At 41.6% G+C, this 123,714-nt stretch overlaps 7 protein-coding genes, 2 long non-coding RNA genes and 1 pseudogene across 21 annotated transcripts in view; 7 read left to right on the forward strand and 3 right to left on the reverse strand.

Annotated features, from left to right (window-relative positions):
- Positions 1-1,429, forward strand: part of LOC123999794 (3 beta-hydroxysteroid dehydrogenase type 7-like) — an 11,187-nt gene extending 9,758 nt beyond the window's left edge. The window contains exon 6 of the mRNA XM_046305816.1: positions 1-1,429. This exon is cut by the window's left edge and continues 1,433 nt beyond it. The gene's annotated coding sequence lies outside the window, so the exon portion shown is untranslated.
- A 12,986-nt stretch (positions 1,430-14,415) lies between these two features.
- LOC123999173 lies at positions 14,416-29,860 on the forward strand (annotated as a pseudogene).
- Positions 29,861-30,939: 1,079 nt separating this feature from the next.
- LOC123999174 (myosin regulatory light chain 2, skeletal muscle-like) lies at positions 30,940-35,217 on the reverse strand. Its single transcript, XM_046304667.1, has 7 exons — positions 35,062-35,217; positions 34,258-34,356; positions 32,158-32,233; positions 31,859-31,963; positions 31,561-31,639; positions 31,387-31,435; positions 30,940-31,290 (listed from the first exon to the last, which is right to left on the reverse strand). Exons 1-7 carry the CDS (start codon positions 35,062-35,064, stop codon positions 31,189-31,191), a joined length of 513 nt encoding a protein of 170 aa, XP_046160623.1. The 5' UTR covers positions 35,065-35,217; the 3' UTR covers positions 30,940-31,188.
- Positions 35,218-42,301: 7,084 nt separating this feature from the next.
- Positions 42,302-46,992, reverse strand: LOC123999979 (sesquipedalian-1-like). Of its 3 annotated transcripts, none has more exons than XM_046306039.1 (4): positions 46,741-46,992; positions 45,941-46,049; positions 45,247-45,553; positions 42,302-45,138 (listed from the first exon to the last, which is right to left on the reverse strand). In XM_046306039.1, the coding sequence occupies exons 2-4, from the start codon at positions 46,019-46,021 to the stop codon at positions 44,699-44,701; spliced, it is 828 nt and encodes a 275-aa protein (XP_046161995.1). In that variant the 5' UTR covers positions 46,022-46,049; positions 46,741-46,992; the 3' UTR covers positions 42,302-44,698. The 3 variants fall into 3 exon arrangements, with proteins under 3 accessions (XP_046161995.1, XP_046161997.1, XP_046161994.1); XM_046306041.1 differs by lacking the exon at positions 46,741-46,992 and adding an exon at positions 46,305-46,729 and having other exon boundaries at positions 42,302-45,012; XM_046306038.1 differs by lacking the exon at positions 46,741-46,992 and adding an exon at positions 46,305-46,721.
- Positions 46,993-47,280: 288 nt separating this feature from the next.
- Positions 47,281-50,204, forward strand: LOC123999932 (CD2 antigen cytoplasmic tail-binding protein 2-like). Of its 2 annotated transcripts, none has more exons than XM_046305973.1 (7): positions 47,281-47,363; positions 47,863-47,938; positions 48,127-48,253; positions 48,593-48,750; positions 48,836-49,412; positions 49,532-49,617; positions 49,867-50,204. In XM_046305973.1, exons 2-7 carry the CDS (start codon positions 47,864-47,866, stop codon positions 49,975-49,977), a joined length of 1,134 nt encoding a protein of 377 aa, XP_046161929.1. In that variant the 5' UTR covers positions 47,281-47,363; position 47,863; the 3' UTR covers positions 49,978-50,204. The 2 variants fall into 2 exon arrangements, with proteins under 2 accessions (XP_046161929.1, XP_046161928.1); XM_046305972.1 differs by having other exon boundaries at positions 47,303-47,628.
- Positions 50,205-50,616: 412 nt separating this feature from the next.
- LOC123999489 lies at positions 50,617-61,531 on the forward strand. Of its 2 annotated transcripts, XM_046305343.1 has the most exons (10): positions 50,617-50,746; positions 51,426-51,595; positions 51,742-51,877; positions 51,974-52,045; positions 53,930-53,973; positions 55,868-59,215; positions 59,306-59,453; positions 59,598-59,710; positions 59,834-59,902; positions 60,029-61,531. In XM_046305343.1, exons 2-10 carry the CDS (start codon positions 51,498-51,500, stop codon positions 60,351-60,353), a joined length of 4,353 nt encoding a protein of 1,450 aa, XP_046161299.1. In that variant the 5' UTR covers positions 50,617-50,746; positions 51,426-51,497; the 3' UTR covers positions 60,354-61,531. The 2 variants fall into 2 exon arrangements, with proteins under 2 accessions (XP_046161299.1, XP_046161301.1); XM_046305345.1 differs by lacking the exon at positions 51,426-51,595 and having other exon boundaries at positions 50,654-50,746.
- Positions 61,532-61,636: 105 nt separating this feature from the next.
- LOC123999490 lies at positions 61,637-64,843 on the reverse strand. The gene is made up of 3 exons (XR_006832463.1): positions 64,510-64,843; positions 62,964-63,199; positions 61,637-62,786 (listed from the first exon to the last, which is right to left on the reverse strand). It is a non-coding gene; the product is annotated as an uncharacterized LOC123999490 (long non-coding RNA).
- A 2,471-nt stretch (positions 64,844-67,314) lies between these two features.
- LOC124000328 lies at positions 67,315-82,900 on the forward strand. 8 transcript variants are annotated; one of them, XR_006832573.1, is made up of 6 exons: positions 67,315-67,554; positions 67,641-67,805; positions 72,894-72,926; positions 73,016-73,119; positions 73,360-74,110; positions 82,660-82,866. It is a non-coding gene; the product is annotated as an uncharacterized LOC124000328 (long non-coding RNA). The 8 variants fall into 8 exon arrangements; XR_006832574.1 differs by lacking the exon at positions 72,894-72,926 and having other exon boundaries at positions 73,360-73,928; positions 74,045-74,110; XR_006832569.1 differs by lacking the exon at positions 72,894-72,926 and having other exon boundaries at positions 67,316-67,554; positions 82,660-82,725; positions 82,842-82,900.
- A 29,643-nt stretch (positions 82,901-112,543) lies between these two features.
- Positions 112,544-118,167, forward strand: LOC123999119. The gene is made up of 12 exons (XM_046304544.1): positions 112,544-112,731; positions 113,119-113,320; positions 113,456-113,488; positions 113,696-113,814; positions 113,943-114,051; positions 114,171-114,209; positions 114,300-114,353; positions 114,525-114,758; positions 115,830-115,936; positions 116,018-116,183; positions 116,284-116,362; positions 116,887-118,167. The coding sequence occupies exons 1-12, from the start codon at positions 112,664-112,666 to the stop codon at positions 117,423-117,425; spliced, it is 1,749 nt and encodes a 582-aa protein (XP_046160500.1). The 5' UTR covers positions 112,544-112,663; the 3' UTR covers positions 117,426-118,167.
- Positions 118,168-119,260: 1,093 nt separating this feature from the next.
- On the forward strand, positions 119,261-123,034 carry LOC123999122 (elongin-B). 2 transcript variants are annotated; one of them, XM_046304547.1, is made up of 4 exons: positions 119,261-119,473; positions 121,072-121,186; positions 121,476-121,584; positions 121,833-123,034. In XM_046304547.1, exons 1-4 carry the CDS (start codon positions 119,406-119,408, stop codon positions 121,943-121,945), a joined length of 405 nt encoding a protein of 134 aa, XP_046160503.1. In that variant the 5' UTR covers positions 119,261-119,405; the 3' UTR covers positions 121,946-123,034. The 2 variants fall into 2 exon arrangements, with proteins under 2 accessions (XP_046160503.1, XP_046160504.1); XM_046304548.1 differs by having other exon boundaries at positions 119,318-119,473; positions 121,052-121,186.
- Positions 123,035-123,714: the final 680 nt, after the last annotated feature.

The raw sequence follows: 123,714 nt of genomic DNA on the forward strand, positions 1-123,714 counted from the left end.
AATTTAGGCTTCTTCCAGACACAAGACCTTGTTTGAATGTTTCAAGTTATCTCAAAGGGTGTGTACTGTTTTAGCACAGTGTAAGTAGAAATGCTTCCCATGCCGGAACAAACACAAGAGACGCCCACATCAAAGAGTTCCTCCGAGACCCAAAACTTGTTTAGTTTAATTTCCTAATGAGGAGAATTGAAATCAGGAAGTTCAGCCCCCTTTAAGAAAACAATAGACATACTTGGATCATAGAATTGGTTGAATGGTATCAGACACATGTTTTCCATGTGTTTGATGCCATTCCAGTACTCCATTATTATGAGCCATCCTCCCCTCAACAGCCCCCTGTGACTTGGAAAGTATACTCTTTCTGTATTGAATATTGTATTGAATATGTATTTGTTTAATTCCAAATACAACTGTTTTAATTAATTCAAAGTTGATTTGTTTTTTATAAGGTAAACATGATACTATCAAAGACACAACACGTGATTTTTCCTGAAAACGGCCTAGGTCCACTATGGTGACCTCGGAAACTGCAAAAGAAACTAAATGGAGAAACGTATGCAATATATGTTAACAACACATTCATTACATGTCCTTTACATAGTCCCAGTCGGTATTAGATAGAACGTTGCGCCCCTGCCTGCCTGTGGGGAAAACAACTTGTGGTTACCTTTTTCAAAAGTAATTTTATTGTCTGCTTGTTTTTAGTCAATTACAAAACTACATTTAAGAAAAGTATGTCTAAAGATTACTTTTCAGCATTGCCTGTGATGGGGGTCACCTTGGTCGTGATGGGGGTCACCTTGGTCGTGACGGGGGTCACCTTGGTCGTGACGGGGGCTACACCAAATGATTGATGTATTATAATAATTGATTATGCTTATGATGTATTAATAGAAGGGGGAGGGCTATAAGACACTCCCCCACTACATGTATAGGATCCTGGACCACAGATTAGTAATATATATATGCATTATAAGGTTTAGTTCTTTTCTAGTCTCTGCCTCTTATAAGAAACGGTCTGAGAGATGTGTGAGTTAGTCAAAACGGTAAATACAGGGTGTCTGAGAAAGCGCCTCAAGGCTAAAAGTGATACATAGACATAGACCCCTGCAGGGGAGTAAATAGATAAGAGAGAAGTCAGACATACCACTGTAAGCCACACGTGAATGGAACTGCTGAGCCCTTAGAAAAGACTGGACTATTGTTTTCTCCTGCAAGTTTGTATAACTGTATATGCATGGGCTTGGTCTCATGAGTGGAAGGTGTTGATGTAGGCAGTTACACCACTAGGGGTTGACTGCAAGTATATTAAAGCCACTTTGACCTTTTTAACTTTGCAGAACTTACTCTGAAACATACGTGCTGTGTTTCCGTTGTCAACTTCTGTCTGCAATTGCATTAATAAAGGTTTGATTGATTTACTTACCAATAAGCCAATGATTGACAAGGAACAAGGAACCTACCCCGACATCTACTACTTAGGAATACATAATATTGTAGGGATTCCCTCATGCCCCTTTTCATGACGGTGCTAGCAGCCACTTGAGTGAGACCAACAGCACAAACTAACGGAATATACAGCGACAAGTAAGGGGAGTTAAAGACTATACGATACTGAACAACAATATAAACAAAATGTGCAAAAATGTTGGCCGGGGCTGGGGTGGCCATGAGGAAAGCATGGCCAGCCGTAGAGAAATGCTTATTGAATTTTTCGATTATCATGGATTTATCGGTGGTGACCGTGTTACCTAGCCTCAGAGCAGTGGGCGGCTGAGAGGAGGTGCTCTTGTTCTCCATGGACTTTAGTGTCCCAAAACTTTTTGGAGTTAGAGCTACAGGATGCAAATTTCTATTTGAATAAGCTAGCCTTTGCTTTCCTGACTGACTGTGTGTATTGGTTCCTGACTTCCCTGAACAGTTGCATATCACAGGGACTATTCGATGCTATTGCAGTCCGCCACAGGATGTTTTTGTGCTGTTATCTTTCTTTGCTGCAGATGACCATATAACTGGACAGTACTCTAAGTGTGATAGGACCAGGGATTGAATCACCTGATTCAGTGTGCCTGATGTTACATACTCTGTACATTTTCTTGTAACAGCAATTCCCTTACCCATCTTCCAACATGACGCCTAGTAGTTTTGTTTTTTCACTTGCTCTACATACATTCTATTCATCGACAAATTAAATTGGGGGTCATCAGCAAGCATATATATTGAACCAAATACAATACATTTAGTTTTAGAAACATTCAACGCCAATTTGTTCATATCAACCCTTTCAGACAGTCGGTAGTTCACTGCTCAGGACATGTTAGTTCATTACTTTCGGATGCTGTGCTATACATTGTAGAGTCATCAGCAGACATGACCACTCTTGCTTTGTTCATTACTGAAGGTAAATCATTAGTAAAGATAGAGTAGAGAAGTGGGCTTAGGCAACTTCCTTGAGGAACACCACAGTGTATATCTTTACTGTTTGAAAAGCTACCATTAATTTAAGAACAATTTTTTTCCTTCTGGATAGATAGCTTTCCATCCAGGATAGAACTGCAGACTTTACCCTGTGTTGTCTTAAGGGTCAAAAATGACCCGCCACTATGTTTAACAGTGGAGAAAACCCCCTAAATTATATTTTTTCAACTTTAAATTTGATGACTTCTCCTAGAGTAATCCCAACATTAGAAAAAGTAAAACATCTCCTTTGTTCATATTTCCATGAAAGCTTTACACCACCAGGGTACAAAGATTGTCTAAGGGTAATTTTTGACCCAGCAGTTATAAAATAATTTACACACCACAAAAACCAAAGACACACATACACACAATGAGAAATGGAGATGATGTGTGATCGTCACGAGTTCGACCGAGGGTGTTTCCCCTTCCCGGGCGGGTGGAGCTCAGCGGTCGTCGTCACCGGCCTATTAGCTGCCACTGATTGTTTTTCCTCCCCCTCCTTGTATGTTTAGTGGTAGCACCTGTTTATGTTAATTAGTGTGTCTTTATTAGTCAGCCGGCCCGCCTGGTTGTTGTGCGGGATTATTTCTTTGTAACCTTCGGCTCTGTTGTAAAGGTACGTGTTAGTGCCTGGTCGTGTGTTTTTTTTTTTGCATTGTATTTTTTGATTCCCTGTGTTTTGGGAACGTAACTTTTGTGAGCACCCTGTGGTGCGTTGGTGCTATTAAAAGACGCACAGCATTGAACTCTGTCTCCTGCATTTGACTTCACACCCACGACACCCGGAGCATTACAGTGATGCAGATTGAACTCAGACAAAATGTTTATTTTTATATCTGTAATGTAAGTGATTTTCACTGTTCATTTTATTATTGTTTTTCTGTAATATCATTGATTTATGTGACTGTCTTCTTTGACACTAATACTCATTTCTGATAGTGATCTCTTTTGTCAAAAGTTTGCTGTCCTTTCCGGCAGTATATGCCCAGCAAGCCAGCAAAGTATGCATCAAGATATGGGTGGCCTGTGATGCACAATCCAGCTACGCATGGAAGATGCAAGTCTACACAGGGAAGCCGACCAGTGGAGGCCCGGAGAAGAACCAGGGGATGCGGGTTGTGTTTGATGTGACAGATGGACTGAGGGGGCACAATGTCACGTGTGACAATTTCTTCACCTCTTATGAACTCAGCCAGCAGCTCCTGAAGAGGAAGATCACCATGGTTGGCACAGTTACAAAGAACATTCCTGAGCTCCCCCTGCACTCCTCACAACAAGGGGTAGAGAGGCCTTCTCATCAAAGTTTGCCTTCACCCCCACCACCACTCTAGTTTCTTACCTCCCAAAGAGGAACAAGAATGTGGTCCTCCTGAGCACAGTGGTTAAAACAGCTGAGATCAGTGATCGGGAGGACAGGAATTTACAGCTGCAGGAGGATTACTGCCCACTGGCCCCTAGTCATCTTCCATAACATCATTGATGTGTCCTCATACAATGACTTCGTGATATGGAACAAGATCAACCCTGCCTGTATGCCTGATAAACAGAACAAGAGAAGGGTGTTCCTGGAGCAGCTGGGAAAGGCACTTGTAACCCCACACAACCCCGCGCAGCAGCCTCTGCTGTATGTTTACACCTATGCAGTACCTTTAGCAATAATAATAAACCTCTACTTTAGTAAAGAAAACAATTATGACAGGTGTGTTGTAATAAAACTGGTGTCCACTGATTAAATGAAGTGTTTCTGTATTGTGAAGAGGGAAAACCCAGATTTTCAAAAAGTTTGTAATGAATGACAGGTTGTTTCTTCATGCAAATAGATTTGGGGTTTAAAATTCAATTGTGCTGCTTTATCATTTTTTACCCTTAGAACAAAAAAGAGTATACAGAATGTTAAGACCATAACATTTGAGTTGAACAAGTAACAGTTTAGCAACACTGCAATCTAGCAACATTGCACCACCTAACTTCCTGTCATCCATACTCTTTAACCAATCATCCGTCATTTGTGATATCGCTGTACTCGTGGAATGCCCTTCTTCGTATGCATGCTGGAAACCCATTATCAGATCATTACATGATGAATAATGCTGGATTTGTACAGATACAATTATTTCCAATAATTTACTTAACACAGGCAGAAAGCTTATAGGATGACTATTAGGACCAGTGAATGCAGATTTTTTTTATCCTTAGGTAGTGGAATGACCTTTGACTCTTTCCAGACTCCTGGGCACACCCCAGAGATTGGGGTAGATATTTGGTTAGTTGTAACTAAGTAATTTGGTGTCAAGATTATCTGTACCAGGTGACTTGTCATCCGAAAAAGACAACAACATCCTTTCTACCAATTCCCTTTTTACTTGATGAAATTCAAACATGCATTGCCTCTCCTTCATGATACAATCTTTTATAAGGGTATATGACAGAGCCATCAGTTGGAATCATAGCATTCCTCAACTTGTCTACTTTGCCTGTAAAATATTCATTTGTTTGTGATGTCATGTGTTTTTGTAATAAAAATACCCTCTGATTCAACAAAAGAGGGGGGGACATGTTCAAATTCCTACCCATAATAGTGTTCAACATTCTCCACAGTTTTTTCCCATCACCCTTTACTTCATCAATGTTGTGCTGATAGAATCCCTCGTTCTTTCCTTTGTTTAGCTTGGTGTTACGGATACAGTTATCCTGTGTGTGTGTGTATCCTGTGTGTGTGTTTCTTTTCTCTCCTTCTCCCCTCACAGGTGAAAACCATCACTCCCCAATCAGTCAACAATCAATCATCAATCAGAAGACACACCTCCTACTTCCTATCCTATCACAGTTCCTTCCCCATGGTTTAAAAACCCCATCATTTGTTTGTTCTAGAGCTCAAATCTCTAGCTCAATCTCTCTGTAAATGCCATGTCTGTAGGTCTCTGTGTTTCACTCTCGCTTTGTATCTTAACCTCTCTTTTGTTTAAGCACCTCATAGCACTTTGTCATCACCTGTGAGTATTGTTTTTGGTTATGGTGTTTGTTTGTTGCTGGTGGGAAAAGGGGGAAACCAAGACAAGTCGCCCATGGGCGTACACTACCCGTAGGTGAACTTTGTTAAATACACTAGTTAGAACTGGGCGGACCACCCACTGTATTTTTGGTTAGTTAGTTAGCTGTTGTTAAAGTAGGCTAGTCTAGCTTAGGGGTGTGTTATTGTATATTTATTGTTTCTTTCCTTGGGTCCAGCTCAGCCCCTTTTCCTGCTCCCCCTATTACCGTGTGTTTATAAATAAACCTAGAGTTTGACGGTAGATTTCTGTTGTCGTGGTTATTTCGTGCACACTTTTACTTTGTCACAATAATAATTTGCATGAGTTATGTTACGGGTCTCATTACCATCCCCCCTAGACTGTCGGGCCAAAAGGGATTCGTAACACTTGGTCACAATTTATCTGCTACTTCTTTGGCATCAAAACGTTGAATCATAAACTTTCTCAGCTCATCATCAATCCATGTGGCACCGTTTGACCTCACAGAGCATTTTCTTAAAGGGGCATGCTTATCAGCTATACTCATAAATAATTTCTTAAATTTAGTGACATTTCAGGATCATCCTTACTACACACTTCTAAACATTGCACATTCTTAATCTCATCCACGATTGAGTCCTGACTGAACCAATGTAAGACCTTTGGTAGATTACCTTCGGGCCAGCCTTTGGTATTTTAGTTTTCCTAGTGAGCGAGTCCTGATTGAACCCTCTGTAGGACCTTTGGTAGATTACCTTCGGGCCAGCCTTGGTATTTTAGTTTTCCTAGTGAGTGCAACCAAGTTATAAACACTGCAACCTCGTGCCACTGATACAGCTTTAGAACAATGTTCAGCCATGTTAGTAAAAATGTGATCGACACAAGTTGATGATACCGGAACGTTCTGGTTGGTAATGTCGTAATTTGGGTCAGGTTTTGAGCAAGGATCGCGGGACATATATCAGTGGTTCCAGGGTTAATGATAACTGTGTCCCAGGATCCAGATATGAATAGGAAAACTATTGTAAACTTTTACCATAGTAGTTGGTTGTTAAAGTAAAACAAACCAAGTCTAGTCTTGTACTGCGTGTGTTGATGGTAAGAAAAAAGAGAGCGATAGATGATGCTGTTTAATCAGCTTCTTGATATGCCACACCTGTCAGGTGGATGGATTATCTTGGCAAATGAGAAATGCTCATTAACAGATATGTAAACAAATTTGTTCACAAAATGTGATAGAAATAAGATTTTTGTGCATATGGAACATTTCTGGGATATTTTATTTCAGCTTATGAAACATGGGATGAGCACTTTACATGCTGCATTTATATTTTCTGTTCAGTGTAAAGACGTTAAATGTTGTCTTACCTGTGATTAAATGATTTCCCCCAACAGCTACATGAAGCCTACTTGGACACTAGGTCCCCACATGTCCCACTCTCCCACGCCCAATAGCTTGAAGCCATAGTACAGGACTCATCTAGCATTGTGAACTGTAGGTGAGAATATTTGACCTGGTTACATGTACATTGAACAACACAGCAGCTTTTCTGGATTTGTAAAATTATTTCTCGACAACGAAGTTGCTTTTTTTACAATGTGGGTCAATTGGAAGGAATGTTGGTTGGCGTGGTAAAGGGGAATTCCTTATTATTATGTGAATACCGGCTGGGACTATTCTCTCCAGTGCTGTAAAGTACTTAAGTAAAAATACTTTCAAGTACTTAAGTAGTTTTTTGGGGTATCTGTACTTGACTTTACTATTTATATTTTTGACCACTTTTACTTTTAGTTCACTACATTCCTAAAGACAATTATATACTTTTTACTCCATACATTTTCCCTGCTACCCAAAAGTACTCATTACATGATGAATGCTTAGCAGGATAGGAAAATGGTCCAACTGACGCACTTATCAAGACACATTGTCATCATCCCTACTGCCTCTGATCTGTCAGACTCACTAAATACAAATGCATCGTTTGTAAATGATGTTGGAGTGTATCCCTGGCTATTAGTACATTTTAAAAACAAGAAAATGGTGCCATCTGCTTTGCTTAATATAAGGAATTTGAAAGGATTTATACTTTTACCTTTAATAGTTGAGTATATTTTAGGGATTACATTTACTTTTGATACTTAGGTATATTTAGAACCAAATACATTTAGACTTTTATTCAGGTTGTATTTTACTGGGTGACTCACTTTCACTTGAGTAACTTTCTATTAAGATATCTATACTTTTACTCAAGTATGACAGTTGGGTACTTCTTCCTCATTATGTCAATGGTGTGTCCTAGTTACAAGCCAGAGTGAGTCATTGTAGAGGGAAAAAAGTTACCATGGAGATTATACAGATGTTGGTTTGTAATGCAGGGCTATGAGACCATGTTGTTATTATGGAAACATTTTGTCAGACTCCAGAATCAAAGTAAATACTTTATAATTTGCAAATAAATTCATTAAAAATCCTACAATGTGATTTTCTGGATTTTTTTCTCTCATTTTGTCTGTCATAGTTGAAGTGCACCTATGATGAAAATTACAGGCCTTTCTAATCTTTTAAGTGGGAGAACTTGCACAATTGGTGGCTGGCTAAATACTTTTTTGCCCCACTGTATTTAGTATTCAGATGTTATTGCAGGTGTAGCGAAATGCTTGTGTTCCTAGCTCCAACAGTGAAAGATTGTGTATGTGTGCCATTCAGAGGATGAACAGGCAAGACAAAATATTTAACTGCCTTCTTTGAACGGGGTATGGTAGTAGGTGCCTGTCGCACCGGTTTGAGTGTGTCAAGAACTGCAACGCTGCTGGGTTTTTCACTATCAGCAGTTTCCTGTGTGTATCAAGAATGGTCCACCACCCAAAGGACATCCAGCCTACTTGATATCCTGTGGCGTGTTTTCGACACCTTGTAGTCCATGCCCCAAAGAATTGAGACTGTTCTGATGGCAGAAGAGGGTGCAACTCAATATTAGGAAGGTGTTCCTAATGTTTTGTACACTCAGTGTATGTGTTAAACACTTTACATGTCAATGATTTAATTGAGAGAGTCAGTGAGAGAGAGAGAGAGGGGAGTTCCCTTGTAAACAGTCAGGGATTCCATCCTACTCTACGACATGTCTGGAAGTCCCCCGTTGGATCGGTTTCTCCATAGCAATCTTCTAAATATTTACACATGCAGTAAGAGCAGTGCTGGAACTGGATCCATGAGGTTGGATCCATGACCATTTTATTTTGGCAAAGCCTAGCTGGATCCATAACAATTGAGTAAGGCTTTATGACTTCCAAACCCTACCAAATATACAGTATTTGTACATGGTACCACTGTGAATATCAAATACATATATTATTACTGACTACAATGTATTTGTAGAATGATGTATCACAATAGATATTTAATTGATAATGTACATTATTTTAATACTTATGATTGGAATGTAGAAAAGGTATTTCTGTAAGTCTGTCTGTCTGTCTCTCTGTCTGTCAATTGTGTCAACCCACAGTTTCCGGGGGTTGACCAAACTGGCACACCGGGCATGTGCCCGGGGCCCCGACCTCGAGGTGTAAACCCTGGATTGATGATGCTAAGTATTGGCCATTGAAAGACTTTGACGCCACCGGTTGGCCATATTGGCACTCCCCAGTAGGAGCAGTTCTCCAAAGGAATGAATTAATTTGTACAGCATTTACATTCATTGTTTCAAGGACAAAATTACACGTATTTAGTTTTTGTTGTTGTAATGGAGACAGTAACATTAGAAATCTCAAAAAATGCAACTTCAAGGAAAATGTTTTTATATATACACTACATTATCAAAAGTATGCTTGTTGAACATCTCATTCTAAAATCATGGGCATTAAAATGGAGTTGGTCCCCACATGGCTGTTATAACAGCCTCCACTCTTCTTGGAAAAGCTTTCCACTAGATGTTGGAACATTGCTACGGGTACTTGCTTCCATTCAGCCACAAGAGCATTAGCAAGGTCGGGCACCGATGTTTGGTGATTAGGCCTGGCTCAAAATCGGCGTTGCAATTCAGCCCAAAGATGTTCAATGGGGTTGAGGTCAGGGCTCTGTGCAGGCCAGTCAAGTTCTTCCACACCAATCTCAACAAACCATTTCTGTGTGCCACAAAGTTGGAAGCTCAAAATCATCTAGAATGTCAGTGTATGCTGTAGCGTTAAGATTTCACTTCACTGGAATTTAGGGGCGTAGCCGAACTATGAAAAACAGCTGCAGACCATTATTCCTCCTGCACCAAACTTTACAGTTGGCACTATGCATTCAGGCAGGTAGCGTTCTCCTGGTATTCGCCAAACCCAGATTCGTCTGTCGGACTGACAGATGGTCAAGCGTGATTCATCGCTCCAGAGAACGCGTTTCCACTACACCACTTCAGACAACGCTTGGCATAACGTATGGTAATCTTAGGCTTGTGTGCGGCTGTTCGGCCATGGAAACCCATTTCATGAACTCTCAACAAACAGTTCTTGCGCTGATGTTGCTTCCAGAGGCCATTTGGAACTCGGTAGTGAGTGTTGCATTCGAGGACAGAAGTTTTTACGTGCTACATGCTTCAGCACTCGGCAGTCCCCTTCTGTTGGCTTGAGTGGCCTATCACTTTGCAGCTGAACTGTTGTTGCTCCTAGACGTTTCCACTTCACAATAACAGCAGTTACAGTTGACCGGGGCAGCTGGATCAGGGCAGAAATGTGACGAACTGACTTGTTGGAAAGGTGCCTATGACGTTGCCACGTTGAAAGTTACTGAGCTCTTCAGCACGGTCCATTCTACTGCCACTGTTTGTCTATGGAGATTGCATGGCTGTGTGCTCAATTGTATACACCTGTCAGTAACATGTGTGGCTGAAAAATCTGAATCAACTAATTTGAAGAGGTGTCCACTTACTGTTGGCAAGGTAGTGTATATTTTTTAGCTCACATAGTATCATTTAGAAGTATGGAATAGGGTGTCTGTAATAAAAGAAATGTGGCAAACACTCATGTAAATATTTTTTACAAAGGTGAGGGAGTGCCAAGATGGAGGCAAGGTGGCTTCAACACAGCGCTCACTATAACTCATCTAGTGTATATATAAATCATTGTGTACAACAGCTGATGAAGCTAACAGTGGAAAACTGTGAAAAAATGTGTTCAGTGTTATTTCCTGATACTTTCTGGTTGAAAATACAATCTACATAGGACCTAATCAGCAGGTAAGCATGGGTGGGAGTTTCAGCTTGCCTGGTGATATCACCAGGTGGTAAATTGGTTAATAGATATGGAGCAATTTCACTGCCAACAGAAACTGTATTTTAATTCCATAATTTTGAACTTATATTACGATATTACATTTTAATGTTATCTTATGATTTGTAATGCACAAATGTAATCATAGAATTCATAATATGAACTGAATTTAATGAATATTGCATTCCATTTTAAAATTCAATTTCAATTGAATTGAATATTCAAATTCAATATTTAGCTAGCTTTCAGTTTTCCCATATATTTGGGGTCCCAAATGCATTAGTCTGGCCCTGCTCAGTTTGTTTTAGATTTTGTTAAAGGCCCAATGCAGTCGTTTTTATATCAATATCAAATCATTTCTGGGTAATGATTAAGTACCTTACTGTAATATATTCCCATAAAATTGCTTTTTAGCAAAAAACTATTTCTCAAGCAATAATTTAAAATACACTACACAAGCTCTTCCCTGGAAACTGCCTAGGTCCAGGAACACATAGTGACTATGGTGACCTCGGAAATGGCAAGAGAAACAAAATGTAACAATACAGAGGCGGATGCAAGATGCAAGCAACGATGGTTTAATAAATATAATTTACAGCAGCAACAGGACAGACTGTACTCAGACGGAATCCGACCTAGGGACTAGGGCGCATCTTCCGGTGATAGCGTGCTGAGAAATCCAGGGGAGTGTGTCCGGATGGGAAGGAAGGAGCACAGCAGATCATCCACACAAGGGCGGCGAGAGATGAGCACTGACACACGACACAACCTCAGGGAAGTAACAACGATCTGACAACAAGAAACACTGGTTACAGAACATATTAAGGGAAGATAAGTGGTTCCAGCTGGCGCAGACAATCAGGCCGAGATTGGGAACCACACCCACACAAACACGGGAGAGAGAGAGAGAGAGAGAGAGAGAAAGAGAGAGGCAGTGGATTCATGAACCGTGACACAAAATGGAGGAACACATGGAACACAAGGTTTAAAACATTAATTACACATTCTTTACGTTCTCTCTAACCTCATTATGTCAATGGTGTGTCCTAGTTACAAACCAGAGTGAGTCATTGTAGAGAAAAAATGTCAAGTTACCATAGAGATTACACAGATGTTGTTTTGTAATGCAGAACTATGCAACCATGTTGCTATAATGGAAACATTTGGTCAGACTCCAGAATCAAAGTAAATACTTCCAGCTCTAGTGGTGGAACCGAACACTGTGAGGGTTGCGAGCCAGAGGGACGTTAGAGCAAACGATGTGTTATGTCACAACAGCGGTGCAGCCTCTTTTTTTTATACAATTTCAGTCGTGCAGAGAGAGAATGCTCTAAACCACATAAGCTTGAAAGGGAAGAATGAGGGGAAGACTTAAGAAAGAAGGAGAGGCTACCCAGTAACCAGGGAGTTCCCTTGTAAACAGTCAGGGATTCCATCCTAATCTATGACATGTCTTGGTGTCCCCTGTTGGATTGGTTTCTCCATAGCAATCTTCTAAATATTTACACATGCAAATACTATGGCCTACTTATTGCCTTACCTCCTCATGTCATTTGCACACACTGTATATAGACTTTTTTTCTATTGTGTTATTGACTGTACGCTTGTTTATTCCATGTGTAACTCTGTGTTGTTGTTTGTGTCACACTGCTTTGCTTTATCTTGGCCAGGTTGCAGTTGTAAATGAGAATTTGTTCTCAACTGGTCTACCTGGATAAATAAAGGTGAACAAATAAAATAAATAAATAAGACCTGTGCTAGTTGAGCTTTACTCAGAGTTGTAAGTGGCTGGGTTGGATCAATGACAATAACAATTGAGTAACGCTTATGACTTCCAAACACTACAAAGTACACAATAGAATGACAGGAACATCAAACGCATGGAAACCACGTGTTTAACTTCGTTCCATTAATTTCATTTCAGCTATTATTACGAGCCTGTCCTCCTATAACTCTTCCCACCAGCCTCCTCTGTTGTGCATGGTACTACATTTACATTTACATTTAAGTCATTTAGCAGACGCTCTTATCCAGAGCGACTTACAAATTGGTGCATTCACCTTATGACATCCAGTGGAACAGTCACTACTGTGGATGTCAAATGTACAGAGCATCTGGAAAGTATTCAGATCCCTTCCCTTTTTCCACATTTTGTTACGTTACAGCCTTATTCTAAAATTGATTATCTACTTTTCCCCCCTCAATCTACACACAATACCCCATAATGACAAAGCAAAATCAGATTTTTTGAATATTGTGAACATTTATTAAAAATAAAAATACCTTATTTACATAAGTATTCAAACCTTTTGTATGAGACTCGAAATTGAGCTACGGTGCATCCTATTTCCATTGATCATCCTTGAGATGGTTCTACAACTTGATTAGAGTCCACCTGGGGTAAATTCAATTGATTGGCCATGGTTTGGAAAGGCACACACCTGTCAATATAAGGTTCAATTCAATTCACAGTGCAATGCAGAGCAAAAACCAAGCCATGAGGTCGAAGTCGGTGCACAGATCTGGGTACCAAAATACTGCTGAACAATTAATAAAATGGCCACCCGGACTATTTACATTGGCCCCCCATTGTTTTTACACTGCTGCTACTCACTGTTTATTATCTATGCATAATCACTTTACCCCTACCTACAAATTACCTCGACTAACCTGTACCTCCGCACATTGACTTGGTACCGGTGCCCCCTGTATATAGCCTTGTAATTGTTATGTAATCTTACTGTGTTACTTTTTATAAAAATGGTAGGAAATACATTTACATTTAAGTCATTTAGCAGACGCTCTTATCCAGAGCGACTTACAAATTGGTGCATTCACCTTATGACATCCAGTGGAACAAATACATTTAGGAAATATTTCTAAATGTTTCTGGTACTGCATTGTTGGTTAAGGGCTTGTAAGTAAGCATGCCAATAGCGTGCAAAGCTGTCATCAAGGAAAAAGGTGGCTATTTTGAAGAATCCCAAATATAACATATTTTGCTTACTACATGATTCCAAATGTGTTATTTAATCTTTTTGATGTCTCCACTATTATTCTACAATGTAGAAAATAATAAAAAATAAAGACAAACCCTGGAATGAGTAGGTGTGTACAAACATTTGACTGGTACTGTATATTTATCATATCCTTGTTCAGCCACGATTTGGGGAGAACATTGGATATTACAGGATTACGACAATATATTTGTAGAATGATGTATCATAATGCATACTTCATCGATAATGTACATTATGTTCATGGTAATGATTAGAACTGAAAAGTCAGTCAATTGGCAACACAGTTTGTTTTACAACGTGTTAATGTTGATATCTTATGCCACCTACTGGTCTCATACTGGTCTTAAAAGTCTTGTGCTACCTGCTGTTAAATCGTAGAGATGTTGGTATAATTCTAAAAAGTAATGGCCTCATACCAACAGCAGAGGGAAGCGGAGTACTGAGAGACAGCGACAATCCGGCAAATGTATGCTACCGTGAAAAAACAGAAGATAGTTTAGTTCAATCAAATGGTGCATATACAGATTCAACAACATATTTGAAAATCAAAGATTATTTGAGACAAATACTATGTACTTAGTTCTAGTTTAACCTGATATTATTATTTTCTTTGCCACTCGTGTTGACAGATGGTCCCGATTATGCCTATACGTGCGAGTGCCCGATCGCACAAACAGGAGCGCGCACGTGGCTGTCAGCAGTAGGAAATGCAGTCGATTTGTGCTAAATGTCTAACAGCAGCACGACCACACTGATTGTGAAGGATAGTTTGGGAGAAAGGAATACCATTTGGTCGTAAAATGATATACATCTGTAAGATTTAAACTCTCTGCAGTTATGCCAGAGAGTAACCCAAACACACAGCTAGGTTAACAACACCCTTCTAACATCATTAGCCAGCAAGCTAGGCTAACTAGCTAGCTAGTTTTGGGGGACATTGCGCCTCCTAACCTGCTCAGCCGTTGTCTATTTATTTCCCTTTTGTTGCCTGGACAGTCCAGCTTCTCATTGTCGTGCTTTCATTGAACGGAGGAGCTTGGTGGACCGGAGCTGTGGGGGGGCCGCGGACAAACCCCCTGCCCTGGGCGTCCAGGCGGACGGATCACGTAGACACGCGGGCCGTGGGTAAGTTTACACGAGATAGTTTATATCGAGGGAAGCGGATGGGCAAGGCCGTGGACCCAATGGTCAGGCAGGGCCCCGACGTCAGGGAGGGGAGTGGACCATTAGTTAACTAAACAGCTAAGATGCCTGTTAGGCAACAATATAATTTTCCTGTGGTTGAATCGGGAAGTTGTGTCGCTTTGAATGAGGCATCGAGAGGATATGAAAACACAATCGTTCGTTTTTATGTATATATAGTAGCTAGGTAGTTAGCGTGTTGGCTGACGCGAGTTAGCAAACCAACCTGCTTAGATCACAGCGAAATATAAATATAATATTGTCCGTAATCTTGGTAGAAGAAATAACGTTACTGCACCGGTGGTTGCTAGCGAAGGTAATTTTGTCTGACTGTTGTGCTTGTTAGTGCATGCACTTGATATTGTTTGTGGCCACACCTGAGTTGATCGTAAGGGCCAGGCAGTCTTTTGAATGAATGTATTCTACAATGTATTTGAATTGTAGACATGTCATTGTCAACATCCAGCTCTGTAGATTGTCCGTGAATTTTCAGTGTCCGATGACACTGCATAGATATTGGGCAAAAATGAAGAGGTGGGTTTGGGTATAGTAAATAACACAGGTCAAATCATCATATTGAACAACATTAAGCGAAACCTCAGATAGACATGCATAATTCTACCTATTACTGTATTGTTACTGTATTGTGGAGATGGTGCTTGTTGAAAATACCCAAATGGGCAATAATTCGAAAAATCCAAATCCATGTCCACTAACTAAATATCAAATAGAAAACATAGAGTAGGGGGTAGGTGTGTAATGAATGTCCAATGTCCTCTTTCAGATATAGGGAACTGTGTTTGTTACATTTGATCTGGTTTTCATTGTCTGTTATTAGAATCTTCCCCACTGTTCAAAACTGCAATTCCACCAATATAGTAGCCAATAAAGCTTTGGGCATTAGCCTATCTCTCAAATAATGTCCATGATTTTGAAATATACAGCCAACTTCTTCATTTAACGTTGTGGCAGCAAGGACTTTTTTGTTGTTGTGAAAAACTTGTTTGACAGGTGTGGGGCAGGGATTGATGGCCTCAGTATTATTTATTATCATCAGTCCAACATAATTTACTCTAATACACTATGGAAATGTGGAGAGGTGTTTCCATGTGATCATGAGAACTTGTTCTCAACTAGCCTACCTGGTTAAATAAAGGTGAAATAAAAATAAAATAAAAAAGAGTTCTGTTAACTTTGGTTTCTCATGAAACCTTTCTGTCTTCTCTTTCCATCTGTCAAGGAAAAAATAAGGAGGCGCCATGGCTGAAATCTCCGCCCTAATCCCCTCACCTCCAGCTATAGGTGACACACATGCTGCCCCCTCCTTCCCCATACCCTCTACTTCCCCCTCTCCTCCCAGCAGCACCACCCCAGAGCCCCCTAAGGAGAACCCCATCCCCAAGTCTTCTCTGTACGGTGACAAAGCTTTTCTGACATTAACTGTACCAGGAGAGACGCTTCCTTCTCACCCTCCTTCTCCCAAGAGAGGGGGGAGAGGACCTCCACCGAGTCCCCCCCAAACGCGTCTCATCGGCGTTAACTCCAGAGACTCCAGTGCCCCCACCTCTAATACCCCCAGAGAGACCTGCCGCCTTACCTGTAATAGCCCTAGGTACTCCTGCCATCCCACCTGTAGATGTAGCATTGTGCCAGGGGGAAGGAGTGAAGGAGACAGACATGGAGGCAGGTGCCAGCCCAATGTTGGCTGTAAAGCAGGAAATGAGTAACCCAGGGGGCAAGGAGTTGTTAAATGCCCCCTCAGAGGGCCCTACACAGGCCCACAGTGAGCAAGAGGTACAGGGTGTAACACAGCAGACTACCAGCCCCTCCTCTTGTCTTAATCTCACCCCTAATCTCTACCCCAGTGTTCATGTCACTGTGAACACTAATCCTGCTACTGATTATGCTCAGCCTCAGTCTATGGTGGAATCTCCCCCTCCTCCTGCCCCCACTTACACTCCCCCTCCTCCTGCCCCCACTTACACTCCTCCTCCTGCCCCCACTTACACTCCCTCTCCTCCAGACTCCACCCAAACAGCAGCAGCTGCAGCCCCTGAAGCACAAAATCCTCAGCCACCAAAAGAAAGCCAAAACCCTCAACCCCCTCCCAAACTGGACACCCCCAGCCTGTCTCCCATACCCGAGACCTCAAGCCAATCTCCCAGAATGGCAGAGCTGCCCAACACCCCCTCCAGAGCAGGGCACCCAAGCCCTCCAATGATCCAGGAACCTGTCTCCTTCTCCCTGCCCTACCCCAGAGCCCCAGCCCCAGACACCCTCAGCTACCTAGAGTCAGCCAGCATGATGTCAGGGACCCTGGAGTCTCTGTCTGGCCTGGGGGAGGATGGAAGCTCTATCGGGTCAGACTCAGAGATCAACGGCCTGGCTGTCAGACGCACTGACAAATATGGCTTCCTCGGCGGGACCCAGTACAGCGAGGGCAGGTGGGCATGGTAAAACAAAAACACACCCTCACTCTATGCACACACCCAGGTAAAATACACATCTATTGTGTCTTCACTCTGACTGTAAAATGGGCAATTACACTGGTTTGTTTTTTTCTCTTAAAGAAAATTATAATTGTCACATGCGCCGACTACAACAGGTGTAGTAGACCTTACCGTAAAATGCTTACTTACTAGTCCTTTATTAACCAACAGTGCAGAGTTTTAAAAAAAAAAGAAGAAAAAAAAGTAAAACATTTGCTAAATAAACTTAAGGAAAAATAGTAACACAATAAAATAACTAATGAAGTTGTATACAAAGGGTACCGAGTCAATGTGTAGGGGTATGAGGTTATTTAGGTAATATGCACATGAAGGTAGGGGTAAAGTGACTATGCATAGATCTAAACAGAGAGTAGCAGAAGCATAATGTGAATGGATATGTGTATGTTTAGCGTCAATATGCATGTGTGTGTGTTGGAATGTCAGTGTAGTATGTGTGGTTAGAGTCCTGTGAGTGTACAGAGTCTGTGCAAGAGAGTCATTGCAAAAACGTATCATTAACAAAGGGGGGTCAATGCAAATACTCCAGGTGACCATTTGATTAACTATTAAGCAGTCTTATGGCTTGGGGGTAGAAGCTGTTATGGAGCTTTTTGGTCCCAGACTTGGTGCCGCTTGCCGTGCGGTAGCAGAGAGAACTCTGACTTGGGTGGCTGGAGTCTGACAATCAACCGTCTTTCCTGGCTTGGTCATCTTCTCCGAGTCACCCAGCTTGCCCTAAGTGATCTCTTCCCTCCCCACCCTTTCTGTCCAGTCTTCCCTATATCCACTCTAAACTTATCGGTCTGTCCTTCATCTCCTTTGTGTGACTCAGATAGATAGTGCTGAGAGCGCTTTTGTGACACAATATGTACTGACTGTGCCTCGCCCAGCCACTCATTTCCCTCTCTTTCTGGAGAACGTATCTTGCCCCTCCCCTCAGACAGTCTCTCTAAGTGCACTTCCTCCTCTGTTTTATTGATTTAGTTTGGTATTGATTAAGCCTGTTCCCCTTCAGGGTCATTATCAAAGGGTGTCTGTGTGTGAGAGAGTAGTGTAGGACAGAAATATTGTAAATTAGCATATAATATGAAGTATAATATAAATCTGTAGATGAGTATTCCTTTTAAAGAATCTCAGGTCGCACAGCTTCCATTTAAAACAACTCTAGCTCCTGTTTGGAATCTACTGAATGAACATGACCCTGTGGCTGCATCCAATCTTAGCATATTTAGATAACAGGGTTTTTTTCTGGATTAAAAAAATGTGCTTAAGTGGTGGGCATGGCAGGGGTTGTGACAAGGGGCACAGTCAGCCGGTCAGTGAGGCTAGATTTTAGAGGCCCGCAATTTTTTATATTTTTAAGACACTTTCCTGCAATTCTCCAAACTTCTCCATGGCACTGAGATACATTTTTGCTGTTTTAAATCTACTTTCCTGCAATTCTTCATATTCTGCCATGAAACTGAGAGAAAATGTTGCTAATTTCCTGCGTTTCTACATATTCTGCCTTGGAGCTGAGAACGTTTTTGCAGTTTTTTAAGGTGAATTACCTGCAACTCTATGCATTTTGCCATTTCTAATGCTGTGTTCTTTTGCTCAAACATAATAACACATTTAATACTGTTCAATTAATTGTTTTTGTAATTTTTGTAGCTTTTATTTTGCTGATGTTAGTTCTCAGAGATTCTATTATAAAATTTTTAAATATATGTTGGTCCATTTATATTTTCTACGTACTTTGTAGCGGTATTGTTAGAGAGGGGTAAAGATTAGAGGTCGGCCGATTATGATTTTTCAATGCTGATACCGATTTATTGGAGGACCCCCAAAAAAGCAGATACCGATTAATCGGCCAAATTGTTTTACACTTATTTATTTGTAATAATGACAATTACAACAATACTGAACTTAACTTAATATAATACATCAATAAAATCAATTTAGCCTCAAATAAATAATGAAACGTTCAATTTGGTTGAAGAAGAAAGTAAAAATACAATATGTGCCATGTAAAAAAGCTAACGTTTTAAGTTCCTTGCTCAGAACATGAGAACATATGGAAAGCTGGTGGGTCCTCTTAACATGAGTCTTCAATTTTCCCAGGTAAGAAATTTTAGGTTGTAGTTATTATAGGACTATTTCTCTCTCTACCATTTGTATTTCATATACCTTTGACTATTGGATGTTCTTATAGGCACTTTAATATTGACATTGTAACAGTATAGCTTCCATCCCTCTCCTCACCCCTACCTGGGCTCAAATCAGGAACACATCGACAAAAGTTACCCATCGCTCCACAAAAGCCTCGGCCCTTGCAGAGCAAGGGGAACAACTACTTTAAGGTCTCAGAGCGAGTGACGTCACCGATTGAAACGCTATTAGCGCGCCCACCTCTAACTAGCTAGCCATTTCACATCGGTTACACCAGCATAGTCTCGGGAGTTGATAGGCTTGAAGTCATAAACCGCTCAATGCTTGAAATACAGCGAAGAGCTGCTGACAAACGTGCTGTTTGAATGAATGCTTACGAGCCTGCTGCTGCCTACCACCGCTCAGTCAGACTGCTCTATCAAATATCAAATCATAGACTTAATTATAACATAATAACACACAAATATGAGCCTTCGGTCATTAATATGGTCAAATCCAAAAACTATCATTTCGAAAACAAAATGTTTATTCTTTGTGAAATACGGAACCGTTCCGTTAGATAAGATACAGGTGGCATCCGAAAGTCTAAATATTCCTGTTACGTTGTACAACCTTCAATGTTATGTCATAATTACGTAAGATTCTGGCAAATTAGCGAGCCAGGCGGCCCAAACTGTTGCATATACCCTGACTCTGTGTGCCATGAACGTAAGAGAAGTGACACAATTTCCCTAGTTTAATATTGCCTGCTAACCTGGATTTCTTTGAACTAAATATGCAGGTTTAGTAAAATATACTTCTGTGTATTGATTTTAAGAAAGGCATTGATGTTTATGGTTAGGTACATTCGTGCAGCGATTGTGCTTTTTTCGCAAATGCACTTTTGTTAAATCATCCCCCATTTGGTGAAGTTGGCTGACTTTTTTAGAAATAAATAGTCTTCACACAGTTCGCAACGAGCCAGGTGGCCAAAACTGCTGCTTATACCCTGACTCTGTTGCACAGAATGCAAGAGAAGTGACACAATTTCCCTAGTTAAAATAAGTTAATGTTGGCAGGCAATATTAACTAAATCTGCAGGTTTAAAAATACTTGTGTATTAATTTTAAGAAAGGAGTTGATGTTTATGGTTAGGTACACATTGGTGCAACGACAGTGCTTTTTTTGCGAATTCTCTTGTTAAATCACCCGTTTGGCAAAGTAGGCTGTGATTCAATGATAAATTAACAGGCACCGTATCGATTATATGCATCGCAGGACAAGCTAGATAAACTAGTAATATCAACAACCATGTGTAGTTAACTAGTGCTTATGTTAAGATTGATTGTTTTTTCTAAGATACGTTTAATGCTAGCTAGCACCTTACCTTGGCTCCTTGCATCACTTGCATAACAGGTAGTCAGCCTGCCACACAGTCTCCTCGTGGAGTGCAATGTAATTGGCCATGATCGGTGTCCAAAAATGCTGATTACCGATTGTTATGAAAACTTGAAATTGGCCCTAATTAATCGGCCATTCCGATTTAATCGATCGACCTCTAGTAAAGATAAAGATTTTATTTCGGGCACCAGGCAGGTATTAACCCTGCTGAAAGGAAAATAGTAGGATAGGTAGAGTACCCATACCAGACCCATGCACATCAGCAGAAGACTGTCTAGAGTGTAGCCTGTTTGCCAGATAGCCAGTGGAGAGAAAAGATAAGACACCATATAAAACACATGTCACAGCACAGGGGTAACCCAACCAAATAATAATGGCAGAGCAATTTAAAGGCAACTTCATAGAAACAATTGACAAGAAAGAGCCCAGTCATCAACATTAGATGATTTGCAATATTCTGCATTACCTCAGAGGGGGGGTGGTATGAATGGGTGTGTGGAGTGTGTGTTCATAGACGATACAAAGAAGGCCTTAAAATGTACAAAAATCTTTTTGGCCAAATGTAAATAGTCCCACACAAAATCAATACAGTTCAAACTACAATAAACAATAACTAAAATGTCACACCAAATATGACTGGCAGGGGACTAATAGTCCAACGACACTGAACATCTCAAGGAGCATCTAGGATAAAAAGAGAGTCTGCTGCAGTAAAAAGCACAGGAGCGATAGAGGGAATATGAGAGGGCGGGGGGACTTGCAGTTACACTGTCTGTATGTCTGATACACCTGATGGTTTGTTTTTCAAAGCTTCGCAACAATGTAGTTACTACTCCATGCGAACAATGACAGGAGCGGTCCCGAAAGATTACAACCACGACCTAGAGCGGTAACATCAGTGATCGACTTAAACACTTTACAACTAAGCATGCTGAAAATGAACAATACTTCTGCCGAGTTGCACACACTGTCAAACTCACGCGCCAACCGAGAGCTCTTCACAGAGATGGAAGAGTTCTCGTTATTTCCTCCTTCCTGACTGCTGATGTGCTCTTAAAGTGGCAGGGCATGGTGAAGACTCCATGCAGGATTTTGCCAAAGCCTGTAGAAACAGAGAGGATGCAGGTTTTGGCAGGTTCAGATTTCTCCTACACTAAACCAGGGAAGTCCCCCTCCAAGAAGAGTTCCTGCAGGTGTTGTTTTTGCCTCCTCTGCAGTAGGGTAGCAGGGCTTTAGGTCAACAACATGCACCGTCCTGACATCTTCCCAAGTGTCCTCCAAACAGACCAAGTAGTTCACTGGCCCCAACTGCTGCACCACGCGGTATGGATCTTTCCATCTTGAAGCTAGCTTGGCAGTGAACTGTTTGGAAGCCTTTGACAGATGATAATGGATCAAGACTTGAGACTCCAGACATGAGACTGGGGTGGGAAACGCTCGTCTATGTTTGTCATAGTTTCTGACCTGTCGTTGTTTGGCTTTGATTCTGCTGGCCTCCACTCTGGCTAGCAAGGTATGGTGCTGTTGGACTGAATCAAATGCTGGGCAGTCAGGTGAAACGTTGAAACTTTGCAAGACTCTGTCCATGCTGATCCCCCTTGAATGAAGTAATCATCTCCTTCAAGGTGCGGTTTACCCTCTGTCAGGTTGGTCTGAGAATGGTAGGTCGTGGTCAGCTTGCCAGCTACACCCCAGTAGGTACTGAGCTCTTTGTAGATTCCTGATGTGAGCCGCAGACCTCGGTCAGAGAGAATTTGGTTTGGAATCACGAATCTGGTTAAGACCTCTCTTCGCGGAATTAGAGCAATAGCGGATGCAGTGACTTTGCGGAGGGGAAACGACTCCAACCAGTGTGTGTGGTAGTCCACTACCACCAATAAAAATTCATTCCCGGTTCCCACGGCTGGGAGGAAAAGGTCCCATGAGGTAAATTCCCAGCACTTCATTGGGATGGTTCACCATGTCTGCTGCAGTTTTCAGGCATGTCTGCTGTATGCTGAACTTCTAATTGAAGCGACTCTTCAAGTCTTCTTTAGACAGACTTGTGGATCGCCATGATGGCGGCATCATTCTGCTGTGCTCTCCACACACTCTCATCATCCAGATGAAAGGAATAATCCAGACACTTAGCACCAGTGTAAGTGCTGCCCAATGGAGGACAAACATTGGCAGTCTCAGTAATCCGATCTGGTTTAAATCGTTTACGTTGACAGTGGAAGCGTTTTTCCATCCTGAAAATATATTATATATAAAAATAATAATTAGGTGCCCTGCCCAAGGATTTCAATGGCAACAAAATCCCTGGAAAGCAATAAATACACTGTCTTACATGCCCAGTGTGGTTGACATGCATGTGTGTCTTGGTGTTGTTAACTCTTTCTCCATGTGTTACAGTGATAAGGACATCAGAGTTGATGTAGCACGGCAGAGAGAGCTGAAATGGCTGGACATGTTCAACAATTGGGACAAATGGGTCTCAAGACGCTTCCAAAAGGTACTTAGCTACTTCTATGTATGGTATGAGATTGTATATCTATTACATACATTGTATGTGAGTATAACACAAGTGTATGTGTGTGTTCCAGGTGAAGTTGCGCTGTAGGAAGGGGATCCCCTCTTCTCTCAGGGCTAAAGCCTGGCAGCTGCTCTCCAACAGCAAGGAACTCCTGGACTCCAACCCCGGCAAGTTTGAGGTACTGCCACTAACCCACACCCTTTCTGTCTTCATACTCACACTTCCACTATGCAAAACATGTCTATTGTGAAGCAGACACTCAAAAAAGACTTAACTCTGCCTATGTACTCTTCACCAATTCAAATCCGAGGCCATCATTCCCACAGCCTCTATTTAGGGTCATTGTAGTCAAACTGTATTTAGGGTCATTGTAGTCAAACTGTATTTAGGGTCATTGTAGTCAAACTGTATTTAGGGTCATTGTTAGTCAAACTGTATTTAGGGTCATTGTTAGTCAAACTGTATTTAGGGTCATTGTTAGTCAAACTGTATTTAGGGTCATTGTTAGTCAAACTGTATTTGAATACAGAAGTTCTTCAGTGACCTCTAGGTAGACAGACTAACTGGAACAGAAGTTCTTCAGTGACCTCTAGGTAGACAGACTAACTGGAACAGAAGTTCTTCAGTGACCTCTAGGTAGACAGACTAACTGGAACAGAAGTTCTTCAGTGACCTCTAGGTAGACAGACTAACTGGAACAGAAGTTCTTCAGTGACCTCTAGGTAGACAGACTAACTGGAACAGAAGTTCTTCAGTGACCTCTAGGTAGACAGACTAACTGGAACAGAAGTTCTTCAGTGACCTCTAGGTAGACAGACTAACTGGAACAGAAGTTCTTCAGTGACCTCTAGGTAGACAGACTAACTGGAACAGAAGTTCTTCAGTGACCTCTAGGTAGACAGACTAACTGGAACAGAAGTTCTTCAGTGACCTCTAGGTAGACAGACTAACTGGAACAGAAGTTAATGCGATGGGGAGGAGTTGTGGCTCGTTCGACCAGTTAGATCTCCAGGGGTGTTTATTAGGGGGCGCAGAGACCTCCCCAGCTCTAAGCCTCTTATCCTGGGCAGTAACTCAGCCTGGCTGGGTCTACCTTCACAGACCTGGGGGTCTGGAAAGATCATATCAGATAAACCCTTTTTCCTTCCCTTTCTCTGCTTTCACTCTGACACAGACATGCTTTGTTAAAGGCCTAGTTATACTCAGTCCTGTTCCATATTATGCTGCTCCAACTAGATATGTTGCTTTAAAGTTGCTCAATTAGATATGATCTGAACATTTCTTTCTCTCTTAATCTCTGTAGGAGTTGGAGAGGGAGCAGGGAGACCCTAAATGGTTGGACATTATAGAGAAGGACCTGCATAGACAGTTCCCCTTCCATGAGATGTTTGCTGCTCGCGGTGGACACGGGTAAGTGACCATGCTTTACTGACGTATAATAGGATTTGTTCAGTCCATGTAGAGCACGCTGACATGTACAATAAAAATGTACTTTGAGTGCATGTGTGCTAACTGTCTGTTCTCTTCTGGTGTGGCCTCCAGGCAGCAGGATCTGTACCGGGTACTGAAAGCCTACACAGTGTACAGACCTGAAGAGGGATACTGCCAGGCCCAGGCCCCGGTGGCTGCTGTCCTACTCATGCACATGCCTGCAGAGGTGAGGGTCTGCTGGGGGACACAGAGAGAGGGAGGGGGACTGTGGAGGAGACTGGGAATGGGAACAATGTTCATGAATGATGAAGTAGTGGGATGGGGTTAGGTGTTTATAATGTGGTATGTGTATATTCCCAACTTGCAGCATGCCTTCTGGTGTCTGGTGCAGATCTGTGAGACGTACCTGCCTGGATATTATAGCGCTGGATTGGTGAGTGAACGAACACACACACACACACTGTATCTTCTTCTTCGGTGTACACTGAGCCGACTCATCATTGTTTTAGGAAGCAATCCAGTTGGATGGAGAGATCTTCTTTTCTCTGCTACGTCGTGTCTGTCCCATGGCCTACCGTCACCTGAAGAAGTTTAAGATAGACCCCATTCTCTACATGACCGAGTGGTTCATGTGTGTCTTCTCACGCACCCTGCCGTGGTCCTGTGTGCTACGTGTGTGGGACATGTTCTTCTGTGAGGGTAAGACACACACACACACTGCACATGATGCTGTGGCTAACTATTAGCTAACTGTGCTGTTTTCTAGGAGTGAAGATAGTGTTCCGTGTGGGCCTGGTGCTGCTCAAGCAGATGCTTGGCTCGGTAGATAAACTGCGGGAGGTCCAGGGCATGTACGAAACCATGGAGCGCCTCCGGAACATCCCACCTGAGTCTGTCAGAGAGGACCTATTGGTGCAGGAGGTGAGACTGTAAACAGTGTATACACACACACAGACATACACACACATACATGTGTTCTAAACATACCCCTACTCTGACTCATTGACACGAGTCAACTGACGTTTCACTGTCTGTGTGTCTAGATCTGGTTTGATGACTTCCTCTGTATGTCTCTGTCTGTGTGTAGGTGGTGTCCCTGGCAGTGACCGAGGCTCTGATCGAGAGGGAGTGCAGTATTCAGGTAAGGAAGTGGAGGGAGTCCAGGGGCGAACTGACCCACCAGCCTGTCCGACGGCTCCACGGGACACGGGACATCCACGAGCACAAGCGTCGGGCCTCCGCCATCAGCTCCGGGGGTAGCTTCTCCTTCCTGGGGTCCATCCCCCCTCCAGGGCCTCTCAGGGCCTCCTCCAGCCTGCTCTCCCTCCCCGGATTCCGCAAGTCCAAAACGTCCTTCCTCTCTCAGAAGAAGGGCTCCTTCTCTGGGGCCTCTGGGATGGAGGCCATGCAGCGACAGAACCCCTCAGCGGTAGCTTCAAGCCCACCCAGAGGCCCCGCCCACAAACCACCCATGTCTAGTGGCTCTGTAGCTAGGGCGCCTGCCTCTCAGAGTCCTTTGGTTGGGTTTGGTCCAGGCCCCTCTTCTGGCCCAGCCCAGACCTCAGCACAGAGCCAGCCTGGTACATCAGCCCCAGTACACCATACACCACCAAACGCCCTCTCCCCCAAAGTTACTTCTGAGCAGATCACACCCACCATCCCATCACCCACCGCTAACAACACGCCTCTGCCCCCGTTCCCAGACGGAGGGAGAGGAGGAGGAGGAGCAGCAGCAGCAGCTACAGGAGGAGAGGATGACGGGAAGAAGAAGAGGAGCAAGGAAGACAAGAAGAAAGAGAAGGAGGAGGAGAAGAGGAAAGAGAAGGAGAAGAAGAAGGACAAAGCAGACAAGGAGAGCCAGAAGAAGGAGAAGGAGCGGGCAGAGAAAGAGAAGAAAAAGGAGAAGGGGGGGGAAGAAAAAGGACAGAGGGGGAGGAGAGGCAGAGGAGAAGAATGGAGCCACAGCACCAAGAGATTCTGCCTAGTTTCTCCTGTTTTCCTTCAGAAAGAAAACAGAGAAGGAAAAAAAGAGGACATGGAAACAAAAGACCCCCAGAAGTGGAATGAGAGCGAGAAAAGGAGAAGGCCTCCTGTATAGTGCATCTTGAGGACTACATATAGTCAGGAGACATCTGGATCATGGTTTTATTAGCACCCCAGGGGTCATGCCCCCCCCCCCATACAACCCCCCCATGCTTTCTTCATCAATGAGTTTGAATGATTAAGATGGGGCACCTTTTGCAACTGGAGAATTGTCTGTGTGGTTCACAATGGATCTCCCAAGATCACACACCTGTTTTCTCATTTAGTTTTTTATTTTATTTAGTTTTTATCAGACTAAAGCTGGTGCACAGATGAGCCGTTGGACATAGAGTAGGTGGGAGTTATAGATTGGGTGTAAATGGAACATCCTAAATCCATGTAGGACCCTTGAGTCGTTCCCACTAATGCCCTGTCGTGTTCAGTTTGTGGTCAGATGTCCAACCGGAATGCCTACAGATAAAAGTAAACCATTTTAAAAATATGTCAAACCCAGGCACTGAGGACCGTGATTGCTGGTAGTACTCTGGTATTTGGATGTCTGGGAGGACCTATTTATTGTAGTGTTAAGTGTTGTGTGAGTGTGTGCCTTAGTAGCGTAGTGAGCCGAGTTACCGTTCAATATTGCCACCCAGTTTCTCTGCTCTTTCTCTCCTGTCTTTGTCTTCCTCTTTATTGAGTTGCTTGTTTTCTCCCCCCTTTCTCTCATCTCTTGATCTCTAGTCCTCTGACCAGTGACAGAGGAATATAATCCCAACAGGTAAATGGAGAGATATACACTGTGATAGGGAGGGTTTGTAAGGAGAGGGAGAAATGAACATGACAGACAGACATGGATTAGAATGGCACCTCCCTAACAACACGGAGTGATTTCATTTTAGAATGCAATTATTTTTGTTCGTCTTTTCAAGTCTCTTGAGTATGTTTATAGTGGGAGATGATGATAGATACTGGTAGTTTAGCGAGGGAGGGTCCTTCTACATTCAATGACAACTCTGAATCTGCTTATCAGACCAAATGTCCATCGTTATTTTTTTGCTTGTGGTAAATGAAATAATCTATATTTTATTTAGCCAAATGTTAATAAGGGTGAGGCTTTTAGTAAATTAACCCATTGGAATGTGATCTATTTAGTGATTTGAGAAACTTAAGTTGACCACTCCTGTTTGGTAGGTAGGTAGGTTGTTGAATCTCATCTGGATAGTTCATAGAGAATAATAGAGGCCTCTAGTGGCCAAAAGGCTGTTTTAGCAAGAGCAGGGCCATGCTGGCTTCCACCATTTGAATGTAGTCAACTGGGTGGGACGTCCAACTTCATTGACTGATCCCTACTGGTGACCCTGTTGGAGTTGTGCAACCAGGTCATCAGGGGGGGGATCAGCCAATCGGGAAGAAGAAAATTGACTCCTTTAAATGGAGATTGCCTCAATGAAGCTGTCACAGATGCCATAATGGCATGGATACAATGATGAGGCCTATTTCCATCTCTATGGGATAGTTTCACCTCTTACACCTGCGCCTTTAGGACCCATAGGAAGCCACTTTGTGCTGGGCGGGTCAGGTGTGCCAATGTAGCATTAACCTCTGAACTCTGACCTTCAAGCTCTGATGTATTTATGTACAAAGTTGGTTAATTTAATCAGATATTATATATGTATTATTCTTTATTTTGGATCTGACTGCTATTTTTCTATGCGAGTAAAGGACACCTGGTTAACTGGAAGGATGGCTGGCGATGTGAAGCCCAGTTTAAGGAGGATAATGTTAAGTATTGTTTGTTTTTTTTAGATACTGGTATGGCTGTTTTGATTTCATTATTGCACATTTGTCTTCATCTTCTAAGAAATCCTATTTATGTAATTTCATATTTCAAGTTTACTGTGGTTGCTATGGGTAATGTTAGGTCCACAATTCTCCATTTACCTTATTACAGTATTAAACCTGAGAGTGATTGAAGAACAGGGGAATGACCATCAACCAATCAACTAAGATTCACATGAGTATTTCAGATATGACATAATTTGAGTGAGCCGAAGGTCATAAAGTACTGTATGAGATACTGGGAGGCATTTAGTCAACTCTGACAAGGGTTGTAAATTGAAGATATGAAGTTGTCTGTCTTTGCTAGTATGTTGTAACCAACCACCATGATGATGTTTTAATAACTCCCTAACCCACTCACACAGTGTTATGTAACGTATCTATACTGTACATTAGATGGATAGTGTCGGTTAGTTACTGTAACACCATTCCTTGGTGGAACCCGTTGATTCTCAACACTGATTCTCTGTACTGTTTTTGTAGGAGAGGAGGGTCTTCAGTGTAATCGTAGCCAAAATGTCCTTTGTGTTCACTGTTTTTTTTCCCAACTCATGTTATTTTTTGAAGCCTCTGCTTTCCCCCTTCTTCCTCCACATTTTGCTTCGTCTTCTCAGAATCACTTGGATCAGAGTCGGCGAAGATGACCTGAACATGTTTATGCAAACCTTACTGTTCACTAAGCATGTTGTCAAATAGCAGCACTGACGGCCAGCAATGCCACTGCTGAGATCAGTAGTGTTCGTGGCAATAATTAGAATTTGAAGAACCCTGAGAATGTTGGAGAACCCTAAGAATGCTACAGAACCAATCAGGATAGAGCAATATTTCTGCTTTGGTCCTGAAATCCTTGAGCTTGATTGCTTTTAATCGGGAGCGTCCCACTGATTAGATTTTTTAAAAGTTTGTTGCTTTTATGTTTTTCTATTTTGTCATTGCTTTCTCCCCAACTGTGTCTTTTGTTTTAAGTTTACATGGAACTGTTATGGGTGGAAAATAAAATCCTAGATAATGAAATGCATTCCTTACCTGCAGAAAATCTACACATGATGTATTTAATTAATGATAATGACAGTTGTGATGAATAATAAACCATAATATATTAAAGAACCCTGCTCTGCCTTGCATTCTTGTTTCATATTGATTTAGCCCACATTCTCCCAATGAGCTGTGCATGAACATTTTATTCCATTCTGGAAAAACTTCATATTTCAGACATGGCGCTTGTAACGCCAGGGTAGTGGTTTGATCCCCGGGACCACCCATACGTAGAATGTATGCACACATGACTGTAAGTCGCTTTGGATAAAAGCGTCTGCTAAATGGCATTTATATTATTATTATATTATGAACATTTTATTCCATTCTGGAAAAACATATTTCATATTTCAGACAATCTATCGTCCAGCAGGGGGCAGTAAAGGTGTATTTTTGCTGTCTTTACAAATGGGCCTAGTGTGCTGATAAGATTTTGGTGGTGTCTCAGAATTTGTATTTCTTCCCCCAATGCACACAGCACAGGAAATACACCCACACCAGCCCTGTTGTTTCTCAATCCCACTCTACCAGAACCACTCATGAATAGAGACACTAGTGTACAAAAGATAAGAGATTTTATTCACAGTTAGTCCCTTTTATTTGTTACAGAGGAGTTTCTGGTAGACTAAAGCTAGTCCAGGTGCATAAAACAAAGGAGCTTATAGAAAACAAAGAGGTAGAAGTAAAGGAGGAAAGGGAGGAGGGAAAGGAGGGGAAGACGAGTGTTTTCTTTGGGTCCTTTCACTTCTTGAGAAAAACGTAGCCGTCACTTTAAGGAGACCATGTTTTTCTCTAGCCTCATTCCTTCTTAGAATATCTCCTATTTTCCCACCTTATCTACAGGAGATAACATCTACAATATTTATAGAACGATATCCCTCTGTTTGGTTTATTTGCCCACCTGAGGGTTAAATTAAGGGGGAGTGAAAGGACTTCCAGGTCTAACCTCAGCTGTTGCAGCCGAGGCAAAGACTGGTGCTCCGTTTCACCTTGGGGTTTACACATCCATACCACAGCAGTGGAATACGACTTGCTGTGTGCATTTCTTCTAACAGAGAGACTGGGGAAACAACCAACGATAGATATGAGTAAGAGATGAAAAGGAGGAAGAGGGATAAGGGAAGGGAAAGTGGATGAGAAAGAGATGGAGATGTTAAAAGATCATTTTTATTGAAAATAATCCCATATCCCCACGAACAAACATAGACAACCCATGAGCACCCGCTCTCACACAAATTTCTTGAGTGGAGACGAGTCTTTTAGAGAATTTGTGTGAGTGAGAGACAGAGCACATGAGTACACATAAAGAGAAGGAAGGTATGAGAGAATAGAAGGAAGAAGAGAGGAGCAGGAAGGTAGAATGACAAGGGAGGCTGTTTTCTTTTCTTCTGTCTGTTTCATTACTCCTCCTTCTCCTCTCCGTGTGTGATGACGTAGCAGATTTGCTTGTAGTCTACGTTGCCGGCCACATCTGGGGGGAAGGCAGCCCACAGGTTCGTCATCTGAGGGGAGGAGAAGGAGGGTCAGCCACTCGCCAAGTCAAGGGACAACGAGAGATCATGATGATATTCAAACTGAATGATTAGAAATGTATTCACCTCCTCTGCAGAGAACCTGTCGCACTGAGTGGTCAGGAGCTCCTGAAGGCTAGAGAGAGAGGGAGACAAAGTCAGAAACATTCATGAAGCTGTGGATTCTGTTATGGAGTGCACTCATTACTACAACTCATACTACTACTCATTACTGTAAAATAAGGAAGGAAATATTCTCACAAGTCCTTCTTGATGAAACCGGTAGCATCGGGGTCCAGGACCTTGAACGCACTAACGATGACATCCTCGGGATCAGCCCCTGAGACACACAGAGCGTCAGTCAGGCATGTTACACTGACAGCAAGACACATGCAATGTCCTCAGATATGGAAGTGTACTTAGAAAGCCACTAACACTTTGAAGCGATTATAACCTGGTTATAACAAGTTAGACACTGAGCCTAACAGAGTCAAACCAAGAAATTAGGATATTGTGAAACATAAATAGAGCAAGCAAGTACAGTGAGTTATAGACCCACCCTTGAGCTTCTCTCCGAACATGGTGAGGAAGACGGTGAAGTTGATGGGGCCGCTGGCCTCCTTGACCATGGCTTCCAGCTCCTCATTCTTCACATTCAACTGGCCTACAGAGCAGGGAGGGAGTGTAGGTTAGCTAGAACCATTATCTCTCTCTCTCTCTCACACACACACACACACACACACACATATACAGTACATATAGGACATTGTGGACATACTAAGGCACACTTTTAAGACAAATCAGTCACATAATATGTCCTCAGAATGTTAAAAGGTCTTAAATGTAACCCTTGCTCACCCATTGAGGCCAGCACGTCCCTCAAGTCATCCTTGCTGATGATACCGTCTCTGTTCTGGTCAATGATTGTGAAAGCCTGAGAAGGAGGGAAGGAGGGAGGGAAGAAGTGAGGAAGACAGAGATTGTCTGGCATGACATGAACACCAGTCACCAGAGTCTGCCAAGTTGTCATCCCTAGTGGGACATGGAGGAGGGGTGTTCAGTCCTGTGCGTAGTGGGACAGGGAGGAGGGGTGTTCAGTCCTGTGTGTAGTGGGAAATGGAGGAGGGGGGGGGTTCAGTCCTGTGCGTAGTGGGACATGGAGGAGGAGGGGTGTTCAGTCCTGTGCGTAGTGGGACAGGGAGGAGGGGTGTTCAGTCCTGTGCGTAGTGGGACAGGGAGGAGGGGTGTTCAGTCCTGTGCGTAGTGGGACAGGGAGGAGGGGTGTTCAGTCCTGTGCGTAGTGGGACATGCAGGAGGGGTGTTCAGTCCTGTGCGTAGTGGGGCATGGAGGGGGGTTCAGTCCTGTGTGTAGTGGGACAAGGAGGAGAGGGGTTCAGTCCTGTGTGTAGTGGGGCATGGAGGAGGAGGGGGGGGGGGGGGTTCAGTCCTGTGTGTAGTGGGACATGGAGGAGGGGGGTTCAGTCCTGTGCATAGTGGAACATGGAGGAGGGGGTTTCAGTCCTGTGTGTAGTGGGAAATGGAGGAGGAGGGGGGTCAGTCCTGTGCGTAGTGGGATATGGAGGAGGGGGGGTTCAGTCCTGTGTGTAGTGGGATATGGAGGAGGGGGGGTTCAGTCCTGTGCGTAGTGGGACATGTGGGTGGGAGCATGTGCACTCCATACAACTTAGGGACACCTCTGTCAACTATGGTCATTTAAGTGCCAGGTGCTGCCTATTTATGGCACAATGCTATGTAACCCTTGTTAGGCGAGACCTAAAAAGAACAGAAGAAATTGAAATTCTTACAAGTTCATTTAGGGAGAGCTCATTAAGTTACACCTGTTAAATCCTTCTTCCACTGTCCCAGCCTGTCTCTGGACCTCATCTCTTACGTCTATGAAACCCAAGAGGACCCCCATGGTTGATCTTGAACTTAAAAAAGCAGCTGGTAATCCATCTTCCTGACTCACACACATGCACACACACTCCCCCCATCCTTACAAAGTGTTAAGACGGTCCCAATGATTATGTCAGACATTCCCCAAGTGAAACTTAAGAAGTCTGTATCACTTACAGCAGCAAGAATTCCCTCCATCAAGTCTGTGCCCATATTCCTTGACAACACTTTTGAAAACACATACTATCATATACAATCTCCCACCTACTGCCAGATCCCTATTTCCTGACCTTATCCATCCTTCCATACACACAGTATCCTTCCCTACACTCCTTCCACTTTCTACCCTCCGTCTTTCATCTACATACCGTTCACCACTCCGACCTTCCTCTCCTCATAAACAGGTACACTAACCTGCCTTCCAAACTCTAGACCTTATCAGAAGCTCAAGAAGGTGCCACCCCCCACCCCTTCTGTTTCACTCACCCCACCTGCCCCCCCCAGTCACCCCCACTCATCCCCGTCCCCCTCACTGCCCTTCCCCTCTCCTCTGTGTGCAGAGTGCCAGCCAGGGCCCAGTTGTCCTGCCATACTTAAAACATGCAGCCCTCAGCAGCAGAGGACTTAAGATGAGAGATTGAGTGACAGCTGAAGGCTCAGACGAGAGGGAGGCCTGGAGAGCTCCAAAAGGTTACAGAAACTTCAGAGGGGGGGGGGGGGGGGCAGACAAAATAGCAACTGCACTGAGAATTTACCAATCAGAGGCCAGCCCCCACAATCTAATTTTGGGTTCGCTCCTTTAATGACACAAGGAAAAACAGTACATCATGATTGACTCATGTTTATAACAATATCAATTTAGCCGCTGTGCCTGTCTGTTTCAGCGTAAGCAACTATTTCAGCCACTCTACAGCAGAATTAGGTTACAATGAAACTGACTGGTGGCCAGACTAGAGTCATTCACTCTCAGCCCAGATAGGGAGTTGAAAGGAAATCTGTCCCATTGACATTTTAAGGTGTAAAGGTGATGAGGTGTTGCATAGTGTGTTAAGAAATCCTCACCTCCTTGTACTCCTGGATCTGGCTCTGCTCAAACATGGAGAACACGTTGGAGGAACCGCCCTCTGCTGCTGCTCCCCTCCTCTTGGCCTTCTTTGGTGCCTGAAGGACAAACACATCAACTGCTTAACAATGGGACCTTCTAGGTCTGTTCATCCTGCAGCTGTAGCCCTCAGAAGGCCAATTAGTGACCTTTGACTTCAGTGTCAAGCTGTTCCTGGTCAGCGACAGGTGAAAGGATGTCCTTGTGTGTAGGTCCAGTACACTGTTTCGTCCGCCATCTAGCGTTACAGTCTTTGATCTGACTATCAGTGTGATGTGGGGTGAATATGTGTGGTCCACCATTAAATCCTGCCACTATGTCTTAAATGTAGTTTACTACCTAGCTCTTGAAATGTTCTCAGAACAGTTCAGGTACAATCTTTCTCTGGCTCAGGACAGAGGACAGTGTTTTTGAATGTGGATGTATTAAAACATTAATTTTCCTCAGGTAGCTAACCTTTTACAGAATCTTCTATATAAATGTTGTTAATAAAGTGTTAACAAAATGTTTAGATCCTGTGAATGATATTGTATATCCAGGAACAGCTTTACACAAAATGTCTAAAAATGTCACCACCCAAAAATGTCCAAAGTACAGTTGAGTTTTAAAAAGTTCCAAAATTTATTTTTCAATCTAGCAAAAAAGCTTAAAATAGAAAAACAAGAAAATCTGGGAATGCTGTGTTATTCCTGGAGGTTCCCATCGACAGCACACAGAGTAGTGGACAGGTAAGCAGTCAGAAAGTGAGGACCGGTGTTACTCACCATCTCGAGACGGTATGTATGGAGGTTTGGATGGTCAACAAGAGAAGAGACTGATGTGAAGCCGCATTAAACCCCTATCCTCGGGGGCTTATATACCTCTGTAGACCGCGCTAACTTTAGCCACAGCCTCAAGTTTGGATTTGTAGAGACAGAGAGAGTGAGAGAGGGAGGGATGAGTTTGAAGCAAAAGTTAAGCGACAGGCAGAATGAGGGACAAGCTATCACCTTACAGGAGATCAGAAATAGACCCAGGAGTCTTGGAATGAAGGGAACCCGATACAACAGGGACCAGGCCATACGTTTAGTGTCCCACGTGGACTAATATGGACATTCAGGACGTAAAAGGCTTGATGGACTGCTGGCTGGCTGGACACATCTTGGTACCGTCCCACCCCTCCATAGTCTCCATCACCATCACCCTTCAGTGTGGCACATCAACCTATCATTGACTTTAGTTTTTACATTACAATATTAAAGGCTAAAATAAACACATTTTGTGCTCTTAGTGACTTGAAATGTACATTTTTATGCATGTGCATGCATGGGTAGATATATTTCTCTGTCTACACTTTCTATATTCATATGTCCAGCGATGTCCACAGGCAATTGAAACAGCCTTCTCACATTTTGCATGGCACTGCACTGTCCAGCATGCATGTGTAATGTCATGACAATACTGTCACTGCATCAATATTTGGAATATTTTGGGAACACTCTGGTACAGTGTTTGTGTACATTAGACCGTGTTAATTGGTGGCGGTAGTGAGGTCTCCCATAATCCCTCTAGAGCCCGAGCCTGGGTTTCTATTAGGCTAACATATGGAGTTGTAAGATGGTTATACAAAGGACCATTCGGCTATTTCATTTTGAATTTAAGGACCTCTAGTGGTATGTATCTATTTGAGTTAATAGGAAAAGGCCAAATTCAATGTTTCATAAAATAATAATAATAAAACAAATCATATTTATATATATACAGTGCCTTGCGAAAGTATTCGGCCCCCTTGAACTTTGCGACCTTTTGCCACATTTCAGGCTTCAAACATAAAGATATAAAACTGTATTTTTTTGTGAAGAATCAACAACAAGTGGGACACAATCATGAAGTGGAACGACCTTTATTGGATATTTCTAACTTTTTTAACAAATCAAAAACTGACAAATTGGGCGTGCAAAATTATTCAGCCCCCTTAAGTTAATACTTTGTAGCGCCACCTTTTGCTGCGATTACAGCTGTAAGTCGCTTGGGGTATGTCTCTATCAGTTTTGCACATCGAGAGACTGAAATTCTTTCCCATTCCTCCTTGCAAAACAGCTCGAGCTCAGTGAGGTTGGATGGAGAGCATTTGTGAACAGCAGTTTTCAGTTCTTTCCACAGATTCTCGATTGGATTCAGGTCTGGACTTTGACTTGGCCATTCTAACACCTGGATATGTTTATTTTTTAACCATTCCATTGTAGATTTTGCTTTATGTTTTGAATCATTGTCTTGTTGGAAGACAAATCTCCGTCCCAGTCTCAGGTCTTTTGCAGACTCCATCAGGTTTTCTTCCAGAATGGTCCTGTATTTGGCTCCATCCATCTTCCCATCAATTTTAACCATCTTCCCTGTCCCTGCTGAAGAAAAGCAGGCCCAAACCATGATGCTGCCACCACCATGTTTGACAGTGGGGATGGTGTGTTCAGGGTGTTGCTTTTACGCCAAACATAACGTTTTGCATTGTTGCCAAAAAGTTCAATTTTGGTTTCATCTGACCAGAGCACCTTCTTCCACATGTTTGGTGTGTCTCCCAGGTGGCTTGTGGCAAACTTTAAACGACACCTTTTCTGGATATCTTTAAGAAATGGCTTTCTTCTTGCCACTCTTCCATAAAGGCCAGATTTGTGCAATATACGACTGATTGTTGTCCTATGGACAGAGTCTCCCACCTCAGCTGTAGATCTCTGCAGTTCATCCAGAGTGATCATGGGCCTCTTGGCTGCATCTCTGATCAGTCTTCTCCTTGTATGAGCTGAAAGTTTAGAGGGACGGCCAGGTCTTGGTAGATTTGCAGTGGTCTGATACTCCTTCCATTTCAATATTATCGCTTGCACAGTGCTCTTTTTGTATCCAAATCTGGCTTTAAACTTCTTCACAACAGTATCTCGGACCTGCCTGGTGTGTTCCTTGTTCTTCATGATGCTCTCTGCGCTTTTAACGGACCTCTGAGACTATCACAGTGCAGGTGCATTTATATGGAGACTTTATTACACACAGGTGGATTGTATTTATCATCATTAGTCATTTAGGTCAACATTGGATCATTCAGAGATCCTCACTGAACTTCTGGAGAGAATTTGCTGCACTGAAAGTAAAGGGGCTGAATAATTTTGCACGCCCAATTTTACAGTTTTTGATTTGTTAAAAAAGTTTGAAATATCCAATAAATGTCGTTCCACTTCATGATTGTGTCCCACTTGTTGTTGATTCTTCACAAAAAATACAGGTTTATATCTTTATGTTTGAAGCTTGAAATGTGGCAAAAGGTCGCAAAGTTCAAGGGGGCCGAATACTTTCGCAAGGCACTGTATATATACACAGTGCATTCGAAAAGTATTCAAACCCCTTGACAGATTTATTCTAAAATGGATTACATACATGTTTTCCCCTCGTCAATCTACACACAATACCCCATAATGACAAAGAGAATTTAAAAAATTGTTATTGAAATTTTAGCAAATGTATTAAACTTTTTGTTTAAATACCTTAGAAGTGGTCAGACCAAGCCATGAGGTTGAAGGAACCGTCCGTAGAGCTCAGAGACAGGACTGAGTCGAGGCACTGCAAATTCTGCAGCATTGAAGGTCCCCAAGAACACAGTGGCCCCCTTTATTCTTAAATGGAGAAGTTTGGAACCACCAAGACTCTTTCTAGAGCTGGCTGCCCTGCCAATGAGCAATCGGGGGAGAAGGGCCTTGGTCAGGGAGATGACCAAGAACCCGATGGTCCCTCTGACAGAGCTCCAGAATTCCTCTGTTGAGATGGGAGAACTTTCCAGAAGGACAACTATCTCTGCAGCACTCCACCAATCAGGCCTTTATGGTAGAGTGGCCAGACGGAAGACACTCCTCAGTAAAAGGCACATGACAATGAAACCAAGATTGAACTCTTTGGCCTGAATGCCAAGCGTCACGTCTGGAGGAAACCTGGCACCATCCCTACGGTGAAGCATGGTGGTGGTAGCATCATGCTGTGGGGATCTTTTTCAGTAGCAGGGACTGGGAGACTAGTCATGATTTGAAGGAAAGATGAATGAAGAAAAATAGAGATCCTTGAGGAAAACCTGCTCCAGAGCGCTCAGGACCTCAGACTGGGGCAAAGGTTCATCTTCCAACAGAACAACGACCCTAAGCACACAGCCAAGACTACGCAGGAGTGGCTTTGGGTCAAGTCTCTGAATTTCCTTGAGTGGCCCAGCCAGAACCCAATCAAACATCTCTGGAGAGACCTGACAATAGCTGTGCAGCGACGCTCCCCATCAATCCTGATACCCAAGAAGACTCGAAGCTGTAATCGCTGCCAAAGGTGCTTCAACAAAGTGCTAAGTAGGGGTCAGAATACTTTATGTAAATGTTATATTTCAGTTTTTTATTTGGAATAAATTTGAAAACATTTCTAAGAATCTGTTTTTGCTTTTTCATTATGGGGTATTGTGTGTAGATTGAGGATATAGTTTAAAAAAAAAACATTTTAGAGTAAGGCTGTAATGTAACAGAATGTGAAAAAGTCAAGGGGTCTGAATACTTTCCGAATGCACTGTATATAGAGTACCATTCAGAAGTTTGGACACACCCACTCATTCCAGTGTTATTCTTTATGTTTTACTATATTCTACATTGTAGAATAATAGTGAAGACAACACTATGAAATAACACATTAAATCATGTAGTAACCAAAAAAAGTGTTAAAATCAAAATATATTTTATGTTTGTGATTCTTCAAAGTAGCCTTGATGACACTTTTGCACTCTCTAGGCATGGTATATATTATTATATAGAAAATAAAGGAAAAACCCTTGAATGAGTAGGCGTGTCCAAACTTTCGACCAGTTACAGTATGTGTATATATTTCACAGTTGGTTGGTGGCACCTTAATTTGGGGGGGACTGGCTTGTGGTAATGGCTGGAGCGGATTAAATGGAATGGTATCAAACGCATGGTTTCCATGTGTTTGATGCCCTTCCATTCATGCCGTTCCAGCCATTATTATGAGCCATCCACCCCTCCGCAGCCTCCTGTGTAATGTGTGTGTATATACAGTATTTTATTATTTGATGGAACATTGAATTTGGCCTTTTGCTATTAGCCCATAGAAACGCATTGAATGATATTCATACATGGCAAAAAAAGGAAGTATGTTTTTAAAGTGTCTGTTCTATATATCTGAGAGATGCAAGAAAGCTCAGGAAATTAATTTTAAATTAGTCTTGTAATTTCCTGAACTTTCTTGTATCGAATGGAAGGGCACGAATGGAAGGGCATCAAACACAAGTAAAACTAAATGCATGCTTTCCAACTGATCGCTGCCTGCACCTGCCCGCCCGTCCAGCATCACTACTCTGGACAGCTCTGACTTAGAATACGTGGACAACTACAAATACCTAGGTGTCTGGTTAGACTAAACTCTCCTTCCAGACCCACATCAAACATCTCCAATCCAAAGTTAAATCTAGAATTGGGTTCCTATTTCGCAACAAAGCATCCTTCACTCATGCTGCCAAACATACCCTCGTAAAACTGACCATCCTACCGATCCTCGACTTCGGCGATGTCATTTACAAAATAGCCTCCAATACCCTACTCAATAAATTGGATGCAGTCTATCACAGTGCCATCCTTTTTGTCACCAAAGCCCCATATACTACCCACCACTGCGACCTGTATGCTCTCGTTGGCTGGCCCTCGCTTCATACTCGTCGCCAAACCCACTGTCTCCAGGTCATCTACAAGACCCTGCTAGGTAAAGTCCCCCCTTATCTCAGCTCACTGGTCACCATAGCATCTCCCACCTGTAGCATGCGCTCCAGCAGGTATATTTCTCTGGTCACCGCCAAAACCAATTCCTCCTTTGGTCGCCTCTCCTTCCAGTTCTCTGCTGCCATTAACTGGAACGACCTACAAAAATCTCTGAAACTGGAGACTCATGTCTCCCTCACTAGCTTTAAGCACCAGCAGTCAGAGCAGCTCACAGATTACTGCACCTGTACATAGCCCATCTATAATTTAGCCCAAATAACTACCTCTTCCTCTACTGTATTTATTTATTTTGCTCCTTTGCACCCCATTATTTATATTTTTACTTTGCACATTCTTCCACTGCAAAGCAACCATTCCAGTGTTTGCTATATGTCACGCCTTGGTCATTGTATCTTGTGTTTTTGTTATATGTTTGGGTAGGCCAGGGTGTGACATGGGTTTATATGTTGTATTTCGTATTGGGGTTTGTATTAATTAGGAGTGTGTATTAGTAGGGGTGTGTCTAGTTAGGCTTGGCTGCCTGAGGCGATTCCTAATTGGAGTCAGCTGATTCTCGTTGTCTCGGATTGGGAACCGTATTTAGGCAGCCTGAGTGCGCGTTGTATTTCGTGGGCGATTGTACCTGTCTTTGTGTTAGTCACCAGATAGGCTGTATTAGTTTCACTCGTTTGTTGTTTTGTATTCTCAGTTATTTCATGTACAGCATTTTCTTCATTAAATGTCATGAGTAACCTACACGCTGCATTTCGGTCTGACTCTCTTCAAACAGCAGACGAACTTCATTACACTATATTGTATTTACTTCGCCACTATGGCCTTTTTTTGCCTTTACCTCCTTATCGCACCTCATTTGCTCACATTGTATATAGACTTATTTTTCTACTGTATTATTGACTGTATGTTTGTTGTACTCCATGTGTAACTCTGTGTTGTTGTATGTGTCGAACTGCTTTGCTTTATCTTGGCCAGGTCGCAATTGAAAATATAACTTGTTCTCAACTTGCCTACCCGGTTGAATAAAGGTGAAATAAATAAAGGCTTGTGGGTGTCGTAGAGCCAAACAACGATTTGTAGGTGTTCATGAGAGTCACAGCTTTCAATGGTGGGGTAATATTAATTGGATGCTACAGACATTTTTGCAAGAAGACTGACAAACACCGCTGTGGCCGACATCGGCCCATCCCAAAACAATTCAGATATCTCAAGCTTAAACAGACAGATTTTTATGGGGATTTTTAAAATTTTGCTAATTTGATTAGCACAAGGGTCCCGTTAAGAGGTTTTACCATCAGTGGCAGGAGTGCTAAAGAAACTATACTCCCTAAAACCAACCTTAGTTAGTGATGCACACACTTTTATTTGTTTTCATAGTGCCATACACAAAGTCAGACAGCCCCCCCCCCTCCCACACACAGTTTTATATTCCTATCCTTGTGGTGACCAAAGAATTGTTTTCCATCCTAAAAACAATTTACCCTAACCTTGAACCTAACCGTAACCCTAACTTTATTCCTAAACCCCTAATCTTAAACCTATATCAAACTGTAACTCCTAACCTTAATTGTAACCCTAACCCCAATTGTAACCCAAAACCTAACCTGTATGCCTAAAATAGCATTTTTCCTTGAGGACTCCTTGAGAAGGACAGTTACGCACACACACACACACACACACACACACACACACACACACACACACACACACACACACACACACACACACACACACACACACACACACACACACACACACACACACACACACACACACACACACACACACACACACACACACACACACACAGTGCTCTCTCTCCTTCCTCAAGTGCTTCACTCCTAATGCAATGTTGGAGGGGGACTGAGGGTGCAGGAGGAGCTCTGAGGAGAATATATATGAGGGACAGCTGAGAAAGACCAAAATAGCAAAGGAAACTTGTCCCCACACACACACACACATCAATTTTAAAACTGTCCATCCATAGTTCATCCACTCATCTAGTTATTTTTATATATCCCAGTCTGGTGTCTTTTATTTTATTTTAAACAACTTAAACCCAAAGTGCCGCCAGACAGGTGAGAAGCTTCCCCAGTGTCAGGAGACTAGGGTAGGGCCTGTAACCTGCCGTCGGTAGTCGGTGTTGTTCTATGACCTCTGATCTGCCTTGTTATTGCCATGGTAAACTGTAAAGTAAAGTCATGTTTCATTATCCTTTAGTTTATTTAACCAGGGAAGTTACATTCAAGGATGCTTGGTCATATGGTGTACCATACATTATCTACACACAGTTCTGTAACAGGACCCCATACTTCCTTATATAGAGTGCACATAGCCTACTTTATTATAAGACAGATTACTAGGGCTGTTCAATGTCGGTCCTGGAGGGACGAAATACTTCTGACTTTCATCCTCTCCTTCTAATAAGGGACTAATTCAGACCTGGGACACCAGGTGAGTGCGATTAACTACCAGGTAGAAACAGTGTTTTGGCCCTCCAGGAAGGGAATTGAACAGCCCTGGGTTACACCTTATGGCTTGTTTATATCCTGTCACAGTGTGAGGAGGTGTTAATATACAGATGTATGTGCTTTGTGTAAGGTGACACACTTCCACGCTCCCCTGGTCAAATCTATCACATTCTAGATGATTGGTATGAATTTCTGCTATGTGGTGAAGCCAAAGTCTCATCTTTGAGACGCACATAGAAAACCACTTTCACACTTCAACTTAAAAGGTTAAAGTTTCACCTTTTAGCTGACCCAGAGCAAATATGGATGTGAGCCTTGCTCAAGGGCACATTCACAGATTTTTCACCTAGTCAGCTCAGGGATTCAAACCAGCAACCTTTGGGTTATTGGCCCAATGCTCTTTACCGCTAGGATACCTGCCACCGTGTGTGAACTTCAGTTTGATCCGTTGATCTGATATTATTAAATAAGTAACTTGTTTATTTTACCACTGGTGTCTCACTAGTGTACATTATATTAATCCTCATATATCCTTATCTCAGAACCCAGATCCAAATCTCACATCTGTCATGAGAGACTACATTGGTCCTGTTAATATTAGCTCACTTTTCATCTCTTGGTTTTTCAACTGTATGTGTTACATGTTGGCTGGTGGATGGATGTCCCATCAGGGCAATACCAGAGAGGGCTCTTTGATACTTATGTTTCTCTCTATAACAATGTGATGATTGAATTAAACTGAGTCTTGTCACACGTTTTAATCAGTGGACATTAATGGTTTAATTCACATCTAGAGTTTGTAGCACCCTCTGGTGGTACAGCATGGCTGAGCTGCATAAACCTTTGTGCGCATTAAAGTTGCTTAAAAATAATGGATACATTTAACATGAAGGATATACTCCAAATTATGTAGTGCTGCACTGTAACTCATTATTTTGTTAAACAGGGATGTGAAGCCTTTACTTGACAGTGTGTAACAACACATCAATATATATGATGTTTAACACATCACAAGGATGTTTGTACGTTTGACATTTGAGTCATTCAGCAGACGCTCTCATCCAGAGCTACTTACAGTCAGCACATTCATCTTAAGATAGCAAGGTGGGACAACCACATAATCACAGGCATATAAAGTACATATTTCCTCAATAACATAGCTATCAGTAGAAGCAGAGCTGGAAGGGGGGTCAAGCGCTGATGAAGTGTTGCTGTGTTGTTTTTTTTTAGGGGTGGGGGGGGGTGAGGTGAGGATACTGTTTATTTAAGTTACTGTTTAAGAGGGTTTCAGATGTTTGTGGAAAATGGGCAGGGACTCTGCTGTCCTAGCTGGGACAGTTTCCCTCACCAGGACAGAGCTCTTCTCTGTCCTGGTGCCAGGACAGAGAAGAGCTTGGACAGGGCTGATCGGGAGCTGCCCTCCTGTAGGGGTGGGAGGGCCATGAGACCTGGGGTGGCAGAACGGAGTGCTCGGGTTGGGGTGTAGGTTTTGAGCATAGCCTGAAGGTAGAGAGGGGCAGTTTATCTTGCTATTCCGTAGGTAAGCACCATGGTCTTGTAGTAGATGCGAGCTTCGACTGGAAGCTCTTTGCTTCAATATTGCATAACTACCCTGATTGCTGACAGAAAGTTAAGCTTCACACTTACCATCAATATTACCTAGAAAATATACCAGTGATTTTAATGATAATTTACAAACAGTATCAGACAAACCAGTAGGCGTGCCAGTACTCTGAAATAAGAACGTGACTATCATTTGAGGAACTAGAGTGTTTAAGAGGAACCAGTCACCTGTGTATACAGCATGAGCTGATTATAGTCCTATAACCTAACATAAGCAGGCACAAAAGAAACACAGAGTTCCCACATCAGGGCTGTATCCCTGACAACCGGAGGCATCTGGTTGTTTGCAACACTTCTATGGGTGATAGTCTTATGAGTTTGATGATGAGTCTCTGCTTAGTGACAAGACATTTTTAGGCTCACCATCAACCTCATAGGACTATTATCCCATCATGATGTATACACAGGTGACTAGTTCTTCTTTAATGCTCTAGTTCCTCAAATTAAAGGCACTTTCTTATTTCAGATTACTGGCATTCACACCAAAGTTCTCATCAAAATAACCAGAGTGGTGACTGTCTGATCTCTGTGGGTCAGTGTTCACTCAGGTCAATGAGATCCCCCTCAAGGTGCTCCTCTTCCTCCTGCCTCCTCCTCAGCCAATCAGCTCTCAGCTGCTTCACCTCCTCTCCATAGTAATCATGTAGCTTGGTGAAATCCTCTAGAGGATCAAAGTCCACTTGTGGCCATTCCCCATATGGTGGTGCTGGTCCATTTATAGGTGTGACATGTGCGTTTCTCTTGGGCCAATGCTTAGGGGACCTCTTATTGATGACTTTGCTGGGGATTGGAGGGGCTTGTAATACATTACTGGCACTGTGGCTTCCCCCTTCTCTCCTCGCTGGTCCTGGCATGAGGAAGGAGGAGGAGCATGAGTTCAGGTAAGTCATGGATTGGGTAAGGCACATTGAGCCTGGACCAGTCATAGTGGTTCGTTGATGGGATTCAGCAGGGCCAGCTTGGCGTTTAGCCTCTGCTTAGTGACAAAAGAATACAGGTTGAGAGGCAGGAAAGGAACACATATTTTTGAAGCATGAATACAACAATACACACACACACCGCACTTTCTCCACACACTCACCTTCGTACTGCTTCCCCAGGTCTCTGACCAGCAGTGAAAGGTAACAGTGGCTGGCTGTGAGCAGGGCTTTGACCCAGCTCTCCTGGCCCAGCTGGTCCTCAGCAGCAAGCCCATAGGTTTTCAGCCCTGAACCTCTGAACACCATGGAGAAGGCAAACAGTCCTCCCTCAGACTCACAGCGCTGGACAGCACAGCCCTCTAGGACAATAACCCCCAGCAGGTGTCGATCTGCCGGACGCTCCTGGTAGAACAGGAGATTGGCTTTCAGGACAAACCAGCGTCTCTGGTAGGAGGAGGTCCTCTCTTTCTGATGTGGTATGTGTAAGAGGAGGATGCCAGGGTGGTGGGGTGAAAGATGGAGATAGGGAGGAGTAAGTTACAATATTTTTGATGAAGGGAAGTTGTAAAGAGTGAAAGAATAGATACGGAGATAAATACAGAGATAATTTTACCCAAATGAGTGCTATTATACAAGCCCTCCATTTCAATGTTCTATTTATGTCAGTGATATATAAATAGAGGGGGGGGGGGTGACATTGATAATAATAAACTAGCTTCAAATATCAAATGAGATATAATTATTATTAGGCAGGGAAACGCAAAAGGCCAAGAGGAGACTGTGCTATAACAGAATCTCACAGCATATTGATAATGTAATTTGTCTCTTGCTTGTGTCTGTTAAGTTTTACAATACCTTTTTGTAGAGGTATCCTTCTTTATCTATCGGTGAGGTGCAGGATAGGTAATGGGTTAAAATCTTCTCATGGATCTTCATTACAACGTTCTCCAACAAAGAGAGGATCCTTTAGAGGATGAAAGGCATCCTTGATAATATCAATCCAGCACCAGTAGTACAAACACATAACATTTGAGCCTTGTTTGTCTGTCATAATACCTCCTTTCTTTTTCACCAGTAAAGAAACATTGCCGGTAACCAGTTGCCATCATCCTGTATTCAACTAGTCCATTCATTATGACAATGATCTTAAATCTACACACAATTTCCACCTCTATCTCTTGCCAGTCTAGCGGAGGAGTAATGTGTCATCCAAACTTACCTCTCAGGGTCACTCTCTATCCATCCAATTGTATATGTTTTAGATTTTCTGCCATAAACCTTCACTTGTTCCTCTCAGTCTAATTCCCACAGTAGTTTGTGTTCACTGCAACACATCTAGAATAAGACATTGTTTAAATATATAGTTTCAGGTTACGAACACAGGTCCTCCCATGGGGACTAGAGGACAAGTGTTGAAATATAAATAACTCAACCCACTTCCTGGAAACAAAACCCTGACACACAATATTCTCTTTCCCCTCTACGCTTAAGTCCACACCTACTACCCAGATAGTATACATTGAGGGGGTGTTCTTCCTCACTTCCCTGTTCTGTGTAAAATGTTAAGTTAATTTCCTCAGTGATGCTTTAGAAAAAAGTCTTACTATATCAAATTGTATTAAATGTGTTCTTGAAGTTGATTAAATGTTCCTTACTTCCTCTGGTGATCGATTCATAACCAAGAATGAATCCTCTCATTAAGGCCTAGTTGGACCCTATAGCACCACTACATTAACATGAGTGGTTATGAGGGCCAGAGCCACATAAACAGAGCTTTATCATTGCAGTTTTTAACCTATTTAAATTAAGCATTTTTATGAACAATAAAAACAAAAAAGGACTAGAGAACAATAACAGTTATCTGACCTCGACCAAGGGAAAACTTGTGCTGGCACTGAAATCATAGAAGCCCAAAGATGATAAAAATACTATGTGGCTTGCCTAAACATAGTAACAACACAAGGCTCCTAAGAAAAGGAGGAGTGTCATTGGCCTTCAATAAGTTGGTGTCTAGATGCAAATACTACCCCCCCAACACCCATGAAATGCCCTAACATGGAGATAGATACGTTACAAAACATTTAAACAATTCGAAATTAACAAACTATGAATACACCCCGTTCTGGTGCTGAACGTTTTGAATTGTTTAGAGAACTTTTTGAGACCGTGACATCTCTTGAACACGCCGCAGAACTGTACGCATCAAGTTCGACATCACTTCCTGTTTAGTTGAATGGCGCTTGCAGACTTTTCGTATCGATAGCTAGTAGTTAGCGAGGTAGTTTTTGTTTTCCTTAGCTATCTGCATTTAGATACATGTTTTATTTTTGGCATTTTTAATTATCCTTATCCATACTCAGATGCACGCAAAGTGTTGTGAAGCTAGCTAACTTACGCCCCTTTAACGTTACTTACTAACTCTGCATGTGTCGTTGTTTTCTTTGTACCTGCTCGTATCTTAACGTTAGTCAGCTAGCAAAACAAAACAAATTTAGAAAGCTATAGCTGTAGTAGTCACACTATTGTGGAGATAATCGTATCACGTAAGTTAACGTCACGTGGAATAGTGTAGTCGCTTAAATATCGATAACATACTTATTCAAAAGCTTCAGTAAATGGTTAGCTAACTAACATTAGTTAACGTTAGCTAGCGCAGTAGTTAGCTAACGTTTGCTAATTAGATTGCTTCCGTTTGATTCATTGTAGTACAGTAATATGTAGACATGTATACTACAAACATGTACATTTAGATTTGTTTTCTCTTCTGTCATCAACAGAATGTCAAAAAGAAAAGTCACGTTTGGGGACGGCGATGGTGGAGAGTTGTTGGATGAGGACGTTCCAAAGAAAAAGGTGCTGCCACAAACACTTGTTCTCAGATCAGTACAGTGCTACATAAATAACAGCATAGAGTGGGACATAATAATTACATATGCTTTTTGATGTAATAATCTTTGTTACTTGTGTTAGTTAGAGGCATTTGTTTGAGGGTTTTCTATACTGACCAGTTTGCTTTGCTATCTCACCTGGGATCTCACCAGTTATGTGAGGACGTGGTTGGGCCGGGCTCCAGGTTCAAGGGGAAACATTCTCTGGACAGTGACGAGGAGGAAGATGATGGAGATAAGAGCAGCAAATACAACATATTGGCCAGTGACGATGTGGAAGGTTTGTCTTACCAATTTGATTGTCTTCATAACTGAGACCTGGCCCCTACAGTTATTTAAAGGTAGACTCTGAGAAATGGCATTGCCACAAGCAGCACCGCAGATATTGGGATGAGTGAGACGCAAGACTTCCCTCTGACACAGTATCTGCGCATGTGCATGGGTTCGCCTTACTCATTGCAACGTGGTAGCCACAGGACCAAATCAGCAGAGAAGTTGAGCATCGTGCTTCAACACACTTAGCTGTTAGGCAAATTGATCCACTATGCTGTTTAGTTTTTGCATCTGTCATATTGCTGAGTCTACCTGTTAATGTCTAAAAGTGCATGTTTTGTTTTAGGTCAGGAGGGGGCAACAATTGACTGTGACGAGGGAGTTCCCATCACACCCTTTAACCTGGATGAGGAGATGCAAGAAGGGCACTTTGACTCTGAAGGAAACTACTACGTCAAAAAGGATGAAGAGATCAGGGACAACTGGCTTGACAACATTGACTGGGTAACTGTGTCTTTAGTTATTTGATTAGTAGTTCACTGCAGAAATGTCACACACATTGAAGTAATGTATTTGTCTCGCTCTTTAGGTGAAAATAAGAGAGCAACCTACTAAACGAAAGAAGAAAGGTCTGGCAGCCAAGAGGAGGAGGAGAGTGGGGGATGAAGATGAGGCAGAAGAAGAGAAACAGCGAGAGGAGAAGCAGGCAGACAGTGACGAAGAGGAAGACATGGAAGAGAAAAAGGAGCCAGTAGAAGACTCCCTGGTATCCTTCAGCCAGCATCAGCTCACAGAGGCTGTGTTGGAGCTGCTATTACCTGGGGAGACTGTTGCCACAGGGCTTCGCCGGCTTGGAGGCCTGGGTGGGCGTAAGAAGGGAAAGCAGAGGGAAGAGAACGGGAAAGCAGAAGAAACAAATAGGGATACCGAAAAACTGGACAGGCTCACGGCACTTGCAGACAGACTGGTTGGGAGTGGGGTGTTTGAAATATACCAGCAGACGTATGAAAAACTGGCCTACACACTGAAAGGGAAGAGCCAGCAGCAATCAGTGGGGAGGAGTTTAAATGGGGAGGAGGAAAATGAGCTTGACATGTTTGCAGACAAAATTGACGAGAAGCACAGTGTCAAAGCTCCGGACAAAGATGATCAGGATGATGAGACAGGTTAGTGAGAGTAAATTGGTGTGCGGTCAGCTGGTTCCAAAACATTTACACTACTATTACAGGTGCAATTTTTGTTGACTTTTGAGATGTATGTGTAAACATATTTTGTTTGTCTTAAGTGAGTGATGAGGTGATGTGGGAGTATAAATGGGACACAGGAGAGAATTCTGAACTCTACGGCCCCTTCAGCAGTCAGCAGATGCAGGTTTGAATTATCTCTCAATTTTCTATTACAGTATATTGGACAATAAATTAATGCTAGTAATATCTGCACTTCTGCTCGAGTAACTGTCCTAGGGGTAGGAACATCAACAGTACCTGCCATTCTGCTCCTGGTCTGTTTTCCTGGTGGTCACAGTATATTTTCCTTCTTCCCTTATGATCCTGTACCTGGTTATACTGGATTAGGCCAGGCCGGTTCTGTCCAGTAATCCCTATTTTCTGTCTCTTTCAGGGCTGGGTGGATGAGGGCTATTTCAAAGATGGTGTTTACTGCAGGAGGATTGAACAGGGAAGCGCTCAGTTCTACAATTCCAAGAGACTAGACTTTGATCTTTACACATGACCATGATCATTTCTTGACTAATAATGTTATGTATTATGTTGTTTCATGTGGACCCCAGGAAGAGTAGCTGCTGTGTTTGCAGTGGCTAATGAGGACCCTAATAAATACCAATGATAGTCTCTCGCTCACACCCACACACACATCCACATTCTCTATCTGATCTCTTATTATCTGATCTCTTATTGTATGTAGCCTTCCTGTTTTAAAATAAACAAATTGGTATTTTATATTGTCTATTTCTTGTCTGCTGCTAAGCCTACAAGCAAGGTCTTGAAACATTGCTACATGCATTTTACTAAATATGTGTTGGGTTTCTATATAGTGCACAGTTACAACATTGGAGAGCAGTTACACAAATTTGCTAAAAAATATTTTGTATTACACTGGCTTCTGAACCAGCTACTTTCCGTCTCTCTGATTGGTTCTAATATACATCACTCGAGGACAAAGACTGCTTTCTGACTTCTATTGGCCGTCCTTACCTAACAAGATCCCTTCACTAGAATGCAGTTGGTTGAGAGACGTTTATAGCTTTCCTTCATTGGTTAGATCATTGGTTAGAATTTATGGAGGGATTTCTTCCATGTGAACGCTTCCCTCTGATTGGTTTCTTGGTCGGCGTGCCAGTGGAACTTTTGATGATGAACGGACATTTGTGAAATGGTTAAACTTGGGCGCCGTCCTGCGTCGTGTTTACGTTAAAGATGTTTACACAATTATATTATAACAAAACTTCATATTTTTCTTACTAAATAATTGGGGTGGTGTGGTAAGTTTACTATTTTAAGTTGGCTTCATAAAATATGCATATTTTTAATGTTTATGACTATAACGTTATCTCAGCAGTGCATTGGCTGGCTGCGAACGTTAGCATATTTGCTAACGCTAGCTAGCTACTAATACTCACCCTACCGTCATTTTACGTTATCTTCCTTGAAATGATTGAATTTTCCGACTTTACCAAGCTTACTTAGCTAGCTGACTACCACATAGACCTTAGCTGGCTATTGCATTGAAGTTCACGATATGCACAACACAGATCTACTGCTAGTTAACGAATAACGAGCTCTTGTAGAAGTGGCCTCCACCGGTATACCATCCCCATGACAACACCAATAATGTGCTTTGTTCAAAAGAGTGCATGAAAATTATATTGTCAATAGGAGGCAAAAATTATGCATTTGATCAAATACGGGTAGCTATTAGTGGCTTATTCACGTATTTGTTAGCTGACGAAGTAAAACTAATCAAATCACGTTTTATTGTTCATTCTGGAAAGGTTAAAATGATGAAAATAAAAGCACAAGCTAGCTAAGACTTTCCATTTGTGTACATTTTGCACAAATGTTTACTGTGCAATTGATTAACATATACCATAACCAAGCAAGCCAGTTCCTACCTATTTTGAAAATGAGATAAAAGCATGTTTATTTCTGTTGTCTTTACAGAGAAAGACAGATAGGGGGAGAGTGAGGATGTTGATCTAGTTCCCTGACTTGCTCCCCTAAATAGTCTGTCCAATGGAGGGAGATGCCAAGGTTCCCCCAACCCCTTTCTGTAATCCCCCTCACAGCGAACCTCCACCCCACCTTCTCCCTCTTTCCTCCATCACCCCCAGGTATAGTTCCCCTGGCACCTTTTGCTTTCCTCTTCCCCTATTGTATTTATATTCTTGCTTGTTTGAAACCCATGTTTTTAACCACCATCGCAATTACTGAGAGCTACTGGTGAAGAGTCCAAACCATAACTGTTCATCTCCCACAGCTGTGAAGATGGCAAAAAGCCTGGTGACAGGAGGAGGAGTGGGCGCATTCAGAAGACACCGAAGAAGCAGGAGCCCAAAGACACATTGGCGGAGTCCAGACAAAATACATCCCCTGCCAAGAGGGAGAACAGTGTGGTAGTTTCATGTTTAAGTCTTAATGGTTTCTTAGATATTATAGGCTACTTAAAAGGGTCTTGTTTGTTAATCAGTTCACTCCTTTCTGATCCTTAGATGCAAGTCTCTCAGTCCCTGTCAGTAAAGCTAATGAGAGTTGATCCCCTCCGCAAACAACTGCTAAAAAAGGTATGCAATAAATGTCTATTTGTGCATGGGCCACTTTCTACTGTATCCACTCTAGATAATCTGTCTGTACATCAGTGGTGGTTGGGGCTGGTTAAGATTAGGGTGGACAATTTTTAAAATTACATTTTTATGAGCATGGCCTTATTTCTATTACAGCATATTGGATCACTGTTATTCATATTCCATTTATCCAGCTTAATGTAACATCCATAGGTTTAGGCTATTACATGATACTTCCACATGCTTTTCCCTATACCCATCATGAGGTTGATACAACGTAGCCTACGAATTAAAGTTTATAATGTAGGCGCACAGGCTGCGCAACAAATTGGAGTTATCAAGGTGACAGACAGTAACACACTAAATACCTCCTTGCACACTTGCCTGCATCTAGCTGATCTTGGTGTAATCATTAGTCCAAACAATTGCAAACGAGAGTTTCAATTGGAAAAATTCAGGTAGGTTTATACCTGTTTCGCTCCATTTGCTTCCATTTAACAAAAGTTTCTCAACAGAGTCTGCGGAATGAATACACCCAGGATCACCCGCACACACGGTTCACTTTCATAGCAGCCACATACAAACAGCATCATCAATTTGCTCTGTGTATAATTCCTTCTCCTTCCATCTACGCACTCTCCTCTCACCTTTTCCCTTTGCTTGTGGTCTACTGTTGGAATGTAGCCTAATGGAAGAATGTCGCAAATGTGCTTGCCCAGATGATCAAGATGAAATAACAATAGCCTACGATTGGACCGGCTATAATATTAGTTTTTTAAAAGGTAGTGTGATCAGTCCAGAGGGGTTCCGATCTATGCGGTAGCAAGGGTTGGCGTAAACCGAGGAAGAGTCAGGTTTTTAAGTTGCAAAAACAACTGATGTTTTTAATGTTCACAGAAGGGCACTTGAACGGTTCAAGAAAGGAAACAAAATCCTAGCTTGGTTCAGAGCACTTTACTTGCACACCAATGAGCCTTTTGATAATCAACAAATTAAATAGTCTCTTTTGTGGCTTAGCTTGGCAATGGCTTGCGTTTACGGGAATCACCCACGCACGTTCTTCATCTTTTAATCCGTTCTTTGTCTTTCGATGTCCTCTTCTGTCCATTTCTGGTTTCTTCGTTCTATATTTCTCCTTATTTCTTTGTCCGATCCTTCCTCTCCTCCCGCGTTTCCCACTGTTCTCTTTTTTTCCCCCTGTGCGTAATTGTCTCTGTGTCTTCACCTGCGCCGGTAATAAGTTATGTGATCGGAGAATCCTGTGACTTCGGCAGGAATTCCCTGAGTGCCCCCCCCCTACCTCCCATTTACCCCACACCTCCGGATGGTTCAAAGCAGGCTAATATAACTGATATCTGAGTTTTTGTATGTACATGAGAAACATAGCCCTACCAATTTGTAAATCATTCTGCAACCCCCCTTCCTGAGAGAGAAAATAGACGATATGATCGTATATCAACGACGTTTGGACAGGACCATGTGTTATTCCAGACATGGCCCAACCCTAGTGCACTGTGTTTTGGTAGTACAGTGCCCTACACAATGCTGTGGTGTAAACGGTAGTAAGATGTAAATTAATCCTCTTACATGGTCTGCTGCATCTTAGAGATGCACAGCAAGGAGCAATAATTAGTGTCTGCAAACATGACTGACCTAACTAGCCGATAGCCAGACATCCTCAGTGATGTTTACATTAACAATCCGTTTTGTTGCAGATTGACGGTGTCTCTATAAAAGCCATTTTGCAACCAAAAAACAAACACTTTTTTAATAACCTATTTATTTTTCATGGTCACTATGCGTGAGAAAGGCAGAGGCAATTATTGGCAAAGTGATTACAATATATGGATATGTTTATGATGTAAATATTTACTTATTTTGCAGAGCGGTTTGGATCTCAATGTTGCATCAGAATGTCAAATGTCTAAGTGAGTATGATGACTTACATAGAAGTTCAATATTTTTTGTGTGCATATGACTTGATTTGTTCAAATGTCTAGAAACTGTTTTACCATGGATGGAGAAATTGATTGAGTCAGTGGCTGTTTCCATTAACCTATCAAGTGATTTTTGTCAACATTTAGCAAGTTCGCATTGAAAATAGATGCAAAATTTGCCTGCTACGGTGCGTTTCCAATGAACTCTCTTGTGTCGATTTAAAAACAACTGGACGTAATGCCGTCACACCGAAACATATATATTTTATATATATATATATATATATATTTTTAAATGAAGTGGTTGAAGTCTTTCCATTAACCATTAACCATTTAGGCAAATTGTGCATTAATAAATTGGTTACTGCCTGTATGCCCTCTTACCCATCTGTTTCATGTTTTGTTTGGCCTTCAAAAGCCAGCATGTATAGAATGCAATAATTGACTAATATTTGCCACATTCTAATACAGTGTTTCCAAAACTAGGGGTCGCGACCCCATGTGAGGTCACCTGATTTGAAAATGGGATAAAAATAAATAAAATTGCTCTTGGTTCAAAGAATTGAGAATCAGTAACCTCCGATAGCTGCTAGATGCAGTTGTAATAAACAGTTGTAATAAACAGTGATTTCTGTATTTATTTTTTACAGATTTTGATCTTTTGAACTGTTTAAGCAACAACATATTATGACCCCATCACTGAAAGATGCAACTTTGTTTCCTTCTACAATGCCCACAAGCTGCACAGGACTCATTAGAACAGAGTGGACAAGACCAAGCACTAAATAAGACTGGGAGGAAAAGAACAAAACCAATGATAGTATTTTCTACAGAAAAGATCATACAAAATTATTGCCGATCTTTTGAACTTCCCAATACCTTTCTGGTGCATTTCAGTCACTTCAAACCATACTTCCGTCAGATTTAGATATTATCAAAAGCATTGTCGGACAGATTTGTAATAGACTGTCATAGTCCCAATGAAGAAAGTGAACATTGGCCGTTGATTCTATCACTTTATTTACCTGGTAGGGTCCCTCCCCCCAAAAGTTCGGGAACCTCTCATATAATTCTCATGTGCCACTGTGAAACCTGCACTCCTGTAGATCTGAAATAATTGGATGGTGAAACTTGCATCCAGCCAACCAGAAAAGCAAGGCGAAGCAATTCAGGCTTTCTTGAAAGTCAAGACCAATCTTATCCTGCAAAGAAACGTTATTTTCATAGTTGAATAATACATTTAGAAAACAGTAGGCATTTAGAATTAAATGTTGAGTGGAGCTTTATAGTTAGAACATCACGTGCCCCGCCCCGCGCACCTTAAATTATTCAGTAATAACTTATTCATAAAAAAAATATTTCTGTTTGTTGCAATAAAGATAAACAAAAAGAAAAATCCTCCCCCTGTCGAATGGATACAAATGTTGTCGATCTTTAGAAACGTTCTCCTATAGCTGCTGTTTTTGATTACACGTTGTTGTTGTTTTGCGGCATTGCTTTTGTCAAATAAACCTGGGTCAATGGAAACCTGCCTAGTGAGATCAGTGATCATGGATGGTGTTGCTCAGTTGACCAGGTTGATCTCTTTTGGGATGAAAAAGGATGGAGGAAAAATAGATGAAGTGAAATGGATGGAGTTAACATTTCAGATTAGTGGAAGGCTTGTCTGATTACGTTCAACCTCTTCATATCCCCAACTGTAGTTTAAGGTAGGGGTACTAGTCAGAATTCTTTGGTTAAGATGTATTCATAAAAACAAGCTGGTAGTGCCTTAGTTTGAATGAATAATACCATTCCACCTAATTGTAGTTTGTTATACATACCTGTATTTTGTACAATAGTGTTGTTTTTCTCTGTTCATGTGTTTTATTTTTTTCCATTGTAGGAACAAAGACACAAAAGGCTCAAATGACAAAGCGATTCCATCCTCTTCAACATTAACTTTAGATGTAAATACTACTGGCAAGACTGAACATGATTTCAACCAATCAGGCATGGAAGCAGATGAAGAGGTTGGCTGTGGAAAGTCCCCTGGAAGCCCGAGCTCTGTGAAGCGATGGGTGATTGGCCCTTTGTTTCAGTCATTTAAATCCAAGATGGCCAGTTTCACACAGATTGTCATGAGTCCCGTCCGACTTTTCAAACCCAATAGCTCCCCACCTGAACCAGATGTAGACGTCTCCTCTGCCTCTCATAGTTCTCACCAACAAGGACCTGGGTACGAGCTAACCTCTGGCACAGTGCAACACTTGGAAGCTGGAAGAGGAGGAAATGACCCTGCCTCTCGTAAACACTTAAAGTTCAGCATGGATTTAAAAACCCACGGCACTCCAGAAGAGGATGACTTTTCTCTTGAGGGGAAACAAAATATGATGCCACCTGGAGATGCGCAAAGGGACACCTGTATGTCAAACAGCTCAGAAAAGGAGACCAATAATAATGATTCATTACCTTGTATGCAGCGTAGTCCTCTACTCAGAAGCAGTATCAAGTGTGGTTCAGAATCAACGGAGTCCCAGTTCAACTCATGCTCTTCCATGTCCTTTCAACCCCCTGACCCCTCAAGTTCCTCATGCGGGTCCAAGCTGTCTCTCATTGTTCAAATGAAGGAGCAGGTGGATTTGACAGGAGTTCACCGGAGACCATTGCGCCGAAAATGTGTTTTTCTAAATGAAGCTGCATCACAGAGCAGTCCCTCTGCTGCAATTAACGCATCTGAAGCAGACCGCATCTCTAGTTTGCCAGCTGAAGTAGGAATCTGTGAGCCCAAGGCTGAACGGCTTGCCACAAAATCGTATGTAGAGTACAAAATCTGGGACTGTATTGACAGTGAAACATCTAGTCCATTATCATCCTCTATCTACAATACCCCTTCTGAGAGTTTATGCCAGGCAGATGACAGCATAAAAGCTGTTGGTCTGCCTCAAGACCGAAACAACATGTTGGTGTGTGGTTCCCAGTCACATATGTCTATCCGGAAAAGCCCCAGAAAACCTGTAAACACAACACTGAACAACTGTGCCTCAGTCAGTCAGTGTCTTCAAAAGCAGATAGATGAGTGTGAAGGAAAGCAAGGCTATATCGAAGGCTCGGCAAAGGAAGTTAAGAGGAGATGCAGAGCAACTCCTTTTACAGCGATCAAGAGAGATGCAGAGAAAAAGCAAAGAGTGAAACTGACGAAAAGAGAGCGATGTGAAGAGGTCACAGAAGAAGACACGGTAGATGTTGCGTTAGAAAGTTACACATTAACATCAGTAGAGCACGCAAGTGATGTAGAACCTGTCCAGCCGGGGGTTGGATCAAAACCGTGTGCAACTTCTAAATCTCAGTCTCTTAAAAGTAGGGTGCTGCTTCGTGTTAGCCAGAGTTCTACCGTATACATTGAAACTACTCAAAAACCATCTGAAACACATGTACCTCTGATGGAGGTGACTAAGGACAAAGGTAGAGGTCGAAGTGGGCGTATTAAGAAAAATACGTCTCTCACAGTAATGGCCACTTCAAGTAATGGGAGTGTGCTAGAGCACAGTAATGACAGTTTGTGTGACAACAGCATAGCAGCCAGCAATAGTAGGGGTATGACCAGTGCCTTGAGTTATGGTGACACTGACTCTAGTTCAGCATGTAATATGGAAATGGTAACTACCATGACAACTGCTTTGATGAAAGAAAATCATGAACTGCCTGTCTCTGATCAGCACTTGGATATCAAGGGGAAGTGGCCTCAAATGGCATCCAAAAATCAGCAAAAATACATCTGTAAGAAGAGGAAGATTTCACCAGTGGTTGAAGTGGAGTCATCTCAAAATCAACAAAAGTGTCTGAAGTTGAATGAGATCACTTCAGAAGAGAGTCATCCACTGAAACCACCGAAACAAAATAAATCCAGGTCTCATAACTCACGCTCAACCCAACAGCTTGGCACGTCTTCAGGGCTGACTGGTGTTGGTGCCGATCACTTGCACTCTTTGAAGCCCAGCAAAGTTGACAATGTCCATGTAGCTTCTAGATCCTCAGATGTTACACAACAGACATTACAGACTACCGCAGTGGTGGCTGTCCGCAAAGACGCAGGTTGGGGAGCAGAAATGAGTGGGTCTGACTCTAGCAAGAGCCCAAAGAAGAGTCGGAATGGATCTAATAAAATGTCTGTCAGTGATGCGTTACTGGTGGATAAGAGGTTTGTGGAACCCCTTGGTGGACGTAAGAGAGTCAGGGGAGGTCCGTCCACAGAGGATAATGCCGAGGCAACTCAGTCCCTGCAACTTAATCAAATAACAGTTGAAGAACAAAAGAGAACTATGCCTTGGCCTGTGCGAACTTATCCCAAATGTTCAATCAAGCTGAACAAAAATATAGTGAAACATTCTATGGCTTTGCAAGGAAATTATGTGGCAATGGATTCTGATGTCGAAGTGTTTTCCACTGCCTCTGAACCATCTAACCTTGGCCAGGACAAGACTGTTGACCAGGTGATGGAGGAGGAGCAGGGGAAGGAGGATGAGTGTTCTGAACTGCCTGTACCCTTTGAGATGAGGCTCAGGGGGAGGGGGCAAAAAAAGAATCCAAAGAAAGCAGCGACTCAATGTAGGAAGCACAGGCCTGTGACTAGGAAGAGGGGGCAGGAAGAAGAGGAGGAGAGAAATACTGCGATTGGTGAGCAGATGGACTTTTCATCAGATAACAACACCACCCTTAACAAGCGTCTGTTGCGCAGCTACTCCTGCCCAGAGATCCCTGCTCTCCTCCACCATGACAGCAACTGGACCACCTCTCTGCATGGCAGGATCCTCTCCGTACCCCGGCTCCACCCCGCCCTCTTTCCTCCTGTCCCCACTCCTCCCGCACCGTCCAGACGTCCACGCCGTCATACTGTCTCTAGTGTGGAAATTGAGCGGGAGATAGCTCCGTTATGCCTGCGTAAAGAGGTGTTCCCTTCAAAAAGGTCCTATTCATTGGGCAACCCGTCCTACCACCTGTTACCCAGTGTGCCACTCTCCACTTCCATCTCTGTCTGGGCCTCCTGCTTCCTGTCAAGCCCCCTGGCCTTCCTCTCCAGGAAATTGCAAAAAGGAAGTCTAGCTGCCACTAGTAGTGCTTGCAGTCATGATACCTCCCCTTCCTCCTCTTCTATTTCACCATCCTGCTCTTCTGTACGTCACCTGTTCTCCAGTTCTGACCCCTGTGACCTGACATCAGACATATCCTCTGCTTCAGTCTCCTCCCTTTGCAGGTAAAACACCACTTTGTCCTTTGTTCAAAAATACATATTTTCCTTTTTGATGACAGTAGTTAAAAATGATTAATTCCACCATGTTTCCAGTGCATTGTCAAAGATTCCCTTGGAGAATGAGACAAGCCAGCAGCATGAGGAGGATGGGGAGAATGTGGAGGACAGAAACCGTTTCAGGAATGAGTTCGAAGCCATAGGGATGAGAGAGGAAAAAGCATTGTCAGATTCTGAAATTAAGGTACACTGACCACGTAATATTCAATGTGAACTATGTCATTTACATATGACATACAGCATGTGATTAGTTACGAAGATGAGTAGATAAGTGAGTCTGGCTTTAACCCACCTTCACCACGGTAACACTGTGGTGGTGTTTGCACAGTTGGAAACCGGCAAATATGAGGAACGAAGGAAAGTGTCATCCATTCGAATTCGCAAAGCCTTACCCAAACCCCTCCACAACCTCACACCCATGGGCCTGCCCAAGCCTATCAGGTATGTGTATTTGAAGTGTGTGATGGTGTGCCTGTGTGTATGTGGTAAATTTGCTACCTGTATTCGTAAAATGTTATGACATTGATGACAAAAAAAACCAACTAATCTGTTGTGTTCCAACAGGGTGAAGAAGAAGGAGTTCAGTTTGGAGGAAATCTACACTAATAAAAACTTCACCAAGCCCCCTGAAAGGTTACTGTTCACTCATGCATCTTATTGTTCATCCTACAGTACAGGTAATCATCATTGTAATGACTGACTGTAACTTTCCTTTCATTAACAACTTCCTTGCTCTGTGTTTGTTTTTATTCGTCCCAGACGGCTGGAGACCATATTTGAGGTGCCACTCAGTCGACGCGATGGGTCTCATTCCCTCCTTGGTCAGAAGCGCATGAAGCGTTTTGTGGAGTTCCCAGAGGTTGGTGTGGCCAGAAAGCCAAAGAAGCCACTTGTTGGTGTTGGGGCAGGGGGTGGTTTACCCAGGAAAGCTGTGGTTGGCTCTCCTTTTGGAAGGCCCAAGCGTGGGGGTTGCCTCTCTTCTAAAGATCACCCCACCCTCAATCTGCAGGAGCTTGATTCACTTCTTTGCTCCAAGCTTGACCAGCTGGATTCCTGGTTAGCTTTTGACCAGAATATCTGTTGACAAATGCCAATCAAAGGGGTAGACAATAGCACATTTACATTTTCAAAAATATTGTTATTACAAATTGCCCAGCCCCGTTGCCTTCCATCCAACATCAAGCTCGTCCTCATCTTCTGTAATTGTTTACAATGTTTTTATTTTGTGGGGGTGTATTATTTACCTTCCATTGAGTCATTTAAAATGATCATTGAAGAATTTTTGTATTTTCATTGTGTACTATTTGTAGATAATGATATGGAGTATACTGTTATTGTAATATTTTATTATCTATGGATGTAATGCATTTTATATCATTGGTTTAGGTCAGTGAGTGCATAAGTGTTTGTATTTAAAACTGCTACTATTTCTGCACTCAGTTTTGTTGATAATCTGTATTCTTAATATGCCAAAGCCTCAGCCTTTTAATCATTATTAAACACGTTCTGCTTTATTAATCACTTGCTACTGAATCCTACATTTGGAAGCTCACATGCAACTCAAATCTTTGTGGATATTATCCATTGACATCAATGTGTATTTATACAGCAGTTATTGAATGCACATACTTCTCAAGTAAGGATTCTTACTAGCCAAACAATTTCCAGATGATAATTCCCAATTTAGCTGTAAGTGCAAACTTGTTATTGGCAACTAGCATCAACTGGCAGCTACTTTCAAGATATATTGAATGTTGAGAATTCTGTTTTTGGCCAAATTACAGCTGTAAGAAAATGTTTCTGGTTCTGACAATCAGACTTCATATTTTCTTTTAGAACCGTCCTTTAATTGTTGCCTGACTATTCCTGCCAATTCTTGCCTTGTATACACATTACATTGCATTGTTTTCTTCACCTCCGGATCATAACTATAGAAAATCAAATGTATATTGTCCATTTTATAAATTTTTGTAAAATATTCTATGTAGAATTGTTACTTGTGTAAAATTGAACGTAAACGTTATGACACTCCAATGAGTATTTCTATGGAAACATTAGCATGAATATTTTCATCAATGCAGTTAGTTTAATGTTTTGTATCATTGTGGATTGTAATATTTGTTTTGATAGCAATATTTAATTGAAAATTGCTAGTATATACAAATTACTTTATTACATCACATTTTTTTGTAATTATATTTCTGAAAATATTTGTCTTTACTGTGTGGTTTGTATTGAATAAATGTATTTGTATGAATTTTGTTACAGCTAGAGAGTGACTTTATATTAAGTAAAAGTTATTTGTAGCTATATTAACTTAATGTAAATGAGGAAAATAGCCTGAAAAGGAACTTAATTCAGATCAAATTGATGTAAAAGTATTTTCATTTAATTACAAAATCCTTTAAAACATGCAATGTAAAAATATAAAATACAAAGGCAATAACATGAATACAGTAAATGTATAAATGGTAATGTAACCAAAATGAAGTATTGTAAGTTTTTGGTATTTAAAACCAAAGGCAGTTTTCACTATTACTGTAAATCAGAAACACTGCCCTGATTTAATTATACCTAGTTCACAATCTGTCCTTTATAATTAGACATTTATAATTAGTTCCTCACATATACAAATAATTTATTTCACTGCTAAATAAAAAATATAACATTGTTAAAAAATAAAGTTCATGTTGCATATCATAAATGGTAAAAGTTAAATGTCAAGGTTGAGACAGATAGTGGACATGGGAGTGTTTTGGAGTCAGGCCCCTGTATAGTGGCTCACAGTTTGTTTTGAATTTATATAGGATTTTTTAAACCTCTGCTGTTTTAAACTCATACAGTCTTGGACTCATGTATGTCAGCAAATAAACTGTCCATTAAATGCTATCTCAAAAACAAGTGGTTATTTTGTGTCCCCTTGCTCATCTCTCGTCTCCGAACCAACCTCTTATTCAGGAAGAAGGTAGTTTAACTACAGTCCTTACTCGTAAGTGCTAAAAGTCTGGTTGGGCTACTGATAAATGTCAAAATATCTTAATATTTATAATGTATTTTTAGCTGTGGCATCACTTGAATGTTAACTATAAACCAGTCTTCCAGTGATAAATTCCAGAGTGACACAAAAGAAAGTTAAAGGTGCCTTTGTAAATCCTTATCAGCAAGACAGCCTTATCAGAATGATACTCAGGGAGGCTGTATACAGTGGAGTCTCCCTGAGTCACCGGAGGTGCTTTTCCATCTGTTCCCACCTCACAGTGTCACGGTAGTCCAAGATCAATACTAAAGAAGTTGGACCGCTGTCCTGTAGCCATCCTTATGGTACAGTACATCCACCTTGGTGGTTCCTGGGAATTGGTCAGTCTATCAGAGTGAGTATGTATGACACCAGTACCAATAGTAGTGGGCTGAGTACCAGAATCGCCACCCACACCACAATAGAAATGATCCCAAACGTTCTTGCCCGTTGGGAGTATTGTTCAGCCTTCTCTGGAGTAGTCTTCCTTGCCTCTCGAGCCTGTCATAGGGATAGAAGTGTACATTATATTTTGATATGACTCATATCTAAGATATAGACTCTTAAGTGTAGATGTGCACATTTTGAGAACCAAGATGGTCCCTAAAGGGGCAACACTTTTGATTACATTACAGAATGTTTACAAAAACAGGTTTAAAAAAAAAAGCTTGAAATTACCTTGACTGAGTTGACCAAAGCTAAAATGCCAATGCAGGAGAGTCCACAGATGATGCTGCTAATGGCCAGTCTCCTATAGTCCCTGTCCTTGGCACAGGAGGGAACAGTATGGTCACGACCACAGCAGGTGATCACTTGAAGGCAGGTGGTGTCATTTTGGGCATCTGTCGTTTTAGCTGTACCTGGGACAGCAGTCAGTGGAATGTCCTCCATTTTTGCTGATTGGGAAGACATTTCTGAGGAGAAAATAGATGCAGCAGAGTTCAGAGGATAGATAAAATGCAGAACAAGGGAATACAATTATTCAAGTCTGATAGTACTGTATTACTTGCAGTTGTGACATTGTCATAAAGGATATAGGATATTCATTTACTGAAACTAAATTAGTTTGTTTGTAATAGTCTTTCACTGACATGCCAACAAAAATGGTTTGAGATGCTCATTCTCTGCCAGGGTACTTTCTACAGACAAAACACTGTTATGCCCTATGGGATGAGGTATGCATTGCTATCAATCAAACAGGAGCCTGAAGAACTGGAATGATTACACTGTGCAGTGTGCAAGTGAATATATGCCAGAGTTAAATCATTAGCCACGGAGAAAGAAAACAGCAAGAGGGAAATGTTATGATTGTATGTCCACTGAGTATACCAAACATATATATATATATATATATATATATATATATATATATATATATATATATATATATATATATATATATATATATATATATATATATATATATGCCAAACATCACAAACACCTTCCTTATATTGAGTTGCACCCCAACAAGTTGGCTGGATGTCCTTTGGATGGTGGACCATTCTTGATACACACGGGAAACTGTTGAGCGTGAAAAACCCAGCAGCATAGCAGTCCTTGACACAAACCTACTACCAGACCCCGTTCAAAGGCACTTCAATATTTTGTCTTGCCTATTCACCCTCTGAATAGCACACACCCAATCCATTTCTCAATTGTCTCAAGGCTTCTTTTTTTTTACCATGTCCTCCTCTTCATTCATCTACACTGATTGAAGTGACATCAATAAAGGATCACCTGGATTCACCTGTTCAGACTATGTCATGGAAAGAACAGGTGTTCTTAATGTTTTACTCAGTGTATATCACATTTAAGTGTGTTAGATGTCATTAGATACCATCAACATTATCTTACTGCTGTAATGTTAACATGAGAAACCTTTTCCTGTCCCAGTTTCAGTCTTGACCTGGTGAATTCCAGTAACTTGATATGTATTCTTACGGCAAAGATCATATCAATGAATGATGAATAGTTACATTGTAATCGTCTCCCTTCAGCCTTTGACAACAGAACATTATTGGGGGCTTTTCTTGGCCTCTCCTCATCAACTGATCATAAAGGAGAAGTATTTTAGGGAAATAACTTCTCAAAGGGAATTAAAGGGAATCACATACGGAACAACATAACAGTATTTTTGTGGATTAACAAAGCAAACAGTATCTGAAATGAAACAATAGTGTATGACACACCATAAAAATAGCACAGATAATAATTGGCTTACTAGTCCAGGCTTGATCTTGATTGGGTAAGTACAGCTCTGTATGCCTCTGTCTACTCTCCAGTCAAACTGAAATCCTCACTTATGACGGCTGACAGAGGTGTGAAGAAGAAAGCTGATCTTTTCTTTCATTTATTTTCCTTCCTGGATTTAGTTAATGATCACAGCTGCTAGTTGGTTGTGGCTTCAGGTTCGTGAAGACTAGAGTTAACATATCCAAATGTTATCCAGATATTTCTTGTTTATAATATTTTCTTGAGCAATCTGTCTGTCTTACTTTTGCAGTCTCAGTTTTGGTTGTGGTCACCATGAAAGTTAGTGGTGTCTGAAAAAGGAGAAGGCTGGGAGTGGATTATAACTCTTTCTTGTGTGAAACCTCCACGCCCCTTTACTGTTCACACTTGAACCTCTGTCGTCCCACTCCCTCCCACACGCTCAGGCCCTACCTTTATCTATATCTAACTACACTCTACCTCCACGCCCCTTTACTGTTCACACTTGAACCTCTGTCGTCCCACTCCCTCCCACACGCTCAGGCCCTACCTTTATCTATATCTAACTACACTCTACCTCCACGCCCCTTTACTGTTCACACTTGAACCTCCTCTGTCGTCCCACTCCCTCCCACACTCTCAGGCCCTACCTTTATCTATATCTAACTACACTCTACCTCCACGCCCCTTTACTGTTCACACTTGAACCTCCTCTGTCGTCCCACTCCCTCCCACACTCTCAGGCCCTACCTTTATCTTTATCTAACTACACTCTACTTCCACGCCCCTTTACTGTTCACACTTTAACCTCCTCTGTCGTCCCACTCCCTCCCACACTCTCAGGCCCTACCTTTATCTTTATCTAACTACACTCTACTTCCACGCCCCTTTACTGTTCACACTTTAACCTCCTCTGTCGTCCCACTCCCTCCCACACTCTCAGGCCCTACCTTTATCTTTATCTAACTACACTCTACTTCCACGCCCCTTTACTGTTCACACTTGAACCTCCTCTGTCGTCCCACTCCCTCCCACACTCAGGCCCTACCTTTATCTATATCTAACTACACTCTACTTCCACGCCCCTTTACTGTTCACACTTGAACCTCCTCTGTCGTCCCACTCCCTCCCACACTCAGGCCCTACCTTTATCTATATCTAACTACACTCTACTTCCACGCCCCTTTACTGTTCACACTTTAACCTCTGTCGTCCCACTCCCTCCCACACTCTCAGGCCCTACCTTTATCTATATCTAACTACACTCTACCTCCACGCCCCTTTACTGTTCACACTTTAACCTCTGTCGTCCCACTCCCTCCCACACTCTCAGGCCCTACCTTTATCTATATCTAACTACACTCTACCTCCACGCCCCTTTACTGTTCACACTTGAACCTCTGTCGTCCCACTCCCTCCAACACTCTCAGGCCCTACCTTTATCTATATCTAACTACACTCTACCTCCACGCCCCTTTACTGTTCACACTTTAACCTCCTCTGTCGTCCCACTCCCTCCCACACTCTCAGGCCCTACCTTTATCTATATCTAACTACACTCTACCTCCACGCCCCTTTACTGTTCACACTTGAACCTGACGTCCCACTCCCTCCCACACGCTCAGGCCCTACCTTTATCTATATCTAACTACACTCTACTTCCACGCCCCTTTACTGTTCACACTTGAACCTCTGTCGTCCCACTCCCTCCCACACGCTCAGGCCCTACCTTTATCTATATCTAACTACACTCTACCTCCACGCCCCTTTACTGTTCACACTTTAACCTCTGTCGTCCCACTCCCTCCCACACGCTCAGGCCCTACCTTTATATCTATATCTAACTACACTCTACCTCCACTTCAACCATACTTGTTGGTTCTCCACATTCTATTATTCTATCAATCACGATGTTATGGAATACAGTGCCTCTTAGCTCCTCTTCTCGCTCTCTCTCGCTCTCTCTCGCTCTCTCTCGCTCTCTCTCGCTCTCTCTTGCTCTCTCTTGCTCTCTCTGTGCAACATTCCTGAAAACTTGCATAGGTGAGTCAAAACATGCCTTGCCTTGAGGGAAAACAAACAGCTTGGTTTCATGTACTCTGTTCTTCTTCATCCTCTTCTGTACATATTAATAGTATCTTTATGACACTGTATTCATGTCTGTCTCCCCCTGTATCCCTCTTTTAAACTCACACCTTTCATGCACGCTTTGTTTCATTGACACACATACAATTCCCAATATTTTTGGTCCATCGTAAGTGAGAATGATTTAGGTAATTGGATAACTATGTGTTGAGACATGCCCACTCTCTCAAGGTCTCTGTTATTTATATCTAGACAGCAAACTGTTTTGCTGTCTAGTCTAAGTTAACGTGCAGACCCTGTTTCGATACTTCTGCCAAACTACTCTCTGTTCTCTGACTCAGAGGTAAGGAATATTTATTTCAGTACTTGGGGACAACCAGACTGCATTCTTCAACAGTGATGTCACTCAAGCAAACATACATAACACTCGCACACATGCATTCTGACGCCACACACTCCCACACTTTCGCACACACTGCTGCTACTGTCTATTATCTATCATGTTGCCTAGTCACTTTACACCTATCAGTATGTACATACTGTAGCTACCTCAATTACCTCGTGCCCCTGCACATCGACCCGGTACTGGTACTTCCTGTATACAGCCATGATATTTTACTCATTATTGTTATTATTTTACTTTTCCATTTCTGTATCTTTAACTCTGCATTGTTTGAAAATTGCCAGTAAGTAAGCCTTTCACTGTTAGTCTACACCTGTTTTTTACAAAACATGTGACAAATACAATTTGATTGATTTTATTTGACACACAGACCCACACACACAAATACTTACAAACAAGCTTAATACACATGTCTGTGGAAAATTATCTGTGACTTTTGGATCAAGCTGTCCCAAAGCAATCGCGGGATTGGTCTAAACTGCAGGGACAGTTTCAGTCCTTAGCCAATAGAAAATACAGAATTTGTACAGCTGACGTGGATTCTGAAAACACGGAAGTAAAGCTTTGGTAAGTGAAAACTTGCAACAGAAAGTACTAATGCATAAAATTCACAACTAAATATATTATTTACAAACATCTGTCTAACCGTGCAGGTGTTGTTTCGTTAAATTGAGAAAGAGAAAATGCCAGTGGTGGCAACGGAGAGATATGGCTCCCTCGAGTCATGGAAATATCAGTTGAAGGATGGAGTAATGGAGAGAGAAAGAGAAGGGGGCAACGGTGGGACGACTGGAAAAACCATCATTGGCGTGTTCAAAGTGAGACATGTTTTTACATTATAATGAATTTTGATAAAGGCTCACTGAATTTTGTCTCATAACTGCTAAGGGAGTGAACGTTATTTATAATAAGGGTTACATGGAGAAAAATTGGACATCTCTGAAATGAAAATGGTTGGACCTCTTCAGCAAAATATATTTTTCCTAAACCCTCCCTGAACACTTGAAAAAATAAGTGACCCTCATGTATACCCAAAATAATAATTAAACATAAAGTGGATAGCAGGGAACATGCCTACTGTTTACCCTCACTCCTTGGGACAGACCAGGGGCCTAATTTATAAACCTTTCATAAGTACAAAATAATACCCCAAAATGTGCTTGTGCCACTTTTCCCGCAAAAGTTTACTTTAAAAAAAGTGTGACTGTGAGAATGTTCTCACCTCTCCGCAAACATTAGACCATGTGTACGCACATCTGCTAGTGATTGAAATAATGTATTGCAAGTAAGCAGTGGCGATTTTAGCATGTAAATCTTGGTGGGGCAAAAACAAAAATGTGGGATGCATGCCAGCAAAGCCACAACACAACACTAAACAATCCATTAATTGCACTATAACGGGGACAAATGGTGCCCACAAACTGTTAGGGCCTACATAAAGCTGTCCCACCTTACCACTGTTACACCTGGCTTTCAGCATAGCCTTGTCTGGCAGCGAAACAGTTCATTCAGCCTCATTTACTGCCCTATAAAAAAACATAGGTGATATGGCTGACTTGCTTCAACAAATAGTTAATACTGACAATTGAGATGTACAAAATATGGCATAAGGGGACGACAAGCGGATAAGAGGAAATCTGTCATTTCGATTAAGATATTAATGAGCGAGCGACAACGGACGTAGTCAATATAACTATTTTTTCTGCACTTTTGAAATGTACAGCGACAGAATTCAGAACACGGGCCGTTCTTACAGTGAACTCCTTGTAAAACAAGTCAAAACCGTAGGATAAATAAAGGGGGCATATAAGCAGACAATGAAAGCTCTTGCACTATTCAATGATTACATTTCTCTAAAACAGGTTAGAGGGTACATGTGCACCACCAAGTTAGAACAGTAGGTGAAATTAAGGGATGAAAACAGATCAAATTATTTGGGTGAAAAATAAGTTGGCAAACAAGCACACACCGGCCACGAACGACATGGGCTACTAACATCTTACTACACAACATACACGTAGTATTACATTCTTAGTTACAGTATACATATCTTCCTGGCATATTACATCATTTAAGCAGCAGCATACAATACATTTTTGGACTTACCTTGTGAAGGTGGTGCGGTGGGCCTTTGTGGGCACATTTTGTCAACAAACTTTGTCATCAAAGTCTTCCATTCTCTGGATTTATGGTGGGAACTCTGAAAAAACACACAGACACTACATTGAATAGAAGGCTAATGTTAGCGGTTGCTTTGCAGTGCTTGCAGTTAGCCACTGAATCCTTCTAAACAACTCATTGGTGAATTTGCTATTTCCAACTTGTTGTGTAATCTTTATGTCCAATGGCCGATGAGCACCGATACGTTTTATCTATAATTTATCTTCATATGAAAAGGATTAAAAAGCATCAAAACTGAACCCCACCTGCCCTGAATGACGGGTCGCCACCGCAAGTAAGTATTTTGTGCAAATGGGGGATATGATGAAAAGCTTAATAAAAAAAACTAAAAACAGGAAAACATATGAACAAGAATTCAACCATTTACCATTAGTGAGAAGAATTAAAATCTATGTGTTTTATATTTAGAATCGAAAATAATTAGACAGAAATCTTATAACTAGACATAGGAATCTTTTTCCCTTTTTAGGGAATATATTTGCAGAATATATTCCTCACTTTTTCTGGCTGTGATGGGTTCATATTCTCAAAGGAGCCATACAACAAATTACCATCCACATCTCTCATTTAATTGGACCAAGTGGCCTTGTATATAGATAGGCTGTATGTATTTCAAGTTTTGCAAAATCATAGACAGCGTGGATTATAATTTATTTATTTAATTTGCTTTATTTCACCTTTATTTAACCAGGTAGGCTAGTTGAGAATAAGTTCACATTTACAACTGCGACCTGACCAAGATAAAGCATAGCAGTGTGAACAGACAACACAGAGTTACACATGGAGTAAACAATAAACCAGTCAATAACACAGTAGAAAAAAAAGGGAGAAAAAAGAAGAGTCTATATACATTGTGTGCAAAAGGCATGAGGAGGTAGGCAATAATTACAATTTAGCAGATTAACACTGGAGTGATAAATGATCAGATGGTGTGCAAAAGTGCAGAAAAGTAAATAAATAAAACAGTATGGGGATGAGGTAGGTAAATTGGGTGGGCTATTTACCGATGGACTATGGACAGCTGCAGCGATCGGTTAGCTGCTCAGATAGTAGATGTTTAAAGTTGGTAAGGGAGGTAAAAGTCTCCAACTTCAACAATTTTTGCAATTCGTTCCAGTCACAGGCAGCAGAAGGAAATGCGGCAAAATGAAGTGTTGGCTTTAGGGATGATCAGTGAGATACACCTGCTGGAGCGCGTGCTACGGGTGGGTGTTGCCATCGTGACCAGTGAACTGAGATAAGGCGGAGCTTTACCTAGCATGGACTTGTAGATTACCTGGAACCAGTGGGTCTGGCGACGAATATGTAGCGAGGGCCAGCCGACTAGCATACAGGTCGCAGTGGTGGGTGGTATAAGGTGCTTTAGTAACAAAATGGATGGCACTGTGGGATGATCTGCATCCAGTTTGCTGAGTAGAGTTGTAGTAGTTACGACAGAGCCTGGGCGCAAACCCAGGGACTCTGATGGCACAGCTGGCGCGCCCTTAACCACTGCGCCACCCGGGAGGCCCCGATATATAGCCTAGTTGTAACGGATCTCATCCTCCTCTTCTGAGGAGGAGTAGCGAGAAGGATCGGAGGACCAAAACGCAGCGTGTAATATTTAATTAATCAAAACTGAACACTGAAATACAAAAACAATAAAGTGAACGAACGAAAACCGAAACAGTCCTGTCTGGCGACATACAAAGACAGAAAATAAACACCCACGAAACCCAGGTGGAAAAAGGCTATCTAAGTATGATTCTCAATCAGAGGCAGGTGTCGTTAGTTGTCTCCGATTGAGAATCATACTTAGGTAGCCTTTTTCCACCTGAGTTTCGTGGGTGTTTATTTTCCATGTTTGTGTTTGTGCCACATGGGACTGTTTCGTTTGTTTCACGTTGTTTGTTTTGTATTTTGTAGTGTCCATAATTTAATAAGAAAAACTGGACACTTACCATGCTGCAAATTGGTCCGATCTATCTTACTCCTCATCAGAGGAGGACGACGAACATTACACTAGTAAGCAACTAATTCTAAAACAAAATAGAAATGTATGCAATTACAAATTACATGACCCTCCCCTGGACAATATTTAAAAAATACTAAACCCTCCCCTTGACTGAAATTGAAAAAGCATGACCCTCCCTCATTTTCCGCCAGGTACCCATACTGTACATTTCCAGCCGTCCCTAAACTCACACACTCTCTCTCTCTCTCTCTCTCATCTGCTCTCTCATCTGCTCTCTCATCTGCTCTTGTTAGAGTGTTTTGCCTCAGAGGTATCCAGAGAGTGTCAGTGGCGATTACCTGCAGTATCAATTTTGGGATACTCTTCAGGTAGGTCTGTGTGAGAAAGAGAGAGGATGTTGTTTTGTGGATATGTGTGCCATTAATTTATTATGTACATTTTAACACTGTTGCACTCTCTCCCTCTCTCGCTCTCTCTGACACACACACACACACACACACACACACACACACACACACACACACACACACACACACACACACACACACACACACACACACACACACACACACACACACACACACACACACACACACACACACACACACACACACACACACACACACACACACAGGCCTTCTCCAGTTCTCTTTCTGGTACTCTTGCCACCCAGGCCTCTTTAAGAGGTGTTGGAAAGAGGCAACAGTTGCTGCTGCAACAATTACCTGGTTATTACGAGGTTAGTGTTAATGACTGTGATAAGACTATTGTCATCTTTGCTGTTAAGGGGTTTTATTTTAAAAAAGCAATCTACATTTTAGATGGCACAGGCATGCTGGGAAGAATCCTATTTGCCTGGCTTCAAGGGTGAGTTTTGATTTGTAATCTACTATTAGTAGTTTTCAATATTATTTTTCAAATGTTGTCTTTCTTTGTGTTTTAGGAAATACTGGCATCCTGTCGGGCTGTATCACCGCATGGTACGGCAACTGCTCCGCCCACAACCGTAAGGCTCTCCAGAGGGTAGTGAGGTCTGCTCAACGCATCACCGGGGGCAAACTACCTACCCTCCAGGACACCTACACCACTCGATGTCACAGGAAGGCCGTAAAGATCATCAAGGACAACAACCACCCGAGCCACTGCCTGTTCACCCCACTATCATCCAGAAGGCGAGGTCAGTACAGGTGCATCAACGCTGGGACCGAGAGACTGAAAAACAGCTTCTATCTCAAGGCCATCAGACTGTTAAACAGCCACCACTAACATTGAGTGGCTGCTGCCAACACACTGACACTGACTCAACTCCAGCCACTTTAATAATGGGAATTGATGGGAAATGATGTAAATATATCACTAGCCACTTTAAACAATGCTACTTAATATAATGTTTACATACCCTGCATTATTCATCTCATATGTATACGTATATACTGTACTCTATAACATATACTGCATCTTTATGTAATACATGTATCACTAGCCACTTTAAACTATGCCACTTTGTTTACATACCCTACATTACTCATCTCATATGTATATACTGTACTCGATACCATCTACTGCATATTGCCTATGCCGCTCTGTACCATCACTCATTCATATATTTTTATGTACATATTATTTATCCCTTTACACTTGTGTGTATAAGGTAGTCGTTTTGGAATTGTTAGTTAGATTATTACTGCATTGTCAGAACTAGAAGCACAAGCATTTCGCTACACTCGCATTAACATCTGCTAACCAAATACATTTGATTTGATTTGAAAAGGAATAAACTGGACTCTGAGGCCAGAAAATGGAGGTAGGGATGTCAAGCATCACCAAAGTGAGTGTGTTCATTGTGTGTTATGGAATTATTGGGTATGTCAATGCTTGTGCTGTTTTCCTTAGGCTTGTTGCTGATGTCCTCAATGATTTTGCCATTTTCATGGAAATACTGGCTCCTACCTTCCCAACATGCTTCACTCCAACTGTGCTCTGCTGGAATATTCAAGGTAAATCTGAATACCATATTCTCACTAGCATTGATTTTGCACCAGAGCTGCTTTGACCAGAGCTGCTTTGACTCTTCACCATGCCCGCAGAGACAACATGGCGGACATCTCTGCCAAAGATGGCAGCCAGGTGCTCCATACATATTTCTCTACTTGATGATACCGTAACTAACCCATGGCTTTTACTGTCCTGTCTGCTTTAAGATGAGGATCTTATTGTAATTCATGTGTTCTTTACAGGAGACTTTAGTGATTCTGGCTGGACTGCTGGTCAGTCTGATCCTTATTCCTCTTGTCACTGACAATCCACTGTGAGTCCTCTATTGCACTGCTTACACTGCCACTGCATGAGATAGGACATGACAGCTCTATTTATTATGTACATTTCGGTGTGAAGTGTGCTCAGATTTGGATGTTCATGCTCAATGATATAATTTATTTCATTTTGTCGGTCAGAAGACCTTAATTTGGCCATGAAAAACAACCACAAGCCCTTCCTTATCGGAGTCAAACGTGGTGTGTATAACATCTTTCAGTAATCCCCCACCAACTGCTGTACTCAGTTGTGATGTGGGTTGTTTCTAGATGGATGTACAGTACATCATGATAGATGGTGTATGTCATCTGAGTGTTATTGAATGTGCTATTGAATGAGCCCTTAGGCTCTGTGTGTCTTTGTTTGGGACCAGATGCATCTGTATGTGATGAGATCAGGGCTGTGTGCCGAGCAGTGTGCCTCTGCACTGTGTTACACCCTGTATCGCCACTAGAGGGGGCTCTCAAACAACTCTCAATGTCACACAGCAACAGTGAGCCTTTAATGATCATCTTTACATGACAGTTTAAACCAATGTCTTTGTCAATGCTGTGTTATAACTCTGTTATCCCTTTTTCCTCTATGTTATCCTTTCCCCTTTCCCTCAAGATCATTGGTAGCTGGTGCATGAGAGTCATAAACTTATGGACCAAATTTTTCAGCCATTCCTCAAAGGTAAGCTCAGTGTAACAAGGTGTGCTCAGTCAGTAGCTGTTTACTTCCACCGTGTATGTTGGGATGTTGTCAGTGGCGTCCGTTCAGCTAAACCTAGGGTATGCCCCTTTCCCAAGGAATTGTTTGGAAGTTGAAGCTCATTTACTGCATTTCTAGACAGTTCAAAATGCTATTTGGAGAACAGCAAAAAAACAATAAAAATGATCTCAGCCATTAATTATCACCTCAATATTGGGTTTAAAGGTCTGTGGAATGGTGTGTAAAATGTCAACCACTACTCAACTTCCTAAATTGACTCATTTACTTGTGAAACAGCACATACAGTGAACATGAAATAGATGCATAATACAGGCTAACAAGTCACAACAAGGACGATTTTCAAAATGCCAATATCAATGTTATTTTATGATTATTTTTTATCCCGTCCCCACAGGAAGGCTTTTGACTTTTGATAGGCCGTCATTGTAAATAAGAATTTGTATCAGGTATCAGGTGCATAAAACAGCTGGCCGTGAATGTAAACTCTGCCAGATAAATCATAAACATGCATTGAAATAAAAAGCATAGGCCTTTTTTGGTACATTTTATACAACAACTTCAGAATAAACTTTACTTTAACTTTAACCATCTTATGTCCAGTGTGATATTACCAGCCCCTGAAAATAAGCCTCTGACTAGCCTGATACATCATCCAGTGATAGCCAGCTAGCTAGTCACAGTCTGGCATAATGCAATACATTAAATATTTGGAAAATGAATACAATTACATTTGAACTTAGTCTGCCCATTTTTCTGTGGGATTGGTCCTTTTGAGACAAAATATTAAAAGGAATGTACTGGCTCCCAAGTGGCTCAGCGGTATAAGGCACTCCATCTCAGTGGAAGAAGCGTCACTACAGTCCCTGGTTTGAATCCGGACGTGATTGGGAGTCCCATAGGGCGGCGCACAATTGTCCCACTGTTATCCGGGTTTGGCTGGGGTAGGCCATCATTGTAAATAAGAATTAGTTCTTAATTGACTTGCCTAGTTAAATAAAAGGTTCAAAAGAAATTATATTAAATCAGAATTTCCAAACGTGGTCCCATTTCTCTGCTTGCCTCATGTCAAAATAAAAGTCAGTGACAAGTGATCGCTTCCCACTGGGCACACTGTCATTTCCATGTGGATGATTGGCTAATAGTTGGTTGATATGTTGATCAATGAGATTCCAACCTATATTGACCCACTCAAAAAGACAGCCAAAAGAAATGCTGTGACTTTAAATGGTTCTTTTTCGAAATATCTGATTTTGATAATTATTCACACTCAATACTTTGTCAATACTTTGTAGAAGCACCTTTGTTGTCGATTACAATTTTGAATCGTCTTGAGTCGTCTTGGGTGTGTCTGTATCAGCATTGCACATATGGATTTGGGGATTTTCTCCCATTTTCCCTGCAGATTTCTCAAGCTCTGTTAAGTTAGATGGGGAGCAGCGGTGAACAGCAATCCTCAAGAATTTCCTCACATTTACATGAGATTCAAGGCTGGATTTCAGCTGGGCCACTCAAGAGCTTTCACATTCGGGTTCTGAAGCCATTCCAGCGTTACTTTGGTTGTATGCTTGGGGTCACTGTCCTGTTAGACTGGGGCCGTGACCAAGTTAAGGTCATTTACATTCTGAAGTATGTCATCAAGGATTTGCCTGTGTCCTTACCTCTAAAAAGCATCCCCATAGCATGATGCTGCCACCACCATGCTTCAAGGTAGGGATGGTGCTCAACAGGTGATGGGCTGTGTGTGCCTGGTTTTCTCCAGACATAGTCTTATGCTCTGTCTTTCACATGCATTTTTGCTAACTCCAGGCGTGCTGTCATGTGCCTTTTTCTCAGGTGTGACTTCCATCTGGTTATTCTGCTATAAAACCCAGATTGGTGAAGTGCTGTAAAGACGGTCTTGCTTCTGGCAGGTTCTTCCATCTCAGCCAAGGAACTCTGTAGTTCTGTCAGAGTGGGCATTTGGTTCTTGGTCACCTCGCCCAGATGCTCAGTTTGGTCGGACAGACAGCTCTATGCAGAGTCTGGATAGTTCCATATTTTTTACATTTCCCAATGATGGAGACCACTGTGCTCATGGAAACGTTCAACACTATAGATAGTTTTATAGCCATTTCCAGATATATTCCTCCTCACAATTGTATCTAGTCGATCACTGGACAGTTCCCTGGACTTCATGGTATAGTTTCTGCTCTGACATGCACTGTCAACAGTGGGAACTTATGGACAGGTGTGTATCTTTCTAAATAATGTCAAAATAATTGAATTGGCCACAGGTGGACTCCAATCAAGTTCTAGTGACATCAAGGATGATCAGAGTATATTGAATGCACCCGAGCAGAGAAGTGGTGCGAATACATAAGTAAATAAGATATTTCTCGGAAAAAAGTGCAATGTAATCAATTTTGAATTCAGGCTTTAATTCAATAAAATGTGGTATGAATAATATAATTTAAGGGCTATGATTTCTTTCTGAAGACATTATAGAGAGAATACAGTAGATGGCCTGTGTGAAAAAGTGATTGATGATCTAATTTTAGTGTCACTGTCACGGTTGTCGGAATAAATATCGGACCAAGGCGCAGCGGATGTTGAGTTCCACATAATTTAATGATAAAGTGAAACTTAGCAAAGACAAAAACAAATAAACTAACTAACAACGAACCGTGACTACAGAAAACTAGAATGCCCACATAGAAATAATAAACTATAATACAACAGACATACATATACTAAATCACCCCCTAGACTGGACGCCGTGCTTAGACTGGACATCGGGGCAGGGGAAGGCTTCAGCCATGGAGCTGGAGGTTCCGGACTGTGGACCGTCTCATGAGGTTCCGGACCGGGGATGGTCGCCGAAGGTTCCGGACCGGGGACCGTTGCTGGAGGTTCCGGACTGGAGAGGCACACTGGAGGCCTGATACGTGGGGCCGGCACAGGTGGCACGGGACTGGTGACACGCACCTCTGGGCGAGTGCGAGGAGCAGGCAGAGGACACACTGGACTGGGAAGGCGCACTGGAGGCCTAGTGGATGGATCCGGCACAGGTGGCACCAGACTGCTAACCAGATCCTCTGGTCGAATGTTGAGCAGAACACACTTGCACAACATCTCTGTCATCTCACTCTCCCAACTTCGCCCTTACCTCCCTGACAGTCTTTGGCTCTTCCCTCTGCTCAGTCGCCAGCTCCATGTGCCAGCTCCATGTGCCATCTCTATGGGATTTCTATAGCCACGAACCCTGTCGTCGTCGCTGTCCTCCATTATGTCCTTCCGATGTCCAGAAATCCTTCACCTGGTGAACAAGTTGCTTGGTCCTGGTTTGATGGGATATTCTGTCACGGTCGTTGGAATAAATATCGGACCAAGGCGCAGCGGATGTCGAGTTCCACATAATTGAATGATAAAGTGACACTTCACAAAGACAAAAACAAATAAACAATAAACTAACAACGAACTGTGACTACAGAGGTGCTATGTGCACTCAAAACAATATCCCATAAAACACAGGTGGAAATAATGCGTCTTAAATATCATCCCCAATTAGAGACAACGATAACCAGTTGCCTCTAATTGGGAACCATATCAAGCACACTAACCTAGAAATATGAAAACTAAAATACAGCATAGACATACATGTACTAAAAATCACCCCTGACATACAGTCACGTGTTAATGCCCTTTTATGGACATCCTGTCCGGATGTTCTCACGCTATAGAGTGAGTGCTTATGTAATATGATAGTGCAGCTCTTCCTTTGAAGTAAAGCATATGTTTGCAAAAAATGTAATGTTGATTGATGTGTAGTGACTTTGTTGAACTGTTGAATGTGTTTGAACATTTGAAACAGTTGGGAATGGTGTGATTGTTGCTACAGTAGACCAGTTCTTCTGGCAGTTAGCTAGTATGGCTGCAATCAGGCGAGCAACAGCCAGAGACTTGGCAGTGCTGGCTAACGCTTCTGAAAACAACGCCTCTCCAGATTACCTGCTTTTCCATGTGGAGGTGTAACAGAGTTTATTTATTTTATTTTTTATTTAACCTTAACTGACTTGCCTAGTTAAATAAAGAACAAATTCCTATTTACAATGACGGCCAAACCCGGATGACGCTGGGCCAATTGTGCGCCGCCCTATGGGACTCCCAATCACGGCCGGATGTGATACAGCCTGGATACGAACCAGAGACTGTAGTGACACCTCTTGTACTGAGGTGCAGTGCCTTAGACTGCTGCGTCACTTGAGAGCCTCGAGTTAAGAACATACCGTAACCTCACTCCACAGCTAGCTTGAAATGTCGCCGATGGAGCAATCCAATTGGTATCTTTTGTATACCTCAATCTGTTTGCATGTTGTCAAGATGTCGGTCACCTCTGTTGGTGAGGTAGAGGAACATGGTTCAAGGCCAGTCAGAGGCAAGTTCAAGGGGGCTGCGCTATATGCTAAGCTAGCACACTTGACCCTGGTTATACTGTTGCTGTGACCCAAATCCACAGTTTGGCTGGGGTTGCTGTGGATTGAGTTTAAAGAGGGTGAGTCTAATGGAGTTAAGAACGTATTGTAACCTCACTCCACCGCTATTTAAAAAAAATCGCCGATGGCGCTATCCAATTGGTTCATTTTGTATAGCCTAAATTGGTTCGCACGTTGTCAAGCCGTTGGTCACTTGTGTTGTCGAGGTAGAGGAACCTGGTTCAAGCCCAGTCAGAGGCAAGCTCAGGGAGGCAGCGCTATGTGCTAAACTAGCACACAAACCCCAGTTATCTAGGCATGCATTGAAAACTTGAGTCCGCTAGCTGCTACAATTTGGAGGAAGCTGTCCGATGACTTAAGAGTCCAGGTGCAGCACACCATAGAAAAACGCCTTGTGGGCCACCATAATCACACCGTTTTTCAACTGGTCGTTCATCACAGGACCGTTAGTGTATTTATTATTACTTGTATTATTACGTGTTTTACTTTTCTATTATTTCCTTTTTCTATGCATTGTTAGGAAGGACAATTAACCAAGCAATTCCCTGTTCGTCTACACCTGTTGTTTACAAAGCATGTGACGAACAAAATTTGATTTGATTTCAAATTTGATTTGATTAAATAAACGTTGAACACGGTTTACATTTACATTTAAGTCATTTAGCAGACGCTCTTATCCAGAGTGACTTACAAATTGGTGCATTCACCTTATGACATCGAGTGGAACAGTCACTTTACAATAGTGCATCTAAATCTTAAGGGGGGGGGTGAGAGGGATTACTTATCCTATCCTAGGTATTCCTTAAAGAGGTGGGGTTTCAGGTGTCTCCGGAAGGTGGTGATTGACTCCGCTGTCCTGGCGTCGTGAGGGAGTTTGTTCCACCATTGGGGGGCCAGAGCAGCGAACAGTTTTGACTGGGCTTGAGCGGAAGCTGTACTTCCTCAGTGGTAGGGAGGCGAGCAGGCCAGAGGTGGATGAACGCAGTGCCCTTGTTTGGGTGTAGGGCCTGATCGGTTCTGGCATACTGAATCGAGCAACGTGCTGTGACATTGATTAACCAATGATGTCTTAGATACCACCCACAAATGTTTGATGACACCCCCTCATTATCATATTGGAGGACGAAATACATAAATAAATAATACAAATGAATACAATTAATTAAAGTGAGATTAATAATTATATATATATTTATGTGTGCTTCATTCATCCATTTATTTATCTCTGTGTGCATTTATTTACGTATCGATTTGTGGCAGGTTTGGTCCTCCATAGGTTGGAAGCCCAAAAGGGCTTATGTGAAAACCACACCACAAACACAATACACAAATATAAGTAAAATAATGAATTAAAAGTGAGTGAAATCTACCTGAAATCTGTCCACGTTAAGCAGATCCTTAATTATTAAACAGGCAGGGAGTTTTTGTATAGGGGGCAACGAGAGTGTCAAATATAGTCAAGATAAACATTAATTGCTATTTTGGTAAGTGAGACTTATCTGGTCTAATAGAAGTTTCGTAATGATTAGGTTGTTACGAGTGTAGTGATATAAGTGTGATGCAAGTAAATTACTGTCAACTTTGATTTAAAAAAACACTTTATATCGGAATCCCTGTTGAACTTCAAGATGGTCTAAGCATCTCACTCTCCATTGAATACACATGGTTGACATCAACACTCCTCATAAAATATTCAAAATGATTATTCAAATAACAAAATGATTATTCAAATAGCAAAATGATTATTCAAATAACAAAATGATTCCACAAATCCAAAGAGGAATAAGCAGGCTCAACGAATCCCATTGTCATTATATCATATCTCTGGTTTGATTATGTGTGTGTTCATGTGTGGTGAGAGTGTGATACTTCCATCTGGTGGCATCCAGTCTTGCCAATTTAGGGACTTTGTCACTATATTTTAGCAAATTTTCAGAACCATTCAGTGACTTTATTGGTAAAAGGGTCTATCGACAAATTCAGTTACTTTTCAGTCTGCCTTTGGGGAGTTTTCACACCGAATGTTTCTATGTTTTCTTTTATCTAGTGATCCATCAATGATTTGGTTAATTATTAGCTATAATAAAACCAACCGTTTTTAAATGCAAAGTGGTAATCGGATGTCTTATACAAACTCAGCTTTGCAAGCTTAACATGATGTTTGCCCTTACTCATACTTTTCTTGACCCAAAATAGGTTTACGACAAGCATTGTTTTTAAAATGGCATGTAGACAAACAAATTGACACATCTTGATTTCAGAGTTTTATTTTCAAAATTCACAAGTAAAACGTACACAGTTTCACAGAAATGTTCACAGAAATGTCTATTTTTGAAATTGGCAGATTTTTATCTGATTTAAGATAAACCCTGCTACTTTATTTGGCACTTAGGCACTTACTATAGTAATTTATTTAACATCTTGAAATGAGAATAGGTTTTTATTATGTTGAACTCTTCATGACTGAATGTTAAAATTAGGTGAAATAAGAGTTACACTACACAAAAGGTACTCAATTGGTGGAACAACCTAAACACTTTCCTCCTCCCAGGTATTTTGTGCCAAATATTTTGTGTCCAAATATCTTAGAAAATATGGTAGTAATCTTGCTAAGACCAGAAGAGCTGAGGAGGAAAAGGTGATCATTAAGATAACTTCCCTTTCTCAGAGGTCCCCGGCTGACCTCATGGGGAAGGAGAAGATGGAACTAATTGAGTTACAAAATAAACTGGATAATATATATAAATTAAAAGCAGAAGGAGCCTTTATTAGATCTAGGAAAAAATGGATTGAGGGAGAACAAAATTCATCCTATTTCTTTAGACATGAGAAATTTCACTCTAAAAATAACACTATCCATATGTTAAACATTGATGGTGTTATTACAGATGACCAAAAATCTCTAAATACTGTAGCAATTTTTACAGAAAATTGTATAGCTTAACGTACTGTCAGGAATCCACAGATATGTTTTTTAACTCACTGAATAATGTTCACTCTATCAGTGATATAGAATAGAGTGATGAAAATGATGAACCCATTTTTCTGTAAGGCTATTAAGACTCTATGCAAATGGTAACAGCTCTATCACATTTAAATATGGCACCTCACCTAGATTTGAGTTAAAGAGAGGAATTAGGCAAGATTGTCCTATCTCTCCATACCTGTTTTTATTAATCACCCAACTTCTTGCAAATTCTTTAAATAATAGTCCTGTACAAGGTTTTTCCATAGCTGGTAAAGAAATTATTATAAGCCAGCTGGCTGACGATACTACACTTTTTCTGAAAGACGCTAACCAAATTCCCATATCGATCAATGTGATACAATCCTTTTCCAAATCGTCTGGTCTATATCTTAACATTAAGAAATGTGAACTCATGGCTGTCAAAGATTGTGTGACACCTTCATATTATGGTATTCCAGTAAAATAAGAACTTACATATTTAGGCATAACCATTACAAAGGATCAGAAGTCTAGAGGCTTACTAAATTTTAACCCTCTTATTTAAAAAAAAACAGAAGAAACTAAATCAATGGCTACAGAGGGACTTATCTTTAAAAGGTAGAGTCCTAATAACCAAGACTGAAGGCATCTCTAGGCTAACATATGGCGCTCTATCTTTATATCCTGACAGTAAAATAAGCAGGGAGATAGACCAGATGCTTTTCAACTTTCTTTGGAGAAACCGTACCCATTACATTAGGAAAACTGTTGTAATGAACACTTATAAGAATGGTGGACTGAATTTTCTGGACTTTACTACTTGAAATAATACTTTTAAGATCAATTGGATAAAACAATTCCTAAGAAGACCCACTTCTATATGGAATTTTACTCCTCATCATGTCTTCTCTACTTTTGGTGGCCTTAACTTCATGTTGTTTTGCAATTATAATATTGACAAAGTTCCAGTGAAACTTTCTGCTTTTCAACGGCAGATTTTCTTGTCATGGTCTTAATTTATAAACACAATTTTTCTCCACATATATGGAATAATCAGGATATATTGTATAAAAATACCTCTCTGTTTTTAGAATATTGGTTCCGAAATAATATCCTATTGGTGAGCCAACTGGTAAGTGCAGAGGGTAAGTCAACTGGTAAGTCTTTATCTCAGTTATAAAGAATTCTTATCACTTTACAAGGTCCCTGTAACACCTAAAAATTTTGCAATTGTTTTAGATGCCATTCCCTCAGGTGTTGCTATGTTATTCAGGAACGTGTCAAGACCGGACCCTCAGAGCCTACCTTCTATTGACCCTGTTGACTCATCAGTAGGAAAGATTTGTTTCTCTTTTGGTCCATTCAACAACAGAGCGATACGAACCTTGTTTCAGCAGGATGATATATATACCTTATGTCATGTCTTATTGGAATGGATTTATTGATAATATCAGTTGGAAAAAAGTTTGGATGTTGCCACACACATACCTACTTGTTAACAAAGTTTAGGAAGTTTCCTTTAAAATTATTCATGAATATTATCCTGCCAATCATTATATGAAGAAGTTTAAGTAAAACATCAACTCAAATTGCTCCTTTTGTAATGACCACCCAGAAACAGTTTTGCATCTTTTTTGGCATTGTATGCATGTAAGAAAACTGTGGGAAGACATCAGTAGGTTTATAATTGAACATATTTCTGAAAATTTTACACTATTGTGGAGCGATGTACTATTCGGATTCTTTACATACAATAGAAATAAGCGGAAACATTTTTATGTAATTAATTTAATTACTCTTTTGGCCAGATTTCATATACACAAATGTAAATTTACAAACAGAAAACCACATTTTCGTACCCTACAAAAATAAATTGAACTGTATTTTAAGATGGTTAAATGCTCTACTAACAAAAAAGCTGTTAGAATTGTAAGTATATGCATGTCCCTTAAGGTCCTTGTGTAATTGTAATGTGATATGGTACCCCCTAGCTCGATTGTCTATTGTTTGTAATATATGTATGCTTGTGTTCCCTCATGTGCTTTATGTATTGATTTGTTGTTAATAAAAAATAAAAAACGAGGCTTGCAAAAGGCTGGGTCAAAGACAGTACAGTATGTGCGCAGATAGAACAATGAGCCAGATATTTCAGGAGATGCATACATTTGAAACATCCGGTTAGCGTTTCCACTCATTACCAAATATGGTGATGAAAGGAACCCCAGTGGCGGGCAGTGGGATCTTTTTCTTTTTATTTAAAAAAAATAAAAAAACGTTTTCATCCCGAACAGTAGGTGGCGGCAATACAGCGTTTTGGAAGTAGTGCTTCGTAAAACCCCAACAAAGAAGTATTCTCACTGAAATATAATTGGCAACACTTCAGAGAGTGGTTAGCTAGTTAGTAGTCCTGCGTGGTTAATATTTGTTCCTGTCACACAGCGACAATAATGCCAACACTGTCACTGTGTTCAGCATACAACTGCAAAAACCGCAGCCCCAAAGCTGGTGTGGGATTTTTTAGGTAAGTATTAGTCTACTGTTAAAACTACCTCGAGAGCCACGTTTGATTCCTAGCTAACTAAATTACTACGGAAGCTAGCTTAGGCAAACGCATACTAAAGTTCTAACCAGCTGTTGTAGCTCGTGAAACAGAATGCTCCGATTCACAATGTCTGCAAGCGTTATAATATGATTATAGTAACAGTATATAATAACCGCAGTTAACCCCCGAATATCCTAAAGTAAAAGTTAGGTCTCTGACGGAAGGTCCCTAGGATGACTGATATATCTAGTATCATATGACGGTAGAGAGCAAGGTGCACCCTTTGTTTTTACCAAAAGTCGAACCAAAGATTTGTATAACTAACCCAAGATGGACCAGAGCCTGTCGTTTCCAATGTGGGTAAATTAATCATAGTAGGCAGAACAAGCAAGGAGGTGGGCAGAGCCAAACAGGAGCGAGTGAAATTCTTTTGGCACGTTCTAGCATTTATTTGCATATTTATTTTAGGGAACGCTTACTCTGACCTGTGCAATAACTCAATTCGCCCTTGCACCCCAAAACAATGCCATTTTTATCAACTTTGGCGAAGGGTAAAATCTAGAAAATGTAGTCGACTCTGTTTGACAGATTTACATTTTTCAGCAGATGACAAAATTTGCCTAATGTCTTGACAAAAGCCATATATATATATATATATATATATATACGCACACATGCATGCATGTTAGGCAGATGATGTTGTGGGTGTAACGAAATGCTTGGGTTTCTAGCTTCAACAGTGCAGTAATATCTAACATCACCATATTTGCTAGCGAGTGGAAACGCCAACCGGATGCTTCACATTTATACATTCTGTGAAATATCTGTCTCATTGTTCTGTGGTAGAACTCTACTCTTAACAGAGCCGAAAAGGAGGCAATATGCTGTTTTCTGGTGCTCAGCTGGTCTAGGACTGTTGGAAAAGTGCAATGCCGGTGATTGCGTGTAAGCAAAACAATGTTTGCATTCCTGTCCAGGAGGTCCTTGCCATAATATGAAGATTACACACACTGCATAGGGACTCCAGTTGCCGAATGGCCCAACATGTCTATTAGTTGCGTCTAACTACTATGCTATATTTGACCAATTTACAAGGGTACTTTTCAAACCCTTCACATCCAGGTGAAATTGAGATGTAAAACGACAATGTGAAGTCACTGAACCCCCCCCTCATCCATGCTACATTCAATAGAATTTCACTGATCAGATTTTATTGGCATATTTCAATACCTTCCTATCCATATGATCTACAGACAAAAGGTGGCAGTTTCCTTCAATTCTCTTATCAAAGTTACACTTTTTTGTTCCTCCCTTTGATAGCACTATTTGGTAAAATACCAAGTCCATATTATGGCAAGAACTGCTCAAATAAGCAAAGAAAAAAACAGTCCATTACTTTAAGATATTGAAGGTCATTCAATCTGGACAACTTGAAGAACTTTGAAAGTTTCTTATAGTGCAGTCGCAAAAAACATCAAGCTCCATGATGAAACTGGCTATCATGAGGATTGCCACAGGAAAGGAAGACCTAGAGTTACCTCTGCTGCAGAGGATACGTTTATTAGAGTTCCTAGTTCCTCAGATTGCAGCCCAAAAAAAATGCTTCAGAGTTCAAGTAACAGACACATTTCAACATCAACTGTTCAGAGGAGACTCTGAGAATCAGGCCTTCATGGTTGAATTGCTGCAAAGAACCCATTACTAAAGGACACCAATAATAAGAAGATGCTTGCTTGGGCCAAGAAACACGAGCAATAGACATTACAGGTGGAAATCCAAAATTGAGATTTTTGGTTCCCAACCAGCATGTCTTTTTGAGATGCAGAGTAGGTGAAAGGAAGATCTCCGTATGTGTGGTTCCCATTGTGAAGCATGTGCTTTGCTGGTGACACTTTCATGGATTTATTTAAAATTCAAGGCACACTTATCCAGCATGGCTACCACAGCATTCAGGTTTGCACTTAGTGGGACTATCATTTGTCTTTCAACAGAACAATGACCAAACACACCTCCAGGCTGTGTAAGGGCTATTTTACCAAGAAGGGGAGTGAGTGAGTGCTGCATCAGATGACCTGATCTCTACAATCACCTGAACCCAATTGAGGTGGTTTGGGATAAGTTGGACTGCAGAGTGAAGGGAAAGCAGCCAACAAGTGCTCAGCATATGTGGGAACTCCTTCAAGACTGTTGGAAGCACATTCCAGGTGGTTGAGAGAATGCCAAGAGTGTGCAAAGCTGACATCAAGGCAATAAAATAAAAATGTAACTAGACAAGTCAGTTAAGAACTAATTCTTATTTACAATGACGGCCTACCGGAGAACAGTGTGTTATAACTGACTTGTTCAGGGACAGAACGACACATTTTGACCTTGTCAGCTCAAGGATTCGATCCAGCAACCTTTAAGTTACTGGCCCAACACTACCTGCCGCCCCAAAGGATGGCTACTTTGAATATTTTTTGATTTGTTTAACACTTTTTTTTGTTGTTGGTTGCTACATGATATGTGTTATTTCATAGTTTTGATGTCTTCGCTATTACCCTAGAAAGTAGTAAAAATAAAGAAACCAATGAATGAGTAGGTGTCCAAACTTTTGACTGGTACTGTAAGTCTCTGACCTCTCTCGTTGTCCTTAGTAGGCTACACCACTCAGAATTGCTTCTTTTATTTATTATTTTACATCAATAGTTCCCATGATGGGTCTAATTTTCAATAGCTCATTTTCCATATGCACTACAGACCTACAGACCATTGCGGTGGCTTTGTTGCCTCTTATCAAAGGTACACCTTTTTATTTTCAAAATTCCTCGCCTTTGATTTTCTACAGACACACTGTACTCTACACTAAGCCTTTTTCTAAGATGATTTATGAGATTAGAGAACACGTTGGGAGGAGTCTTACACCTTGTCTCCATACAGAATCTTTCTAGAACCTTTTCTTAATTCTGTGCATATGGAGTAGAGGTCGACCAATTATGATTTTTTTAAAGCCAACACCAATTATTGGATGACCAAAAAAAGCCGATACCGATTTATCGGCCAATATTTATTTATTTGTAATAATGACGATTACAACAATACTGAATGAACACTTTTATTTTAACTTTATAATACATTATTAAAATCAATTTAGCCTCAAATAAATAATGACATTTTCAATTTGGTTTAAATAATGCAAAAACCAAGTGTTGGAGAAGAAAGTAAAAGTGCAATATGTGCCATGTAAAAAAAGCTAACGTTTAAGTTCCTTGCTCAGAACATATGAAAGCTGGTGGTTCCTTTTAACATGAGTCTTCAATATTCCCAGGTAAGAAGTTTTAGGTTGTAGTTATTATAGGACTATTTCTCTTCATACCATTTGTATTTATCATACCTTTTACTATTGGATGTTCTTATAGGCACTTTAGTATTGCCAGTGTAACAGTATAGCTTCCTCGCCCCTACCTGGGCTCGAACCAGTAACACATCGACAACATCCACCCTCGAAGCATCGTTACCCATCGCTACACAAAAGTCGCGAGCCCTTGCAGAGCAAGGGGGACAACTACTCCAAGTCTTGAGTGAGTGACCTTTGAAAAGCTATTTGCGCGCACCCCGCTAACAAGCTAGCCATTTCACATCGGTTACACCAGCCTAATCTCGGGAGTTGATAGGCTTGAAGTCATAAACAGTGCAATACTTGAAGCATTGCGAAGAGCTGCTGGCAAACACACGAAAGTGCTGGTTGACTGAATGCTTACGAGCCTGCAGCTGCTTACCACCGCTCAGTCAAACTGCTTTATCAAATCATAGACTTAATTATAACATAACACACAGAAATAAGAGGCTTAAGGTCATTAATTTGGTAATCCGGAAACTATAATTTTTAAAATAAAAAGTTTATTCTTTCAGTGAAATATGGAACTGTTCCTTATTTTATCTAACGGGTGGCATCCATAAGTCTATATATTCCCGTTACATTGCACAACCTTCAATGTTATGTCATAATTACGTAAACTTCTGGCAAATTAGTTCGCAACGAGCCAGGCGGCCCAAACTGTTGCATATACCCTGACTGCGTGCAATGACCGCAAGAGAAGTGACACAATTTCCCTAGTTTCATATTGCCTGCTAACACTAATTTCTTAACTAAAGATGCAGGTTTAAAAATAAATACTTCCTGTGTATTGATTTTAAGGCATTGATGTTTATGGTTGGGTACATTCGTGCAACGATTGTGCTTTTTTCGCAAATAAGTCTTTTGTTAGGAAGAAAGTGTCTTCAGTTCTCAACGAGCCAGGCGGCCCAAACTGCTGCATATACCCTGACTCTGTTGCACAGAATGGAAGTGAAGTGATACAATTTCCCTAGTTAAAATAAATTAATGTTAGCAGGCAATATTAACTAAATATGCAGGTTTAAAAATATATACTTGTGTATTGATTTTAAGAAAGGCGTTGATGTTTATGGTTAGGTACATATTGGTGCAACAACAGCGCTTTTTTTTATTTTTCGCGAATGAGCTTGTTAAATCACCCGTTTGGCGAAGTAGGCTATGATTCAATGATAAATTAACAGGCACCGCATCGATTATATCAACCATGTAGAGTTAAGATTGATTTTTTTTAGAAGATATGTTTAATGCTAGCTAGTACCTTACCTTGGCTCCTTGCTGCACTCGCATAACAGGCTGCCATGCAGTCTCTTCGTAGAGTGTAATTTTATCGGCCATGATCGGTGTCTAAAAATGCTGATTACCGATTGTTATGAAAACTTGAAATTGGCCCTAATTAATTCCGATTAATCGATTGACTTCTAATATGGAGTGCCATGGGGTTCAAGCCATAGGGTTCAAGTCCGGAGACTGAGATGACCATTGCAAAATGTTGATTTTTGTGGTCAAATTACAATTTATTTGTGGATTTTGATCTGTGCTTGGGGTTCCCGATTAAGCGAGTAGTATGTCAAGAAGCAGTGCGTAGGGGAGTTGCAGCGATGAGACAAGACTGTAACTACCAATTAGGATACCACCAAATTGGGGAGAAAAAAATTGTAGATCTGTATGTGAAATAATAACCACATATGTAATAAGATAAATATTTGTAGTAAAACAAAGGGGACGAATAATAATAAAAAATCTAATAAGACAGGTCAAAGAACCCACCACACTTGTCTTTAGAGATCTATAGCTCATATGGACAGTGAGCTATTGAAAATTAGACCTACCAGAGGAAATATTTGTGTAAAATCAGTGAAATTGAAAATTAAATTCCTATGGAGGAGAGATCAGTGACCTAATTATTGAGTGGTTTTAGATGTGTATGTCATGTGGACTGGAAGCTATTGAAAATGTTTTCTTTATGTGGATTAATAGAGGTCAGGGAACACCACACTTGACTATCGATCTCTAGCATGTGGATAGGAAGCCATTAAACATTAATTATTTGTATGTTTGAGCTCATATTTTTAAATAAAATACGTTAAATCATATTTATTTATTTATTCAAAGGCTGTACCTTGGCCTCTATCGTCATCTGATTCTAAATATGTCATCCTAGGACCTTCCTTCGAATAGGTATTGACGAGAGAACTCTGAATATATTAACCAATATTCAAAGGGAAACAAATTGAGTTGTTGTAGACTTTCGACCTGTGCGTGCCGGTAAGGAGTGATTTACATTGGAGGTGCTTTTTTGGTTGCTTGTACATTTTTATTTAGAACTTTTTTGGAAGTACACACCGGCCGTAACGGGATTAAATGAATAAAGTTGCTCTGCAAAACTCTTTGATGATAAACTAATGTATATTGACATAACGCTTGTAAGAGTTTGAATCTGAGCTTTCTGAGTGTTAGAGGTCTGGTTCAGCTAGCTAGTACAAATGGTTTGCAGGAGAATTTAGCTAGCTGACGTCAGCTAGTTTGATAGTTGTACGAAAATTCTGCGCTTTGGCAATGTTGTTCTCTTAGAAATCTGTTGCATAAACCAGTCATGGATTTACTCTTCATTTGATAGCTGTAATTGTGATGCCAATTTGACGTATGAATGTTTTGGTAACAGATTCCCCAAAAATGATCCTGAAAGACGCAAACAATGGATTATTAATATGAAGTGTAAAGGGTGGAATCCGCAACAAAACCACCGTGTGTGCTCTGTTCACTTTGAAGACAAGTATATTTGCGGGAGGGACATACGTCAACGCCTCACGCCAGACGCAGTCCCGACTATATTCGACTATCCCAAAAACTTTCAAAAGAAGGTACTTTTAATATAACCTCGACTTTTTCCTCATTTGTTGCTCAACTCGGCCTTGATGTACTACGCAAACTGAGGTTCAATTGGCGCTGAGTTGAGCAACGCTATTGCTTTGCCAGATGTACAGGGATTATTTCCTGGAGTTTTGCACGAAGCAGACTTTTTCATATTTTCACCATATTGAACTTTACAGAGTATTACCTGGGCAGTCAAAGATGTTTCCCCGAAGGTAAGTTGTTTACTCGCAAGAACAACCAAAAGCTTATGCTATATGCCAGTAACTTTAAAAACAAATCTACGATACACTTCATTTTCAGGTGGCATGTGAGAACATGGAGTTCCAACTTCCACCCCTCAAGCACATAATAGAGGTAATGAAGGATGTGTAAACATTCAGTCTCTAATACAGGGTTAGGGATGGAGCCTGCAAGTTGATCATTGATTCATTGGCATGTTTTTTTCTAATGTGATTGTGACAGTCAACCTCTGGATCTAAAACCAAGAAAGGTCTGAGGAACATGTTTATAAGTGTCACTAAAACAGTACTATACATTTTCTCCCATTCTTACCCAGATCAAAGACTCATGGGAGTGGCTGGTTATAGACATCAGAGGGCCGCTACCCTTGACATTGAACGGACACCAGTACGTTCTGAGCTTGACAGACTTCTACTCCAAATGGGTGGAGGCCTTCCCCCTGAGAGGTTGTAGCTCTACTGAGGTAGCACAACATGTAGCAGAAGTCATCTCTCACTTTGGCTTCCCTTTTGGAATCCTTGTTCGACTGAAGAAGAACTTTACCAGTAAGGTGAGAGATATATTTTGTCACATCATGCTTTTGTATGTACACTGCTCAAAAAAATAAAGGGAACACTTAAACAACACAATATAACTCCAAGTCAATCACACTTCTGGGAAATCCAACTGTCCACTTAGGAAGCAACACTGATTGACAATAAATTGCACATGCTGTTGTGCAAATGGAATAGAAAACAGGTGGAAATTATAGGCAATTAGCAAGACACCCCCAATAAAGGAGCGGTTCTGCAGGTGGTGACCAGACCACTTCTCAGTTCCTATGCTTCCTGGCTGATGTTTTGGTCACTTTTGAATGCTGGCGGTGCTTTCACTCTAATGGTAGCATGAGACGTAGTCTACAACCCACACAAGTGGCTCAGGTAGTGCAGCTCATCCAGGATGGGACATCAATGCGAGCTGTGGCAAGAAGGTTTGCTGTGTCTGTCAGCGTAGTGTCCAGAGCAAGGAGGCGCTACCAGGAGACAGGCCAGTACATCAGGAGACGTGGAGGAGGCCGTAGGAGGGCAACAACCCAGCAGCAGGACCGCTACCTCCGCCTTTGTGCAAGGAGGAGCAGGAGGAGCACTGCCAGAGCCCTGCAAAATGACCTCCCGCAGGCCACATGTGCATGTTTCTGACCGTTTGAGCAGACAGACTCCATGAGGGTGGTATGAGGGCCCGACGTCCACAGGTGGGGGTTGTGCTTACAGCCCAACACCGTGCAGGACGTTTGGCATTTGCCAGAGAACACCAAGATCGGCAAATTCGCCACTGGCGCCCTGTGCTCTTCACAGATGGAAGCAGGTTCACACTGAGCACATGTGACAGATGTGATAGTCTGGAGACGCCGTGGAGAAAGTTCTGCTGACTGCAACATCCTCTAGCATGACCGGTTAGGCGGTGGGTCAGTCATGGTGTGGGGTGGCATTTCTTTGGGGGACCGCACAGCCCTCTATGTGCTCACCAGAGGTAGCCTGACTGCCATTAGGTACTGAGATGAGATCCTCAGACCCCTTGTGAGACCATATGCTGGTGCGGTTGGCCCTGGGTTCTTCCTAATGCAAGACAATGCTAGACCTCATGTGGCTGGAGTGTGTCAGCAGTTCCTGCAAGAGGGAGGTATTGATGCTATGGACTGGCCCGCCCATTCCCCAGACCTGAATCCAATTGAGCACATCTGGGACATTGTGTCTCACTCCATCCACCAACGCCACGTTGCACCACAGACTGTCCAGGAGTTGGCGGATGCTTTAGTCCAGGTCTGGGAGGAGATCCCTCAGGAGACCATCTGCCACCTCATCAGGAGCATGCCCAGGCGTTGTAGGGAGGTCATACAGGCACGTGGAGGCCACACACTACTGAGCCTCATTTTGACTTGTTTTAAGGACATTACATCAAAGTTGGATCAGCCTGTAGTGTGGTTTTCCACTTCAATTTTGAGTGCGACTCCAAATCCAGACCTCCATGGGCTGATAAATTTGATTTCCATTGATCATTTTATTGATTTTTTTTTGTGTGTTTTTTTTGTCAGCACATTCAACTATGTAAAGAAAAAAGTATTTCATAAGAATATTTCATTCATTCAGATCTAGGATGTGTTATTTTAGTGTTCCCTTAATTTTTTTGAGCGGTGTATGTGGACACCCCTTCAAATTAGTGGATTTGGCTATTTTGGGCATTCCCGTTGCTGACAGGTGTATAAAATCGAACACCCAGACATGGCCTTACTGAAGGGCTCAGTGAGTTTCAATGTGGCACTGTCATAAGATGCCACCTTTCCAACAAATCAGTTTGTCAAATTTCTCCCCCACGAGAGCTGCCCCGGTCAACTGCAGGTGCTGTGATTGTGGAGTTACTGCCTTTGGAAGCAACATCAGCACAATAACTGTTTGTCAGGAGCTTCATGACAAACAGTTTGAGATGCATTGGGGCATTGGCACTATGCCCCAATGCATAGTGCCAACTGTGAAGTTTGGTGATGGAGGAGGAATAATGGTCTTGGCCTGTTTTTATTATTTTATTTATGGTTCTGGCTCGGTCCCTTAGTTTCCGAAGGGAAATATTAATGCTACAGCATACAATGACGTTCTGTACGATTCTGTGCTTCCAACTTCGTGGCAACAGTTTGGGGAAGGCCCTTTCCTGTTTCAGCATGACAATGCCCCCATGCACAAAGCAAGGTCCATACAGAAATGTTTTTTTGAGATCAGTGCAAAGAACTTGACTAGCCTGCACAAAGCCCTGACCTCAAACACATTTGGAACACAGATTTTAAGCCAGGCATAATCTCCCAACATCTGTCCATGACTTCACTACTGTTCTTGTGGCTGAATGGAAGCAAATTCCTGGAGAAATGTTCCAACATTAGTCCAAAGCCTTCCCAGGAGAGTGGAGACTGTTATAGCAGCAAAGAATGACCAATTCCATATTAATGCCCATGATTTTGGAAGGAAATGTTAGACGAGCTGGTGTCCACATACTGTTGGTCATGTAGTGTACCTTGCAGAAGTACAACTTTGATGGTTCATATATGCGGTAGAGGTCAATAGGTCAAAGTGGTTCATTAAACAACCATGAGCGGGTTTACATTTATTCATGTTTCAGATCAACGTTGCTTTGAAGAGTCTTCTGAAGCTGAGGGGGTTCTCTCTCTTATACCGTCATCGGCAAGTTGGATCACTGGATCTGACCACACAGACCCTGATCAGCAGGTTTGTGTTTTAGACACTTCTTTCTATGACTTGGCTAGTTAAAAAAGGTCAAATTATATATATTTTTTAAATATGGTGTTTAATTTCATATTTGACCATGGTGACCTTAACACCAACAGGATGGTGTCTGATCTTGTGAATGACCATCCATACAACTGGGATGTCTGCCTCCCTGCAAAGGTGTTCAGCCTGTGTTTCAAGGAGCACCCCAAGACCAAGCAGAGACCTTTCTCTCTGCTGTGCTGCAAAGGACCACAGCCGGTCACCACCCCTAGGGATCTGTCTGTAAGTTTACTTTTTAGTTATAGCTGAACTCTTATCATAATGGATTGCATTTCAATTGAATGTGTGTGTTTCTGCCTGTCCTTTTTTATATTTCCTACAGTTCAGTCCTGCAGAGCTCAGAGAGAGTTCCTTTGCAATCCAGTCAAATCAAGAGGGTGGGCATGACACTGATCCGCAAGGTGAGTGCAATTCCTGTACCATAGCAGGGATTTTTATGCCATTGTAATACTTTATCGGGTCACTTAAGTCCAAACGGTAAGAAATGTATTTATACAGTACCAGTCAAAAGTTTGGACACCTACTCATTCAAGGGTTTTTATTTATTGTTATTTCCTTCATTGTAGAATAATAGTGAAGACATTAAAATGATGAAATAACACATGGAGTCATGTAGTAACCAAAGAAGTGTTAAACAAATCAAAATGCATGTTCTATTTTAGATTCTTCAAAGTAGCTACACTTTGCCTTTGACAGCTTTGCAGACATCTGGCATTTTCTCAACCAGCTTTACGAGTAATTCCTTTCCAACTGTCTTGAAGGTGTTCCCACATGCTGAGCACTTGTTGGCTGCTTTCTTTCCCTCAGAGGAACAACTCATCCCAAAACATCTCAATTTGTCATGCGTAGGTGTAATAGATGACAGGGAAGTCAGGTGCAGGAGAGTCAAATGGAGTGAAAAATGGAGTCTTTTAATAAAGTCCACGGAGTATGTTCCATAACACTAAATGTACATAAACAAACAAACAGGGGTACGAGGACCCGACGCGCACCTATACAACAAACACACTACACTGACAATAAAACAATCTCTGACAAAGACATGAGGGGAAACGGAGGGTTAAATACACAACAGGTAATGAATGGGATTGAAAACAGGTGAGTGGGAAGACAAGACTAAACCAATGGAAAATGAAAAAAGGATCAATGATGGCTAGAAGACCGGTGACGTCGAACGCCGAGCACCGCCCGAACAAGGAGAGGCAACGACTTCGGCAGAAGTCGTGACACAATTGGATTGAGGTTGGGTGATTGCCTGGAGGTGTGTTTTGGGTCATTGTTCTGTTGAAAAACAAATGATAGTCCCACCAAGTTAAAACCAGATGGGATGGTATATCACTGCAGAGTGCTGTGGTAGCCATGCTGGTTAAGTGTGCCTTGAATTCTAAATATATCACTGACAGTCTTACCAGCAAAGCACCCCACACCATCACACATCCTCCATGCTTCACATTGGGAAGCACACATGCAGATATCATCCATTCACCTACTCTGCGTCTCATAAAGATACGGCGGTTGGAAAATAAAATATCCAATTTGGACACATCAAACCAAAGGACAGATTTCCACCGGTCTAATGTCCATTGCTCGTGTTTCTTGGCCCAAGCAAGTCTCTTCTTATTGGTGTCCTTTTAGTAGTGGTTTCCCCACAGCAATTTGGCCTTGCAGTCCTGCTTAACGCAGTCTCCTCTGAACAGTTGATGTTGAAATGTGTCTGTTACTTAAACTCTGAAGCATTTATTTGGGCTGCAATTTCTGAGGCTGGTAACGCTTAATGAACTTCTCCTCTGCAGCAGAGTTAACTCTGGGTCGTCCTTTCCTGTGGCGGTCCTCATGAGAGCCAGTTTCATCATAGAGCTTGATGGTTTTTGCGACTGCACTTGAAGAAACTTTCAAAGTTCTTGACATTTCCCAGATTGACTGACCTTCATGTCTTAAAGTAATGGACTGCTGTTTCTCTTAGCTTATTTGAGTTGTTCTTGTCATAATATGGACGTTGTATTTTACAGAATCTTCTGTTTACCACCCCTAAAACTGATTGGCTCTGTTAATTGAAATGCATTCCAGGTGACTACCTCATGAAGCTGGTTGAGAAAATGCCAAGAGTGTGAAAAGCTGTCATCAAGGCAAAGGGTGGCTACTTTGAAGAATCTCAAATATAAAATATATTTTGATTTGCTTAACACTTTTTGTTGGTTACTACATGATTCAATGTGTTATTTCATAGTTTTGATGTCTTCACTATTACTCTAGAAAGTAGTAAAAATAAAGAAAAACCCTTGAATGAGTAGGTGTGTCCAAACTTTTGACTGGTACAGTGTGTGTGTATATATGTATAATACATTTAAGAAATATCTACATTGCCAAGATGTGGCCTTTTAAAAATTATTTTTAACACTGATTTTTTTGTGTGTTTGAAAACTTTTCTGTTTTAACTTAAATGACTCTAATACCAGATTCGAAGAATGTAGAAAATATTATCTATATAAACTCAGCAAAAAAAGAAAGGTCCCTTTTTCAGGAACCTGTCTTTCAAAGAATTTGTGAAAATCTAAAACTTCACAGATATTAATTGTGAAGGGTTTAAACACGGTTTCCCATTCTTGTTCAGTGAAACCGTTCCACAGGTGCATGTTCATTTAAGACACTAACCGCTTACAGATTGTAGGCAATTAAGGTCGCAGTTATGAAATCTTAGGACACTGAAGAGGCCTTTCTACTAACTCTGAAAGACACCCAAATAAATATGCCCAGGGTCCCTGCCCATCTGAGTGAACGTGCCTTAGGCATGCTGCAAGGAGGCATGAGGATGTAGATGTGTCCAGGGCAATAAGTTGCAATGTCCGTACTGTGAGACGCCTAGGATAGCACTACAGGGAGACAGGACGGACAGCTGATCGTCCTCGCAGTGGCAGACCACATGTAACAACACCTGCACAGGACCGGTACATCCGAACATCACACCTGCGGGACAGGTACAGGATGGCAACCACTGCCCGAGTTACGCCAGGAACGCACAATCTCTCCATCAGGGCTCAGACTGTCCGCAATAGGCTGAGAGAGGCTAGACTGAGGGCTTTTGTAGGCAGGGGGCTGTTGTAAGGCAGGTCCTCACCAGACATCACCAGCAACAACGTCGCCTATGGGCACAAACCCACCGTCGCTGGACCAGATAGGACTGGCAAAAAGTGCTCTTCACTGACGAGTCGTTGTTTTGTGTCTCCAGGGGCGATGGTCGGATTTGCGTTTATCGTTGAAGGAATGAGCGTTACACCGACGTCTGTACTCTGGAGAGGGATTGATTTGGAGGTGGAGGGTTCGTCATGGTCTGGGGTCGGTGGGTCACAGAATCATCGGACTGAGCTTGTCATTGCAGGCAACGCTGTGCGTTCCAGGGAAGACATCCTCCTCCCTCATGTGGTACCCTTCCTGCAGGCTCATCCTGACATGACCCTCCGGCATGACAATGCCACCAGCCATACTGCTCGTTCTGTGTGTGATTTCCTGCAAGACGGGAATGTCAGTGTTCTGTCATGGCCAGTGAATAGCCCGGCTCTCAATCCCATTGAGCATGTCTGGGACCTGTTGGCTCGGAGGGTGAGGGCTCGGGCCATTCCCCGTAATAATGTCTGGGAACTTGCGGTGTCCTTGGTGGAAGAGTGTGGTAACATCTCACAGCAAGAACTGGCAAATATGGTGCAGTACATGAGGAGATGCACTGCAGTACTTAATGCAGCTGGTGGCCACACCAGATACTGACTGTTACTTTCGATTTTTGACCCCCCCCCCCCCCCCCCATATTCAGGGACACATTCCATTTCTGTTAATCACATGTCTGGAACTTGTTCAGTTACTCAGTCGTTGAATCTTGTTAATACAAATATTTACATATGTTAAGTTTGCTGAAAATAAACTTGGTTGATAGTGAGAACGTTTCTTTATTTTTTAGTTTATATATTTTTGAACTACTGGGAGAATTGAAAATGCCCAAAACAATTAATTTAGCACTGCATTAGCCATGGCTAAATTCTTTAGGATTGCAGGAAATTGATTTATATGCGAAAATGTATCTACACGGCCAAGATGTGGCCTTTAAAAATGCCACTAAGTGCCTTTTGATCCAGAATTCTTGCGTCGGCAGAATAGGTAGAATGGTATGGTTCCCAGCCAAGGTTGAGTTTGTGCCGTTCCCAGCTATCCCTTCAGTTCACTAGCTACAGTTTTACCTCTTCAGACTTTTCGAAAGATGTTTGAGAATAACTTGGTCTCAACATATCTTTTGAATTTAGTCAATACTTAGTGTATTACATAGCGTGTTAACTGTTCTACATTTTATTGTAATTGTTACGTTGCAATTTGTTGGTCATATTGTGTTTATGTGCATTTGTTATTACAGGCATGGTTGGCACTGAATCTGGGAAGGAAACTGCTGGAAAGGGCACAGTTACAAGGGTCTCCTTTTTTCGGAGCAACACAGAGAGTAATACAGAGAGTAATACAGACGGTAACCCCAACAGTGAACCATCCTCTGAAGATCATCATGCCATGGAAACCTGAATCATTTATTGGATCAGTGCTCTATCAGTCATGCTGCCATATTTTTGGGGAATAAGTTATTTTGGTTTTCTAAGGTGTGATCATTTTGTTGAAAAACACTTTGGTTCAATGTTTGGCTGGTGCACTGTTTCAAGATTGTTAGCAGAGACATCAGTGTGGGTCAGGAATTTATGTACCACCTGCATAAATTCAATCAGCCAAAACATCATGCATAGATGATTGATTAATGATAAGGTGATCCCTAAAAGCAATTGCTTTATTTTGAAATCAAATAGTTTTTGTCAAGTGCTGAATTCAACAGGTGTACTGTGAAATGCTTACTTAAGAAAGGAAACGGTAACAATAAAGTAACAACAACCAGGATCTATACAAGGGGGGAACAGTACGGAATTCAATGTGTAGGGTACGTGGTAGTAGGGGTAAAAATGACAAGGCAATAAGGATAGATCATTAACAGTGTGTGTGTGTGTTGAAGTGTCAGTGTAGTATGTGTCAATGTGTGGGTAGAGTCCAGTGAGTGCATAGAGCCAGTGCAAAAAAAGGGGGTCAATGTAAATCTTTGGGGTAGCAATTTCATTAGCTGTTCAGCAGTCTTATGTTTTGGGGGTAGAAGCTGTTAAGTTGCTTTTTGGTCCCAGGCTTGGCACGCGGTAGTAGAGGGAGGTCTATGACTTGGGTGGCTGAAGACTATTTTTAAGACCTTCCTCTTACACCATCTGGTGTAGAGGTTCTGTGTAGCAGGGAGCTTGGCCCCAGTGATGCACTGGTCTGTACACACTACCCTCTGTAGCGCCTTGTGGTCGGATGCCAAGTAGTTGCCATACCAAGAGCTGATGCAGCCAGTCAAGATGCTCTCAATGGTGCAGCTGTAGAACTTTTTAAAGATCTGAGCGCCCATGCCAAGCCTCCTGCGGGGGGGAGAGGCGTTATCATGCTCTCTTCACAACTGTGATGTCTTTGGATCGTGATAGGTCCTTAGTGATGTGTACAATGAAGAACTAGTAGCTCTCGACCTGATCCTCTAGATGTGAATGGGGGTGTGCTCAGCCCACTGTTTCCTGTAGTCCACTATCATCTAATTTTGTCTTGCTGACATTGAGGGAGAGGTTGTCCTGGCACCACACTGCCAGGTCTCTGACCTTCCTGTAGGCTGTCTCATCATCGGTGTTCAGACCTTACTTGATCTTGATTACAAAGGACATGAATACAAATGCATTTCTAGCTATTTTAATCATATGTACCATACTAAGCACTCTTGAGGCCATACTATAATTCCAGTTGGGGGCATGGGCGCTGCCATGCTGGTGGGAGCACAGTCACTGATGTCTGACATGGGTAAATCTATTTGAATTTAATCACTTTTTAACAGCAACCCTTTTGATTTGAACAAAACCTCACATGCATACTGAACCAAAATATAAACGCAACATACAACAATTTCAAAGATTTTACTGAGTTACAGTTAATATAAGGACATCAATCCATTTTTAAATAAATTATTTAGGCCCTAATCTATGGATTTCACTCCACTTGACTGGGCAGGGGTGCAGCAGCCATGGGTCAGAATGAATTTTTACCCACAAAAGGCCTTTATTACAGACATACTGTTTACACGTGGTCTACAGTTGTAAGGCCAGTTGGACGTAGTGCCAAAATATCTAAAACAACGTTAGGAGCAGCTTATGGTAGAGCAATGTACTTTCAATTATCTGGAAACCGCTCTGGTGGACATTCCTGCAGTCAAGCGAGCCAATTGCACGCTCCCTCAACTTGAGACATCTGTGGCATTGTGTTGTATGACAAAATTGCAAACAATTCTAGGATATTTTATTTCAGCTCATGAAAAATGGTACGAAAACATATTTTCGTTCAGTGTATTTTATAATTTTGTGAAAGAAAAAAAATTAAATGGGGTATCTAGTGCAAGCAACTCGTGCTTGTCTTTTACTTTCAGTTTATCCACCAGCTGAAAATACTTTCTTTTTAGTTTATTGAAAAGCTATTTAATGGTACAATGATTCTGAACACTATGGCTTGAAAAAAATAAAACTTTGAAAAAAATAAAACTTTGAAACACTATCATTCAACTACTACTTCAACTGTACAAGGGACATTTTCTGAATTACAATGCAAAAATATTACGTATAGCATCTTTAACCTTTTAATGTAAATTATTTAACGTGTACACTTCGGGTCAACATTGATCTTCTTGGCATTCAGGTCCAAAAATGTACTTTCTTACTACTTATTCCATGATCAAACATGTAGGAAAGTTTTGGTTTAAATCAAAAGGGATGCTTTAAAGAAGTGATCGAATTCAAATATTTGTACCCACTTGCAAATATTTCTCTCATGGCTCTCATCAAAGGCTGGAATACGAACCACATGGAATTGAGTTATTTGTTAAATGCAAAGACTTGTATGCTTTATAATGTATTTATTATGGATGTCTCTTGTTATTGTGGAGCATGCAGGTGGAGTTTTAACCAAATGTAAAAAATAAAAATAAAAATCTCAAAACAAGGGAAGTTTAAAAACCCAGCAAAAAGCTACAATAAACAAACCCAAGCCATGGCCAACACAATAGTTAAAACATGCATGGAATTGTTGAGAGTACTATATTGTTGAGTACTTTATAAAGGCAGTGCCTGTCTGCTTGTTATTGAACTGCCCATTTTTTTAGTCTATATATTGCCTCTAAGTCCTTTTGTAAGCTTGTTTTGTGTCGGGGAGTAGGGTTACGGATGAAGCTGCTGTGGGTGTTCTGGTTCACTTCATACAACTGCAGTGTGCTATTTGTCACCACCCGCTGTCTGATCTTCTTGTAGTCCCGCGGAATGAGGGTCCACCTTGCCCGAGCTGCCTTCCCCATCTTCTGAGGACTAGGGTAGACACAGTCAGGTGAACACAGTCTCTACCTGATAAGGGAATTTGTTTAAAGTAATGACTAAAGGATTCCACCCTGAAATCATTGAAATGTGTTAGTGAAATGTGTTAGTAATTCCATAATATGTGTGACTAGATCATTGTGTTGCTGTGTAGTGGTGTGAGAGTTGAGAGAACAAAGGACAACAGGAAAGAGGCTCCTTCCAAGGACCCTCTTATCTGGGGAGGAAAGGAATGGAGAGAAACTGCCAAGGCGGGTAGAAAAGTGAAACTGTGTGTGTGTGTGTGTGTGTGTGTGTGTGTGTGTGTGTGTGTGTGTGTGTGTGTGTGTGTGTGTGTGTTATAAAATGACATGTCTTTGCATTTTGGACTTTAGAACATTCTCTGAATAAAACTTATGGACCTTTTGCAGTAGTTGAGTCTTTGCCTAATTATTATTAAACCCAGGTTCTTACAAACCTCGGGGATTGGTCAAAGCTTAAATAATTGTTTAGCTATCATCATTGGGATTGAACATTCTCGTGACACTACCACATGGCAGCGGTCAGCTTACTGGGCAGATTAACCTCCGCTTCCCTGAGTGCATCTCTTTGTGATCTCCACTCCAGGCATACAGGTATTGTTTTTTTTGTGACCGGATGCAATCAATCACCAGCCTGTCTTGGTGAGAGGCAGCATAAACTGTCTGGTTCTTGTCACGCTGGCTCAGCTTCTTCCACAAGGATTTTATAGTGAAAGCTGGCTGGTTTGACTGAGTGGGGCCAGAAGAACTATGTGGCTCTACCAGGTACTCTGCCAGCTTGTCATTGTTGGCCATGCCAGTGAAGCCATCCTGATCCACAGCTTGTAATTACATAAGTTTTAAGTGCTGTGATAAAATGATAATCATGTCTTCAACCCGTTTAACAACACAACCCCTGAAATGGTGAACTAGCATTTCCAACTACCTCACCAGGGATGGACTCAAGCATCTCTGCTGTGATGTCATCAGATACTATCTCCGGGATATCAGAGAGCCGCAGAGCACCAACAGTACATCCTTTGTTCCATCCCTGAAGTCCTCATCTACATTTACATTTACATTTAAGTCATTTAGCAGACGCTCTTGAGTGATGTGCTCCAGCATCTTATTTGCTGCCTCTGCATGCATATTCTGGAAGGGCTGGCCGGTCTGGTTTTACAGGTACTGAATACCTATGAGTTCTCCTGGAAGGAAATGTATATTTAGAACATTCAAAACTTTACATAAGGCACAAATAATTTGTTCCACTGGCTGTCCTTTGAGGAGGTAGAGCTGGAAATTGAGTTTGTTGGACACTGGTTCCTATACCTAAACTCTTTAATATAAGTATCCACACAAAAACTCCTCAATCTGAATGTGGTTATAATAATAATGTCAATGTAATTAACATTTATTAGACAAAACTGGGAGAAATCTGTTCCGATGAAGATGGAAGGACTCCAGAGATGTGGCGCTTCTGGCACACATTTTGACATGAGGTGAAGTTGAGAAGAAGTGGGTCTACAGTAGACCGCTGTGAGTCTTTCTGGGTAGGTCTCCAAAAGCTTTCCACACCTGGATTGACCAACATTTGCCTATTTATTATTTTCAAAATTCTTCTAGCTCTCAAATTGGTTTTTGAACTTTGCTAGACAACCATTTTCAGGTATTGCCCTAGAATATCAAGTAGATTTTTAAGTAAACTAACTTGGCCACTCACCGTCTTCTTGGTAAGCAACTCTAGTGTAGATTTGGCCCTATGTTTTAGGTTATTGTCCTGTTGAAATGTGAATTAATCTCCCAGTGTCTGGTGGAAAGTAGGCTGAACCAGGTCCTCTAGAATTTTGCCAGTGCTTAGCTCTATTTGCCCCCCCCCAAGTCCTTAACAATTACAAGCACACCCATTACATGATGCAGCCACCACTATGCTTGAAAATATGGAGAATGGTACTCAATAATTTTCCCCAAACAACCTTTTGTCCTGAATACAAAGTGCTAATTGCTTTGCCAATTTTTTGCATTATTACTTGAGTGCCTTGTTGCAAACAGGATGCATGTTTTGGAATATATGTATTCTGTACAGGCTTCCTTTTCAGTGTCATCTAGGATAGTATTGTGGAGTAACTATGTTGTTCAGCCATCCTCAGTTTTCTCCTATTACAGCCATTAAACTCTGTAACTGTTTTTTAAAATCACCTTTGATCTCATAGTGAAATTCCTGAGCGGTTCCCTTCCTCTCCGGCAACTGAGTTCGGAAGGACATCTGTACCTTTGAAGCAGTGGAGGTTGCTGAGGGAAGAATGGCTCATAACAATGGCCAGAACGGAACAAATGGAAGGGTATCAAACACTTGGAAAATTTGTTTGATGTATTTGATAACATTCTGCACCAGTCATTACCACAAGCCCCTTCTCCCCCAATTAAGGTGCCAAGAACCTCCTGTGCTTTGTATTGACTGGGTGTATTTATACACTATCCAAAGTGTAATTCATCATTTCACTATGCTCAAAGGGATATTCAATGTCTGCTTTTAGTATTTTTACCCATCTACCAATTTTTTTTCTTTTCACTTTTTTTAACCAGGTAGGCCAGTTGAGAACAAGTTCTCATTTACAACTGCGACGTGGCCAATATAAAGAAAATCAGTTCGACACAAACAACAACACAGAGTTACACATGGAATAAACAAACATACAGTCAATAACACAATAGAAAAGTCTATATAGTGTGTGCAAATGAGGTAAGATTAGGGAGGTAAGGCTATAAATAGGCCGTAGTGGCGAAAGTAATTACAATTTAGCAACTAAACACTGGAGTGACATATTTGCAGAAGATTAATGTGCAAGTAGAGATACTGGGGTGCAAAGGAGCAAAAAAGTACAATAATAATGAATAACAATATGGGGATTAGATAGTTGGATGGCCTAGTTACAGATGGGCTATGTACACGTGCAGTGATCTGTAAGCTGCTCTGATAGCTGATGCTTAAAGTTAGTGAGGGAGATATGAGTCTCCAGCTTCAGTGATTTTTGCAATTCGTTCCATTCATTGGCAGCAGAGAACTGGAAGGAAAGGCGGCCAAAGGAGGAATTGGCTTTGGGGAGACCAGTGAAATATACCTGCTTGAGCGCGTGTTACAGTTGGGTGCTGCTATGGTGACCAGTGAGCTGAGATAAGGCGGATTTTACCTTGCAAAAACTTACAGATGACCTGGAGCCAGTGGGTTTGCCGATGAATATGAAGCGAAGGCCAGCCAACGTGAGCATACAGGTCGCAGTGGTGGGTAGTATATGGGGCTTTGGTGACCAAACGGATGGCACTGTGACAGACTGCATCCAATTTGCTGAGTAAAATGTTGGAGGCTATTTTGTAAATGACATCGCCGAAGTCAAGGATTGGTAGGATAGTCAATTTTAATAGGGTATGTTTGGAAGTATGAGTGAAGGATGCTTTGTTTGCGAAATAGGAAGCCCATTCCAGATTTAATTTTGGATTGGATATGCTTAATGTGAGTCTGGAAGGAGAGTTTACACTCTAACCAGACACCTAGAATATGTGCACAACTACAAATAACTAAGTCCGAACCGTCCAGAGCCATGATGCTGGACGGGCAGGCAGGTGTGGGCAGCGATCGGTTGAAGAGCATGCATTTAAGAGGAGTTGGAGGCCACGGAAGGAGAGTTGTATGGAGGTTAGTTAACACAGTGTCCAAAGAAGGGCCATAAGTACACAGAATGGTGCGTAGAGGTGGATCAGAGAATCACCAGCAGCAAGAGTGACATCATTGATGTATACAGATAAAAGAGTCGGCCTGAGAATTGAGCCCTGTGGCATCCCCATAGAGACTGCCAGAGGTCCGGACAACAGGCCCTCCGATTTGACACACTACTGAACTCCGTCTGAGAAGTAGTTGGTGAACCAGGCGAGGCAGTCATTTGAGAAACCAAGGCTGTTGAGTTTGCCGATAAGGATCTGGTGATTGACAGAGTCGAAAGCCTTGGCCAGATCGATGAATACAGCTGCACAGTATTGTCTCTTATTGATTGCAGTTATGATATCAATCCTGCTCGGAAACCAGATTGCATAGCGGAGAAGGTACGGTGGGTTTCTAAATGATCGGTGATCTGTTTGTTAACTTGGCTTTCAAAGACCTTAGAAAGGCAGGGTAGGATAGATGTAGGTCTGGAACAGTTTGGGTCTAGATTGTCTCCCCCTTTAAAGAGAGGGATGACCGCGGCAGCTTTCCAATCTTTGGGGATCTCAGACGATACAAAAGAGGTTGAACAGGCTATTAATAGGGGTTGCAACAATGTGGCGGATAATTCTAGAAAGAGAGGGTCCAGATTGTCTAGCCCAGCTGATTTGTATGTGTCCAGATTTTGCAGCTCTTTCAGAACATCAGCTATCAGGATTTGGGTGAAGGAGAAATGGGGAGGCTTGGGCAAGTTGCTGTGGGGGTGCAGAGCTGTTGACAGGGGTAGGGGTAGCCAGGTGGAAAGCATGGCCAGCAGTAGAAAAATGCTTATTGAAATTCTCAATTATTGTGGATTTATCGGTGGTGACAGTGTTTCCTAACCTCAGTTAGCTGGGCAGCTGACAGTGATGAGGGATGGTGACCACAGACCCATTACGGACGCAGGCAATGAGGCAGTGATCGCTGAGATCCTGTTTGAAGACAGCAGAGGTTTATTTAGAAGGAAGGTTGGTCAGGATGATATCTATGAGGGTGCCCATGTTTACAGATTTGGGGTTGCACCTGGTAGGTTCATTGATCATTTGTGTGCGATTGAGGGCATCTAGCTTAGATTGTAGGATGGTCAGGGTGTTAAGCATGTCCCAGTTTAGGTCACCTAACAGTATGAACTGAATATGGATGGGGGGCAATCAATTCACACATGGTGTCCAGGGCACAGCTGGGGGCTGAGGGTGGTCTATAACAAGCGGCAACGGTGAGAGACTTGTTTCTGGAAAGGTGGATTTTTAAAAGTAGAAGCTCAAATTGTTTGGGTACAGACCTGGATAGCATGACAGAACTCTGCAGGCTATCTCTGCAGTAGATTGCAACTCCGCCCCCTTTGGCAGTTCTATCTTGTCTGAATATTTTATAGTTAGGGATGGAAATTACAGTTTTTTTTGGTGGCCTTCATAAGCCAGAATTCAGACATGGCTTGGACATCCGGGTTGGCAGAGTATGCTAAAGCAGTGAATAAAACAAACTTAGGGAGGAGGCTTCTAATGTTAACATGCATGAAACCAAGACTTTTACCGTTGCAGAAGTCAACAAATGAGAGCTCCTGGGGAACGGGAGTGGAACGAGGTGCTGCAGGGCCTGGATTAACATCTACATCAACAGAGGAGGAGTAGGATAAGGGTACGGCTAAAGCCTATAAGAACTGGTTGTCTAATGCGTTCGGAACAGAGTGTAAAAGGAGCAGGTTTCTGGGCATGGGAGAATAGATTGAAGGAATAATGTACAGACAAGGGTATGGTAGGATGTGAATACAGTGGAGGTAAACTGAGACATTGAGTGATGATGAGAAAGATGTTGTCTCTAGAAACACCATTTAAACCAGGTGAGGTCACTGCATGTGTGGGAGGTGGAACAAAAGGGCTAGCTCAGGCATATTGAGCAGGGTTGGAAGCTCTACAGTGAAATAAGACCATCACTAACCAAAACAGCAATGGACAAGGCATATTGACATTAGTGAGAGGCATGCATTGCCGAGTGATCATAGAGTCCAGGAAGTAGCTAGGCGAGCTGGAGACACAGCGATTCAGACAGCTTTGCGGGCCAGGGCTAGCAGGCTAGCAGAAGATCCTTCGGGGGATGTCGCGATAGAATAGGTTTTTTAGCCCCCTCGGACGGTTACGTCAGCAGACCAGTTGTGATGAAATGGCAGGGCTCCGTGTAGGCAGTAAATGGGTCCAGGCCAATTGGCAGAATAGGTATTGTAGCCCAAGAAATTGGCTGATGGACCTCTTCAGCTAGCCAGGAGGTGGGCCTAGCTCCAGGCTAACTGGTGCTTGCTTCGGGACAGAGATGTTAGCCAGGAGTAGCCACTCGGATAGCAGCTAGCTAGCTGCGATGATCCGGTGTAAAGGTTCAGAGCTTGCGGTAGGAATCCGGAGATGTGGTAGAGGAAAAACAAAAACAGTCCGATATGCTCTAGACAGCTAGCGGGCCACGGCTAGCAGGCTAGTAGATGGGCCTTCAGGGGACATCTCAACGGAGGAGCCTGTTGAAACCCCCTCGGGCGGATTACGTCGGTAGACCAGTCATGATGGATCGGCAGGGCTCCGTGTCGGCAGTAAAACGGGTCCAGGTCAATGAGTAAAATAGGTATTGTAGCCCAAGGAGTGGCTGATGGACCTCTTTAACTAGCCGGGAGATGGGCCTAGCATGAGGCTAGCTTCAGGCTAACTGGTGCTTGCTTCGGGACAGAGACGTTAGCCGGGAGTAGCCACTCGGATAGCAGCTAGCTAGCTGCGATGATCCAGGTGAAAATGTTCAGAGCTTGCGGTAGGAATCCGGAGATGTGGTGGAGAAAAAGCAGTCCGATATGCTCTGGGTTGAATCTCGCTGTGCAGCCTGGCAGGAGTTGACCAGGCTAAGTTTAGCTGATGACCACTAGCAGTGGCTAACTGACTACTAGCTTGTAGCTAGTTAGCTGGCTAGCTTCTGTTGGGGGTTCCGGTTCTAAAGTATGGAAAATACCACATTGCGTGAGGAGGGTTGCAGGAGATTATGTTGAAATGGAGGTTAAAAATATAAAAAATATATACGAAATATATATGAAGAAAAAAATATATATACACGGGACATGACAAAGACGTCTGACTACTACGCCATCTTTGATTGGTGCCCTTCTTCCCAAGGTATTACAAAACCTCCCTGGTCTTTGTGGTTGAATCTGTGTTTTGAAATTGTCAGGGTTGCGTCAATTCGAATCTGGTATCATATATGACAATGAGTCACCGATTGTATACTATGTATTTTTTATTAGCTAAGCAATAAGTGGTAAATGCAATTTTTGTATATACGGGTTCTCTGTCCCACCTCGCAGGGCAAACAGAGAACTGACTTGTTCCTGACAAAGATATTATAATATACTCTGATGACAGAAGTAGTTCCTGCTTCCGAGCCGGGCTGTCAGAGTAGAGACTGGGCGTGGTTTAGACTCCCAGCCTATCGTTGATTGTTGGCGCGGAGGCTGGTCCCAGCCACCTAAGCGCTTCAGCGGTCAGTCGTTGTAGCTGTGTAGAATATACAGTTATCAGGCACCTGGCTCCTGTTATCTAACAAAACACTATGTTCTGAATGTTCCCCCCCAACTCATTGCACAGTTGCTGTCTTCATGTTATTCTATATTTTTCCATCACGAGAAAGGCCCATGGCCCTGAAACTGTTAACAATGTTTAAAGTCAGCTATGTTGCATAACACCTACATACATCTACACAAGCCAACAGCAGATAATATTCAATCACATATATGGTAACGGGCTATATTGCATAACACAGAATCCTCATCAAATTCACTTTTCGACTGAGGGACCTTACAATTATCTGTATGTGTGGGGTACAGAGGTAGTCATTCAAGATTGATATTAAACACTATTATTGAACACAGAGTGAGTCTATGCAATTTATTATGACGTGTTAAGCTGATTTTTACTCCAGAACATCTTTAGGCTTGCCATAACAAAGGGGTTTAATACTTATTGACTCCAGACATTTCAACTTTAAATTTTTTATGAATTTGTAAACATTTCTGAAAGCATAATTCCACTTTGACATTTTGGGGTATTGTGCGTGTGTAGGCCAGTAACATCTCAATTTCATCAATTGAAAATTCATTGAAGGCTCTGTATAGTTTTTCGTCAATGGGAAAATGCAGTACAAAGCTGTCCAAGCAAGGAATTAGCATCGGCACATTGGGGCTAGCCTGTGATACAGTATAATAACTAGTATATTTGCGATTCAGGAAGATCAGGTGTAGTGTAACAAATGTGACACATGAGGCTGTTTCCCATTTGTGAAACTGTTGAGGGCAAAACCAGGTTGAGAGGAGGTTACTAGGTCAGGTTTGGGCAGAGAGCCTGACTAGCTTCCATGATGAATTGTTATGATAGGCTTGTTGGGATAGGTTTATTGTTGTTAGTGGGAGAAGGGTTACTTTGGTTTGATTCAGGCATTTTGTTTTAGTTTCGATTTAATTATCGAACCCGCAGTTGGGGAAACAGCACCACTGTTCGCTCCAACGTCTTTAAATATTGTTTTTGATTTGTTCATGAAACGGAGGAGAGGAACGTCCGGCAGCGTGGTAAAATAAATTGCAGTACACATTCTGCTGTTCTATTGCGCGTGCAATGATTTCCGATGGGAGTTTGTTTGCATTACCTTTTTTGTTGTTGTAATATGCCAAATGGACGTGGCAGTTTTACCAACCAAATTTTACGGATTCTAGCTTTTAAAGGGGCAATTCGTAAAACAACAACCAGTTGGCTGCCCTGCCACTTGTTTTGGCAAAAGAGCTGGGGGATGGGGCTGGAGAAATTGAACCACTCAAATTCATGAGAGCAAAAGGATATTTTTAACTATGTTTTTGAAGCTATACAGTGTTTGTGTACACTTATATTGTTAACAAACAATTGATTAAAAAACGAACAAGTGAACTAATGTAAAATATACTGTCTGTAAAATGTATATAGGATATAGAAGCCTAAGTATTGTCCATGAGTTTACACCAATTAGATGGTAGGATTAGGGAAAAATATTATATTAAAAAATATAAAGTGATATACAATGTATATTTACAAAAAATGTATATATGGGGGATTGGAAGTGGGCCAGACAATTACATTGATAGAAACCACAATCTATCTGCAATATTAAAGATCTACCTCCTAAAAAATTTTTTTTGTTAAAGTTAAAAATCTGTCGTTCTGCCCCTGAATAATGTAGTTCCCCCGGTAGGCCGTTATTGTAAATAGGAATTTGATTTAACTGCCTAGTTAAATAAATCAAGTAGCCTAATAATTTATATGCCTATGTAGGCTACTGTAGCCATTTATACAATAAATATGTTGAAATGATATCACTGGAGTCATTGCAAATCGATTTGTGCCACTTGTGTAGTCTACCTGGAGCTGGCAAACTGATTTGATAAATAGCCAAAACTCAAGTTTATTGTTGTTGTAGCCTTGTATTATTAATGTCCATGTTTGGTTAATGACATTGGATGTTATCAATTGTGTGTCATCGTCACAGCTCTATCGCAATTGCCGATCAGCTGTTATTAGAATGCATTAGATGGAGGGTAATAGTTTGTCAGATTAGGTTACAGATATAAAAATATATATAAAACCCACTGACTGTTGTTGACAAGCATAGGCCTATTCAATTCATATCCATGTTATTGATATTCGATTCAGTGATTGAAATTATAACCCCATCCTCAGTAGCCTATTCCAGAAGGGAAACAGTTCCTACATCGAAATCACCTCCCCATGCATGTTGAATAAATTCGTCTGACAATTTGAATTTAGCAAGCTGCTAAATCGTTCATTTTACATCTTGCCTAGGTTACTGTAGGCGATCTGAAATTAGGATGTAGGCATATCATGTGCTGTAGTCTATCTGCATCTAGCTAACCAAACAATGACAAAGTTGAATTACAATCATAAACCCATATTTTAGTTAATAGGTCTAGCCTATTGAAATGATGAGTCAATCTCCCAAATAGACCATTTATAACGGATTTTAGTCTTAACATCTGGCACATAATGTCACAATTGCCTAACATTACAATTATTAATTGTTGAAGGAATTTAATTCCTCTGTTTTAATTCCCAATTAAAATGTAACACTCTGTCAATTCATAAGAATTTGTAAGACCCTTATTTTATAGGAATGGACAGAGCCTTGGTCTTAAAGTCAAGTAACAGCCTTTATTCAAGAGAGTAGTGAGTACACACACATTTTACCACAGGTTATAAACTGAAAATGACGTCAGCGTTTTCTAAATGTTCCGTCTCTTCTTGACACTGGTAGAAAGGCTCTATAGCTCTCAAGCCTTCCCTCCTCGCCTAGAGCCAAGGTCAGTCAGTGTAGATAAGCATTCTAGTCAGTCTGGAGATATAGTTCATTCATTTGTACCAAGGAACAGACCGTCATTGTTCTAAACTCTTGACCACATTCACACACACATTATCTTCAGTACTGGGATCAAGAAAGAAAACAAATACATATATAGTATTCTGATTAGTACATATACAGTAACACACTAGTATTCTGATTAGTCAGTCCTGATTGAAATGTATACATAATTAGTCATTATAGGTAAAAATTCCCTTAACATTAATTCATCCGAGTGTTTCTAGCATAGAGATTTCGAGATCCTCTGTCCAACTTTCATCCCTCAAACTCTCCTGTTGGATGTATCTATAGTTATGCACATGGGTGGTTCAAGCCCTGAATGCTGATTGGCGGACCATGTGGCATATCAGACCATATACTACACGTATGACCAAATAATTTTTACCGTTCTAATTGCGTTGGTAACCCATTTATAATATCAATAAGGCACCTCTGGGGTTTGTTGTATATTGCCGATATACCACGGCTAATTGCTGTATCCAGGCACTCCACGGTGTGTCGTGCTTAAAGAACAGTATTTAGCCGTGGTATATTCGCCATATAGTCTACCTCACCTCCCCGGGCCGTATTGTTTAATCAGAGCAGTCAAATTAGTTAAATCGTCATCCATTGATGGAAAATTATCTGTCGATTTTAATGAGGGCGAATTATAATTGCTCTTGCGATATTTAAATTCCTTTATTAGTCACTTTAACTCTCAATTATTTTCATGGCAACCCGAATTGTTATTCTTACGTCGTTACAAATTACGTTGATATTCCTTCTTAATTTGCTCGATAATGTTATGCAAAAGTTTTTTGGGGGCTAAATGTGGCAACTTCCCTTGCTGCAGAAAAAAAACATGTTGGGCTAGTTGTGTGCTGTGTGCGGGTTTGGAATACCTGGCAACCGTGAAGAGTGGCGTTTATGTAGACGTAGATGGTGCATTTTATATTTGCCCATTTTGTGAAAAACATTTGAAATTCACACTCCGACCTGTGAAAGTCAGCAATACGCAACAAAGCGTGTATTCTGCCAGAAAACTACACGAAGAAGAACAACCCGTGTAAAAAAAACATTAACATCCGGCGGCATCATCTTCTCTGTGAACGTTTAGTTAGCTAGTTGTGCCTCGTATTTTATTTTTGTTCATTTTACACAGCGACAAAAATGCCAACACTGTGTTCAGCATACAACTGCAAAAATCGCGGTCCCAAAGCTGATGTAGGATTTTTTAGGTACGTTATACAATCTTGCTCGAGAGAGACACGTTAACTCTATATCAGCTATATACCACATACCCCAAAGGTGCCTTATTGATATTATAAACTGGTTACCAACGTAATTGAAACAGTAACAATTATTTGGTTATAACTGTGATGCATACTACGGGGTACGGTAGATAGCTATGGTATTGTTAGCTAAAGTAAAAGTTATAGCTCGCTAGTACAAATAACGTTAGTGTGCAGGAGAAAACCAATGACAAAAAAGCTTAATTAGCTAGATATGTTCTGTTGCGATATTGTTCTCTTATAAATCTACATACATCATTTATGGATTTACTATTCATCATTTGATACTTTTGTGATACCAATTTGCTGGTGTATTAATGTTTCTGGTAACAGTTTCCCCAAAAATGACCCTGAAAGACGCAAGCGATGGATTATTAATATGAAGTGGAAAGACTGGAATCCGCAACACCACCACCGTGTGTGCTCCATTCACTTTGAAGACAAGTACATTTGCCGGATGGACAAACGTCAACGTCTCACGCCAGACGCAGTCCCGACCATTTTTGACTTCCCAGAGAACTTTCAAAAGAAGAAGGTACACTGAAACAAAAAATGTATCTAGCGAGATACATCCCAAAGACAGAACTAACTACACAAATAATACGGTTTATGATAACTAGATGTACAATATTGTAAAGTGTGATTTAAATTAAATGTGTTCCTTCTACAGGCATCCATCCACCCACAGAGTAGAAGAGCCAGGGTAAGGTACTGGAAGAGGCTAACTCCTTGGCTGTATTTGACATTGCACATTAGTGTCCATCTTGGTATTGCATTTGATGTAACTCTGCTATGTTTTCACTTGGTAAGTGAAGCATTGATATGTAAATGAATAGCCTACACACGGTATGTTTAAAGTACATGCGTTCACGCAGTAATGGTGGTCATTATCTTTGTTTTTGGCATGCAGAGTGATGGGTTGCCAGAGAAGTATACTGCTGCCTATGCTGTTACAGTGGCTGAACCGGTCACAACACCAAGCCCCACCATCACATCAGAGACGAGCAAGCTGGCTAAAGACAATACTAAGTAAATAACCTTGTCAAAGTTAAATTTGCTCTTTTTGGAATGCACAACGTCACTGTAGAGCAGAATGGTTTCTACCTGTGTTCTAGTTCTTGCTTTTTCAATTGTCAACTTATATTTTGACGGATCAGAGCTCCAGAAAAAGTTACCTCTTCAAGTTGGTATATCCATGTAGATGAAGAAATCCAAATGGCTGAATCCCTCCCAGGTTTCTTCCACAGTGATTACTGTCTACCACACGTGAGTGGCTCTAGGTGGTCTGATTGGACTGTTGCTTTGCCAGATATACAGGGATTATTTACTGGGTTTTTGCATTATGTAGACATTTAATAACATTTTCCTCATATTGATCTTTGCAGAGTATTCGCTGGGGATTCAAAGATGATGTTGCCCCGAAGGTAAGTTTGCTCACTGGAATAACCTGTAGCTTATGCTATATACCAATAGCTTATGCTAAGAATTTGATAAACAATGCACTTTATTTTCAGGTGGCATGTGAGAACATGGAGTTTCAACTTCCACCCCTCAAGCACATAATAGAGGTAATGAAGGATGTGTAAACATTCAGTCTCTAATACAGGGTTAGGGATGGAGCCTGCAAGTTGATCATTGATTCATTGGTCTGTCTTTTTCTAATATGTCTCACTCTGGATCTAAAACCAATAAGAGTGTCATTAAAACAGTACTATACATTGTCTCCCATTCTTACCCAGATCACAGAGGCATGGGAGTGGCTGGGTATGGACATTAGAGGGCCACTGCCCCTAACACCGAACGGACACCAGTACGTTCTGACCTTGACAGACTTCTACTCCAAATGGGTGGAGGCCTTCCCCCTGAGAGGTTGTAGCTCTACTGAGGTAGCGCAGCATGTCGCTGAAGTCATCTCTCACTTTGGCTTCCCTTTTGGAATCCTTGTTCGACTAAAGAGGAAGTTTACCAGTAAGGTGAGGCAAAATATATTTTGTCACATACTTACTGTTACACATACCTTGCAACAATCTTGAGGTTGGTTCATATATGCACTAGCGGTCAATAGGTCCAGAGTGAGTGGTTCATTAGACAATCGTACAGTGGGGAAAGTATTTAGTCAGCCACCTATTGTGCAAGTTCTCCCACTTAAAAAGATGAGAGGCCTGTAATTTTCATCATAGGTACACTTCAACTATGACAGACAAAATGAAAAAAAAAATCCAGAAAATCACATTGTAGGATTTTTAATGAATTTATTTGCAAATTATGGTGGAAAATAAGTATTTGGTCACCTACAAACAAGCAAGATTTCTGGCTCTCACATACCTGTAACTTCTTCTTTAAGAGGCTCCTCTGTCCTCCACTCGTTACCTGTATTAATGGCACCTGTTTGAACTTGTTATCAGTATAAAAGACACATGTCCACATCCTCAAACAGTCAAACTCCACTATGGCCAAGACCAAAGAGCTGTCAAAGGACACGAGAAACAAAATTATAGACCTGCACCAGCCTGGGAAGACTGAATCTGCAATAGGTAAGCAGCTTGGTTTGAAGAATTCAACTGTGGGAGCAATTATTAGGAGATGGAAGACATACAAGACCACTGATAATCTCCCTCGATCTGGGGCTCCACGCAAGATCTCACCCTGTGGGGTCAAAATGATCACAAGAACGGTGAGCAAAAATCCCAGAACCACACAGGGGGGACCTAGTGAATGACCTGCAGAGAGCTGGGACCAAAGTAACAAAGCCTACCATCAGTAACACACTACGCCGCCAGGGACTCAAATCCTGCAGTGCCAGACGTGTCCCCCTGCTTAAGCCAGTACATGTCCACCATAATTTGCAAATAAATTCATTAAAAAATCCTACTATGTGATTTTCTGGATTTTTTTTCTCATTTTGTCTGTCATAATTGAAATGTACCTATGATGAAAATTACAGGCCTCATCTTTTTAAGTGTGAGAACTTGCACAATTGGTGGCTGACTAAATACTTTTTTGCTCCACTGTATAAGGTGTTTTTACATTTATTCATGTTTTAGATCAACCTTGCCTTAAACAGTCATCTGAAGCTGAGGGGGTTTTCTCTCTTATACCGTCATCGGCAAGTTGGATCACTGGATCTGGCCACACAGACCCTGATCAGCAGGTTTGTGTTTTAGACTCATTCCTTTTATATGGTTTTTAATTTCATACTCAACTTTGACCATGGTGACCTTCACCCCAACAGGATGGTGTCTGATCTTGTGAAGGACCATCCAGACAACTGGGATGTCTGCCTCCCTGCAAAGGTGTTCAGCCTGTGTTTCAAGGAGCACCCCAAGACCAAGCAGAGACCTTTCTCTCTCCTGTGCTGCAAAGGACCACAGCCGGTCACCACCCCTAGGGATCTGTCTGTAAGTTTACTTTTTTAGTTATAGCTGAACTCTTATCATAATGGATTGCATTTCAATTGAATGTGTGTGTTTCTGCCTGTCCTTTTTATATTTCCTACAGTTCAGTCCTGCAGAGCTCAGAGAGAGTTCCTTTGCAATCCAGTCAAATCAAGAGGGTGGGCATGACACTGATCCGCAAGGTGAGCGCAATCCCTGTACAATACGACATATCACACACTGTGGTGATGGTTAAAGGGATACTTCAGGGTTTTGGGAACTTCCCCTGTGTCAGATAAACTTCTGGATATCATTTGTATGTCTCTGTGTCCAGTATGAAGGAAGTTAGAGGCAGTTTTGTGAGCCAATGCTAACTAAGTAAAAAACGGAAATTGTAATGCGATTAAAAACAATGAGTACAAGTAACGAATCAATGTGCAGGGGTACAAGGTAGTTGAGGTAATACAATATGTATTATACAGGTAAACACTCTTGGTAAATAGTATGGTCTTCAGCTTATCGTGAGGCATAACTCGGGCGAGCAGAACCTCGAGACTTACTTACCAGCTGTTCACTTTCCTAAAGAGGTTTGAGAATAACTTTGTCAACATATCTATTGTTCAAGTGAATATTTAGTGTGTTAACTGTTCTGAATTGTAATTGTCTTGTGTTATGTTACTAACATAATTGTAGTTTGTTGACATATTGTGTTTATCTGTTATTACAGACATGGTTGGTATTGAATCTGGAAAGGAAACCACTGGAAAGAGCACTATTACCAGGGTCTCCTTTTTAAGGAGCAACACTGAGAGTAACACCACTGACGGTAACACATATGGTCACCCCGACGGTCTCACGGACAGTTGCAAGGACGGTCACCCGGACGCTAACCCCGACGGTAGCACGGACGCTAACCCCGACGGTAGCACGGACGCTAACCCCGACGGTAGCACGGACGCTAACCCCGAGGGTAGCACGGACGCTAACCCCGAGGGTAGCACGGACGCTAACCCCGAGGACGCTAACCCCGAGGACGCTAACCCCGAGGACGCTAACCCCGAGGGTAGCACGGACGCTAACCCCGAGGGTAGCACGGACGCTAACCCCGAGGGTAGCACGGACGCTAACCCCGAGGGTAGCACGGACGCTAACCCCGAGGGTAGCACGGACGCTATCCCCGAGGGTAGCACGGACGCTAACCCCGACAACAACCGTAACACCAACAGTGAGCGGTCCTCTGAAGAACATCATGCCATGGAAAACTGAATAATTGATTGGATGAGCGCTCTATCGGGGGTGTAGTTTTTATTTTATCATTTTGTTTAGAAACACTTGTCTTTTATGGTTGTTTGGCTGGTGTACTGCGTCATGATTGTTACACAGGAGGATGATATGAGTTTATGAACCAACTGGATCAATTCAATATCAGTCAAAACATCATGCATAGCAGCGTAGATGATGGAATAGTTAGACGCTTATCCTGAAAGCAATTATTTTTTCCCCCCCAGTAAATGAATCCAAACATGCGTTATTGTAGTACATTATTGTAGTATAGACATTTTCACCTTACATTATTGTAGCATATACTGTAGATATTTTCACCTTACTTGATCTTGGAAAAATCCACTTGAATGCTCCTCCAACTGTTAATTAGTAGTAGGAAATGTATCTATCATCCCTGAACTCTGACTTCTCCCACATGCTGACCTCTGACGTCACGTACTAAGGAAATTACTTCCATTAACAGCATTTTCGTCAGTTAAATTCAACAAAACATTATTTATCAAAAGCAATCTTGTTATTGTTTTTGTACACTTATTTGTTTACAATCATGGTAGCTGTACATTGTTTATGGTTGACGCAGTTTGTTGGCCATTGGCCAATCGGCGAGTTCAAAGCTTGTGAATGTATCGAACTGGTATTTACGACATCCCAACTGGTAAATACTACCTTCCCCAATTGGTTATGAACGCAGGATTATTAAAGTAATGTTTTTTTATGCCTTGAATATACTGAATAATTTGTCTATACAGAGATACATTATGAAGCATGCATTTATTATGGGTCCCTTCATTGTAGAGCATGCCGGTGTTGGACAAATGTACAATTATGAAATATTCTCAAAACAAAGCTTGAGTTTTCACTTCACTGCACAGGCAGTGCTTTCGGACAGCTGGGGTGCAATTCAGTCCGCCGATTCTGTTGCAAAACGTTTTTTAAACGAAACAGAATTGACCTCCATTTTCCAATAGAATTTACCTGAATATGACCAATAAAGTCTTGTTTTGGTTCTTAAATGGTAAACATCTCGCCAACGTGTAGTTCTAAAACCCGGTAATGAGTTAACTCTAGTTGGGGAAATAATAGGGGTTTGGAATAACTGCCTAAAATAAGGTCTGAGGAGGTCTTATATATTTTGTAATATGAGATATCAGTCAGTTAACATGACCTTTATGAATTATGAAGCGTTGTGCTTTATTTTTCATAAATTCAAAGTGACGAAAACTGTTGAAGATTCTCAGAACAAAACGTTAGATTTCCAAAACCTGTGTTAACCACAGACCTTATTATCGGCGTTTATTCAAAACCGCCATCAATTCCCCATAGGCTTTGGCTAACGAACCATGGCGGAGTTTGTAAAGATAACCATCTTCTTTCCTTCTGCCTGTGGAGTGAGTTAATGCCTACAAAAATACGCCATTACCAGTTCTCTGAATACCCTCCGCTGTGGTATGGGTATGAACAGAGATATTAGAGAAAGGAGATAGGAATCCTATTGTGCAATGAGTGAGGCACGTAATAAAGACCCACCCAGCAGACTGTTGACCAATCGCGTTGACGTTGTCTTGCTTCGTCGCGCTGTTGCTAAAACAATCATCACGAAATCCCATCCCAAAGTCAGGGTATGAGTAGAGAAACGTGCCTTTTTTTCTCCAAAGAACGTGGTGTCACGATTCAAAAGGTATACATTACAGATAGCAAGTTAATTATCGCACATATCGGAAAATATTTGTAATGTTGTACTTCTTGTTAACAAAATGCAAGCTAATGTTGAGTTTTTAGTTAGCGGCCAATTGACTCCCATTCACTCCTTGAAGGAGAGCTCTCCTTGTCCAAGAATCGCCCAGAAGGCACCGCACTGTCCATTGACGTAGCATGGGCAACGTACACAATGGTCGTTAATATGATTTCAATGGAGTTTCCTAGCTCATAAAAAGTATCTCTGGTGTTATACACCACTGTTGTATGAGAGCGTTTTGTGATTCTCGCAGTGCAGCGTGGGATAGCGGAGGCGCAACCGACCGAGAGAAATGGTGAGTGAGGAAGAGATAAATAATCTATTTTAAAACTGTGACTTGACATTCTTATGGCATTTTGCTACTATGGTAAAGTAAATGTTGACATGTAGAAACCGTTAATTCCCTCCATTAAGACATGGTGGGAAACGCTTGATATGGACTCATTTTGTTTCGCAGTATATTAAGCTAACGGTAACTAGCAAGTCAACAGTAGCTGTTTAACTGCAATCAGCGTTTTGTTTTAGTCTAACTTGACGAGCTAATTCTAGTTAAACATTCAATTTGTTCACTTGTTAAAGGGAAAGGAAACTTGCTAACTTATCCTAGATCTGTCTCATTTAGCTAGTTATCTAGCCCTGGTGACACTCGAACATACTTTCCATGTCCACAGAAACTAGGTTACGTTAGCTAGCTAGCTAGGTTACGTTAGCTAGCTAGCTAGGTTACGTTAGCTAGCTAGCTAGGTTACGTTAGCTAGCTAGCTAGGTTACGTTAGCTAGCTAGCTAGGTTACGTTAGCTAGCTAGCTAGGTTACGTTAGCTAGCTAGCTAGGTTACGTTAGCTACTGCCCAGGTGGCTTGCTATTCGTTTGGTGTTAAGCGTATATTACCAGACGTCTGAAGTATTGAGTGAATGGGCTAGCTAGCTAACGTTGGCTGGCATCTACTGTTAGCTAACTGAACAAGTAATGCAATATTACCTCGTTTTTTTCTGACTAGTTTGCTGCACAAACATTAAATTTGTTATTTAATTAGTTGGCAAGCTAACGTTATACAGTTGCTAGCTTGGTAACTAAAGTCATTTGGACATTGTGTATCCAGCATCGTTATATAGCTAGCTAACAGTTAACGTTAGCTAGCTACTAGTTTTGGAAGACAATGTTAACCAGTCAATGTTAATCAACTAGCTATTAAGTAACTGGTGGTAAGTTGAGGTAAAATGTGCTCGTAGTCAACCGTCATTTTGTCAACCAACAGAAATGTAGCATTTTCCTCTTCAACTTAAGCTTAGTCTTTTTAAACATGGGTGGAACTGGGATTTACAGCTGGTGGTGCGGTCTTTACCAATTTACATTGCATAATCCCCCAACCTTAAATGATGAAACCCTGTTTCTCCCAAATATTGAAACCCATAATTTAACTGTACTTTACCCACTATCCTCCAGCCCTACTACATGTTGTCGACATTATTGGGTCCGGCCACGGCTTGAGGCCTTTAATTAGAAAGATGGCTCTCTAGCACTTCGAACGATGAACGAGCACATGTGGGGCTGTCACCCGGCTGAAGCCTATGGTGGCAGATTTGGCTGCTGTTTGCTCAGTTTTCCCCTCTACTGAGATGTTGTAACATCAAACAGGTGCATTGGTTCAAGAAAGGCTTCCGCATATACAAATCATAGGCAATTGACTACTAGACAGTGAATGAAATGTCAAAGGCTGCATCACGTTTCACAGTCCTATTCCAGTGTTTATTGTTCACTGGTCTGTTAGTTAGCTAGCAAACAGAGAGAAACGGCGTCGTGGTCCCTGGTACTAAAAATTTGGGAAACTATTTTTTATTATGTCTTATCTCCCTAACTTGCTGTTGTCATAGGATGTGTTTCTGATGATCAGGCGTCACAAGACGACCATCTTCACTGATGCCAAAGAGTCCACTACGGTCTACGAACTGAAGCGCATAGTGGAGGGTATCCTAAAGAGGGCACCGGAGGAACAGCGGCTGTACAAGGTATATACAATGCATATCCTTTGTGGAGGACAATTACAAAATGGGAGAGTAAGGTATGGCCAGGCCAATGAAAGTAATTTGTTATATTTGTGTATATATAAAATTGTTTTTTCTTCTGATGTAGGAACTCCAAGTCTAAGAGGAAGTTGGTTTTATTAAACCCAAACAGTCCCCCAAAATCTATTCTTCTCTTTCTTTCTCCTGCCCTCATTTGTGGTATGTGTGTGCATATTGACTAAATGGTGGTGTTACATATCTACCCTCTGCTCTGACATCTCTCTTGTATCAGGATGACATGTTGCTGGAGGATAGTAAGACTCTTGGAGACTGTGGCTTCACAAATCAGACAGCCAGACCTCAGGCCCCAGGGACTGTTGGATTAGCTTTCCGTCTCGGTGGTGAGTGTTAATTTTTCTGTTACGTAGTATCTGTCCCATGTTTCAAAACATTTACTCTGTTTTATTATGATGTTGAGCTGCAAGATATGTCAGAATGGCTGTGAAATAGTTTGATAGTTTAACAGAAACCAATTGCAACTTCCTTTCACCCATAAGTTTATCCCTCTAATAATGCCTCTTGCTTCCTCTGTTTCCCTTTGATACTCTTTACTCTCTCCTTATCAAACAAATCTCTCCCTCTCTTTCAGATGATGCATTTGAGCAGCTGAGGGTTGAGCCCTTCTCCAGCCCCCCAGAGCTTCCTGACGTCATGAAGCCTCAGGACTCTGGCAGCACAGCCAATGAGCAGGCCGTGCAGTGAAGGAAGGAAGGGGGGGGGGGGGTCTGGGAAGTGGTGCTTTGGATTAGGTAGGCCGGCTTTACAGACTGCTTTAGGGTAACATGCGAGTGTACCTGTGAGATCTTTAACTTTGCAGGAAGAACATGAATTCCCTCTCACACGAGTATTTTCATGTTATTCCTGAACTAGGCTCACGCATGTTTAGATTCACTCATAAGATCCCTCAACAAACATTTCTAATTTGTCAGGCCACTGTCAGTAAGGGGGTTGGGAAAAATTGAAAAATGATTCATACCTCCTAATTTAATTCATACTAGTCTTTTGGGGAGGGTGTAGCCTGTCTTTTGTCTATGGTGGGGATTTGCGAATGGAGTGGCTATTACATTTTTAGAATGCCCTCTTGCTGATTGCATTGTTTTTCTTTCTTCAATATTAATATTACAATTTAGTTTTTTTTTTTTTATTACTCCTTGGGGTGGTAGTATGTGGCGCAACAAAGGGTTTGTGAGTTATTAGCTTATCTAGATAACATACGCATGAATGGATCTGAAATAAACACACAAACATGTTGATGCCATGACATAAAATGTATAGCAGAACACATGTACTTGCGCACACACACACAGAGAATGGTGTGAAGATTTACAATCATCAGTTTTTATTTCGGTGTGACGGTATTAAGCTTTCCCCGCTCTGGTTTTTGTTTGCTTGTTTCTTTACTTTTGAACCTTTGCACTGGAGTTCCTGGGTAATTTTGTTTCTTCTCGAGTCTCTATACAAAACTGTACCAATTTGACCCCTAGCCCCCAAATTACACCGGTGGGGGGGGGGGGTCTGAAGTGTAAATGGAAACCTTCAGTGGAAATAGACAGGAATCACTCATCTTTTGTGATAAACAAGCATGAAGGTACAAATCACTGGTGTTGAATTGAAATGGGTGTAAACTGTCTCAATTAGATTCAACAACCTGACTTTGGGGTGGTTGTCATGACCCTTTTTTTAAGATATGATGGCAATGGTTCACCAACAAGCTCTTTTAAAAACAGGACTATGAAACAAGCAACACATGTAATTGTCTTGAGTTGACATTAAAAAAAAAAATCTTTGTCACCTCCTGTGTGGTATATTGTTAATGGACTCTGTGAAATGCTTTTGTGCCATTCACTTTACTTGGTATTTGTCATTCATATGGTGAAATAAAATCAGTTCAGTGAAATTGCCAAGATTGTATGCTAGTGTAGTGTTATACTACAACCAGAAAGAGGTGAACACTTAATCTATTAAACTAACTACAGCAGGAGAAGAATGTGTTTGTAGCAGGCTGGATGAGAGTCAAATATGTAGCTAGCTCCTTTATTTGGATAAAGGGTCAGGTAGGTAACTTTATTAATCTACACAATTGAGGATGAAGTGGATTAGCGAGTTAGCGATAACAATAGCCCATTCAGTGACCTTAATATTTGCTAATAAATTACCTTGGTAGGATGTTTAAATGGCTCGCTAGCCTGTACTTTAATTTAGTGCGTTGGCTGAACAAGCATGGCATGAACTATATTTAAATGAATTAACTAAACATCAGTAAATACGGTATTTAGCATTTTCGGTGGTCCACTCATCTTTCATGATAAAGGATCAAATGACTGTCTCAGAGTTAACAATCTGTGGTTGTCATTCTCTTAATATATGATGGAAATGGTTTGCCAACATGCTCTTCTAAAAACAGGACAACCACAAAGTCCTTTTGACAAACAATACATTTGGTCAGCCCTTGTGTGATATATTGTTATTGC

The sequence above is a fragment of the Oncorhynchus gorbuscha genome, linkage group LG16, assembly GCF_021184085.1.
Source record: "Oncorhynchus gorbuscha isolate QuinsamMale2020 ecotype Even-year linkage group LG16, OgorEven_v1.0, whole genome shotgun sequence".
Taxonomy (NCBI): Eukaryota; Metazoa; Chordata; class Actinopteri; order Salmoniformes; family Salmonidae; genus Oncorhynchus; species Oncorhynchus gorbuscha.

What these genes read in the sequence shown, in the direction of transcription:
- LOC123999174 (XM_046304667.1), bottom strand. An exon ending in GGTTTCATCAAGAAGGACTT is followed by an intron (nt 31,436 to 31,560) that starts GTGAGAATATTT and finishes CTCTCTCTCTAG; the next exon opens with CCTTCAGGAGCTCCTGACCA. An exon ending in ACAGGTTCTCTGCAGAGGAG is followed by an intron (nt 31,291 to 31,386) that starts GTGAATACATTT and finishes TCCTCCCCTCAG; the next exon opens with ATGACGAACCTGTGGGCTGC.
- LOC123999979 (XM_046306039.1), bottom strand. Translation starts at nt 46,021, where the DNA reads ATGAAGATCCATGAGAAGATTTTAACCCATTACCTATCCTGCACCTCA. An exon ending in AAGGATACCTCTACAAAAAG is followed by an intron (nt 45,554 to 45,940) that starts GTATTGTAAAAC and finishes ATACCACATCAG; the next exon opens with AAAGAGAGGACCTCCTCCTA. An exon ending in CCTGGGGAAGCAGTACGAAG is followed by an intron (nt 45,139 to 45,246) that starts GTGAGTGTGTGG and finishes GTCACTAAGCAG; the next exon opens with AGGCTAAACGCCAAGCTGGC.
- LOC123999932 (XM_046305973.1), top strand. Translation starts at nt 47,864, where the DNA reads ATGTCAAAAAGAAAAGTCACGTTTGGGGACGGCGATGGTGGAGAGTTG. An exon ending in GGCTTGACAACATTGACTGG is followed by an intron (nt 48,751 to 48,835) that starts GTAACTGTGTCT and finishes CTCGCTCTTTAG; the next exon opens with GTGAAAATAAGAGAGCAACC. An exon ending in TCAGCAGTCAGCAGATGCAG is followed by an intron (nt 49,618 to 49,866) that starts GTTTGAATTATC and finishes TGTCTCTTTCAG; the next exon opens with GGCTGGGTGGATGAGGGCTA.
- LOC123999489 (XM_046305343.1), top strand. Translation starts at nt 51,498, where the DNA reads ATGGAGGGAGATGCCAAGGTTCCCCCAACCCCTTTCTGTAATCCCCCT. An exon ending in CCAAGAGGGAGAACAGTGTG is followed by an intron (nt 51,878 to 51,973) that starts GTAGTTTCATGT and finishes TCTGATCCTTAG; the next exon opens with ATGCAAGTCTCTCAGTCCCT. An exon ending in TGTCAGATTCTGAAATTAAG is followed by an intron (nt 59,454 to 59,597) that starts GTACACTGACCA and finishes GTGTTTGCACAG; the next exon opens with TTGGAAACCGGCAAATATGA.
- LOC123999119 (XM_046304544.1), top strand. Translation starts at nt 112,664, where the DNA reads ATGCCAACACTGTGTTCAGCATACAACTGCAAAAATCGCGGTCCCAAA. An exon ending in AGAGGAAGTTTACCAGTAAG is followed by an intron (nt 114,759 to 115,829) that starts GTGAGGCAAAAT and finishes TTCATGTTTTAG; the next exon opens with ATCAACCTTGCCTTAAACAG. An exon ending in ACACAGACCCTGATCAGCAG is followed by an intron (nt 115,937 to 116,017) that starts GTTTGTGTTTTA and finishes TCACCCCAACAG; the next exon opens with GATGGTGTCTGATCTTGTGA.
- LOC123999122 (XM_046304547.1), top strand. Translation starts at nt 119,406, where the DNA reads ATGAGAGCGTTTTGTGATTCTCGCAGTGCAGCGTGGGATAGCGGAGGC. An exon ending in GCAACCGACCGAGAGAAATG is followed by an intron (nt 119,474 to 121,071) that starts GTGAGTGAGGAA and finishes TCTGATGATCAG; the next exon opens with GCGTCACAAGACGACCATCT. An exon ending in ATTAGCTTTCCGTCTCGGTG is followed by an intron (nt 121,585 to 121,832) that starts GTGAGTGTTAAT and finishes CCTCTCTTTCAG; the next exon opens with ATGATGCATTTGAGCAGCTG.